This window comes from Pogona vitticeps, chromosome 2 (genome assembly GCF_051106095.1).
Source record: "Pogona vitticeps strain Pit_001003342236 chromosome 2, PviZW2.1, whole genome shotgun sequence".
NCBI lineage: Eukaryota > Metazoa > Chordata > Lepidosauria > Squamata > Agamidae > Pogona > Pogona vitticeps.
In genome coordinates, this window is record NC_135784.1 from 286,062,288 (window position 1) to 286,198,076 (window position 135,789).

At 40.7% G+C, this 135,789-nt stretch overlaps 2 protein-coding genes and 1 long non-coding RNA gene across 11 annotated transcripts; 2 read left to right on the forward strand and 1 right to left on the reverse strand.

Annotated features, from left to right (window-relative positions):
• Positions 1 to 2,164: 2,164 nt before the first annotated feature.
• On the forward strand, positions 2,165 to 56,436 carry IL6ST (interleukin 6 cytokine family signal transducer). Of its 9 annotated transcripts, none has more exons than XM_072992746.2 (17): positions 2,279 to 2,387; positions 11,161 to 11,210; positions 11,892 to 11,972; positions 17,997 to 18,311; positions 22,589 to 22,721; positions 23,250 to 23,410; positions 26,412 to 26,563; positions 28,778 to 28,964; positions 37,876 to 37,955; positions 39,827 to 40,049; positions 43,202 to 43,378; positions 44,856 to 44,957; positions 45,156 to 45,302; positions 48,790 to 48,930; positions 49,622 to 49,718; positions 50,872 to 50,953; positions 52,380 to 56,436. In XM_072992746.2, the coding sequence occupies exons 3-17, from the start codon at positions 11,906 to 11,908 to the stop codon at positions 53,085 to 53,087; spliced, it is 2,772 nt and encodes a 923-aa protein (XP_072848847.2). In that variant the 5' UTR covers positions 2,279 to 2,387; positions 11,161 to 11,210; positions 11,892 to 11,905; the 3' UTR covers positions 53,088 to 56,436. The 9 variants fall into 9 exon arrangements, with proteins under 9 accessions (XP_020661195.3, XP_072848849.2, XP_072848847.2 ...); XM_072992747.2 differs by lacking the exon at positions 2,279 to 2,387 and adding an exon at positions 3,087 to 3,213; XM_020805536.3 differs by lacking the exon at positions 11,161 to 11,210 and having other exon boundaries at positions 2,165 to 2,387.
• A 4,009-nt stretch (positions 56,437 to 60,445) lies between these two features.
• Positions 60,446 to 95,639, reverse strand: IL31RA (interleukin 31 receptor A). Its single transcript, XM_020805541.3, has 15 exons — positions 95,509 to 95,639; positions 88,271 to 88,359; positions 85,609 to 85,744; positions 84,712 to 84,860; positions 82,781 to 82,944; positions 81,227 to 81,380; positions 79,372 to 79,451; positions 76,216 to 76,429; positions 72,382 to 72,564; positions 71,225 to 71,326; positions 70,622 to 70,771; positions 66,033 to 66,173; positions 64,670 to 64,763; positions 63,892 to 63,955; positions 60,446 to 63,461 (listed from the first exon to the last, which is right to left on the reverse strand). The coding sequence occupies exons 2-15, from the start codon at positions 88,338 to 88,340 to the stop codon at positions 62,982 to 62,984; spliced, it is 2,181 nt and encodes a 726-aa protein (XP_020661200.3). The 5' UTR covers positions 88,341 to 88,359; positions 95,509 to 95,639; the 3' UTR covers positions 60,446 to 62,981.
• A 22,146-nt stretch (positions 95,640 to 117,785) lies between these two features.
• On the forward strand, positions 117,786 to 121,986 carry LOC144586342 (uncharacterized). The gene is made up of 4 exons (XR_013541122.1): positions 117,786 to 117,843; positions 118,707 to 118,778; positions 120,666 to 120,737; positions 121,943 to 121,986. It is a non-coding gene; the product is annotated as an uncharacterized LOC144586342 (long non-coding RNA).
• The last annotated feature ends 13,803 nt before the right edge of the window (positions 121,987 to 135,789 follow it).

A 135,789-nucleotide genomic window follows, 5' to 3' on the forward strand; every position in this document is an offset into this window, starting at 1 on the left:
TGTTTTCAGAGGAAGTGTAACCCCATCCAACACAGGCTGGAACCATGTTCTTTGATCTGCCCTTTGACTGACCAGGCGCATATCTCTCTGTCCATCTCTCTGTCTCCTTTTCAAGGAGAAGCCCCACCTTTCTCCTTCAAAAGGACCCAAGGCAGCTTACAACATTGAAAGACAATAGTTAATAGTTAATGTTTAGAACAATGAGTAGACAACTATGGTTAACGTAATTAAAAGATAATATTCAAAGCTAAGAACAATGAGTATAAAGAAGCATCTTACCTCATTAAAAGGCAATATTAAAGCTAGGAACAGTATGTATACAAATACAGTATTAAAGAGAAAAAAATCACTCTGAGAAATGGAAAACAAAATAGCAATCCCTCTAAATATCACACACAGGTAGTTAGTTACTGAGGGAAGGTTTGTAGTTAGTTACTGATGGAAGAGAAAGGCATTTGCCTGCTTGCAGAAGGATAGCAAAGATAGGGCCAATCTGGCCTCCTCTAGGAGTGAGTTCCAAAGTCTGGGAGCAGCAACAGAGAAGGCTCTCTCCTGTGTGCCCATCAGATGCACCTATGAAGGTGGTGGGGCTGAGAGAAAGGCCTTTCATGACGATTTTAATATCCGAGCAGGCTCATAATGGGAGATATGATCTATGAGATAGCTTGGACTCGGGTCATTTAGGGCTTTATAAGTTAAAACCAGCACTTTGAATTTTATTTATTTATTTATTCTATTTATATCCCGCCTATCTGGTCTTGCAACCACTCCAGGCAGTTTACAAACATATAAGACAACCAATAAATATAAAAAAGAATTATTACATGAAATAGCTAGTTCTTCAAGATGGGAAGAGAAAATAAATTTGTGCCCAGAAACTGATTGGCAGCCAGTATAGCTGCTGTAACAGGGTGGAGGACGGGGGGGGGGGGAGTCATCCTTGCAACCAGCCCCAGTCAGCAGTCTGGCTGCTGCATTTTGGACCCTTTGAAGTTTCCTGACGCTTTCCACTGGCAGCCTCACATAGAATGTGTTACTGTAATCCAATCAGGAAGTAACTAGGGTGTGTATGATAGTATGATCTCTCAAGAGATAGATGTAGCTGGTGAATTAGTTTTATTTGTGCAAATGCACTCCTGGCCACTGCAGAGACCTGTGCATCCAGGCTCAGAGATGATGCAGGAGCTACCTCCAAGCTGTGTGTTTTTTAAGTGAGAGTGTAATCCCATCCATTATAGCCTGCATCCCTATGCAGGTCTGTCTTTGGACTAAGCAGAAGCACCTCTGTCTTATCTGGGTTAAGTTCCCCTTGACATTCAGTCCAGTCGTGTCCGACTCTAGGGCACGGTACTCATCCCTGGTTCCAAGCTGTAGAGCCAGCGTTTGTCTGAAGACAGTTTCCGTGGTCACGTGGCCAGCGCAACTAGACACGGAACACTGTTACCTTCCCACCATGGTGGTACCTATTTATCTACTCGCATTTTTACATGCTTTCAAACTGCTAGGTTGGCAGGAGCTGGGACAAGCAATGGGAAGCTCACTTCGCTTTATGAATCCGAACTTATGACTGCTTGGCCTTCCAACCTTGCAGCACAGAGGCTTCTGCGGTTTAACCCGCAGCACCACCATGTCCCTTTATGATGTTAGCAGCCCCCGAATACTCCTTATTTTGCCCATTGCTGTGTTAAAACTAATGTATTTGACACAGTGCTTCTGGTAGAAGTAAAGGAAAAAAACGGCTTCAGATCAAACCAGGGGGCCTCAGCTGTCTTGGCTAATTAGAAATGTGCTCTCAGTCCATACCTTCAAAGGACATACTGTGCCTCAAGACAACATATATCTGAGGACCATAATGTACAGTATACTGTTTTCAGGCTGATCGATGTGAATGCCTGGAAGTAGAAAGTAATTCCCCTAAACCCCGTCCCCCTTTCTTTTCTTTCTCTCTCTCTCTCTCTCTCTTGTCTGCTGTACGCAGGCGCCGTGCCTGCAATGCGGATGGCTGCGGCTCAGCCCCGCTCTCCCCGTAGCGGGCCCCTCTTTCCCTGCCGCCCGTGCCGCCGCCGCGGCTCGCCTGTTGGGACTTCCACATCCCGGCATCCTGGCAGCGGCAGGGACCTTACGGGAAGCCCCGCCCCTTGCCCTCGGCCTCGCCCTCTCCCGTGACGTCACGACCTGGCCTCCCAATGGCGGCCCGGACGGAGCTCTGAATCTAGCGGAGTCTGGGAGGCGGTGAGTCTGTCCGATTAAGCTGTTATCGCAAAGCGGGGGGGGGGAAGCTGTGGCAGCGGCCGAGGAGGAGGAAAGGGATGGGGTGGACGGGACGATAGTTTGAGGCCTGTGGGCGGTGCGGCTCGGAAGGAGAGGACGCGGCTCCGGGAGACGAGGTGAGTCCCTCCACCCCTACCCCCAGCCCCGTGAGAGGCGCCCACCGCTCCGCACCAGCTACTCCTGGTTCGCCGCCTTTCCCCCTCAGGCCCCCCTGGACCGGCCTGGCGTTCGCGGGGCGCCCCTTTTTTCCTTTGGGGGAAGGAAGCGGGGAGGCCGAGCACACCGGGTGGGCAGCCGCTGGACCAGGCCCGAAGGGAGAACTTGGCCGTTCGCCTCAGGCGGAGGAGCCAGCCCTTCCCTCTTCTTCCCTCAGGCGGGCGGCTGTCGCGCCCTTCTGAGGCGGCGGAGAAGGAGAGCGGCTTTCTCTAAACCTTCCTTCAGGAGTTCTTTGCGGGGCGCCTTTTTCAGTTTCGCTTACCGAAGTTATTCGAAGTCTCTGGTTTTGTTTTTGTTTGCTTGTTTTAATCCGCTTGGCCAGGCGCCCGGAACGGGCTTCTTACACCGAAATTAAAAAAACCAGGCAGCCTCTTTTGTCTGCTTGGGGTCGATACAGCTCGTCGACCCCCCTTTCCGAAGGCGTTTCAAAAAAACGCGTCTGGATGGGTCTCCTTGATGCGGGCTCTTTATCGTGTTTTTTTACCCCTTCAACCTGTCCTGCCCTAGATGTAGTATTTACTGGCAATGGGGTGGGATTTCCCCGCCTTCCTTACCTGCGTGTTCTTCCAACGTGTGAAAAGGGAAATTCTGAGCCGCTCGCTGCGCTCATCTCGAGATTGAACAGAGGAATGAGACAGTTCGTCTGAAGTGATGATGATGATAAGAAGAAGGGATAGGGAAGTTAGTGGATGTGGAAGGACTACGTTGTTGCATGTGGTGAGGAAGGTCTGAGCTAATTTTTCTCACTTTTCTCCAACCCTTTTTTTCCATCTCTGTGATTCTGAGTGAGCAAGGTAATCCGCCCTTTGAAGCTCCTATCGATAAATTAATTGTTTTCAGTATTTCTCTACCCTTGCAGCTCTACTGTCTGGCTCTTGTTGGCAGTTCCTCTCTCCTTCTAACTCATTCTGAGATGCTGATTAATTAGTATGACTTATATGTGTTTGTGAACAGTGGCTGTGTTGCAGTCGCAAGGCATCTCTCTATATGAGTTGCATAGTCACATGGAATAGAAGTCTGCAGGATGAAGTGCATTCTTAGAAAGGTGTATCATTTATTCTGTTCATTCATGAACAGAAATGAATCTCAAGAAGGATTTCTGTTTTCTTTTAAAAGTTAAGGCATGGTGGAACACTCATTGGTCTCTGTGGACTATCATCTGCAGTCCAAAGTGGTGTAGCTGGGATGTGCTTTACCACCAATAAGAAATGAACTGTTATTACTTTACCATCTGCATGTAGTTACAGTATACTTGGTCATAGCTGTCTCTTTTTTGTCATCTGCTTCTGCCCTTTGCTGTCTTTCCTGTGTCTTTCTCTGTGCCTAGATTTAAACTATAAGCGCCTCAAAGCAGGGGGTGGTCTATTTTTGTTTTGTTACACTGCTTTGTAAAGAGCAGCATTTACTCTATGATAGATTATTGATCTATAATCAATATAGATCCGTGGAGGCAAAAATGAGGCTTTGGGCACATAATGTGAACGCACGATTATGTGGAAATGACAATAATGCTGGGAAAGGTGGAAGACAGCAAGAAAAGAGGAAGACTGAGATGGATTGACTCCGTAAAGGAAGCCATAGATGTGACATTACAAGAGCTGAGGAGGGCAGTTGAGAATGTGATATTTTGGGGGGCACTTATTCATACGGTTGCCGTAAGTCAGAGGGAACTTGACAGCACATAACAAGATTATTTATAAGAGGACTAATGCATGGACAATGATAATAATAAATGTGATAATATTTGTTCTCAGCACTCTGAATCTCTGAGGTGAACTCATGAGAAGGAAGAACTTCATATTTATTCTAGCTCCTTTCATTGCTGGAAAGCAAGTTGTGAAGTATCTCAAGATTGTCTTTGCTGGATGTGTCTGGACTTAAATTTATGTGTGCTTCTCTGGGGATACTGAATGGATGTGATAAAGAGATTTCAAGTGGATTGGGTTGGTGTAGCCTTACTTAACTAAGGTATTGTGTTACTGTGTTTCATGTGTCCTGTTTGTTTTTCTTAAAAATCTGAATAGCATGCTGAGAAATACTTGTAGGGCAGAGGTGGGAGGTTTTTTAGGAATGTGTGTCCATTAGCTCATTGTGTATTGTTTGCCATCGACAGTGGGAAAAGATGATAATCAGCAAGTACAGTTTTGTCAAGGTTCTTTCTGGATTTCTGGGTGGTGGGGAAACAGATTTATATTTTAATTTCTTCCATACGCTTCTCTCACATTCCAGATATCTTCTGCTGTGTACAAAATATCAGGTATTTTAATTCAAATAGAATTAATACTTCACAAGCAAACTTTATTAGAATGTAATCTTTTAAAAATAAAATAAATGTAATATTGTCCATCCTTTCATGGAGTTAGGTATGCATAATCTGCCATGTGCTTGAGCTTTTAGTAGCAATTGGTCTCAGTATTCTGTTTTGTGATCTTAGATCTGGTATGCAGATCATACAGTATTAGGTGGAAATTTAAATTGTCTGCTAATGTTGTTTGACCAAGTCAATGAAGTAAGTGGTTTCAAAATGAATGTTAAGAAAACCAAGTTCATAGTAATTGATAAAAAGTAAGCAGCTGGAGAAACACACATATCTAAAATTAAAGTGCATTGACAAATACAGTATAAGAATCTTTGAATTTGTTTGAATGAGCAGTGGCATTATAGCCATGCAGCATTTATTTATTTATTTAATTTGTACCCTGCCTATCTAGTCAATATGACCACTCAGTAACAGTCACATGGCCTAGAGTGGCATCTTCAAGATGAGGATAATAATAAGCAATAGAAACTTTAAATTGGCTTTGACAATCACATTATATGGTACTCACTATTCTCAATTCTACATGTTGCATGGAATTGTGGACTTGAAACAAGCTACAATTCTATGTGATATAGTAGCGCTGAGAATAAAAAGTACTGTACCATATAAGATGATTGTTGTAGTGTTTCTGGTTTGGCCAAAGAAGAAATGCTAAAACAAATGAATGAAAACCAAGAAATCATAACATGTGGAAAGCTGGTCACATAATGAGAAGCAAATAGTATGTTTTACAGCTGATCATACAGGGTAAAATATATGTGTGAAGAAGAACTTGCTGAAAAAGCTTACCAAATGGTTTGGGTGCAACACAGCATCATTATTTGGTGTTGTGGAATCAGAATATGTTTATTTATTTATTTATTTAAAATATTTTACCCCACCTTTCCCTTAAAAAAGGACCCAAGGCAATTTACATCCCTGAAAGACAACAAAACAATGAGTATTCAAAGGTGGTGTACATTATTAAAAAGCAATATTTAAAGTTAAAACCACTAAATATAGAAATAATAAAACAGAACAAATACAACTCTGAGAAAAGGAAAACACAAGCAATACTAAAAAGACAGTCAGAGCAGTTATGCATAACAGTCCATCTAAAAAGATCATGCTCATGCAGCCAGTCACTGAGCAAAAGCTTGCCTGAAGAGAAGACAGCAAAGATGGGATCAGTCTGGCTTCCTGTGGGAGCGGGTTGCAAAGTCTGAGAGCAGGGACAGAGAACCCCCTTCCTTGTGTCCAATGTTTAGTAAGTGAGGCATAGGTCACTTTAAATGTTGTACTAGTTTCTCTGTCAGAGGCACTGTGCAGACTTCCTATAATACACATATTTTAAAAATTGAATATATATACCATTTATTAACCTGTGTTAGTAGAGGGAGATTTCCATGCCTTATAAGGGCAGCTGAAAAGATATTTCAAATTATTAGGACTAGACAGCAGTATCAATTTTTAAGAATTACCCAAGAATAGTATTTAATGGTTGAAATCCTGTTGCTTAAGTCCACATCCTCAGTGGGGATTAAATCTCATCAGTAACAAATCATCACTGATTAAAGGCAGATCACTGCTGATTAAAGAAAGTGTTTGAGGTGTATGCAACTTGTACATAATGCAGAAAAGTTCTGTGTGCCGAATGAAGCTTTTAATCAGGGGCAATTTGCTGCTGCTAGTGATATCATCACCATTGCACTCAAGAGGATTTCAGCCAATATTTTGAAGGCATAAGTGTCAGCATAACGTTTCTGGAAACTCTGAAGATCTGCTTGTAGGTATGCAAACCTAAACTACAGGAGCTAGTTAAAAAAAGTACCAGAATAATTTTAAATATATCTCCTAACATCTAAAAGTCTTTCAGTACCAAACTGTACAAGTTTAAGTAGTGAAGTTTTGATATCTGTTTTTTTCTTAAATGTAAGCAAATACACCGAAACAATGAAACCTGATACTGTACATGAAAGAAAATTGATTGGCACTGTCTACTAAAATAGAAAATCTATTTCATTGGGCTTGTTACTGTATCACACCTAACTTCATACTTTTAGGTGTGAGAGTTCTGATACAAGGATGCAAGGAAAGCAACTTGTGGTCTGAAGTGAATGAAAAGTAGATATTTTTCCACTACAGTACTATATTTTCCTGTGAAGAATTTTTGATTTTAAACATTATTTCATGACATTAATTAGTAACAAAATAAACATATAACATTGAGTGATTCTAAGATTGTAGTTAATTTTTTCACGTGACTATGGCTAGCATGCATATATAAACAGATTTTGCATAAATGCACATGAACATGCACTTTAATAAATGCACATGAACATGCACTTTAATAAGATTTATCTGTACACTAAGAGGGATGTCACTGTAAGTTAGGTGCACTACATTAGTTCTCGGTTGATTTACAGCATTGATAAGTCTGGAAAATCTGTTTCATTATCTGGGAAAGTTCCTAGCTAAAACGTAGTATGCCTACTTATACATCATGAATTGTTGTTATGTGCTGTCAAATAACTTCTGACTTAACAGTGACCCTGTAAATTAGTTACCTCCTGCTCAGTTCTTGCAACCTCAAGGTCATGGTTTCCTTTACAGTATTGAGTCAATTCATCATATATTTTGTTCTTTCTCTTTTCCTGCTGCCTTCATTTCCCCCCTGCGTTATTGTCTTTTTTCCAGAAAGTCTTGTCTTTTCATAATGTGCAAAAGGACAACAGGCTCAATTTTGTCATTTTTACTTCTATGGAAAGTTCAGGCTTGATTTGACTGGCTTAACTGTTTTTCTGGAAGTTTTTCAAATGAATGAAAATAAATTTTCTATCAGCTTTATTTGCTGTCCATCTTTCACATCTGTACCTTGAAATTGGGAATACCATAGGGTAGATACTTGTCAGATGTTTGCTGTATTATATAGCAGTATAGTAGGTAATTTGACCAAGGAATTTTATTCACAGAGAGTCTGCAGTTGGTTCACAATAATTAGTCTGGTGGTCTGCATTTCTCTCATGGGCCAGAGCCTTTGACCACTTGATAGCTATATTGGACGTACCTTGTTCCTTCTTACAACATGTAAATAGATAAATACTAGTACTCAGTACAGTGGTGCCCCGCTTGACAATTACCCTGCTCCACGACGAATCTTCTTTAAGATGAGGTTTTTGCAATCGCAAAATGATGTTTAAATGGGGGAAATTCACTTAATGACAATTGGTTCCCTGCTTCTGGAACCGGTTTTTCGCTAAACAATGATTTTAAAACAGCTGATTGGCGGCTCTCAAAATGGCTCCCCGCTGTGTTTAGGATGGATTCCTCGCTTAACAGGCACCGGAAAATGGCCACCCTATGGAGGATCTTCGCTGCATGATGAGGTATTTCACCCATTGGAATGCATTGAAGCAGTTTTCAATGCATTTCAATGGGTTTTTTTACTTTCGCTTGACGATGATTTCATTCTACAGTGATTTTGCTGGAACAGATTATCGTTGTCAAGCGAGGCACCACTATATAGGCATAAGGCTTGCTGCTTGTTTTGCGAAGGCTAGTATGAAACTTAAAAGCTACCTCTGTAAAACCTGCCATTTGGTGAGAAATTTCGGGGGAAGGATTGTGGTTTTTTAAATGATTTAATATACAGTGGTGCCTCGCTTAATGATTACCTCGTTAAACGACGAATCTGCTCTACGATGAGGTTTTAGTAATCGCAATAGCGATGTTTAGATAGGGAAATTTTGCTTGACGATCGGTTTCCTGCTTCGGGAACTGATTTTTCCCTAGACGGTGATTCTAAAACAGCTAATTGGCTGCTCTAAAATGGCCGCCCGCTGTGCAAAATAGCTTTCCGCTGTGCTTTAGGATGGATTCCTTGCTTTAGAGGCACCAAAAATGGCTGCCCTTATGGAGGATCTTCACTGGACGCTGAGGTATTTAGCCCATTGGAACGCATTGAACCGGTTTTCAATGCATTTCAATGGGCTTTTTCATTTTGCTTGACAGCGATTTCAACGGAACGAATTATCTTTGTCAAGTGAGGCACCATTTTACTACCAAACATACAACTAAACCATCAACACAAAAAAGAAACACCCTCCTACTAAGCTAAACCATCTCCCCTTTGGAGTCAGAGACTCCAGCTATGGGACATAGCAGAATGGGACACACTATCGGAAGGGTTGTTTTTTTAATGAGAGAGTTCTTGTAGTAGTTTTATAGTGTTTACTTTATTTACAGATAATCAAACAGAAATAAACTACTGTAGGCCTGTATTGTATCCTTGGAGAACAATGTTCTCTCTTCAAAACTGCAGTCCTGCTTTTATCACCAAACAACAGCTACACACCTAAATTTCTTTTCTCTGTTTGATCTCTGACTCCTCTATCTGGAGGACTTCACCTTTATTATCTATTACAGTATCTGACATTGAAAAGACTTAAAAGTTTTCTTCTTTCATAAGTCAATCATACCCTGTTTTTAGTTCCGGTTGATGAAACATTACCTGACCCTCCTGGACTGTTAATCAGTAATCAGCCAAACAAAGGAAGGAAGGCTCTTCTCTTCAAGTGCCTGACAAAGTGGGATACAACACACAAAAGCTTACACTATAATAAAAAATTTACCTTTAAGAAATGTATCTTTATTGTCATATAGGCACCTTTTTATGTTACCATATGGGACTGTATTTAGTATTGGATTTCCACTTGCACAAGAGCAAAATCATAACACCCCCCCCACCTAGCCCAACCCCAAGCTGCAAAACCCCTGTACAGTAAATATAGTGTACTCACCCAGAACAGGCAGTCTCTCTGTTTTAAAAAAGAAAGTCAAAAATCCCCCAAAAATTTTTAAAGCAAAATAAATACAGTCTGTACCGTGTAGTACCAGGTAGTAGACAGTCTGAAGTCTCTCTCCGTATCCACACCCTCTAACCGCTGGGGCGAGTGAGATAGCAGACAAGCAGCCTCTTCGCTGGCTAACGGTTAACTGAAAGTTCAAATTTCCCGCCTTCCCCGGGTTTTATTTTTCATTCATAAGTCAAAGCTCCGTTCGCAAGTCAGAGCAAAATTTTGCAAATGGAGCTATCCATAACTCAAAATGTTTGTAGGTTGGGATGTTCGTATGTCAAGGCACCACTGTATTAGTATGTTGCGTTCCGGTTTGATATTTCCTTCAAATGGGAGCAGTATTACCTGACCCTAGTATGTTGCTTTCTGAGCAGCCAAAGTTATAAACCAATCCTGATTTCAGATTTATGCTTTCAAGTATATTAGAGAAAAGACAAACTAGGAGAAAAACAATAGCCTTGTTCAGATTTAATATTTAGCTTTTTTAGTTCTTGTAATTGTTATTTCGTCCTCCCCAGAAAAGTATATGTCTTAGTAGAAATGCAGTAGATTTCTGTGTAGAAATGCTACTTAATGCCTCTTCTAACTTAGCATAATCAGGAACAAAGTGCACAGTGGGGATGACTTGCCGTAACATGGATGAAGAAGATGCTTGTGCTGTAGTTGTTCCCTCTGAAGCAGAAGTGAATGTGCCTGGAGTTAGCACCTGGGATTGTGTCTCTGAAACCAGTTGGTTATTGCCGCTAATAGGACATGTAAATAGTTTGGCCCAGAGAAGGCCGAGAGAGCAGTTTTTAGAGAGCTTGCAAAAAAGTATTCCAACAATATTAGTTTTAGTTTCGCATTATAATTACTTTCTACTGTTATGAGTTGCTCTGGGACTATAAAAGAAGCAAGACACCTCTTTTATGAACTTTACTGGCCATAATACTAATTGTAGGATAGATACAGTGTAATCCTAACAGGTACTACAATGTTAGATTTTGTTGTATTCCATATATTATCAAAATTGAGTTTTCCTGGCTGCCACAAAAGGAGTCCTTATATTTTGAAGCTGCTGTAATAGTATAAACAGGGGAAACCAATGTCCCATAAACCTTTCCCCTTTTCTTAAAAGTTGTTATAATTTAAAGAGCTTCCTTGATGAAACAGGACATAAATCAAATAAATGAATATTTCTTTGGAAATATTTGGGCAGTTTAGTGATTCTACAATTTTTAATTGACCTCAGTCAGTAACTAAGTCAAAAAGTATGCCTGCCTTCACCCCTTTTTTCAGTTTGACTACTGTGCAGTTGAGATACTCTAGGTTTCTTTTTCCTAAATACAGTAGTGGCTATACCTATCTGTTTCAGCAAAAAAACAACAAAAGATTCTTATGGGACATTAAATAGTACCAAATGCACTCTCACATTAGATTCTGTGGAGTTGATCTACAAAAGGTTGTACCACATTAAAAATTAGTCTTTAATGTCCAGGAGTCTTTAATTTCTACTTCTGGTTTGTCTTCACTTCATAGTGGAAAGGGTGCTGCAGAGCTTACCAAGAAGTCTGGAAGAAGAAAAGGTGGTATGTAGGTCAATGGTTTGCTCATGTGGTACCACAGCATTTCACTTCTCTCTGGAGCAGAATGATTCAACTACTTCCTGTCTTCCTTTCAATCTTGGTGGTGGGGATCACATAATTGCTGGAATGATCACACTTTTAGCTACCTACAAGATGCTCACCAGACAATTCCTCCATATACATGTTGAATTTTTTTTCTATCACGTGCTTTTGTTTCACTTGGTTACTTTTTTCTATTAAAGGCAAGATCATTTAAAATTAATCACATTTTCCTTGATAGTTTCTGGCTGAGTATAACAGTAAAAGTGTTTTCAGCTTCATTAGCCGAAGCTATGGAGTTAAGCACCAGGTGGCCTTCCTTTTGCTTTGTATTATTGTAGTGTTCACATGCTCCTCAACTTTTTCTTCAGTCAAGTGGTGCTTTTTAGCAATCACTATAGATGCATTTATCATACATGTTTTACAGTATTGTGATTTTTCTTTAAAAATATGAACTGTGAAAATACTCCTTTTCTCTTCTGTAATTTTTTTTTGTTTTTCATTACAACATGTTTTTATCTTTCCTTAATGAACTTAAATGTCAAAGGAAACCACAACAACTGCCTATTAGAAGGCAGCTACATAGAAAAAAAGTGATAGATTCAGCATAGTAAAGAAATTACATAAATATTTTTCTTTTTGCAGTGACTTGCATCAAGATGTTTTCACAATGGAGTTGGTCAGTGCAAGCTATGTGTACTCTCCTGAGCATTTTCTCCTTTGGCGGTAAGTCTATGGAAATAATGCTAAGTTGTAACATAATGTTAAAGAGCTCTGAGTTTGTAAAAATTATGTAACTACTGCATAATATTATGGATTCTTATTAGAATTAGGCTTGTAGTTTTTAGCAGTTAAGTCTCTGTCTTGCATGGATTGGGCTCATTCAGTTTTTTATTCCTGTGGTTTCATAATTTTGGCTGAGTTTTTGGATGTAATAATTGATCCTTTTTTAATTAGAAAAAGTCAGATATAAAATTATTGATGCAGGCCAATGCTACATGAATTAGTAATTTGAAATCAGGGATTTCTAATTGATTTAAACCAGCCGTACAATACAGCAGTTTAACCACTGCCACCAGCCTCATAGCACAGTGGTTAAACTGCTGTACTGCAGCCAAACCTGTGCTCATAACCTGGGGTTCAATCCCAGGTAGCCGGCTGAAGGTTGACTCAGCCTTCTATCTTTCTGATGTTGGTAAAATGAGTACGGGGGGGGGGGCAATGTGTAGCTTGCATAATTAACTTGTAAACCACCCAGAGAGTGCTTTAAGCAGGATGCTTTGCTTTTTGCATTTTATATAATTTAACATCAGGTTTTAAAATTAGCTATGCTTCTCCAATTTAAAAAAAAGTATTGCAAGAGTTTTACTGGGTTTTTATGCAGTACATTGTATATTGGGATGACAGGTGACATGGTGATCTAAGACTTTGCCTCCAGAATTATTGCTTGGTGTAAGAGAGAAGTAGATCTGAAGTAAGGAATATAATTCTGCATTTATTCCTTGAAAGGAGTTTTGTTTCTAATTTGGAAAACAGTTCTTTGCTAGGTAAGATTGTGTCATTATTCCTCATCTGACTCAAGATGAAATCCCAAGTATTTAGTCAGGCTGCTGTGGTTGTTCGCTTGTTAACCTGCAAAAATGTGTCTAATAAAGGGCATTACAAATCATCAAGCCAAATTTAAGTAATTGCATCCTATTTCTTAATCCTAGAAACTGATTGATTTTCTTACCATGGGTTGAATAGTATGTAATATTTAAGGCACAGTTGTAACTTTCATGAAGGAGACCAAAATATATGTGTATTACTTTAAAATGTTGGCTGTTTGTTTTCTTTGGTTGTACTAATCCTTGTATACAATTGGTGTTGGGTAGACCTAAGGAAATATAAATTACTGTATACTAAAAATTTTGGCTTAGCCAAGGTTCTGCTAAACAATTTTTCTGATCATTGTGGAAATATTGAAGTATAAGAGACTACAAGTATTGTTGTTTAGTTGTTAAGTCGTGTCCAACTCCTTGTGACCCCCATGAACCAGTGCACAGCAGGCCCTCCTGTTTTCCACTGCCTCCCGGAGTTTGGTCAAATTCGTGTTGGTAGCTTCGATGACACTGTCCAACCATCATATACTGTACAAAGAAGGCAAATAGCAGCTACTTTGTTATATGTAATACACTGGCATCCAAGCTTTCAGCAAAGTGACTGCATCAGATGCCCTCATATAGTGTTCTGGATCTGGGTCCTAAGAAAAATGAATGGAAGGAAATTTTCTTATTTGTTCTTCCCTGCTGCAGCCATCTGTACTTTCTGGAAAGCCTCATTGAAGGATTGTGCAGCTGTCCTGAGCAGTGTAGTATGTTGTTGCTTTATGTGGGAGAATTTGCCAAGATCTGGGATTGTATTATTGAATGATAGAGAATTAGAGGTATTAAATATAATATGTCAAACAAAATCAAAACAAAACAAAAAGGACAAAAACATTATGAATGAATGAATGAATGAATGAATGAATGAATGAATGAATGAATGAATGAATACTTTATTACGGTCAAAGGCCAGTAAAACCAAATCAATATAAAATACATACATACATGTAATTGTAGTTTCGTAAAATCAGGCAGAATTATAGAATTTCCATGAAAACATGATAAAACAACCCCTACTTTGCAGTTAATAACATTGTAAATCCTTAGTATAAGTAAAACCTTAGCCTGTGTTATATTAAAAGCATTATATTATCCATCTAAAATAATCTATCCAAACATCTGAACACGAATAACCATTGCTGCAGCACAAAATTTGGCCACTTGTCTCGTAATATAAAGTGTATTGTCAGAGCGTAGCAACTGGAAATAATCCTCCTCTGATCTCCCCCCTCGCAGGGAGCAAGGACCTGCCCTCGAAGGCTACTGGATCCTGTTGGATTCCAGGAGGCCATGAGAGGTGTTATGACTGACCTGGCTAGTTTCCCCCTAGTTACTCACCTGACCAGTTTGCATCCTTTTTGAAATCTAAAGTGGAGGCCATCTGCCGGGAACTCTCTCCTTTTTTGAATACAGTGAGTCAAGCAGAGATGTCCAACGCTCCGCCTTGCCCAGTCACCTTTGATTCTTTTCAGCCTGTGACGCCCGACACTGTGGACAAGGTGCTTGATTGCTACCGGGCCACCACCTCCTCCCTTGACCCTTACCCGGCCTGGCTAATCAAAGCAGCCAGGCTGATAACAACAGAATGGACCACTGTAATAATAAATGGGTCTTTCCTTGAGGGCAGGGTTCCATCTGCCCTCAAGGAGACACTCATCAGGCCAATAAGAAAGAAACCTAGTTTGGCAGCGGATGAAATTGGCAATTACAGTCCCGCCGCCAATGTTTCTTTCATGAGCAAAGTGGTCGAGAGGGTGGTGGCCAATCAGCTTCAGGCCCACTTGGATGAAACAGATGCCCTGGATCCGTTTCAGTCGGGCTTCAGGCTGTGCCACAGTATAGCGACGGCATTGGTCGCCCTGTATGATGACCTGTTGAGGGAGGCTGATGGGCAAAATGTCTCTGCTGGTCCTCCTCAACATCTCGGCGGCCTTCAATACCGTCGACCATGGTATCCTCCTGGGGAGGCTCTCTGAGTTGGGAATCGGTGGCTTGGCGCTAGCCTGGCCCCGTTCCTTCTTAGAGGACCGCCCCCAGAGAGTTCAGCTTGGGGAGAGTGTCTCGGCCCCGTGGAATCTCAATTGTGGGGTCCCACAGGGGTCGATTATCTCCCCAATGCTGTTTAACATCTCTATGAGGCCCCTGGGAGGGGTCATCAGGGGATGTGGGGCATCGTGTCACCAATATGCCAATGACACGCAGCTCTACATCTCCTTTTCACCAACTGCAGGTGATGCCGCCTTGTCCCTTCAGCGCTGCCTGGGGGCCGTACTGTAATGGATGTGGGAGAACGGGCTGCGGCTGAACCCGGAAAAGATGGAAGTTCTGAGGATGGGTGGCCCCGTGACTGGCGGCTTGGTGACTCATGTTTGGGGGGGTGACCCTGGCCGCGAAGAGTGGGGTCCGCAGCTTGGGCATATATTTGGACCCGACGCTCACCATGGAAATGCAGGTGGCGTCGGTAGTCCACACCGCATTTTTCCACCTTTGGCGGATTGCCCGGCTGCGACCCTATCTCGACACGGGGGCACTCACTACCTTGGTGCATGCACTCGTAATCTCAAGATTAGACCCTCCACGTGGGGCTGCCTTTGAGGCTGATGCGGAAACTTCAGGTGGTGCAGAATGTGGCGGCCAGACTCCTTACTGGAGTGAGAAAATACCAACACATTTCTCCAACTCTGGCCACACTGCATTGGCTGCCCATTCGTTTCCGCGTCGACTTCAAGTTTTAATGCTTACTTATAAGGCCCTAAACGGTTTAGGACCTCGATATTTGGCGGAACGCCTGCTCCCACTAAGGTCTACCCGGATCACCTGTGCGAATCAGGAGGTGAGGCTGAGGAGCCTGACGCCGAGAGAGCCCCGGAAGGAAAAAAACACGAAACCAGGCCTTCTCGGCGGTGGCTCCTCACCTATGGAACAACCTCCCTCCAGTGAGTCATGCGGCCCCTACGCTGGGAATCTTTAAAACCCAATTAAAAACATGGTTATACATCCAGGCCTTCCCTCCAGTCGATACCTGATTTCTTATTTTCCCTTATTTTATTATCCTTCTATTTTATTACAATTGTTATCGAACGATTATGTACTTTTCTGCATTTTATTGTTTTACACTATATTGTAAGCCGCCTAGAGTGGACGAGTCGCCCAGATAGGCGGGGTGTAAATCAAATAAATAAATAAATAAATAAATAAATGATAGATAGATAGATAGATAGATAGATAGATAGATAGATAGATAGATAGATAGATAGATAGATAGATAGATAGATAGATAGATAGATAGATAGATAGATAGATAGATAGTAAAAGCTCCATACATAGATCCCAATAGCAAGTACAGAAAATGAGAACATGACTAACTGATTCAACTTTATCACTATTACAAGGGCAGAGACAATCTGATGTAGGCAAACCTGGAAATCTTCCCTCCAGAAGCTTAGAAGGTAGTACATTGAGCCTTGTTAGTGTAAAAGCCCTTATGGGTTTAGATGAAATAGTGTTATCTAAATACGAGGAGATGATAAAAACAGCTTTCTTAAGAAAGTTAGACTTCCCTAACTGGCCAACATGCTCATGTAGTTCAATATCCCATACCCTTAACTTCACCGCTTGACAAAAACATTATGGCACCTGTGGCGGATAGCCCACATGTCACTCCATTCAGTCATTTTAGAGCTCTAGTGCAGGAGCCTATGACAGGACAGGAGGGGCGGAGTAAAGGGAACTGGGAGTACCAGAGAGGCAGTTAGAGGGAGACAGGGAGAGAGTTAGGGAAAAGATGGTGAAGTGTTTAGACAGAGAGAAGACTGAGAAGTGGTTAGACAAGATATTAGACAGTTGGTGTGTTAGAGATTATTAAAGAGTTAAAAGGAATTAGAAGCACATAGACATGCAGCATATATTGAGAACGTGATTAAAGTAAATGAATACAAGCAATCTTACAAGTAATCAAATACACATTTAATGAATGAATGATAATAGAACACCCATGATTTTCCTTCTGTGATTCACTTATTTATCCTGAAATAAACCTGGTTTTGTTTGGCAGCAAATTGCTATACAGTGGTGCCCCCCATAGCATCGTTAATCCGTTCCGGATAAATCGTCGCTATCCGGAAACGTCGCTATACGGGGCAAAAAACCCCATAGGAACGCATTAAACCCTGTTTAATGCTTTCCTGTGGGAGGAAAACTCACCGCTATGCGGAAATCCTCCATATGGCCGTCATTTTCGCCGCCTCAGTAAGCGAGGAAACTGCGCGAAAACGCTGCGGGCAGCCATTTTTTCTTCCGGCGGCCATTTTGGAACCACCAATCAGCTGTTTTAAAACATCGCAATGCGAAGATCGGTAAGCGAAACGCTTACCAATCATCGCAATGTGATGTTTTCCCTATTTAAACATCGCAATGCGATCACTTTTGCGATCGCAAAATCCGCATCGCTATGCGGATTCGTCGTTAAATGGGGTGCTCGTTATGCGAGGCACCACTGTAGTGAGGATAATATCCTCTGGTGGCAGCGAATAAAAGGGAAAAGAACCAGTTGTGTCCAAAGGTGAACTTGTGGGAGAGGCAAAACACACAGGTCACTGGGGGTATGCAACAGTACCTTAAAGACTAACTGCTATACATTCATGTGAGTTTTCATGGACAGGTTCACTTCTTCAGACCTCTGCACAAAAGCTCATATGTATAATGTGAATATGTAGGGTGTAAATGAATTGAAAATGCATTTTTAAAATAAAGTTTTTAAAAAAGAATTATCAAAGACATCTGCTCAGTATGAGTGATTCCTTACTCCTGAAACAGCCTCTTCGCCATATCCCATGTAGTAGTTCTCCATCCTCCTGAACAAGGCTTTTCACGGGCACCGGTGGCTGCAGTGGGGAGAAGGAGATAGACAACTTTTTTCTCCTGAACTTGCTTTCCATTCATTTACTTTAGGATTTAAACCTGTTTCTCACACAAAGGGATCAACAGTTTTCTTTTCTAATGTTCTTTTTAGGTGGCAATTGCCTTTTGTTTTTATTTAGCTTTAATTTACTTATGAGAATAGTAATTAAAAGAACAGTAAAACAAATCTAATGCTCTCTCTCAGTTTCAGATGGACTTGTAAAAATGTGTGGCTATATCCTCCCAGAGGCTCCAGTGGTACTTCCCTTTGGCTCCAATTTTACAGCATTCTGCATTCTCAATGACCATTGTTCATCGAATGTCAAGATTCATGCTAATCAAATTATTTGGAAAACCAAAAATGTGCTTGTCCCTAAAGAACAATATCATGTAATAAACCAGACTGTTTCTAGTGTAACATTTAACGACATTTCCATGTTGCCTTCTCCTTTGACTTGCAATGTCTTGGTAGCTGGGACCATTGAGCAGAATATCTATGGAATTGAGATTCAGTTGGGCTGTAAGTAGTTCTGTCTTCCCTTTTCTGTCTGTGGGGGGGATTCTAGAAATTCTACATTGAACATACAGTGTATTGCAGAATAATATGTTTCATTTCTTGTCTCCTTTATAGATTTCATTTTTACAGTATTCTGGATACTGTTTTTATGCTTTGTTAGAATATTTGAATGAAAAAAGAAAATAACTAAGAATTACAGACAAATATTTTGTCAGATATATTAAATATGAAACAAAGAGAAACCATAAGTAGTATATCAGATGTAGAAGTATTTCAGATAGCTCAGAGAGAACAAGTTAAAGAGAAATGGCATTTCACCTGCAGAGTTTAAACCTAATGCATCAAGAAAAGTAAACGTGTACTTGATAAGCCATAGGTGTGACAACAGTGAGAAATCCATTGGCTTGTGGTTGTGGGTCAACGTTGGGGTTTCATGTACAATTTTTCCTCCTCTACATGTTGAAAATTAGCTGGTTTTTGTTTATATAATTGATTAAAAAGGAAATAAACATGGGCTTTAAAAGAAATCCATCACTTGAGAGACAGTATTTTATTAACTTCTATTTACAAAGTCAGCAAGTTATCTGATTTGGCCCATAGTATGATTTCAACCTTTGTATCTTTACAAGCAAGTTTGTTTGTTTGTTTGCCTTTCAATGTTGTAAGCTGCCTTGGGTTTCTTTCAAGGAGAAAGTCAGGGTAAAATATTTTATTTATTTTATTTATTTTATTTTATTTATTTTATTTATATCCCGCCTATCTAGCCAGCTAAGACCACTGTTTAAATAAATAAATAATAAAAGTGGAAGTAGTGAGTTCTGTACCACTCAGATTCTGACACTGGGCTAATTCCAATGTTAACCCTACCCAGAGGGGACCCAATGCCATAAATAGGACATAAAAGTTACAAACAAGTTAAATCCTATTAAGCATTTGAACTGTAACTGTCTAACTAGCAATAATTTAGTACACTGAAATATGACAGTTTAATACTCTAAGATTAAGGAGCTTAAACATGCTTACCTCTGTGATTAGTATACTCGGTAGTCCTGCTATCAAGGATATAGTGAAGGTTATTTTGATGTACACGTGTAATGGAATTTTCTTCCATATATCTGCAAGAATTGCTGAACAGGAAAAAAAGCAAAAGTAGGTTGTGAAAGCTCTATCATTTTGTTTGCAGCTGACATAGTAACAAAGATGTCAGATTCAAAATGTGAACAAAACATTGGGCTAAATCCAGTTTTAGTCCCCCAACTAGAGCTGACGAACGTAACTTATGTTAGTGAATAAGGTCCCATTCTTTTCAGTGAGCACATTCTACTGTGTTACCTTGCTTTGGGTAGATATTGCCACCTTACCTCATCAGAATGTTTCCTCTCATTGCTTGGATCAGGTTTGCACACGGTGCCTCCTTGTGACAAGAAGGAAGTTTCATTGATGAAACTCTCATTAAGGAGTTCCATAGGGCCTATCTGGAGATGAGCTTAACACAAGCCATGTGGCTCTTGAGACCTTTACAGTCCATTTTCAAGATATGATGAATCCTATGAGGTATAAGGTTCCTCCCTGGCACATTTGGGATGCGGGACTGCAAGCACTGGTTCACCCCAGCCTCAAACAGGTCACCCGGAAGTAAATGGTCATCCCCAGATGGCAAGAATGTCTGTTGTTCATGAGTTCTGTCTAGCATTTTTGTGTCATCAGCTGGCGTTAGGGATGTGTCCTCTGTGTCCATGAGCCAGTGAACCAGCTTAGCCATTTGCAGGGTCTCAGAGTCCAGCTTATTTCTGGGCAGAAGATTCTCTGAATTCTCTCTTCTGTTGTATTTCCTGCCACAAGAGCCTCTGAGTTGTTTTAAAAACTTGTTTAAAATTAACTTTTTGACCTCTCATAAATAATTAATTTATCATAAAATGCCACCCAGTGTTCAGTAACCTCATTCCAAGGAATTTAAGCTCTGAGAAAACCTTTCAAACCTGTTGGCTTCTTGGCTCCTCAGAAAATTGGAATATGAACTTGTAGAAATTTACAATATAGGTTCATACAATACTTTTCATATAGCAAGACAGATGTTGTTTATACATAGCAAGACAGATGTTTATACCCAAAGCATAAGAGGTGATGATATATACCACATATTCTTAGGCTGCCATATTTAAGCAGATTGTTTGGCTTGAATGTCTTTAAATTTTTTATCAGCATTCTTGATACACTAAAGGCTGTCTACTTGCCAGAAAGGTAATGGTTTCATTTACACAGTTTGCAAATACTATATTCCATGCTGCGCTTGAAATGCCTCTGAATGATCTGTGGAATAGTGATCTCTGGGAGGGGGAAACAAACAAATGAGAACTAGGTGTATATTTTTCCCTCACAAAGGCTATATTCTGGCACTGATAATCCTGAACCTTCACCTAGCCTTGGTACATCAGAATTTCAGCACAGCATTATGTTAAAGAGCATGGAATTATACAGGACAAGGTATTTTTGAGCATAAACGAAGGGTGTTTCCCCCTAAATGGTGAGTAACAAAGTCTGGCTTCTACAGAGTACAGATCCTCTTGCAGGCATCAATCCTAGTATCCCCAATGTTTTTAGAAATGGGGTGGGGGCATTCTAACCATCTCCAGGGTAGAATCCTGGTTTAGGACTGTGAGACTGAAAGCCATTCCATCCTGGCTAAGCCTACTTATGTCTATGTGTTCTTCTCCATGATTTTGATTTTATTACATGACAAATCCCAGTGAAAAATATCACACAGATTTAAACTTAAAGACAAGAGAAGTAGCTATCTTCACCCATCCCAGCATATGCTTTGCCTCTCTCTCTTTTTAACATTACACTGTCCACCTGGTCATTTACCATTGGTTAATGGTGCAACCTAAGATGGCACCATGTCAATTTGTGGGGCCAGCCCTACCATTAGGTAGGATGTAGCAGAAAGATTCAATTGCCAATCAAGCTCATTTTAAAAAAACATAGTATAGAAAGGGATGCCATCAAGATGGTTATCTTGTTCCTCCCCTCAGAAAACAAAATGTCTTGATTAAGCCCTGTTAGTTCAGTGTGCCTTGACACCAGTAAATGATTGTCATTGTGGCAGCACAAACTTGGTTGAGCCACTGGCAGCCCTGTTTTGTAGGGAGGAAAGCTAATGCCAATAATCACCCCAAAACATTAAGAGAATTAATGAGTGGGATAGAGATCTGGCCGTGTATCTTCCCTTAAATATATTTAAAATTATTTGCCAGGAAATTACTGCCATAGTCAATATGAAACATTTAATATTGTTGCTTTGAACATGTTTTTGGTACCGATTTTGTTTACCATTTTGGTGTGGTATTTGTTTAATTCTTTTAAAATATTTGTATACATACTTCTTTTAGCTTTTAAATATTGTCTTTTAATGATATAAGCTGTCTTGGGTCTTTTTTAAGGAGAAGTACAGGGTAAAAATGTTTTGTTTAGATAGATAGATAGATAGATAGATAGATAGATAGATAGATAGATAGATAGATAGATAGATAGATAGATAGATAGATAGATAGATAGATAGATAGATAGATAGATAGATAGATAGATAGATAGGGTTTTTTGGTGATTCCTGGCTCCAGTGTAAATTCTGATTTTGCATCTCCCCCCAAAACAGATATTAAACAAAAATTTTCATGTTCATGAATATTTCCTCAGCTAACATTCATAACATTAAGTATAATTTATCTAGTCCAAGGAAAGCTCCAATATTTTAATATTGGAGCTTTCCTTGGACTAGATAAATTATACAACCTAGAATTTTAATATTCTAGGTTGTATACAAAATTTGTGTTGGTGTAAAACGTGTTTATACAAGAATCTACTCTAATGTACAACGATTCATGAAAGGATCTTCCCTTTTCTGTGCTTCCATCTTCTCTCTAGAGACTTTGGGTTCTACCAGAATAGCATGAAGTGTGCATGTCAGGCTGTGTTGAAAGGGATAAATGGTTTGCAGCACCCTGCACCACCGGCCAAGCTATGTACGAGATTCCTGAAGCCTATATAGAGACTTTTGAGTTGATAGAAAAAGCAGGGAGGGAAGTAAGCCTTTGTATAAATACCCTTTTACTGGCACAGGCCTTTGGATGTATCTCACTATTCTTGGATCTTCTGGAATGGTTGGATTACAAAAATAAAGTGTGGGCTTACCTTTTAAACATTTAGGAGCAGTATTTGTTCATGTTCTTGGCTCAAAATGCAAACATGCTGCTGGATTAACATTTGTTCTGTGTTTCATGCAGTTCCTCCAGAGAAGCCAAAGAATCTAAGTTGCATTGTGATTCAGACACAACCAAACAGATTTATTCAGACATGTACCTGGGAACTTGGAAGAGATACATTCCTGAACACCAATTATTCTTTAAAGTCTAAATGGTAAATACATTTTACACTTTATTTATTAATTTACATCATACTTTCTTTTAGCTCATATGATCAACAAACATTCTCTGCAAATGCAGAATGTAGTACTGTGGGACTAAAGAATTCTTAACTCTCACCCTCATATGGCTGCAGTGGCTGCCACCGCTTGCTCAACATCTTCCTTTCCTGAAAGACATCTTAGCTGGGTAGGGATTGGTATGTCCCAGGAGCTAAGCCTGGATATGTCTACTCTTTACCTTGAAGATGCCCCACCTACCCTAAAATATTCTATTTAAGTTTCCTTATAGAAAAGGACTGTTTCAAAGAAAGCAATTACTTAATGCAATGCTGTAGGAGTAAATCTGCAGTCCTGAGTACAATTATTAGAGAATAAGTCACACTGAGTTTTGTGGGACTCACAACTGATTAAATATACCTAGGAAAACTGTGCACAGGCAATTGTATGTTTGTGAAATACTAGGATCTATACATTACATTCTTTTTGTTACATTTAATTTTGCGTTCTTTCTTCAACTACAGGCCTGACGGAACTTTACATCACTGTATACCTCAGAAAACTAAAAATGTTTGCAACAGTTCTACTGTTGTCTTTTTTGTCTATCTGGAGGTATGGGTGGAAGCCAAGAATGAACTTGGGGAAGTCGAATCTGACCACATTGGTTTTGATCCGCTATATCGTGGTAACTATCTTTTTAGTTAATCAGTTCTGGAACAAGATGAGGAAATTATTCCAATAAATATTTTTGCATTTAACACCTGTAAACTTTTTTGGGAAACTATTGATGCTGCAGAATAAGAAAAAAAATAGCAAGTGGAATCTTGTGGGGTAGTATGGCGAAGGTACAAAAGAGAAAATGAATTCATCTTTACTCAGAATGAAGAGAACCACTTCAGACTGACTGTGCACATGCCAACAAAAGTCCTAATGTGTCACCATTACCTCATGTTAAGTTTCTGTGGTGCGGAAAGATGCAAAGATGGATTGATGGGTCACCATCATACTGTTGGTAGATTACTTGGTGTTGCACACAGGTGTTAGTCATGGCCCCATCTTAATGCAATCTATAAAACCAAACTAGTGTAATCTATAAAAATTAAAGTTAAATTAACAGTTATCCAGATTAACAAGGGGAACTAAGCAGGGACTGAACAATCCTGTTCATTTTCTCAAACATCCAGCATCTTGCTGTTAAGCATTGCTGAAGCAAGCATCTTGAGTTGTATCTCTAGAGCCAAAATGGATATGTGTCTGACCTACTTCAGATGACCACTTTTAATAACTTCAGTTGCCCCCTCTGAGGCACTGTGCTGCTATGTAACACCAATTGATATGGAATTTGGAATTTAATTTTATTTACATAAGCAGTGGCTGTATTGAGACAATTGTGAACTACTGTTGCCTACAAAGTGGGTGGCTTACTTCTTATGGCAGGTAATTGGCTGATATGAGTAGATTTCATTCACCTGTCCTTTCTAGTGTTTCTCTAGGGCAGTGATAGCGAACCTTTTCTGAACCTGAGTGCTCAAAAAGGAAAAAAGAAAAAGAAAAAAACACAACCCAGTGGGTGGCAGTGGTGGCGGAAGTGGAAGTGGCGGTGGAAGGGGGAATCCCGGGCACGGAGGTGCCTCCAGACCCCACTCCGGATCCGCCTCCAGTCATGCCCAACCCCGCCACTGCCTATAGCTTGGCCAGGCCACTGCCGCCAGCACCAGCTGCTCCAGAACCTGGCCCATGGCCTGTCAGGTCATTAGCACTGCGGCTGAAGCCTCCTCCTCAGGTTGGGCTGCCAGGGACATCAATCCATTGACTTATGGCCCGCGTGCCCACAGAGAGGGCTCTACGGCACGCGTGCCAGATGTTCGCCATCACTGCTCTAGGGTATCTCTTTGCAATTCTACTGCAGATTTTGAACAGCAGTGCAATTGTTTATTGTTACTACCTTTGCACCATATTCCTGTCAAACAACTTTCTGCCGCAGCTGGTTGGCATTAACACACAGTGAATGCCATTTCTGCTCAGGTCATCACATTCATTGCCTGTCTTTATCTTTCCTTTTATCCATCTTTGTTTCTGCAGAGTTGGAGTAAGATTAATGACAGTGTGTAAGGTTATTTGGCAAGTATTGTCAGAACAGCCAGGATTAGCTTGCAGATTTGTGATACAGACCACTGAAAGAGTAGTCATCATGACCAGTGGAGTACTGGAATGTATGTGGTTCAATGAATCCCTGTTCATCCTTTTCTTGAAAGGGATGTGGTTCTCCTTGCCCTAAAAGTTGTGTGTAGAGTTAATACATGCTATTTGATCTAACCCTTATATTAGATGTCAGAGTAGCAAGCTACGCCTTCTACAGTATTAACTTATGTTACTGTCTGATTGGTAACCCTTGACAGACCCAATATGGCCCACTGTTAATGCCCTGTTAATATTCAGGTTGGATTGCTATAATGTGGTGGCTGAAATCTTACTGGCATAATTTTACGCCATGCAACTGGGATCATGTCATTACCCCATGATGGTAGTATTTAATATAATTAAATTAAAAGTTTCCTAACCCACACCTTCAGGTGCTGAGGCTCCTTAGGCTCCCTTTTGCCCTGGGGGAAGCCTTTGGGAGCCATGGGAGGTGGAGGAAGCCTTTAATAGTCAGAAGTGACCACTGAGTCACCAGTAGATCAGCCCTGGGGAGCCTCAGAACCTGAAAATAAGAAGAAGGGGGGAATAGGACGTTTTCAGTTGCATTTAATTAAATATTGCTGTCACTGTCTGATGACATTTTCTTAGATACATAGCATAAAATTGCCTTAATAGGATTTCAGTCATTATTGTATATGAACAAAATAATGTTGCTTAGAGTAGGCCTGTTTGAATTAGTGGAGCAGTTGAATCGCCAAATCTGCACTGATTCAGTGGATATAGTCCAGTGTAGCAACAGAATTTGGGCCATTATGTGTGAGGATATTTTTCAAAGGCATTCTGTAAACTCACACTGGCTGAAAGTGCTATAGCTAGGTTATTGAAATGAACTATATGTATTGGTTACATCTTCTCAGTGTTGAAATAACTGGCTTCCACGTCATTCTGGACATTTGGGTGATTAATAGATTAGCACCTGCTTGGAAATAAACATATTGAGAGACCCTTTTCCAGCTTTCAGTGCCATTACTCTTAGATATTGCCTGCAGTCCACAAAAGCTTTTTATCAGTAAAGCATGTTAGCTTTTACATTACAAAAAGACTCTTGGTTCTATGTTTCTCCTCTGTTGAAAGGTAACCTATAAATATAACTGCATTTATTTGCCTATTATCTTGAAAGGTGGATAGTCAATGTATGTTGTGTTTTTCACATTTGGAAAGTTTCTTACCACATAGTTTTCTCAGAACAGTTAAATGTAAACTTAGAATAATTTAATGGTATCTTTCTTAAAACCAAGGAGAGAGAAAAATTATCCCTGCAGATGATATCTGATTTACCAGAACGTCTGTTTATAATCCCCACATTTAGGCTTGCTGTGATTCAGTTATTGTACAACCATTCCAGAAAAAAGCCTCTTTATGCCAATTAAACCCATTTTGGAAGGTGAACATCAGTTTTGTATGCCTAGAACATTGCTTGAAGCCAGTGTTGTTGAACAATAGAAGGACATCAGGTTTATTGCATACTTTTCTTCTTTTCTTAGTAAAACCTCTACCTCCAAGTAATCTATCTGTGAACTCAGGAGAATTACCTACAGTCCTGAAATTAACATGGATCAACAGACTTGATAAGCAACCACTGGTTCTGAAATACAAAATTCGATATAAGACTGTTGACAGCACAAGTTGGACTGAGGTAGATATTTGTACACAATATTCTATTCTATGGGGGGCGGGCCCGGTTATATTGCTGCTGTGTCTTAAAAGTAGGAATGTTTACACCTTATATACTGGAATGATGTTGATTTAAATAAGGGAAAGACGTGTGTTCCATTAAAAATTTGAAGAAAATATCAGTAAAATACAAATGGAAAAATCCTTGTTATGAAATATGATGCAGAAACTGGAAATATTACTATGATATTTGAAAATCACTCACAAAGACAATAAACTGCTTAGGAGCTTGTAGGCAAGGATGGACAAGGTATGACCTTTAGATATTGCTGGACTGTGTCCCTAAATTTGAAGATGTTTGCTAGGAGAATAGGAGTCACATTTCAGGGCCCTCTGTTGTAGAGCCTTCTTGAATAATTTCAAAGTGGTCAGTATCTGTAAGTTAATACTAGTTAGTTAACATGGTGCTGAATCCGGGGGGAGGTCAATGTAAAATCTAAGTAGTGAGACATTGGACTTTGAATTCACTCCTGTGATCTACAGTTCTTTTCTCTAAACTTTTAAAAAGTTGCTGTTTCTATCAGTTTTTACAAATTTGGGAACAGGATGGTATGGTAGTAGTACAGAAAAAGGAAAGAAAGAAATGAACATGGTGGTCAGTAGCTCAGTATTAAAGGATATCCTTAGCATGCAGTGAGTCTCACGTGGGGCTGGGAAAGAAACATGCATGAAATATACTACTTAAATGGATAGATGAGCTGATTCAGCATAAGGAAAATTTGTATGTTTCTGTCTCTGAGGTCAGACAGGACAGTGTTATACCATCTCCCCTTTGATGAGATACTGGTAGATAAGTTTCAAAGAGTTCCTTACATGGCAGCCAAAACTTTTATTTCAATTTTTAAAAACAGAAGTGGCCTTCCAGTGCTTTTAGCAGTCCATCAGGGGCATATGTGATCCTCTCTGCTTACTTGTTTATGAAATGTCCAAGGAGTAAATACTGTATCAGCACACAGCTTCATTTACAGACATACTCTGTCCAGGATTGTGGTCTAAATAGCCACTCAAAATGGGGGGGGGGGATTTTTCTTACATCTCAGAAGGTATACCAGTGACACTTTTCGATATCTTCTTTGTGTGTTTAATGGAATACAGTGGTGCCTCGCAAGACGAATGCCTCGCGGGACAAAAAACCTGCAAGACTATTGTTTTTGCGATCACTATGGTGCCTCGCAAGACGGTTTCTTCTATGGCCATGCTTCGCAAGACTTTTTTTCCCCCGAGACTGATGCCTCGCAAGACGAATACATTTCATCCATCAAGATGATTTTTTCACGAGACAGCAATTCTCATGGAACGAATTGCATTCGTCTTGTGAGGCACCACTGTATTTGGGAAACATTTTGTGACTAAAATCTGTATCAGATGTAATATGTAAAAGAATCCGCTGTGTGACATATATATTATGAAACATATTTTGAACCTGAAGTGAGAGGAAGAGTATTAATATTAAGAATAGTAACAGCAACAACCATTTTTAAAACTGTGTGCCATCCACTTAATTCTAGCTTAATGCAACACTTCTCAAGGCTTTTGAGATACAAAATAGAGGTGGCTTACCAGCCTCTTATCAGGGGGACATCTGGCATCCTCCAGCTTGTCCAACGCCATACAGACTGGCTAATCTCCCTGGAAAACACACTGAGGAATCAAACTCCCAACGTCCATGCTCCAACTCTCTGAGCTATTCAGCTAGCCAGTGAGAGGCATCTTCAAAGTTAATACCTGTATTTACTATATTAGTCCTTCAATAATACTGCAAAATGAAATATTTCAACAGTTCTGCATATTTTACTAATAGTGTGCCTCAGTGCAAACAATGAGATGTTTGAGTAAATATCCTTAGGATTGAATTGTATCTTCTGTCCTTAGAAAGTAAAGCTAAAAGGGGTTATACCTTTTTATGTTTTCAAGTGCTTTGTTTAAAAAAACACGAAGAGGGAATTCTCAAATAAGGTTGTAAGTATATGTTTGCACATGTCTTGATGTTGTAGCTAAGTGTTAGGAAACTCATATAGCTAAAGAAAGTGAAAAATTAGGAATGTTAGTAAAACAAATGTTCTACAAGGGGGAATTTGTACTAATAAGCTGATCCAAAATTTTAGACATTTCTGTCTGTTCTGTGTCTTGTTCCTTTATTAATAGCACTCTTCAAAGTCCTGTTTCATTTTCACAGGTTCCCCCTGAAGACACAGATTCACAGAGAACTTCCTTCACTATCCAGGAACTCAAGCCATATACAAAATATGTGTTTCAGTTACGTTGTGCAATTAATTTTGCTCAAATAGAATACAGGGGTAACGAATATGAAGGATATTGGAGTGACTGGAGTGAAGAAGTTGTTGGGTTTACAGCTGAAGCAAGTATGTAATCTCTGAGCCTGCCATTGTCCTCAGGTTGTCAAAATGTTACTATATTTTGCCATATATAACATGCCTCATGTATAAGACCCCCCCACACACTTTTCTAACCCCAAATTAAGAAATAAATGTTTTAAACTTAAAACATAATGCATTTTTATTTAGTAATTAGGTAATATTTACATACCAGTACCATATTATGCATACCATATTATGCCTCACACTTAGCTTTGAGTACAGTGGTGCCTCGCATAGTGACGATAATCCGTGCAGCAAAAATCGCTGCAAAGCGATTTCGTCGTTATGCGATATAAAAAAGCCCATAGGAATGCATTGAAACCCCTTCAATGCATTCCTATGGGCTTAAAACTCATCTTAAAGCGAAAATCCTCCATACGGCGGCCATTTTCGCTGCCTGGTAAGCGAGGAATCCGTCCCAGAAAATAGCAGGCAGCCATTTTTTTACCCGGCGGCCATTTTGGAACCGTCGATCAGCTGTTAAAAAATCATCGCTATGCGATGATCGGTAAGCAAAACAGTACCGATTATCGCAAAGTGATTTTTCCCTATTTAAAACATCACAATGCAATCGCAAAAGCAATTGCAAAATCTTCGTCGCCGTGCGATTTTGACGTTAAACGGGGTGCCTGTTAAGTGAGGCACCACTGTATATCACTTTATTCAGCCTCTGGACTCAGAATGCTCCGACATTACCCTGTTGCATCTGAGTACTGCCTACATGCTCCACCTCCAACAAGATGTGTTTCAATTTGTTTATTGAACATCAGCTGATGTCAGTTACATAAGGCTCATGACAGGAGGAAGCTAAGGCTCGTGATTGTAGGAAACTAAGCCTCGTGATTGAAGCAAGCCTGTTTGCAGCAGCAAGGTATGGGCAGTTTTGCAATTGCGTGGTTCTCTCCTCAGCTCACTTCCGTGTATAAGACGACCCTAAATTTTAAGTCTAAAGATTTTAGACAAAAGTATTGCCGTATACACAGAAAAATATAGTGAGTTGGTATGTGTCAGCCTAAGAAGAGCCTTTATATCATCTGTCTCTCTAAGTGAAAAGAATATGAAATGGGGTCTACTAAATATTCCAGTTTGACTATTTATTTATTTAAAATATTTTTATCCCACCTTCTCCTTAAAAAAGACCCAAGGTAGTTTAGATCATTACAAGTCAATATAGGAAGTTAAAACAATAAATACACAAATACTAAAAAGGATCAAATACCACTTTATAAAACTTTAAGCAAAAGCAACACCAAAAGCACATTCAAAGCAGTAAGGTACAACAATCCATTAAAAAACCCACTCAAGCAGCCAGTCAGTCAGGCTGTGTGAATGGAGTTTTTAAATCAGACTTGGTTAATGCCTACTTCCGTCTTAAAGGAAATTATCTAAAGATGTCATTTTCTACTTCTAGATATTAAGAAGGGGTTCTGTTCACCTCAGTCCATCTTAACTTTCTTTTTGGATGTTAGGCAAAGTCTACCCCATTTGTGGGAAAACAGTTATTTGTACCTGTAGTTTTTCAGTTATGTTTCACTGCTGCTTTTATGATTAATGCTATTTTGGTTTTTGCCAAAATTATTCTTCTGCTGTGTACAAACTGAGTATATCCTCAAAGAGCTCAATAGTGAAAAGGGAGGCTCTCATGATTTTCCCAAATGCCATTAACTCAATTTCCTATTATTACTAAATTGCACTTTATTTCCTACATAAGTAATTTGGCTGCATGAGGTGTTTTCTGAATTTCTAAATCATTGTTCTTCATCGTGGTCTTCCGTGAATGCACACAAAAGGGTTAACCAAGCGCCAGTGTTGGTCCTCTCGGAATATTCTCGAGCTGTAAGAGAAATGTAACAATTGTAGGGCTGCCTACACTGCGCATGCTCCGCCCACCCGAGCCTTAGTTCCATTTTTCCGCGTTGCGGTTGGGACCTCTCGTTTCGAGCTCCATTCTTTTTCTATTTCGTGCAAAACTACCACGGTTTGACCCAGACTGTTCTTTGATTCTGTCTACTGCTGTGCCCCTTGACTCGGACTGCTTTTTTTTTGGACCATCCGATCCGGTTTTCCCTTCAATAGAGTGGCTTCTATATTTTCCCGCTCTTTTCTCCCTTAGCGCAACGGCCATTAATCTAGCCTATGCCTTCTGGGCCCTTTAGCCGTTGTGTGGACTGCGATAGGAAGATTCCCTATCAAGATCCACACGACTGCTGCCTTTTTTGTCTGGGTGAAGCCCACCAGACTAAGTCTTGCTGCCATTGCAAAACTTTTACCAAAGCAGCACTTAAAGCAAGGCAGCAGCAGCTTAAATTCCATCTGTGGGAATCAACCCTCACAGCCACTAAACCGACAGATTCCGAAATGGCCTCACCATCGACAGCTCTCCTGTCTGAGGCGAGCGTCTTTTCACAGCCTGCACCATCCAAGGCTGTACAGCAGAAAAAGACGATCCCTTCAAAAAAATCATCGGCGAAAGCCAAAACGAGTTCCTCCTCGATGCCTGTAAAACAAAAAGCAAAGGCGTCTGAAAAATCTAAAGATACGACTGCTCAGCTCCCTCCAATATCGCAGTCTCTACCATCGCCTATCTTAGAGGACTCATCTCGGGATCGAGATTTCTTGTCGGAGACAGCACCCTCTCTGCCTCCTCGACAAGCAGAGCCGACTTTGCGGCGCGGAGAACCCTCTCCGACGCCAAGTCAACTCGCTAGTGTTACAACGGGCTTGACGTCTGCCCCCAACAGCCCATCCTCTCATGGGCGGGGATCTCCGGCTCCTTCAACCTCGTCTGCACCTTCGAGGTCGAAATCACTGAGAAAGAAGCGTTCCTCGAAGAGGAAGCGCAGCCCATCCAACCGACGCCGAGACAAGCGCCGGCGTCGACGGAGCCCCTCCTCGTCGAACAACTCCGACTCGGTTCGTAAACATCGTTGACGTCGACGCCGATCCAGTTTTTTGACGTCTTCATCGACAGAGCCGCGTCGGAAGAAGCACAGGAAGATTAAATATATCTACATCTCATCTTTCTCGAGCTCTCCCGAGGTGCATTGTCGACGCCGACATCGACGTCGGGAGGTCGGTGCCAAGACGCCTGCACCACCGCAGCCGCAGTTACCGGAGCCCGTCCAGCCTACAGCTCCCCCTGTTACTGCTCCTCCTGTACAGCCATCGACGTCGGCCCACATTGTCGGGGTCAAAAAATCGCCCCGAAAAAATAAGAGAGACGTTTTTTCATCGGACCCCGATGAGGCTTCCTCGGTCCTTCTGATTCTGACCAAGATTTACCAGTGCCACCTGTCCCTGCCCCCTTGCCTGAGGGAGAAGTGGTTGGGTCTGATATCGGTGATGCTAACGGCTCTTCTCCATCAGAGGACTTTTCATCCTACTCTCAGATGTTGGGAAGACTGGCTAGAGCCCTAAAGTTAGAACTCGATCAACCTGCACTCCCTGCAGAGGATCTCATTTTTGGAGACATAAAGGAGAAGTCTCCGCCACCTAGCTTAAATTTTGTCCCGGTGATCATGGACATAATTAAGGAATGCTGGGAACAACCGGCTAATACGCCTCCATTGCCTCGCCGTACCGAGAACTTCTACAGGGTACATGGGCCTGATACTAAATTTCTCCTCAAACATCCAATTCCAAACTCTTTGGTTGTAGAAACTAGTTGCACTAGACCTACTGGTAAATCGCATGTTACACCAACAAATAAGGAGGGCAAGAAATTAGAAGTCATTGGAAGGAAGATTTACTCTCTTGTCGCCTTCTTGTTGAACGTTATTAACTACCAAACTGCTCTCGGTGCTTACCAAAAGCAACTTTGGATGAAAATCTTGCCTGGCCTCAAACTAATTCATGAGGAATTTAGACAACCCTTCTTGAATTTCTATGAGGAGGCTCAGACAGTGTCGAGGTATCAAAGGCTAGCAACTAGGCATGCGGCGGAGGCTTCCGCCAGAGTTCTTATGTCTGCTGTAACTTTGCGCAGGCATGCCTGGCTTCGGGCAGCTAACATTCTGGAGGATGTTAAAAATAAAGTAGAAAGTCTCTCCTTTGATGCTATTGGCCTCTTCAATGAGAAAACTGACTCTCACCTTGAAGAGCTTCATAAAGCTAAGAAAACGGCCAAATCCTATTCAATACAACCACAACCTCGCTTCCAAAAGTTTCAGTGGCGTAGGTCTTATGTGCAATACCAACAGTCATCACAACAATTTAGACCGTACTCTAACTTACCTCATCAGAGATCCTCTCAGGCTTCTTCTTCTGCGCCCAGCTACAAATCCCAGCGTTCTCAGCGCAGACAATCGTTTAAACCTCCTGCAAAGAAAAATAGGCGTTATCTTTGACTCGCCTCCAGGTTACTGTCCATACACAAACAATACAAGACTTTTTCCATTTCTTTCAAACTGGTGCGCTATTACAAACGACACGTGGGTTCTATACATCATCAAACATGGTTACCGTTTAGAGTTCACCGAGTTACCACCTTTAGGGTACGTAAACCGTACTTCTTACAACGTGGCCCTCGAAGAGGAAGTATTCTCACTCCTGCGAAAGGTGGCCATTCACACCGTTCCAGCAGCAGACTTAAAAAACGGTTTTTACTCGAGATACTTCGCCGTGTCGAAAAAAGACGGCGGAATAAGACCTATCTTAGACCTAAGACTTCTCAATACTTACCTTCGTCCTCGGCGGTTCCGCATGGTCACGTTAGACTCCATTCTCCACCTGCTAAAGAAAAACAACTGGTTCACAGTCATAGACTTAAAAGATGCTTACTTTCATGTGACGATCCACCCATCACATCGCAAGTACCTCCAGTTCTTCTTCCAGGACACCATTTATCAATTCCTAGCCTTACCCTTCGGACTTTCGACAGCCCCCAGAACCTTCACGAAAGTCATGGCTCCTGTAGCAGCGTACCTAAGGCTCAAGGGTATTCACATCTACCCTTATATAGACGATTGGTTACTAGTGTCAACGTCCAGGAAACAAGCTATCAAGGACACAGAATTTGTCCTGCGACTGCTCCCACAATTCGGCCTCACCATCAATCACAAAAAGTCGCACCTCTCACCGTCCAGAGTGGTACACTACATAGGCGCCCGCCTAGATGCGACCAAAGCAAGAATTTTCCTCCCCAAAGAAAGGATAAGAAAGATTCAGAGGGCCATAGGAAAGTTCTACCCAGGAGCGCGTGTTACAGCAAAGCATGCTCAACGTCTGCTGGGCCTCATGGCGTCAACTACCTCGACGCTGGCTCATGCTCGGCTCAAGCTACGCTCCCTGCAGTCATGGTTGCTAACACTATTCGACCCCATGACAGACAGCCAACATAAATGGCTCCGGGTGACTCCCGAACTGGCCAGCCATTTACAGTGGTGGACTTTTCCTCCTCACCTACAAATTGGCAGACCCTTCAAACCACTGCAATTAACTATACAAGTGACTACAGATGCCAGCCCCACAGGCTGGGGTGCACATTGTGTTCACCACAAAATACATGGCCTCTGGTCTCCTCGGGAACTGAGTCTTCATATCAACCACCTAGAGATGCTGGCGGTCATCAAGGCATTACGGGCGTTCCTTCCTATGGTACAAGGTCGTGGTGTTCAAGTAATAACAGACAACACCACGACCATGCACTATATCAACAAACAGGGAGGGACCCGCTCCCAGTCTCTACTGTATCTCACCATACACCTTTGGGAATGGTGTTACCTCTATCAGATTTTCCCAGTAGCCATACACGTGTCTACGACGAACAACACACTGGCAGATCGCCTCAGCCGCCTCCCATATCAGATGCACGAATGGGAACTCAACCAGCGAGTGTTCCGTCACCTCTGTTACCTTTGGGGGACTCCTTCTGTAGATCTTTTCGCCTCGGAGTACAATGCCAAGTGCACAACTTATGCGTCCAGAGCCGGGATCGGCAAGAACTCTCTAGGCGACGCCTTTATGATTCACTGGAATCGGGGTCTCCTTTACGCCTTCCCACCCATGCCATTAATACAGAGAACTCTGGTGAGGCTTCGACATTTGAATGCGACGGCGATCCTTATAGCCCCTTATTGGCCGCGTCAAGCATGGTTTCCAACATTGACAAGCATGTCCATCGAGTTCAAGAGGTTACCTCCGATTCCAGACCTCTTGACGCAGGATGCAGGGACGGTACTTCATCCAGACATAGAAACATTGCAGTTGAAAGCGTGGAGGATCTACCCCCGATCAAAGAGGTGCTAGACCATGCAAAAAAGCCATCCACGAATAAGCTCTACTCTCATAAATGGAAAGGGTTTGTTAAGTTTATGGAAGACAAGGGGCTTGTGTCGTCCCCTGTGTCTCTTTCCACGTTGTTATTGTACTTACGTTATCTCTTCGACTTCCACTTATCCCTTTCTACAATCAAGGTTTATCTGGCCGCCATAGTATCATTCCAACCCAGGAATTCTGCTTCGGCGAAACTTTTTTCTCATCCTATGGTTAAATCCTTCCTAAAGGGACTTTCTAACCTACGGCCTCCTGTGAAACCGCCGTTGCCGCAGTGGCCTCTACAGTTAGTTCTCCGGGCCCTTACCCGTCCTCCTTTTGAACCTATGGCCACATGTGACCTTAAGTTGTTATCTTTTAAGACATTGTTTTTAATAGCTGTTACGTCAGCAAGACGAGTTAGTGAACTCGCTGCATTACGTTCTGACAATCCCTTTTTACAATTTTTCAAGGACAAGGTTCAGTTGTACCCTGACGTTTCATTCCTACCCAAAGTTGTGTCAGATTTCCATCTCAGTCAACCTCTGTCTTTGCCTACCCTGTTTCCTGAACCTACTACTGACATCGAATGCATGCTTCATACACTGGATGTCAGGAGGGCTCTAGCCTTTTATGTGTCTAGAACGAAGGATTTCAGGGCTTCTACCAGGCTCTTCATTTGCTACGCTGGTCACAAAAAGGGTCTACCTACAGCGAATCCTACACTCTCCAGATGGCTTGTCTCTACTATCACGTTGGCATATGAACTTCAACATAAGTCTCCACCTGACGGACTGCGCGCTCATTCAACCAGAGCTGTTGCATCCTCTACAGCCTTGGCGCGCGGTGTCGATCTTCCAGAGATCTGTAGGGCTGCCACGTGGTCTAATGTGTCAACGTTCATTACTCACTACAGGCTTGATGTCAGAGCCAGACGAGAGACGAGTTTTGGGAGAGCTGTACTGACGTCGGTACTTCAGTGACATCCCACCGTCCGGTGAGTAAGCTTGCTAATCACCCTTTTGTGTGCATTCACAGAAGACCACGATGAAGAAAGAGAGGTTACTTACCTGTAACCATGGTTCTTCAAGTGGTCATTCTGTAAATTCACACAGTCCCGCCTGGCCTCCCCTCTATCTGTCACTGTTTGTGTTTACCTCAGGTCCAGGTACCAGTGGCGGATAAATGGAACTAAGGCTCGGGTGGGCGGAGCTTGCGCAGTGTAGGCAGCCCTACAATTGTTACATTTCTCTTACAGCTTGAGAATATTCCGAGAGGACCAATGCTGGCGCTTGGTTAACCCTTTTGTGTGAATTCACAGAATGACCACTTGAAGAACCATGGTTACAGTAAGTAACCTCTCTTTTATTATTGACCTTTGTTTGTTTCTGGTGTTTTAAACATTTTATTTAAAGAATGTGAAGTAATTTGTTGGTTGCCCTAAAAATATTTTATGCATTTTAATAGTCTTAATACATCTTTTTTAAAAAAACTTCTATTTAAAAAAAACTTTTAAAAAACTATCTCAACACACCCCTTGACACACTGCCGCCAGTTGATTTCTTTATCAATCTATATTTCCTATGAAAGACTGAGGTCCATTCAGTACTGAACTTTTAAACAGAAACAGGTTTATTGATTACAAGTTGTTTTAGGAATAGTTCTTAAGCACATTCTTGAAGTTACACAAAGCTTCAGTATTTTACTTAACCTATCTTAATACAGGTCATACTCTGACTAATGACTCCTTAAACACTCTCCCTGCCTCAAACCCAAACTATCTTCTCTCTTCTCTGTCTCTGAGTGAACTGACTAGACTCTGACTTACCCCTCCCTTCTAGTTTCTCTGGCTCCGCCTCCCAACAGCTCTCATTGGTACATGCAAATACACTGATGAATATTCATGCCATGGGTGATCACTACAGTTATTAATTTGAAAGAAGAGGTTGTTTTATCATGTTTTTAATGGGACATTTATAATTCTGCTTAATTTTACAAAACTACATTTGTATGTATTTATTTTATATTCTGGTCTTACGGGTCCTTGACCGTAATAACGTTACTACTACTACTGCTACTACAGCTGGACTTAATGGGGCCAGATCATCCACTCACATGTCTGGCAGTGGTGGCGGCGCCTCTCTTACTTCTAATCGCTCCTGGAGTCCTGCTCAGCTAGCCACTTCTGACAATGGGAGAGAAGAGTAGTCTCTCTGCAAGGCTGCTGAGTCGCTAGCTGAGTGGCACTCTGGGAGCGATTAGAAGGAATAGAGGGGCTGCTGCCAGATCCATGAGTGGACGAGTCTGGCAAAAAAAAAATCAAACTGGTGGTGGTTCTTTGTAGTCTCTGTTAATCACACTAAAATAGGTCTGCCCTTGCGCAGAGCCGTGCCTGGAATCTTCTCTATAGCTAAATACCTTTTGGCAGTGTAGCTTTCTCATTGACATTCCCGGCCACAGGCAGGGTGTGGATTTCAGAGAAACACTGTGAAAGTCTTGAATAAAAGTGCAAAATAAGTGTGAAAAAGGGCACGTCTGAACAAAGGTACAAGTCTTTAAAATGCCACAACACTATGGCCCAGCAATCAAAATGAATAGTGTCCTAAATAGAACTTCTAAACCTTATGTGTATTTTCCCCAACAGAACCGTCTAAAGGACCAGCTGTTTGGCGGAAGATTAGTACTCACTCTCCTGGAAACTGGACTCTGGAGCTGACCTGGAAAGTAATAATATCAATATTTTACTAGCCTTAGTGCTTATACTTTCACTAATATACCTGCCTCTAGCATCCTCATTTCATTTCTTTCAAAACACATAGCATTGACATAGCAGTTGTGAAATCATATTGGAAACATTTTTTCTAGGACATTTCCCTGAATAACATATTGTTCTTGACATAGATGGAAGAATTTGTAAAATTAATTTAGTATGTGATCTTCAGAATGTACATTTAGTATCTTTTATTTATGAGAGGGGATCGTCACTATTGCTTCTGTATTTTCTGTCTAAAGGAATGTTTCTGCCTATATCAGTCTGCCCATGCTAGTATACTGTCCCATCACAATACAATATAGGGTGAATGTCAAATATGCTCATTAAATTAGCTTGAGGTTACCGTAAGTGAGAATTGATTGGATAGCATATGTTGTTATTATTATTTGGGTCTTAGTTTATGTATATTTCACGTTTTATGCACTGGTTAAAATGGCACATGTTATATTTTTGATGATGCTATCAGTCCTCTTAAATTTGGTGTAATTTAGGGCTTCAGTGTGTTTTAATCGAGCTCTGGACACATGCTTCTCTGTTTTATTGTTGCCTGCCGTGGGATTTTTATGAAAACTGAAGATAAAAAGATCTGAATAAATAGGAAAATAACTTAAATGTTTCATATATTTCAGTGCAGACATAGCACAAATATATGTTGTAGTGGAATTCTGTAAATTGTTGTCTGAGAGATTTCCATCAAGCTTACATCATTAGAAGAAATCATCAGTTTTGACTCACAAAGCACTAGTATATGTGTCCATTCTCTTTTACTAGAACAAGAACATGTAGATTTGATGACACTGAGTGTGTCGCTATTAATGTACTTCATGAGAGGCATCAAGAAAATATCTTGAGTTTGGCTGCAGACTATTGTGCTTTGGTTAATTAACCATTATATAAAAGCAGCATCAAGCTGTCATGGGCAGGAGCTGCACTGTGCCTTGTCTTGGGTAGCCATGATACATACATATTCTGCCTTTCTATTTGGACTAGGATTCAAGTTTTATTTATCTATGATACATCTACAACAAGAGCATACACATAGGTGTTCCTGTGGCAGATAGTCAGTGACTATTCATAACACAACTGACTTCACAACTTTACATTTTCCTCCAGCAATTCCTATATAAGAGGAAGTTCAGAATCCCATCTCTTCAGATGGATTGACAACACAATTTGATATCTTTTGATACCAAACCATGTAGAGCATCATAAAAATATGCTTAATGTTTAACCTGGGAAGAGCAGTTAGTCCTTTCTCTCATAATTCAGCTACAATGCACAACTCTGTTTGCTATAAACCTTTAAATTCTGTTGAATCTTCTACTCCATGCCTCATTTCAGTATGCTATAACATAGAGATTATGAATATCAGTGTGAAGCAGCTGAACGAATCTGTTTAACCATGTTGATTAGGAATTCTTATTCTAATCCTGTATTTTGCTTCATGAGAATAATGACGTTTCTTATATGTGTTGATTTCCAGTCCAGTGATCACAACACTTGTAATTTCAGTGGATCCTCCTTTTTTACTGTTTTGTGTCCTGTCTTGTCCAGGGTATACCTTGCTCTAGTAAACCTTATCACTAAGTGGACATTTTGATCAGCTTTCTCACCTAGCTTAATAAGTGTTTCGCTTACAGAAGGTCACAGGGTCACTCTTAAATAATTGGATTTGTAAAAAAAGAATTCTTGCATAGCAAAGTTGGGAAACATCTCTGCTGTAGACATTGGTGAGCTTGCTGATATTAAAAAGTCTTGTTATGCAACACAATTTATATGTTCACAGAGAAGGGACAAATTAATCAAATGTGCTTTTAAACAGGAATTGGAACCTTCTGAAGCCAATGGAGTAATCCTAGGATATGAAGTGTCTGTTTCAGGAAGGCCACCACTTTCTTTTCCAGTGAAAGTGTACTCCCACATGAATGCCACAAAGCTCATTCTGAATGTACACAATGGGACATATGAAGTGAGGGTTACAGCATATAACAGCGCTGGTAAATCTCCTACGTCAGTTTTGCTTGTCTCAGCCACAAACTCAAAAGGTAAGTTTTCTGTAGAGTTTTATCAGTGTCTAATATATGTCTAGTTTTCTAAAATCTTCCCAATAAATATTAAGCTTTTAAAATATTTCTCTTACATATCTCTTTGTTTCAAATGTTGAATTCACTATCCTCATTTCTTTTAAAAATGAACTGAGAATTATAATAAAGCTGCATTTTCCTGATTATTTCCACTTTCCACAACAGAACTCTAGTTTTAGTATCACGCTGCTAATAACATCATGGGATCAAAACTACTGTATTCTCCACCTGGTTGTCTGGTTTTTTTGGATACAGAGCTGCCCTGTATAATTGCTGGAGATTTTAATATCCATCAAGAATCTAAATTATGGGAGGATTTTTCTTCCATATTGAATATGCACAACTTCAATTTATTGCCATTTCCTCCTACTCACATTGGAGGTAAAACCTTAGATTTGTTTATCTATAAGGGGCTAGAATTCTCTTCAGCTACTATTTTAGATAATGGCTTATCTGACCCGTTTTGTGCATAGTTATTGTATATTTCCTCTCCCCAGTATCTTGCCTGTTCAGATGGTAATTAGAAGGAAACTGTCTAAGGTTTCATCTAGTAACTTTACAGCAGCTCTGATTCAGAGGATCTTACAGCCATTCTTAGATTGGTGAAGACCACAGTGTATGCATTTAGACGATAATTGACAGTCTAGCTCAGTAAATTTCCAAGTTCTCTTAAGCATTCCTTTGTTCGTCCCCCTGTTGAAGAATCCTTCCCTTGATCCTTCTGTTTATGCCAACTATCGACCTCTTTCTGTCCTTCCTTTTCTATCTAAACTTATAAAGAGGGGTGTTCTTTCTCAATTGACTCCTTATTTAGTCTATCATAATGCCATTGATCCATTTCAATCTGGCTTTCGGGTTGGACATTCAGTAGAGACTGTACTCTCTCGAGTCTTGAATGATAACTTGTTGGCCAAGACTCAGCATCATTCATTGGTGTTGGTGCTGCTTGATTGTTGAGAGCATTCGACACACTTGACCATCAAATACTTTTGACAAGGTTGGCTTCTTTGGGAATCCCTGATAGTGCTAGCTCTTGGTTCTCTTCTTACTTGTCAAATTGTTTGTTCTCAGTATCATTGGATACTAAAACCTCTCAACCTTTTCCTCTCACAGTTGGTGTCCCACAAGGTTCAGTCTTGGGGGCCAGTTCTTTTTTATATATATACGCTTCCCCTGGGCACCATAATTTCTGAACAGGGCTTTCACTATCATATCTATGTGGATGATACCCAAGTATATCAGTCTTACTCAGAGCTTAATAATGATGTCTGGACTTCTTTGACAAGTTGTTTGTCAAATGTTTCATTGTGGATGTCCTCTCACCACTTGAAATTGAATATGGACAAGACTGAAATCCTGATCTTTTACCCAGATCGTCCCATTTGTCCTTTGACTGTTTCCTCTATTTCTCACACCGGCTACTTGGTGACCCCTGTCTCAGAGACTAGGGATCTTGATGTTCTAGTGCATGATTGGCTGTCGCTTTATTCATTTGTGAATGCGACAGCCAAGACATGTAATCTACATTTGGCTAATATTCACTGAATTCATCGCTTCCTGACTCCTGAAACTACAAAACGTCTTGTTCATGCCCTGATGGTTTCACATTTAGATTATTGTAATAACTTGTTAGCTGGTCTTCCTTCTGCATTTTGTCCTCTCACCTTGGTGCAGAATAGTGCGGTACAAGTAGTTTTAAACTTGCCACGCTACTCTCACATTTCCCAGCACCTCAGGGCATTGCACTGGTTACCTATCAGATCAAGAACATATTATAAGGTTCTTGTTTTGACCTTTAACGCATTACATTTCTCTTGCCCTAGCTATTTAGCGGAACTTGTGGGGTGGCATATTCCTCGCAGGAGGACTCGATCTGCAGATTCTGGTCTTTTACTAGTTCCTTGGGCCAAGGTGGCTAACTCCAGACTTAGAGCATTTTCTCATCTGGCCCCAAAATTATGGAATTCCCTTCTGCAATACCTTCGCGTGGAACCAGAATTGGAAAAATTCAAACAAGACTTAAAAACCTACTTGTTCAACATGGAACCATAGGGGTTGACCATGGAAATAGGCAATTATTGGGATGGAATTACTGTACTTTAATTATTATACAGTGGTGCCTCGCTTGACGTTAATTCGTTCCAGCGAAATTGCTGCAGAGCGAAATCGTCAAACGAAAATTAAAAAACCAATTGAAATGCATTGAAAACCATTCAGTGCATTCCAGTGGGCTGAATGCCTGCTCGTCCAGCGAAGATCCTCCATAAGGCGGCCATTTTTTGGTGCCTGTAATGCGAGGAATCCATCCCTAACTCAGCTGGCAGCCATTTTGAAACCCTACGATCAGCTGTTTGCTGATTGTCGTAAAGCGAAAAATTGGTTCCCAAAGCAGGGAACCGATCATCACTAAGCGAAAAAACCTCATCTAAACATTGTGAAGTGATTGCAAAAGCGTTCGCAAAAGCTTCAATGTTACGCAGATTCGTCGTAGAGCGGGGTAATCGTCCAGTGGGGCACAACTGTATTGTTATTATAGCTATTTTGATTGTTTATTGACTTATTGAATGATAATTGTTTATTGTATGTTTTTATCATTGTAATTATATTATAGTTTTATTTTGTTTTTAACTATTGGAATGCACTCTGGTATAGAGCACAATATTATTATTATTATTATTATTATTATTATTATTATTATTATTATTATTATTATTATTATTATTATTATTATTATTATTATTATTATTATTATTATTATTATTATTATTATTATTATTATTATTATTATTATTATTATTATATCTGCTGGGTATTGGATTTTATGCATTTAAGTATTTTGCTGTTTGTAAACTCTTAGTTTATACAGCTCCCAGAATGTTCTAGGAACCTACACATTTACTTATCCTTGGTCTATGACTTTAGGGACTAGATTTGGTTTTTAGATGTGATGCAGTGAAATTTATTCACAGCTCTAAAAGTTCCAAAAAGAGAGCTCAAATAAGAGCCTTTGGCTTTAAATTTCAATTTTATTTTTGGAAGAAAGTTGTAGAACATTGAAATCTTTGCATGAAGGCTGTTCCAAAAATAAAGACTGGATGGTTTGATCATTTCAGCTCCTGTGAAAGATGTTGTGGCATTTCCTAAAGATGGCAAACTCTGGGTAAACTGGACAGCACCCAGAGAATTTGTTAGTAAATACATAATTGAATGGTATGAAGAGTGTGACAGTTCAGACTGCAGTACTGAATGGCAACAGGAACCTGGGATGAAACATAGTGCATTTTTAAAAGGTAATCTTGGAATGTAATAGGTATTTCTACAATAGAGAGTCAGCAGTTGTTTGAGTTGTTGGCTTTAAGAAAGGTTTTATAGAAATAAAATGCTTTAAATGTATTGACCTTTTTCATTAAAAGAGCTTTTAGAACAGTTAACATGGAATGTTGTATGTTTATAAAGAGAAATATAAATAATAAAGGGGTAGTGTTTGTAATAGTTTAGAATTCCGATTGCTTGTCACACCTTGTTCCACAGCTCTAGGAATCAGTAGGAGTATAAAATCACATGGCATATAGGTTTATTCCTTCAGTCAAATCTGTCATCCTGTGCATTCTTCCTCAACATTGATAGAAGTCTTGTGGTATTACAGAAGCTTGATGTTCCATGCACCCAGAATTCTGCAGATTTAAAAGCCTGTTGTATCAAAAGTAGAGATAATCCATACAAAGCAAAGCAAAACTAAAGAGTGATGCTTATATACTGTCCCATAATGCTCAAAGTACTCTCTGAGTGGTTTACAATTTAATTATGCAGGTTACACATACAAGTTAAGATACATGAAGGAAAACTAACAGGGTAGCAAGGTATGGATAAACAGAATTTGTGGCGAAGTTCAGTATCATTTGCTCCATCCGCATGTGTACAAGTGGTTGGCAGAAGGGTTACAAATAGTGTCTGATAGGTGGAAATGTTGAGCAGAGAGGACTGAAGAGAAAGACGTATTGTAGACAGACACATTAAGACAGTATGACTCATTAGTGATCACCAGTATATCAGCTAGCTAAAATACCATCACGTTTCCCAGGCCTTCCAAAAATTATAGAATGAGCAGAATCTTTAAGAGAGGCATAGAGATTTCTGCTAATCAGTGGGGCAACACTGCAGTAGCATCATTTGATAAATAAGTAAAGAGTTAGAAATCAAAGCTAGGTTGCTTTATCCATACATACCTACTTTAAAATTGGTTCAAAACTATATTTAAAAAGCAATCCTGTTAGTTGACAGGTTTGCAGTATTGCAGGTATTTTCTTTTAGAAACTAATATACTGGCTGTTGTTCAGCTACACTTCCACTGTTTGTCCTGGCCACAAAATCCAAACAAAATCTGCAGTAACTGCTCATAGCTTATGTCATTGTTCATGATAACAGCTGGCTTGACAATTTCACCTGTAGGTGCCAATAGAACAAGCTGTAGTTCAGACAGAGTAAAATACTCTTTTGTATTTCTGGAACCGTTTGCTGATGCAGGCAGCAACAGTGGACTGTAAATATTTAAACTATTCTCCTCATTTGATTTTCAGTTCTTGCTTCAGTTTTTTGAAGATTTTTGCGTACTGTGGGAAACAGAACAGGATTTTCTTAGGGAGTCGTGATATTTGGAGCTTGTAACAATTATTATTATTCAGAATAAGCATTTATATTTCTGCATATGGTATTTGTACAAGATTGACTTAAAATCTGTGAATCTGACTCCTGAACTTATTTCCTTAGGAGACATAAAACCACGAAAATGTTACACTATAACTGTGATTCCATTATATGCAAATGGACAAGGAGAAGGAAAATCAACACAAGCATACCTTCAACAAGATGGTAAGATCATAGAAAACATAACCAAATACATATTCTTTTTATGACAATACACACCTTGACATATAATATTATTTAAGTTGTTGAAGTTTAGACTTTTTATTCCTCTGAATGGGTATTTGATTGAGCAGCCATATGAAATGATTACTTACCAAGCATTGTTCTTCATAAATAAAGTTTAAAAATATTTTTTGTTAATAGTGCCTTTGAATGGACCCACTGTTCAAACAAAGAAAGTTGGAAAATTTGAAGCTGTGTTAGAGTGGAAACCTCTTTCAGTGGAAGAGCAAAATGGATTTATCAAATACTACACTATAACTTATAACACAGTAACTGGAAATAAAACAGGTAATCTTGTTTTGCGTACCTTTGCATCGTTATTGCACAGAATAGTAGTACATTTTTAAATGTTGTTAAGCTTTATTTTCAGGTTGTAGGCACAGATCTCCCTCAATTTGTGTTCGGATTTGTCACTGTAATAAAAATCACCTGATTTTTCCACAGTGTGAGATCTCAGCCCAACTTATCCCAAATGAGATGGCTGATCATTTGCCTTCATGGTCCTGCATCCACAGGACCCTAGTGCTCTTGGTTTAAGTTCAGCAGTGGAATGCACAGCCTTGGGCTGGGTGGTATCTCCTTCATTTGAGTTTTTTAAAAGGGAGTTCAACAGCCACCTGTCAGGGATGCTCTAGCTGTGGATTTCCTGTTTCGGTACTGGCATGTTGAACTCAGTGATCCATGGGCTCCACAGTTCTATGGTTTTATCATAGGCATTATTACCAGTAAAAAGGATTTTAATAGGGATTTAGTAGGCAACAAGCTAAGTGAGTTGCATCAACAGAAGTATAGTGTCTACATTAAGGGAAGCAATAGTATCACTGCATTCTGCTTGAATACTGTGTCTTGTTCTGGGCACCACATTTTAAGAAAGATATCGAAAAGCTGGAATGTGTCCAGAAGAGAATGATCAGGATGGTGAAAGATCTGAAAACCAAGTCCAGTGAGAAACAGTTGAGGGAGCTGGGTATTTTTAGAGGAGAAGACTGAGATGTGATACAATAGCTGTCTTCAAATATTTGAAACGTGTCATGGACAAGATAGAACAAGCTTGTTTTCAAGGCTCCAAAGTAGTGGATTCAAATTACAGTACAAGAAAAGAGGTTTCACCTAAACATTAGAAAGAATTTATTGATAGCAAGTGCTTTTAACAGTGGAATTGACTGCTTCAGGATGTGCTAGGAATTCCCTTTGTTGAAGGCTTTTAAACAGAGTTTTGATGTCTACCTGTTAGGCATGCTTTAATTGTAGATCACCTGCTTCAGGAAGGGAGTTGGATTTAGTGGTCCAAGGATTCCTTCAATTCTAAGTCCTATGGTTCTGTGAGCCTTCAGTCCCTTTACCCAAAGAAAAATGGCATAAAAATGTAAGAAATACATAAATTCTATGAACTTGCAGCCCAATTCAGCACAGAAAGTGAGCTCCACTCTTTGATTCTTTGAGAAGAAGAAAAATGTTCACCTAGAAATAAGACCATTAAACAGCACTAGGTTACTAAAGACTATGTCATTATGTATAGGATTACAGTGGTGCCTCGCTTAACGATTGCCTCGTTTAGCGATGAATTCGCATAACGATGTGTTTTTTTAGAAAATAATATGCACCGTATAACGATGTTTCCTATGGGTGATTTTCGCTTAGCGAAGTTTGGGACCATGCTTCGCATAACGAATGCGATTTTAGGTCCCCTGCTTCACTTAACGATTTTTTTTCAATTAAAAAAGTGTCTTAGAAGGGTCAAAAACGGTTCTAAATGCTTGGATTCGTTAGAGGACCCCCTAAGTCATGTGCAAACCTGATTTGGCTTTGCTCTGACTTTTCGTTAATTTATGGTTAATTTTTTTTCCGGCCCATAGGAACCAATGGACCTGTCAAAATCTGACAGCTCCATGCTTTCCTATGGGGGAGAAAACAATTCGCCATAAATTAACGAAAGTTCAGATCAAAGCCAAATCAGGTTTGCACATGACTTAGGGGGCCCTCTAACGAACCCAAGAATTTAGAACAGTTGCTGAGTCTTCATTAATTTTTTGTGAATTTTTTCTTCCCCCATAGGAAATAATGGAGCTGTCAGATTTTGACAGCTGTCAAAAGTTGGGGGAAAAAAATTCACCATTAATTAACGAAAAGTCAGATCAAAGCCAAATTAACTTTTGCATCCGTTTTAGAGGGAGCAGAATCTAATCCAAGCATTTAAAACCATTTTTGACCCTTTTATGACACACTTAATTTTGCAAAAATTGACTTCGCAAAGCCATTGAAATGTATTGAGTCAGCTACAATACATTCCAATGGAGGAAACATTGTATCGTTTAACGATGTTTCCTATGGTTTTTTTCGCTTAAGGACGGCAATCCGTGCCTATTGGAACGGATTAACCGGTTTCCAATGCATTCCTATGGAAAATGGTGTTTCGCATAACGATGTTTCACATAACTTTTTTTTTTTGAACCAATTAAAATCGTTATGCGAGGCACCACTGTATATACAAATCCATTGTGGATGCTGACACTATGAAAGCCATGTTTCATTTCAGCTTTTCTGTGTTGCTCATTAACTACTGCATATGGAATGGATGCACACCGTAACTTGGTTAGCGGGTTTGACTGTATCAGAGAAGCTGAGAGCAGTGCTGTTGGGAAGCTGGGCACCATTATTTATTTATTTATTCATTCATTCATTCATTCATTCATTCATTCATTCATTCATTCATTCATTCATTCATTCATTTATACCCCGCCCATCTAGACCAAAGTCTGCTCTGGGCTCCTAACAGGGTAACTTAAGGCAGAATGTTCACAGTGGAAGCACCAGACTATGATGCACCCATCCTCTTCAGAATTAGTGGCTGCAACAGCAGAAGAAAACAAATAACTCCAGTGATGATGGGGGTAGAGAAACCTCTGGAGGGTGGCTGCTGGGCAGCAGTGCTAGCTGAAGGTGAGTGACGCTGTCAGAGGATCTTTTACAGATAATGGCAGTGTCACTGAAGCTAATTTTTGTTAGTACTGTGGAGAACATTACTTACCTTGAAACCCCTATGATGAGACATTCCAAAATGAGACAAAAGATAATGCTGGAAGGTTAGACTCCCAGGTCAGACAGCATTCAGTTAGCTACTAGGGAATAGCAAAGGACAAGTACAAATCTAATGATGTCGCTAGATTAAAGCCACAAGGAAAAATAGTGGCTGATGCAGTCAGAGGTGAAAGGAAAGTCGGTGCCACAGTGTAATTATTAATGTCACTGTTTATTCATACACTTGGAATATGCTAAAGTTTTTGTGCAATATGTTTTTCTAAACTGCCTTGAGTGTTATCTTTCAACAGAAAGGTAGGTTATAATTGTAATAAATAAACTATATATTTATATATAGTCTGATTATTTTGCATTTTATTTTTGCTTGTAAAATGAAGGTTACATTGTATTGATATTTAAGTGTTTCTTTGTTTTTGAGCTAGATGTGTTCTCACTTTCATTTGATCTTCCTAACACAATATAATAAAATGTATTAATATAAACATATAGCAATCTGTTTAGTATATTTTAGTCTATAAAAATATAAACATATTATTTATATTGGTATTCAAGAAGATTTTGATTAAATTAGAAATGAAGGATGATATATATTCAGATCTTACAACATCCACAGATTTACTTTTTGATAGGATTATGGAAGTTGAAGTTATTAGTTAAAACTTGTTTGTTGTATAGATTTCATACAAGAGCTTATATAGAGTAAATTGAATAAAGAGGACATTTTTTTCTCTTCTAGTTGTGATTGTGAATGCTTCCCAGACGGAGTACCCACTGTCTTCTTTGTCAAGTGATACTTTATACACGGTGCAGATGGCAGCATACACAGAAAAAGGAGGAAGAAATGGTCCTCAGTTTACATTTACTACAAAGAAATTTGGTAATACATTTGTTCCAATTTTTAGGATGTAATTTAAACAAACAGCACTTGATAACTTCTTTAACTATCTTAATTTTCTGCTTTAGGACCATGATGTAAACATGATGATTCTAACTTGATCACTAAAATGTAAATGAATCTATAATTTGTGTTGTTACTTTCCTCATTCAGTATTGGATATTGTCTGCATATATTCAAGAGGCTCCTTTCAGTGGGTGCTCATGCAGTTAGGAGATCTCTACCCAGGAAGGCCCATCTGTCCACAAACATTAATGGTTCTCCACTGGAAACAAACCCCTTTTTATTTAAACAGCCTTTGGCCTACTAACGTTTTGTGTTTTATGTTACTACTTGTTTTGTATCTGCTCTTGTCATTTTAGACCATAGGGTTATCTGCTTATGTTACAAGGACTGATAAATTTTTATTGAGATATTTTTGACACCCGCCTTGGCATTTTTAATGGAAAAATAAGGGAGTATAGTCAATAAATAAAAATACAGAGAATTTGCTCGTGTATTACAGCTTCATCTTGGTCAGTTCAGTGTTTTTTCTTAGGTGAAGAACAGGGTCAACAACCTGTCCTATGCCATTGCAATAGCCATTTAATAGATTTGCAGTGTTTTAAATCATGTTTGTGTCAGGTATGTGACTTAAGAAAAGTGTTGATTTCCTTCTGTGTTTATCTTTTAGGAGAAGGGGAAATTGAAGCAATAGTTGTTCCTGTCTGTCTAGCATTCTTAGCGTTTACTCTATTAGGTGTATTATTTTGCTTCAGCAAACGAGACATGTAAGTATCCTTATTAAGTTAACTGCAATGTTATCTGAAGTTAACAATGTGAACATTATAGTCTGTGAAAATTATCGAGGTAGCATTTAATCATACTTTGGAGGCTTCCCCAAAGCGGGAAATCGTGCAATTATTCTGTGGGAATTCAGAAGGATTTAGTGAGTAATTTCATTTTATTTTTTTTAACATAAAGAGAGTTTGTACATTTATAAATCATATACTGTCTTTTAGTCCTCAGGAGGGCTGTGTATATTTTTAGTAAGAAACCAAGTACAATAATAAAGCAGAAAAGAGACCATTAAAACAAGTCAGTTCAAGTGATTCACAGTTTTAATACATAAAAAGCCTGGATGGGTAAATGTCCCTTAACCACGTGCCTAAACATCTCCAGTGAGCTGGCCAATTGCTCTCTCTTGGGGAGGAATTCCCCAGTTGAAGTTCCTCAAGAAGGCATGGTCCTGCATTCCCAGCACATATCTCTTGGTGGCACATGGAAAAATATATCTGCAAGCAGTTTGAGACATGATCCAGGCATGAGTTGTGGCACAGTTTCTAGATCATGTATTTCTTTATAATTTTAGATAAAAGTATCCTTTCTAAAGCAGAGAGTCCCAATTGCTTTTTTAAAACAGAATTGCTTTCAAGTGCACTTTGGCTGTAAGTTTCCTGTGTGCAGACTAGAATAGTGTTGATTTTTTTAAATACCTGATATAAAGTAGTTATATGTATATGGAAGCATATATTAGGGGGTGCCTTGCTAGTGCAGTGCTAATTCTACTGTGTAGAGAAAATAAAACCAGATGCAAGCCTCTGCTTGCTTCCTCTACTCATCAGTGGTAACAGCCTTCAAATGCAGCTGTTCTTGGTGCTAAGCAAGGAAGAGTTTGTGAGTAATTTTATTTGGAAACCAAGATTTCATGCTGATTTCTCTTGTCTAGGTAATCCTTTCTTGTATTTTCAAAATATAGGTGGAATCAGATATTGTCCTTACAGTGGATATCTCAATAGTGAAAACAATATGTATGATAAGAATTGTTAAAATGTATGACAATGTAATGTTGGCATGATTTTATCAATGAATGATGCGCAGAGAATTCTTGCTAGGTCCATATGGTTGTAGTTCAGTGACTTTCCTTTTTCTCCCCTTTGCCAGCATCAAGAAGCACATCTGGCCTAATGTGCCTGATCCTTCAAAGAGTGTGATTGCTCAATGGTCACCGCAAACACCATCTAAGGTATTTTTTTTTTAACAAATGGCTTGCCCATCAATATAATAGTAGTACAGTGGGGTCTCGACTTACGAACTTAATCCGTATTGGAAGGCAGTTCTCAGGTCGAAAAGTTCGTAAGTCGAATCTTCATTTCCCATAGGAATGCATTGAAAACCATTTAATCTGTACCTGCTCTTTTCGTCCATAGAAACTAATGGGAAGCTGCTATTCCGCCTTCTGCCACTAGAGGGGGATATTTTTTTCTTTTTTCCTTTTAACCTAAGATGACTTAGCTTTTAAAAAAAGGGGGAAAAAGAGTTCATAACTCGAATCGTGCATGTTCCTTTGGCCCTCGAAGATGTGGAAAATATACAATGTGGTCCTCACACTCAGAAGTTTGGAGACCCTTGCCTTAGAGAATATTCAAACTGCCTTACACTACTTAGTCTTAAAGGCATACATTGAATAATGCCAGAATGAGATGAATTATAATGCATCTGTGAGACAGACTTTAAATCTGGAATGCTTAATGTTCAAGCAGTTTTAATAAATTGGAGCGAGGCTGGCTAGCTCAGTGCATGAAGTACCTGGCTGCAGAGCCAGAGGTTGGACGTCCAATGCACGCTAGAAAAGCCAGCCTGTGTAGCCTTGGGCAAGCTGCACAGTCCCAGGGTGCCTCCAGAAGAAGGGAATGGTAAACTACTTCTGAGTAGTCTCTACCTGGAAAATCCTGAAAAGGGCTGCCATAAGTCAGAATTGACTTGATGGCACACAGTTATTATAATGATCAATAATATTAAATATTCATTCCTAAAGAATGCATTATGACAATCCAGATTTCACACCATGTTAATCCTGAAAGTTAAATAGGAACTGCATTAACTCCCCATTAAACAAGCTTTAAACTCCTATAAGATGGGGAAACTGTGTGTACAGTAGTGCCTCGCTTTACGATTGCCCCGCATTACGACAAAACCGCTTAATGACAATCTTTTTGCAATTGCAATTGTGATCGCAAAATGATGGTCTGGGGGAATTTCGCTTTGCGATGATTGGTTCTCTGCTTCGGGAACCGATTCTTTGCAAAATGACGTTTTTTGAGCAGCTGATCGGTGGTTTCAAAATGGCCACCGGGTGATTAAAATGGCTCCCCGCTGTGTTATGGGATGGATTCCTCACTATACAGGCAGTGAAAATGGCCACCGTATGGAGGATCTTTGCTGGATGGTGAGTTTTTACCCCATTGGAGCGCATTGAATGGGTTTCAGTGCGTTTCAATTGGGTTTTTATTTTCGCTTTACAATGTTTTCGCTTAACGGCGATTTTCCTGGAACGGATTATCGTCATTAAGCGAGGCACCACTGTATAAGAGTGATGACAAAACATAGGAGTTTAAAATCTACTAGTATTTATAGTAATGATAATTATATATTGGGTTTTTTTTTCCCAGCAATTTAATTCCAAAGAGCAGATCTATCCAGAAGGGAGCTTCACTGATGTCAGTGTTGTAGAAATTGAAGCTGATGACAAGAAGTCTCTTTCTGAACCAGACCTGAAGTTATTTGATTTGCTTAAAAAGGAGAAAAATGCTTCAGAAGGTCACAGCAGTGGTATCGGGGGATCGTCCTGTATGTCTTCTCCTCGACAGAGTGTTTCAGATAGTGATGAAGGGGAACCTGCTCAAAACACTTCCAGCACTGTGCAGTACTCAACAGTGGTACCAAATGGCTACCGGGACCAGACACCTCCAGTGCAAGTCTTTTCTAGGTCTGAGTCTACCCAACCTCTGTTAGATTCTGAAGAGAGACCGGAAGACCAGCAAGTGCTAGGAAGTGACAACTCTACACCAAAGCGAAACTATTTCAAGCAGAATGGTAACTGGGATGAAGCGGTCACAGATGGTTCTCATTTGGAAAAAGTCAAGCAAATTTCTCCGATAAATGAGGAAGATACTGCTGGACTTTATGACCCACAGATGTGTGGCTCCAGCTCAGAGGGGAATGAACAAGGAGTTGTCCTGCCAGGTGCTTTCCATTCAAGCCCAGAGGGACCACCCATGCAGTTTGAACCCATCAGAATGAATACAGTGACAGATGGCGAGATGCCAAAGTGTTATCTACCACAGACAGTAAGGCAAGGTGGTTATATGCCCCAGTAAAAAAGGACAGACTGCCTCCTCCTAGGCTTCTGGCAGACACAGTTGTTCCATTCATTTTAAGTTACACTGTTTTTTCTAAATCTTGCTTCAGATGAAAAAAAATTTAGGTTCATTTATGGAAGAGAATGTGGACAATATGATTTTGGAAACCTAGGACAGATTTCAGTTGAAGGTTTCTAGACATCCTTCCTTGAAGCACTACATTTGGTGCTTCAGACAGACCTGAGGCTTTTCACGTTTGTTCTGGGGCATCCTAGTTTATTTTAGTATAGAATGGAAGACAACCCATGCACATTACAGAGCAGAATACAAGGAGATGATGATTTACTGTGAATACCTCATTACAAAGCAAGTATGAGGAGATATGATTATTTGCATTTTGAATATTCTCTTTTTTTAAAGCTATGCCATCTTTCAAAAGGAAAAATGCAGTATTTTATCTTAACTGTTACCTTTAAATGTACTTCAGATATCAAAATAGACTCTGCATGACCAGGTCTCTAGTGAGTGATGACAGGATTCAAATACTAGAGCAGCCATAACAAGTTGCTAGAGAAACAGTCTGTCTACAGAGATTGCTTCATTAGGGGGGAGGGAGGCTACCCACACTGCGGTTTTGTCCTTGTCCATAAAGAACTGTCATCAGTTGAGTGGATATTTATCATCTATTTCAATTAAGGCTAAGTCAGAAGGCTATTACTAAACTCTGAATGGTGGTGTTTTGTGCCTTTCTTATCTTGCATTTGAAACCAGATCAATTCATAGTTGAAATGTCATTACAGTTGAGCACAGAATAATTCACAAGTGCAGTTTTTTTGTTTTGTTTTACAAGATTAGAGGAAGGAAAAGTAAACGTATTCTAATCAATATAATAAAGTTTTATGTTAATGGGGAATTATTGAATGCCAGATACTGCTTCTAGTATCCTCTGCTGTCATTGCTTGACATAATGAATGCCTTAGCCAGCATGAGAAATCTGCATGGCTGTTGCGTAAAGGTCGCCAGGAAGAGTTGCAGTCTTGGTACTTCACATGGAGAGTTTTGTCTCTCACGAGTGAAGAAATGACTTTATTAAAACACTTCTTGCAGCCTTTTACAAAAAACAGCCATCTGTGTCAGGTCATGTCTTTCCTGCAAATTAGATCAATGTTTCTTTTCTTGCAGTGCATTTATGTTGAGACTATTTTTAAAAAATCCAGAAACACTACAGTTATTTTGCCAGAAATCATCTATTTGCTTCTTAATAATTTCACAGGCTGTAGTGATGAAATTTTGATATGCTAGTGTCCAGGTTATGATTCCTTGGCTGTAGTCAACCATTAATAATGACTGGTTCTTTAGAATATTGGCTAGTCATTAAGATTATTAGTTCAAAAGGAATATGTCAAGAACTCTTAAACATTTTCAGACATTTCGATCTAAAACTCAGTTAGGTTGCAACAATATTTTTGAGTAAATAAATGCATCAGTGGTTTAGGTGTCTGGCTGTGGAGCCACATGTTGGGAGTTCAGTTCCACACCGTGCCTCCTTGATAGGGTAAAGGATCCATAAGGTCCCTTCCAGCTCTGCAGTTCTAAGATTATTGTTATTATAAATGTAATAATTCATGCTGTAACCCAGTTTGGCATCTTCTGATATTTAGAAAGAATTAATCTTTACCTGCTTATACTACAAGTCTTCTTACACTTGCATGTATTGTAGTGGTATTTTTGTCTGGTGCTTAGAAATGTAATGAATGCCAACAAATTTAGTGAACAACAGTATGTTATGGCTTGGGTGTTCTTCAGAAACAAATTTCTTGTTTGCCTTCTCTTTCCAAGGGCCTCAAAACATTATTTAAAGTTGCCCAGAGAGAACACTATCCATGAAGAACCTGACTTGTATAGGTCCTAGCAAAATGAATGGTGGTTTCTCTGTGTCACAGACTATTTGCATTGCATTTGTCACTTAGTAGTAATTCTCCTGATGAATAACCAAGATATCTGAATGAAAAGGCATTCTGATAAAATATAAAACCTTTTCTTCGGTTGTTCTGATACCATGTTCTACTCTGGAGCCTTGACTGTGAGAAATCATATGTGTTTCAGCCCATGCTAATGTACTCACTGTTGAATCCTCAGGAAATGTTCATAATATTGTTCAACCTATGTATATGTAGAACATTCCTAAAATGGTTCTTCGGTTGCCTTAATACAGGAAATTTCAGATGTGATTTCCTTTGAACATCTGGCTCAAATTTGTAATTGTTACAAGATTAAAATAAGCAATCCTTCACCCCAAAAAATGAAGATCTGAAGAATTGTTTTCAGAAGATATTTTGCAGGGTAGCAGTACTCATGGGGGTTTGTTGAGTATTTTGGTGAATTCAACTTGTGTGTGTATAGAATGTATCTATTTTCCCAGTACAAATCAAGTCTTGGTATTGTGTTCTGTTTTCTCCATCAGTCCAGATGACATTTTTAAATGAACAGTGTTTGACATTTGTTCATGCCACATGCCTAATTTATTGGGGTGGGGCGAGGAGAAGATAAGAACTTGTTTGATTAGTGCATGACCTGAATAACACATAGCGCAAGCCTGTATCATTTGGGAGGCAGTCTTGCTGAGTTCAGTGGGGCTTATTTGCAGGCAAGTGAACATAAGAATGAAGTTTGAATTACATCCCTTTGGGTATCTCTTAGCAGCATGGACATCAACAGGCAACATCTGATGAAACACTTTGCTTTAGTGTTAAGTAACCGTATGTTGGTATGTTAAAATCTGTAATGAGAGAATCCCAAGCTAAGTTTTGTTATGTGTAAAAGCAAGTAAGCACCAGGTGTTGTTTGGTTCTGGCTTTTTGAAATTCCTACCAAGCACCGCAAATTCAGAACAGGGAGGTGGAGAGCTTTTTTAAGATCAGGAGAGGACAAGAATTACAAAAACAAAGTTACACCAACATTTTACAATCTTGCTATCCTGCTTTAGTCTTTTTCAGATGAGAAATAACATGGAAGGTTGAAAAATACTAGTTTGTGGCAAACGTTCTCATTTAATTAGAAAGCCATCAGTTAAGAAGTGATCTGTAAGAATAAATCTCATACGCCAAACAAAGGACAAGGACCTACAAATGGATTGTAGGAACCTAGTGAAGATGACAAATGATTATAAATTCTGGCTGTATTGCTAATAAAATTTCACTGACAGTATCAACATTGAAATGCCCAAATATATTTAATGCTTCACTAAAATGGAGGGTTCTCTGAAAACGAAGCATTTGCATTTTAGCCTTATCTTCAAATAGTAGTTTAGTAACTTCTGTCAATATATGAGGAAAAAGAACTACCAAGAAAGATTTCAGTTCAGCAACAGGATGATCCCCTTATTTTGGAAAACACCTTTTGCCAAAATCATGCTAATATTTTTGTCACTAGGAATTGTGTATATACTGAAGAGTAATAGCAGTGCCCAGGTAGTTTGCTGTTATATCACCTAAATATATACATTTGTGACATCTTTAAGCTGTACATGCCTATCCTCGAATCTTCCTTAGGTTAAGATGGATGTGAAATGCCAAAGCAATAGATTAAAGACTATAGCATAAGATTATTTGCCTTAGTTGTACCTGTGTCCAGAGGTTAAAGGTCTGGAAATGAAGCTGTATGAAGAACTGTTGAAGGTTGTACTTAGCTTGGAGAAGATAGGATTGTTGTTGTTCAGTCAAGTTGTGTCCGACTCTTCATGATCCCATGGACCAGAGCATGCCAGGCACCCCTGTGTTCCACTGCCTACCGGAGTTTGGTCAAATTCATGTTGGTAGCTTCGATGACACTGTCCAACCAACTCGTCCTCTGTCGTCCCCTTCTCCTCTTGCCTTCCCTCTTTCCCAACATCAGGGCCTTTTCCAGGAAGATTTCTCTTCTCATGAGATGACCAAAGAAGATAGGATAGTCTCCTTCAAATACTTGAAGGATTATCACATGGAAGATGGAGCAAGCTTGCTAGCTGCAGCTCTGAAGGGTAGGACCCAGACTGATGGATTTGTTTTACAAGAAAGAAGATTCCTACTGAACTTTAGGGGAAAGTATTTGCAAGTCATTACTGTTCAAAAGCGGTAGACTTTTGTTCATTTCAGTTTTTGAAACATGATGGATGGGCACTTGTCAGGGTTGGTTTGTGGGTTTCCTAAATCAGCAGAGAATGAGACGTGATCTTTGGCTCCCTTGTAGTTTTATAAATCTATGATTCTACTTAATCCAGGAGTAAGGAGCTTCTGCTCCACAATTCCTGTCATTACCAACCTGCATACCAGAAGGTTATAGGATCTGTAGTCAAAAACAGCTGAAGGCCCAAATGTTTCATAGTCCTATACACCCTGATGTTATGCATATTTTAGCCATGTTCAAACATTAAACTCTGAAACTAGATATTTAGGTATGTTTCACCCCAGCCGTGTTCTCGCCCCACATGGCAGGGAGACCCGTGTTTGGGTTCACAATGGTGGCCTTCAGCAGGGCTTTTAACTGCAGTAAACTTCAGCATTTTATGGTCTGAAGCCTTATCAGAGCTCCTGATCATTTAGCAAAGTAAGTTCACAAGCACCACTGCAAACATTTTCTGTGAGCAGAATATTTTGTCTCATTTCTGGGGTGTGAATGGAATTTACTTGGATCCCCGCATCATTATTGTGCTTCCAACAATACCTAGTTTTGGTCATAATGCTTAAATAGGGCTACACTCATCAGTGAAACTTAAGTTCATAGAGGACTTACACATAACATTATGGCTTCTCATTGCATTTAGCATTGGTGAGATCATGCAACATAAATCCAAGGTACCTCTCATACATACTGCATAGCCTTGGATGGCTAGGTTGAGATTCATTCCATAGGTAAAGGTTCCCCTTGACATTTAGTCCAGTCGTGTCTGACTAGGGCGCAATGCTCATCCCCATTTCCAAGCTGTAGAGCCAGCGTTTGTCCAAAGACAGTTTCAGTGGTTACGTGGCCAGCGCGACTAGACATGGAACACCGTTACCTCTCCACCAAGGTGGTATCTATTTATCTACTCGCATTTTTACATGCTTTTGAACTGCTAGGTTGGCAGGAGCTGGGACAAGCGACGGGAGCTTACTCCGTCTCATGGATTCGATCTTACGACTACTGGTCTTCTGACCTTGCAGCACAGAGGCTTCTGTGGCTTAACCCGCAGCACCACCACATCCCTTTCATTCCATACCCTATGGCATTTGATGTAAGCCAAAATTGCCATAGTTGCTCATGTCAGAGTAGGGATTCTGTGGCATGGTGACAACATACTGCACTTGACAACATTTTCCTGTAAGTGTATTTCATCAACCCCTCCACTCTAAAATACATCTTCCTGTACTTTCACCGTGAGCTAAAATGACAGGCCAGCTAGCTGTTTGAAGACCTATGTTCTTTTTTGCTTTGGTAAATAGAACAGTAGCAAAAGAACAAGGTATATAATAAGCCTCCAAAAAGTTGAAACTTCAGGGTGCAGTTACTCTATGAAAATGAACTGGGGGATGGATTGGGGTTTCTGAAATTGGTTTAATGTCATATTTTTAGGGTTGGTGTGTCTGTGTGTCCTCTTAGGAAAACTTTAAATCCATTTTTAAACTGTTGTATATAAGTCAAGGACGCTATACAGGCTTTTAGAATTGTGCATTCGAGGCTTTGTCCTGCACCCGCCCGTCCTCACACTATCACAGCTGCTCCCTGCTGCTGCTGTAGTGTTATTTTACATTTTAAAATATATTTTTCTTGCAATCTGGCATAGCACTAGCTGAGTATGATAGAAAAGTAAAACAGATTGGACTGCAAGATTTCCCTGAAGACCGACACACATGCAGAGACAGACAGTGAAGGTGAAGGAAGGCACACCAGTGTGTGACAAAGAGAAACTGACCAAAGAAATTGCTAAGATCGCAAGGCTTTCTTGCAACCCAGAACCCATGATCCTGGCATCCATTACTTGACAAATGTCACAGGCACAATTTACACCAAGAGGCAAATATGCCAAAAGAATTCAAAATAAATGGATTTCACAAGAGATTTAAAATAAACAAGTAAAACACCTCACTTTCCAGCAACAAAACAAAACTAGGCCAAAAAAAAAACACCCCACATTTCCCTGTGTGTTGTTTAGTCAGATTTTAAAAATTAATCTAGAACATGCTAAACCGAATTCAAAAATCAAGTTTTTTCCCCACATGTAACTGAGCTCTGAGAAAAGTTATTCCGCTACAAAATATCAGTATAATTCCATGCTGGACATAACTAGTTTGGGGGTGTTCCTTACAGACATTCAGAATTACTAGACTGTAACATGATAGTCAAGATGGTGAAAGCAAAGCAAAGCTCCAGAGTAACAATGAAAACTATATCACTATATATTACATAGTGAAGCTGTAGAAATAAAGCTTTTAAGTGTGCTTTTACTACTCCCCAGGCAGTCGTCTTGATTAGTTGTTGTAAGTCAGTTAAAAGTCAGTTCAGCTCCAGTTAAATGCTAGCATGCAGTTAACTTTGAGGTCTTGGCTTTCTGTAATGAAAATATATCCATTCTTATTTCAATTTATTATCATTTAAACGTTGTGGAAAGTACTACAAACGGCCTGTGAGCTAAGTGGTCTGTTAAAGGCATTACCCACCCTTGTTTCTGGATTTTCCACAAGAGTAACACTGCTTTTCTTCTTTTTGATAGAAATAGCATCATTTGTAGTTGTTGGATCACCAAAGATTATACTTGTCTGTTACTTTTCTGGCCAACTAAAGGCAATTATAAAATCATAATTAAAAGAAACAGCTAGTTCTCTGTATTTGCTGTTTCAAGCCCGAAGGGCAGAAAATGTTTGCCGTTGCCAAAGTTCTCTTTTCCACTCACTAGGACATCTAGTTCTAACTATTTTTGAAGGATTCTTTTACATCAAAAACAAATCATGAGGCACTTTAGATATTAATAAGTTTGTTATGTCACAAGCATAATAAATGTGTTTATATTGTCACAATACTTGTCTGCCTCAATAAAGGAATTGAGTAAGGAAGGCTATAACAACAGGTTAACTCATCAGAACTGGGTGGCACAGATTGGTTCTTCAAGACATGCAGAGGAGTTATGTGTAATCCTTGTATCCTTAGAAAGTTTGCTGAAGTTAGGCACTGCAAAGATCTGAGCCAACTGATCAAGTCTTCCTATCAAAAATACTTAGACTGGAAAGCAATCTGAAGTTGTGTAATACTGATACATGGTCCATAGATTGTAGCCTCAGTGAACAGATGCTTGTATAATAATTGAGAACAAGGAAGTAGGATTTTCACAATTGCCAAAATCCAGTGTCACACCAGAGTCACTATTCAAGAACAACACATTTATTGCAAACTATTTCACAGAATCATGGAATTGGAAGAGGCCTATAAGACCACTGAGTCCAACCCAAGTCAAATCAAAGCAGATCTGATAGATGGTTGTCCAATTTTCTCTTGAATGCCTCCAGCACTGGAGTGCTCCCTGCCTCCTGAGGTCATTGATTCCATTGTATTGCTCTAATAGTTTTTCCTGATATTCAACTGAAATTTGGCTTCCTGTAACCAGTCCTGCACTGTGGAATGAGTGAGAACAGATCCTGTTTCTCCTCCATATGATTACCTTTCAAGTATTTGAAAAGTGCCATCATATGAACAGTTACATTGTTTCTCCACAATAAAGTTCTCCTCACAAGGCCATTCATAGAAGAATTAGCTCCAATCCAAAGTATTCTTTTTCAGGCAGTGGAAGCGGGTTACCCTCACCACACCTCTCACCCCTACTATTAAAACTGCCATCATGGCTTTAGCTATGTCGTCTCTGGGCAACTGGTGCAAACATTTGGATTGCTGCTCATGGTACAAACAATATTGTTGAGTTGGGGTTAATTCCTGCATTTGATAGGCCTCTTGATCTCCTGGCTAACTTGCAACTCAGTATCAGTTTTCTGGGTTTCGGATCCTCCAAGGCAAGCCCTTTCAAATAGTCGTGGATGTAGCCAGCTAAGAAAAGTTCATACAGTCGTGTCCCGCTGGACGATTACACCGCTCTACGACGAATCCGCATTACGTTGACATTTTTGCGATTGCAAAACGATGGTTTAAATGGGAGAATTTCACTTAGCAATGATTGGTTCCCTGCTTCAGAAACTGATTTTTCGCTTTACGACGATCAGCAAACAGCTGATCATCGGGTTTCAAAATGGCCACCGGCTTTCAAAACGGCCCCCCGCTGTTTTCTAGGATGGATTCCTTGCTTTACAGGCACCGAAAATGGCCGCCGTATGGAGGATCTTCACTGGACAATGAGTTTTTCAACCCATTGGAACGCATTGAACGGGTTTTCAATGCGTTTCAATGGGATTTTTTCATTTCGTTTGACGATGTTTTCACTCTACAGCAATTTCGCTAGAATGAATTAACATCGTCAAGCGAAGCACCACTGTACCTTGCAGCTCCACTGAAGTATTTAATGCCGGGTAATGCCTTGGGAGAAGGAATGCATCCTATGCCCACCAGATAGTTCTGGAAGGGAGTCATGGAGGGCCACTGGGTCAAGGATGTAGACCCTTCCTGAGCACCCAAGCTCATCTGCTCACATGTCTAAACATGAGGAAAAGCTTCCTGACAAGTAAGAGCTGTTTGACAATGGAAAGGAATACCTCAGAAGGTCATGGACTCTCCTGTGTTTGATGTTTTTAAATGCATGGAGTGGCCCCTTTTCAAAGAAACTTTAGGTGTGGACTCCTGTGCTGGCAAGGAATTGTAGAGGGGCCTTTGGTGCCCTCCCAAATGTCTTAAGTTCCATCTTTAATACCTGGGCTGATCTCTGGAAGCATCCTCACCCCACTCCCTTCAAAAAACACCAGCTGATAATTGCAATTAGACAGAGCCTGGTAGCCCTATTCCTTTACTGACAAACCATTGTCACTTTGCCCATTATCTATATCCCCATCTGGTCACGGGGCCATCTATAAATAATACATTCATACAGTCTCACTCTAATGTCTGAGGAAGTGGACACGATTCACAAAAGCTTGCATTAAAATATTGCAGTTAGTCTTTTAGGTACAATGTTTATGTCTTAAGGGTTTGAGGGTACTCCCTCTCAACATAATATTATAAGTGTACACAGCTTTTACCCAAAGCATTTTTACCTCATGTGTATGATGCACTGTCTGCAATCTTGTGATGAACAGCAGTATAGAATGCTTTAAATAAAACAAGTCATTTTCCACTATGATGCTTCATGCTAATTTCAAAGTATTTTCTTCATTTTACTTTGAAATATAATTTCAGTTGCCATATTCTTTAAAAGAATTTCTGTTCAATTTCTTAGTTACTCATCATATGATCTGATTTTCCCTCTGGCTTCATATTAACTAGATTGGCCACTGATACAAAACTGGACTGCTGTTTTTTCTTATCTTGATAAGATGCTGTAATATTTGCATGGTAGTGTGTACTTGAATTGTTTTGACAGCTTTGGGGTGATTTGGGGTCACAGGGCAGGAATGGAAAAACTCAGCATGGCCCCCGCTTCTGAAAACGCCGCTTTGTTGTGCATTTAAGTTTTTTCAATTGTTTTTTTTTTCATATTCTGTTTGTCACTCCTTCACATTAGGAAAGACTGTATTTACAAAGGGAACATGGCCCGATGTTGTTATGTCATTTCATTTTTGCTAAAAACAGAAAACAGCAACAGAAAAGACCTTGGATGCTTGACAACAGTTGAAGGGACAAGCAGTTCTTAGATGATGATAGTTAACACTTGGAGAAAAAAAGCAATACCACGATTTTCTTCAGCTCAGAGTAGTGGCCAGCTGAAATAGCATGCTTCTTGGAAAGACATCTCCCTCAATCATTTTAGGTATCCTGTAGTTCAGTATGTTCTCTGAATTGTGCAAATTTGTCTAGGGGCACATAAGGACATGCAGTGCTGTTTGGCAAGCAAAAGGTTAAAGGAACAGATTGTAGTTTAGGCCCGTGTGTATTTTCAGCTGAGTTCTCACACATTAGGAACTCCCTTTTTGAAACTGAGTTTTTAAAGTATGGGTTAAACGCCTTATTCAAATGTGACTGGTCTTCAATGTTTTCGTAATCATTGGAACTCTCATTCAGTGCTCGGAGATCTGGACTCTTAGAATCACGTTCTACAGAGGATATTGTTGGAAGACCAATTATGACTTCATATTCTCTACCACACACGTTATCAGGGATAATTTTCTGTGTGATGAAGTTTTCATGATTCGGCAACTGTAATTTATCACACTTCTCACTACAAGGATATGCTTCTAAACTAATGTTGTGTGTTTCTTCCATGGGTGAATTTTTCCAAACTGGCAGCTGTTGGGAAAGGAAGTTTTCATTGATTAAAATAAATCTTTCATTTGTTGACTAAACTTTAAATTTTGTAGCATTATGAAAGTGTAAAATTCCCTGATGACATCTCATCTGTTGAAATAATGGATACAAAACTCACTTGCAATTTGTATATGCTAGTCCCTTGTAGAGAAGGGCATGGATCACTTCATGCCAGGCCATGTAAAGTCATCAGCCAAGGATGTGGGGCAAGGATTGATGAAGACTGCCTTCACACCATCCATTGACAATTGTTTATTGTTTGGTGTGGTAAGTTGTAGTTAGAGTAGCTCCGTTTGAATCAATAGTACTTACACAGGAGTTAACTCACCAAATTCCCACTGATTCAAAGGGCCTGCTCTTGTGCAACAGAATGTCAGTCATTTTCATACAGGTTTATTTTATCAGTTCTCACCTTCTGAGTTGTCGTTGTTGTAATGGAAGGATGTGGTATTGGAGGCCATAAAATACGTTTTAACCTGCCAAAACAAAAGAATTTACCCATGTCTTTAAAAAAGACATTTGAAGACATCCAAGGAAAAAAAACATATTTATAATGTTAAAATGAGCCCCTCTCCAGTCTTCAAAGCACTTTTTATTTGCACATCTTGTGATAAACTGAACATAAGAATTCTTAATAACAGACTCTGCCTTTTCATTCAACTACAGTATTTTTCACCAAACAATAGTTTTTTAAAAAGGTTAAACAATAGTTTTTTTAAAAGTACAACACAATTCTGTGCTGTACTTGCATATTCAGAATTAAGTCCCACCAAGTTCAATGGGATTTCTCTCAAGTAAGTGTGAATATAGGTTCAATGTATTAACAGAGAAGGTATGTTTAAAAGTATGTTTCCAGATACAGTGGACCCTCAATTTACAGACGGCTTGACTTACAGACTTTTCGAGTTACAGACTTCTCTGGTTGCAAAATTTAGGTTCGACTTGCAGCCGGAGAATCGACCTACGGACCAAAAAAAACCCAAAGTGGAACAAAACGGAACAAAAACGGCCGGTTACGGATTAATCAGTTTTCAATGCATTGTAGATCAATGGAGACTCGACCTACAGACTTTTTGACCTGCAGCCACTGTTCCAATATAGATTAATTCCGTAAGTAGAGGGTCCACTGTAAACACAGTGCCTTGTTTCATTTCTAAAAACAAATATTCATTTTAGAAATGTTTACTTACTTGTGCCTTTTCACCGCCCCCAATATCCCAACTATTAAGAGGCATAACATGAACAATCCAAGAAGGATGGATATAAGAATAATATCTACCGCACCTAACAAAGAGGGGAGAGGAATGAAAGCACCACTTCAAAAGGACATTCAAACATTTAAAATCATAAATTACACATATTTCATGGATAAATCTCAACAAAATCAACTAGACCTGCTCATACAGAGTTATATTTAAGTTGGCAGTCAAAAATGTCTCTTCCCCCAACAACTGTACAGCAGGCTGGACAGGAGTAGAGAAAACTCGCTTCAGTGGCTCAGCTGAGCAGCCAGCTCCCATCAGGTTTGAGGCCAAATTACACATTACCAAAAGTTGAAATATTTTTTTCCTGAGAAATCAAAGCACAGTTTAGCTCTTCATGAAACAAAACAAGCTAATTGCAAGTTATATAAAGCGAAGAAAACTCTTGCATAAAAAGTGTGTATCTTTTTGCACATTAGGAAGTCTTTTTACTAATAACAGGTTAACCATAATGTGTATTTCAGCCTTCAGTTCCCCACTCCACCCCCCCCCCAGCCAGCAGTCATTCCATCCAAGTGCAGCAGAAAAATAAGGAGTAGGGCTACTCAGCTCAAATGAGTGACTTGCCATTTTAGCCGTTCCTCACTTTGAACTGCTTCAGTGATGAACTGGCCATCAGCTTACAGCTGAGCTGCAGACATTATAGCATTACAGTTACAAAAAATGGGGAGTACAGTAATATCTCACATAGCGTTGCCAGTAAAGTGCACATGTTTCATGTGGCCATTTTGTTGTGCTCAACAGGAATCTGGTCTACTTAAATAGAAGTAAACTGGGCATCTGGGAGACTTGGAAACTAGTCTACCTGCTCTGTGCTGCTTTATTAAAATGACCTTGTTTAGCACCAATTCAGTTAACATTCCATTTTCTTGGAATGTAGCTTCTGCACTAAATGGGGTATTACTATAGAGCAGTGTTGTCCAACCTTGGCCCTCCAGATGTTCTTAGACTACAACTCCCAGAAGCCTTCACCACCACCTCGGCTGGCCAGGATTTCTGGGAGTTGAAGTCCAAGAACATCTGGAGGGCCAAGGTTGGACAACACTGCTATAGAGTATTAAGAATCAGAGCCCGTATTTTTCTGTTTTTCTTTTCCCTCCTTATTTCTTCTTGCTTTTCTGTTTAGTCTTTTTAGACTGGCCATGACAAGTCTTGCTATTAACCTCTAACCTATTATTGCAGACCTTCTACCCAAATACCAAGATATACCATTCATAAATAAAATAAAATAAAATAAATACATGAAAATGGAATCTGTTCAAGGAAAAGTTATTTGCATCGAGTAACACACCCAGTTTAGTGGTGACAAAAACGACTACACTTCCATTTTTTCCACCAGCAACAGTGCTCGCCATCACATGAACTTCATACTTGGTGTTTGCTTGTAAGGACTTCAACTGGTAATGCAGAACATTGGCATTAACAGTTTCTCCTAAGAAGACACAAGTTTCCTGTTAAGTAGTAATCTAGTCCACCGAAATTTAGCAATTACTTCCTTAATGTCCATACAAAAGGAAGGAAAAAAATCATATAGGCTCTAAGGGTATCTGAGATGCTTTTTCTCCACAACAAGAGGACAGAAGTAATACACATGACAAAGTAAAAAAATATTAAATTGGGGCCTACAATATACTTTTGCAGTGTGCCCCTACACCTAGAAGGCAAGTTCTCAACTTCTGGTTCTCCAAGAATATCAGATTTTAATTCCCAGAAATTTCAGTCACTCTGGACAGCAATCAAGGCCTCTGTGAGCTTGAAGTCCAAAATATTTAGAGAGCCAAACACTGAAAACCAAAAACCTAGAACAGTGATTTCCAACTTTTTTTTCACTTGCATACCCCTTGGCAGTCCATTTTCATAAACTACCCTTCATACTGGCAAAATGTTGTGGTTGCTAGACTCACAAGACTGACTGAGGTACCTGCTTCTATATACATTGGTCCTGGAGCAACAGCACTCAAATGTTCATGAAGGGGAGAAGGATAAAAGCTCAGCCTGTGTGGGGCACACCACCGATCATGTGCACTGTAGTCAAATACAGGTCAAATGGAGGGAGGGAGAGCCACTCTGCCACTTGCTATAACATTAAATTAATTTCACAACTTTTGACTTGTATCTTCTCTTGCATTGTTGGCATATGTGCCTTATCCTGTCATTATTCAATTTTTTTCATGTACCCCTAAATGTCCTGGTTCATAGCCCTTGGGGTTACATGTATTCCAGGCTGGGAACCACTGCCCTAGAACATACTTTTCCAGAGCTCCAGAACAGCTTTAAGAAGAACTATCAGTAATTTCTGGGACTGGGGGCAGCAGTAGGTCAGATGGCAGCTTCACAGCTAATGATAAAACAGGATTCTGTATATACAGTACTCATTCTTCACAGCTCTTGAGTTTGCACAGTCAGCATGAACACTCCCCAGCCAATCCCCCCACTCAAAATCTAATTTGCAGGTGAAGAAGTAAAATACTACTCTGGCTAGTTAACAATTAAAAGAAAAAAAATTAGCTCATCAAACCCAACACCACAAACCCAACATCCCTTGACAAGACAAATAAAAACTGAAACCAGAAACCAAAATCGGACTAAAACCTTGACTGACTAAAACCCAAAGCCTCCTTTGTTCAGTCTTGCTCCTAGCAGCAAGGCTGAACAAATAAAAAAATGGATTGTCTGTAGCAATATCATTTCACATCTTTCTTTAGTCCTATAATTAGGGGATTTTAAAAAATAAACACTGTGTAATTATTACTATTGGTAAAAGCATAAAACCATAGTGCAGATTGTGTCTACTATGAACAATGGCCATTTAATTTAAAATACTCCTGATTAACATGCTGCTATTCCACTCTTAGCCACTTCATGGCAACATTACAAAGCATCAGGAACCAGTATTTTGCAGGCAGCCTGTCCTTTTGTCCAGCAGTCGGTCCTACTGCTAGCTTCCATAGCTATTTGTGCAGGGTCACAGGTTAGAAAATAAGGCAGTGCTGGCTCTTCTTCCAATTACTGAGAATGGGAATGGAATCTGTTTACAGCAATGCTAAGTCACTATAAGTGAGATCAATTCATAAGTAACTTTTGTATGTCTTATTATTTGCACATATGTATAGACATAGACAAGGCCAGTCCTTGCATTCTATCACAACAGCTGCAAAGAAAAAGAAAAATATTTATATGGGACAATATGGGAATGAGCACTTAACAAGCTACAGTGGGCAATACTACTATGGGTGGGCATCAAACCCAGGAATACAAATCCACTAAGAACGGGTTAAGGCTAATGTCCAGGAGTGTTCTTTTGGGCCACGATCCCAAACACACCCTTTCTCCCACATAAATTCTTCAGTTTGCTTCTTTAAGGAAACCATAAAGGCCTAATATGTAAAACCTATTAAATTCATAGTCAAGCATAATTTCATGTTTACAGCAGCCTACTAACGCAAAGCAATAATGGCTGAAATCCTGTTGCTTAGCTTAAGAAAGTTAGTAACTTTCATTCCTTTCGTAACCCAGCAAATAGAAAGTCCCTGCTGTGATTCTTGGGGTCACACGTGTGCGCAGCAAGCCACTGTGTCCGTGCAGCCCTGAGAATCATGGTGGTAGCTCTTTATTTGCCAGCTAGGAATGGACTCAAAATTATGAATGTTCATACTCTGAGCAACAGGATTTCAGCCAATATCTGACTGGTGGGCCACATTAACTCAAAAGCTAAAGACAGATTAAAGGTAAAGGTAAAGGTTCCCCTTGACAATTTTTGTCCAGTCGTGTTCGACTCTAAGGGGCGGTGCTCATCCCCGTTTCTAAGCCATAGAGCCAGCGTTTGTCCGAAGACAATCTTCCATGGTCACATGGCCAGTGCGACTTAGACACGGAACGCTGTTACCTTCCCACTGAAGTGCTCCCTATTAATCTACTCGCATTTACATGCTTTCGAACCGCTAGGTTGGCGGGAGCTGGGACAAGCGACGGGCGCTCACTCCGTCACATGGATTCGATCTTACGACTGCTTGGTCTTCTGACCCTGCAGCACAGGCTTCTGTGGTTTAGCCCGCAGCGCCACCACGTCCCGCTAAAGACAGATTGACAGTATCTTAATGCCAACATGTTTGGAACTAAACACTCTTCTGGACAGGTTTTCATGCTGTGTCACAACAAGCCAGAAAAAAAACATATGCCTGAACATTCTCAAAAGTAAAGCTAAAAAGCAGTAACTTTGGCATGGGGCTTGGAAAAATATGAATTGAAGGAAACAGGAAAGGCCCTCACAGAAGAGTTAACTCTTAAAAGCAAGAAAAGAGCTGTGTGGTTAGCCAAGGCCCTTCCTGGCAGCCTTGGGAAATGGATTCTCCTACATTATAACAGGCAAAAACAAATTAAAAATGAAGACAAAACAAAGAAGGCAAAAACACTGTGGCACCTTAAAGACTAACAGCGATGTTTTCATGTAAGCTGAGGAAGTGAACTTTTCCACAGAAGCTCATGTTAAAATACAGCAGTTCGTCTTTAAAGTGTCGCAATGTATTTCTCTTTGTTTTTCATTGTTCTTTTCTTTTTGCTAGACACGTTAGCACAGACGAACATGGCTATCTCTTCTAGAACTCCTGCATTGTAAGAATGGAAGAATCAGAGATAGAGAAGGAAGAGTAGAATCTGTCTCCACACACCACACCACACCCACAACAATATAAGTACCTCTTCCTTGGCATCTGTATTAAAATAATTTGTTTTGATTAAAACAATGAGTTTCCAAGTTTTAACATTGACTTTTTTCCTGTAAGGGAGCAATCTACGCCTGCAAAGGTTCCAGTGAAAAACATCACCAACCTCTGGTGTCACTCTAAATGATCTCCCTTGAAGTCAAAATTTTATATCATCTCACCCTAATGAAGAGTTCTTAAGAACAGAAATGCTTCTCTTATTTGCCACGTTTTAGTGAACCAGCAAAATTCTATCTAAACCAGAACTTTACTTTGAGAGACAGAGCACACAGATATTCTCTTCTATTTGCTGTTCGAAATACTACAATCAGACAATGGGAAGAGCCTTTTCCACAAGACTGCTGCTCATGAAATCACTAGGTATGACTACCAATTCGACTGTCATTGATTTTTCCAATCTAATGTGATACCTAAAATTGATCTCCTGTTTTGAAGGCCATTATTTTCATCTCCCTTCTTTTCTGCTCTAAGACTACAAAGAGGCCTTGCCTTAGGGCAATGAACAGAACTTCAGGGATTCAAGCAGGCTTTGTCTGCAAAGAGCACATAGACTGTAAAATGATATGTCTGATATCTCAGTTCCAGGTAGAATCTAAAAACCTCCATCTGATCTTGGTCTGGTTTCAAGAGCCACAGATATTTGTATTCAAATATACAAATATCCCTCCACAGGTGCAGATAACAAGGGTCCGCCCCCCTGGGGCCAGACCGACCACTCACAATTCTGCTGCTGCCATGGGCTCCACACTCCCTTCTTATTGCTCCAGAGCTTGCGATGGATTAGCCACTCTTCAACCTGGCAGAAAGGCTCATCATCCCACCTTCTGTCAGGAGTGGCTAATCCATCGTGAGCTGGGAATTATGTGTGATTATCTGCATCTGTGGGGGGATATTCGTATATGACTACAAATACTCCCACCTCTAGATATCACATCTGGCCATATTTTTAACTATTTAGCCTAACCCCAAAGTTTACACCCTCTCCATATGATGAAGAGTTCTGGAGAACTCAGAGGCTCACTTTATTTGTAACATTTTAGTGTTCCAAGAAATATTACCCAAACCAGAACGTGGTTTCTACAGTTTGCTCACATGGCTATTTTTAATAAGTGATATCAAGACAATTTTCCAGTTTTCACTTGTTCATATACATACATACCCAGTTCTTTTCCATCTTCCGATTTATAAAATACGGTGTAGCTAATAATAATACCATTTCGTTTTGCTTCTGGAATTTCCTTCCATTTTATAGTAGCTCTGTTTTTATCAATATTTTCTGCTGGTTCAACTGAAGGACCCTCTAATGGAACTAAATCACATAAAAAAATTAAAGCCAATTTTTTTTTTTTTTTTTTTTTTAAAAACCTCTTAGGTATTTCTCATTATCATTCTCTTATCAATCAATCAATCAATCAACCGGCCGACCGACCAATTTCTGGGCAATACTTTCCACATTGTAAAGGTTCTGGTTACCTAATAATGCATTAGCATTTTTAAAAGCAGGGAAACTGAGAGGTTATTTTGTAATTTTCACTTATAAGGCTGCATGAATTATTAAATTACGGTGTTGCTGGAAGGGAGCTTTATAGAACTGAAACCATTGTGATTTATTGGAGAAAGTGAACATTTGTGTAATGTTTCTACAGGATAAATTGAAAACAGACTCGGGAATTTTCAATTTCTCTTAAGTTGTCTTAGAAATTATTCAGGTATGATTGAAGCTCTTAGACTTCAGTATAGAAACAGCTGTTTATATACATACTTCCTTCACGAAAGTAGGTTCTTGTGGAACTTGGAACTTTTATTTCACCATTAAGCAAGGGATACACAGAAATCTTATAACGTTTGAAAGGTATGAAGGCACCTGAAAGAAAACAGAGACATGGAATATCACCATTCTTTCAAAATTAGCAACAAAATCTCTACTGCATGCTCTATATTTTGCACTCACATGACATCATCATCAAGTCTCTTTCTTGGTGACATTTTTCCTCACCCATCTTGAACACTAGTATAAATAAAAATCACTGTAGAGGCCAAACTGAATGTGGGAAGAATTTAAAAGCCATGCAGTATTCATGCACCTATCAATGCTATAGACATTTTTCACTTGTAGAAATCCAAAACATCGCCTCTCCTCTGGCCTCCAAAGCAGAGCCCAGAGGAAGTTTCCGATTAAGCATCTTCTCCAAAGAGACAGCCCTCCAGATTGAGCTCTGATTCAATCCCAGCAACAGCACATGCTGGAAACAAATCAGAGTGGAGTGATGCTACCTGCACCTAAAAAAGAGTAGCCCCTGACAGTGACTGGGGTGTACAGTACTCAACTGCACAGTTCTGCCTAAGTAATTTGAGGAAGAGTCCAGTCCATCTCCTGAACACTGAAATACACACATGTAATTGTGTATGAGACAGACTGGCCTGGAAAGGGCTCCCATTTGGATAGAAATGTTGGTGGCACAGGGAATGAAGAGTGTAGAATGTGGAGAATCCCTGTGACGTGCACAAGCAGGCTGATATTTGCTAAAATAGTGGCCTTATTCAGTCAGTTGCTTTGAAGTCAGACAAACAGGAGTCCCTAAAAGAGTCAGAATTTACAACAGAATAAAGTCATGATAAACAATTTAAAAAGCCAATAATCTCAGAGAAGACCCGGATGCATCATCCCAGTGCAAATTACTTCAGAAGATTACAACAATGAAGAATGGAATTACATGCTAAAGCACTGAATTCAGGTACTTCCTAAAGCACTGAGTGCAGATATACAGGAATGCACTCCCGACAATGAAGGAAAAAATCGTGATGAAACATCAAAGTATTATAGGGAAGAGAATACAAAAGAGATAGATACATTAAGTTTAAAATACAAAAACTATAAACTCCACCGATCTTACCAGATACAATTTTTTAAACACTTGCCTTTGGGAAATGTCCATTTTGTAACATTTGTTATCTTTTGCCATGAGCGTTTGTAGGAGTTTGGCTCCAGGTCATTATACCATTCTATAACGTAACCATTTATATCTAAATCGGATGGCTCCCATTCCAAAATTATTTGTTCATTTAAAGCAGATGCATTCAAAGTTACAATCCTTTGATGATCTAAGGAAAAAAAATGTCTGTATTAACATGAATCTTTAATTAAACGAACACCAGCAATTTAATTGCAAATTAATGTACGTAACTGAGACAGTCTATAAATTCTGATTTATCACAAAATGGCAGAAGAAAGCAGAAAGTTGTGCATTAATAGTTAAAACAAACTAAGAAACATTTTAGACTTGTCTACTTATGGAAAACATGGGGAAATGATGGTGTAACCACACAGGCAAAAGTTCTGCACCATTTGGCCAAAGTTGGTGATGCTTTGACCCAAGTGACAGGAGGGCTTACTAGAGCCTGAGTCTAGCCTTTAACTTAAAAAATTCTAAAAACACTTCTCTTGGGGAGATATTTCACACCCACTTGAAACCAACATTCCTGCTATAGCTTTTTTCCTGGAGCATTTTCTTTTCATGTAATGGAGTGCTAATGAGAAGGTTACAACCAAAGCACTAGTTTCTGCCCATCACAAGAAAATGCAGAATAATGCCCTCCCCCTGAAAAGCCTTTAGGAGAGATAAAAATGCATTTAGTAGAGACAGAAAGTCTTGGGAAGGCATGAACTTACCTCTTCTGTTACCAAGACAACTATTGCATTGTATAGACCATGTTTTCCAACCTAGGGTTCATAAAGTGTTTTTGGAGGGCTCAGGGGTTGCCTTTTACGTGTTGTAGCCATTGTTAAATAATTTCTTCCTTGAGCTTTCAGAGTGAGATATTAAACTTAATAAACAAGCCCTTTGGTGGGAGAAAGAAATGTTTTCTTTCTAAGAAGGGATGATTTTACCCCCTTAAAATGCATTTTTATGCAAAAGTGGTGGGGTGGGGTGGTGACAAGGTACATGACTATTATAAAGGGGGGTCTGGAACTTCAAAAAGGATGAGAAGCACTGGTATAGACAGTGGAAAATATACTGAAACAATCAGTGATGAAACAAGTACTTTCAGAGACAAGAACACCCAGCTGGACAAACCATATTACAGTACAGTGGGGTCTTGACTTGAGAACTTAATCCGCATTGGAAGGCGGTTCTCAAGTCAAAAAGTTCTCAGGTCAAATCTGCATTTCCCATAGGAATGCATTGAAAACCATTTGATCTGTATCTGCTCTTTTCCGTCCATAGAAACTAATGGGAAGCTGCTATTCCGCCTTCGACCACCAGAGGGGGATATTTTGTTTCTTTTTTTCTTAGGTCAAGAAAGGTTCAGGGAAGGCAGGGAAAATACAGTCCAGGCAGTCTGAAGACTCCCAATCCACTCTCTAAACGCTGGGAGGAGTGAGGAAGCAGACAGGCACCCTTTTCACTGGCCAACAGTTAACTGAAAGTTCAAATTTTGCACTTTCCCTGCCTCCCACGTGCTTTTTTTTCAGTTCTTAACTCAAATCTAAGTATGTAAGTCAAGTCAATATTTTCCTATGAGAGTGGTTCCTAAGTCAAATTGTTCTTAACTCAAGCCATTCTTAAGTCAAGACCCCACTGTATCTTGATCAGTCTTTAGCAGCCTGGCGTCTTACAGATGCACTGGCCATGATATCTATGAATGACTGGGATTCATTGTAGGTATCCTTCAGTCTCAAGAGACTATGGTGACATGCTCTGACAGAGGTCTTGTGTGGAATAGCGTCTAGTGTGGCTGAGAAGGTCAATTCGAGAGTCACAATCCCTTCCACACTGAAGACGAATACAGTCTGTCCCCTGTCCAGATCCCTAATTTTGCTGGTTTCAGGACTGCCTCTTTGCCTTGGCCTGCTGGACAAGGGTCTCTTCAAAACTGTAGTATGTAGACTGGGATTGTAATATAACATATCAAGAGGGCATCAAGCTGGTTGGTCTGTATTTTATCATAGAGACTTCAGAAATAAATAACAAACTATCGAAACTGCACAACATTGCCCTTGCAAACAGGGGCTCAGATTGGTGACAGATGCTGGGGCCAACATTTCCTGATCTTGTATGCATGCAGCCATCTGTGCTTATTTAGTAGTAGAGGAAACATCTGTGTGCATATAGATACCTGGTTCCAAATCTTGTTGCTAAAACCTGTTATGAGCCAAGTCCTGCCACCACACAATGTGGCTCAAATGGACCTGGGAATGGACAAAACACCCTACGATATTTCTCTTGTGCCTAAGTTTGTAAGCTATAACTCTTTCTTGCAATATTTTGATGTTACTATCAATCAGATAAACAATTTGCTGTGCACAGACTAAAGTAACTTACTGATAAGGAGTAATAAATGGAAAGTTTTTCTAGTGATCCTGTGTGCAGTCACGCTGATAAAATTCTGCATCTACACAAAGTAACTTCAAAAACTACTAAAACTTTTTTGAAAGATAGGCAAGAGTTCATTTTCCTGCTGCAGGGAAAAACATTTTTTTTTAAGTCTGCAAAATCACTTTTTCAAAAAAGTAACTGGTTATGTATCTTGTTGCAAAGCCCAGGAAAAATGAATTCATTGTCATTAGCACTGCAGGAACTTTTTACTTAACTTGTTTCATTATTTGTTACATTGCTCATAACCCTGTTTTGGTAGAGGTGATCTTAGGACTGATCAAAACAATGGCATAACATCTGAATTTTTCTGCTAATAATGCCTTTAAAAAATACCCACCCACTACCAAAACCTTGCTACAGGTTATTGCAAGTGCAATAATCCAAATAAGGAGGTGTGTTTGGACCGTATAAAGAGAAATCAGAGGCTTTCAACCAGAATGTGAGGAGCAAATGAGGAGTAAAAGAAGGAGGCTCTATTCCAGCTCTCAGCAACCGACAATGTAGATGACACTGCAAAGTAATGGCAGCATTTCTCCTTTCCTTTTTCTGGAGGGGAACTGAACTGATTGGCCAAAACCCTATGATGCTTAAAATGCTTTGGAACTTTGATTAAAGAACCACAGAAGCCGAACAAACCTATGGGTCAGAACACCATACCCCAATCAAAGAAACAAATCCCAAGTCTTTGGCAGCCCAAGCAATAACAGTGCTTTGGTTGTGAAGCAAGCCCTTGCATCAGACACCGTTTCCTGTAATACATCTTGAAGCAATAGGGACGGATTGCACCAGGACCACTCAGTGAATTTCAGGCAGTGTTGACATGAGTCTCTACCATGTTCCTCTTGCTAGGGTCTCATGCCAGACAGAGACGGGTGACAGCAGTAGTTTGTCACTGTTCAGGAAACCGTTTTTAAAACATGGTAATAAAGAGACATCCTCCCATACTTAGAATTCAGAGACAGAAGACCCAAGGACAAAGAAAACACAAGTAATTCCAAGAAGAAGGAAGAACAAAAGCATACTAAAAAGAAAAGAAACTTGACTAAATCACTACCGAGAAAGAAGAGATACCAAGTGTGACAATGTTCTCTGAAACTACAAAAGCTGTAGTCTTTAGACAAGAACTGAGCAAGAAGACAGCCATTCCACCTCAGAGGTCACAGACTCTCTAGGACCTACACTGCAGAACAACCTTCTTCCTGCCCTAGACCAGGGAGGCATTGCCCCCAATGGTTGTGTGAAACTGTAATGAGCATTATTGTCCTTCCCATACTTTTGCAGATTCTTAACGTAAATTACATTTTTGTCAACTTCTTTGTAACATGAAAAACAAAGAAAGGAATGAAAACCACACAGAGCGACTGCACAGACTCACCCGTGTGTTCTTCAGATACTGAGGGGATTTTCACAGTAGCCACAGGAGACTCTCCAGTTACATTGAAAGCAGCAACACTGATCACATAGGCTTCCTCTGTCAGGTGGAGAGTGAAAGTGTTGCCCTTTGTATGTTCAAAATAGGTGTTGTTTTCTGTGGAGTACCTTATTTCATAATTATTCATTTTTCCTGAACATTGGAATTCTTCATTTTCCTGGTGAGGGAGGAATAATCAATCGATTTTAGCATTCAAAGAAGAAAATTATGGCTTTAACCCTTCATGCACTTGCTAAACGCACTGTGATTTACTTTTCGGTAATATTGTTATGTTCTGTCAAGTACGAGCTGACTTATAGTGATGCTAATAAGGCTTTCAGAGTATATGATACATTTAAAGAGTGGTTTTACCCAGTGGTTCTTAACCTTTGTTACTCAGATGCTTTTGAACTGCAACTCCCAGAAACCCCAGTCAGGACAGCTGGTGGTGAAGGCTTCTGGGAGTTGCAGTCCAAAACTCCTGAGTAACCCAAGGTTAAGAACCAGTGGTTTTACCAATTCCACATCCCCAGGGAGCTTCTTTAGCTGAGCGGGGATTTGAACCCAGACCTCCTGAGTCCCAGTCCGTCACTCTATTCATACACCACACTGGTTATCCATCAATTACATACATAATAATCCTGATGAAAGCTAACATGTCATTTTCACAAACAAATAGAACTGTGACACAGGAATGTCTTCTCTCGTAAAGTTCGACATATCCCATAACGATTAAAATATTACACCATGACATTTTGTTGTTGAATATAGGATGCTTCTAGTGCTGGAGTGGGGAAAGATCGGCCTTTGGGCTATGTGCAGACCTCCAAGGTTCTTTTTGTGGCCCACCAAAAATAAAAACACAAATCCAAGGGAAGCATGTATGTGAAACAGATGTCTTTTTTTTAATTTTATTTTTAACATAAAGGAAAGTAACAAATAACAATATTAAATTAAAATACAAACTCAATGGTGACTGCACACAATACACATTAAACATTTCCCACCTGTGGCACTTTCACTCTTGGGACTAGGTGACCAATAATATCAATTTGTAACACTCTTCAACCCATTCCTCTCCGAAAATACATTGTTTTGCTGCCATATAGCCCTTCCCCCTTTGAAAAGACATATTCCAAGTATAAATTCCATACCTCTTTGAAATCATTAGACTTTACCATTCCTCTTTTTGTTTTCGTTTCCAATGTTAGCTTATCCTTGATTGCTAAACTCCACATTTCTTTATACCAATCTTCAAGATTAACTTGTTTATTGCTTTTCCTATTCTTTGCAAATATTAATCTTGCTAATGTAACCAACATAACAACTAACTCTTTCTGATATTTTTTCAAATGATCATTCTTAATTATGTTCAAGAGGGCAATAATTGGCGATACCTGAATATCGCATCCAATAATTAATTTAATTTCTTTAAAAACCAGTGGCCCTTCTTTCTTTCTTTTTTCACACATCCACCACATTTTCATTGCAAAAAAACAGCTTCCCCCCTCCAGGTTTTGCAAGGAAAATGCAGGGAGGAAGTAGGAATCGCTTCCCCCCTGCATTTTCTTTGCAAAACCTGGAAGCAGAAAGCTGCTTTTTGCAACAAAAATGTAGGGGGAAAGCAGAAACCACTCTCCCCTTGCATTTTCTTTGCAAAACATGGAGGGGGGAGCTGCTTTTTGCAATAAAAATGTAGGGAGAAGGCAGAAATCACTTTCCCCCTGCATTTCTTTGCAAAACCTGGAGGCAGAAAGCTGCTTTTTGAAACAAAAATGTAGGGAGAAAGTGGAAATCGCTTTCCCCCTCCATTTTTTTTTTCTTGCAAAAGAGGGGGAAACAGGGATCAAAGCACTTTGATCCCTCCACCCCTCCTTACTTCTATAAAATGAACCTCAATTTTTCCTTCAGTTATTTTAGGGGAAAGTGTCATTTTATACACAGAAAAATACGGTCTATTTCTCCGATCTTTATTGGGAGCATCCAAAATACAAAGTTCAGTTTAGAGATAATCTTCATTTTACATAAATGCTATTCTATCAAACCAAGACAATTTTAATTTTTGATACTGATTTACCTGTTCATTAATTTCTTTCTTCAATTTGTCCATATCTAGTTTAATTATATATTTTAAATTACATGTAATACAAATTCCTAAATATTTATTACACTTTCTATACTTTCTTAAATTCCTTTTTCAGTTCCTTCTTGTCTGCTTCTGAATGATTTAATAAAATACATTTGGATTTCTCCCAATTCACTTTTAAACCAGTTATTTCTTCAAATAAATTTATACGTTTTCTAATTTTCTGAAATGTTTCTTTTGGGTGTTTATTTATTAAAAATGTGTCATCTGGAAACAAGTTTATATTCTCTTCTTCTCTAGTATCTATGCCATTAGTTAAACAACCATTTCTGATTACTTGTGCCTGCACTTCTATTACCAATGTGAATAGGACTGGAGATACAGGGCAACCTTGTTTTGTTCCTTAGCCTAGGAATATTGATTCAGTCATACCATCGTTTATTATTATTTTTGCAAAGTTCTGTGAGTATAGTTGTTGTATTATTTGTCTAAGCTGAGTGCCAAGTCCAATCTGTTTAATCAAGAGTTTTAATGCATCCCATTCAACTGAATCTAAAGCTTTGAAAATGTCTAGGGATATCACTCCTACTTTACATTTTGTACTTTCATGTTTTGCAGTCAATGTTGTATGTATTTCAACCAACTTGTAATCCTTTTTATGTACTTTCTCATTTTCAGGAAAATCAAAGAAACTTTTGGACAGAATTCTGTGAAAGAAACAAACCAATGGCAGTGTTTGGTCTACTTGTATTTACCAAGCAAATATTAACCTAATTTTAACTGATGGGAAAAAATTATTTGCTAGGGAAATCTCTTCAGAAATCAGAGTAATCACAGATTATGGCTTCTAATTATAAAGCTGCAAAGTATCCCAGCAACTCTCCAAAATGAAAATTCTATTTTTTTTTCAAGGAGTAAGCCCTGGAAGCAAGTATACCCAAAAATATACAAGCATCAAACTGCACAGTACCTTCTCTACTTGAATATTAAACCAGAAAAAATTACAATGTCAGAATGTCCAGTGTTTTACTCACCTTCCACAAAAGATGTACTGTTCGGTTCCCACTAGAGGGATGCAGTTCAATTACTCTCCACAAGTCTACTTTCAAAGGATCTTAATAAATTAAGAAAAACTGAATTAAGAGCATTAAAGCAAAATATTTGAGCAGCTCCAACAGCCCTACCAAATGGCTACCACTGCACCGCTGCTGCTTGTATCGATGTAGAGGGGTTAGACCTCTGTCTTCTTTCAGCAACAAGCAGAAATACATCACAACAAGAAAAGGACACACACAGTTAAGCAGGTCCTTTACCAATCAGTACCCATTAGTAACTCCTTCAGCAACTATAAGCATTATGGAACTTCATGACTGATTATTCAACAAAACATTTTCTTCAGATCATACTGAATAAAATAACAGGGACCAAAAACAATCAATGCCAGCCCCATCTCTCATTAATATATTTAGATTGAAGGCTGTAGCCAATAATACTTGTATAATGTGCAGAAATGATTTCTCACACAAACCAAAGGCAAAAATTCCACCTATGCAGAACTGTGCCAGTTCTGTACCAGTTCTGCAACTACCACTGCTTTAAGAAACAAAAATGTTTAACTACTGTATAAGAAAAAAATATATAAACACTGGCAAATTCAGTACATGTCTATTACATACTAAAAAAGAGACTTCAGATACAGCCAACATAGATGTATGTTACTATAACATTATTACAGGCCAACCCCAACCCCCAAAACACTCTTCATATCAGATTCTCTGTATCACTGAGTCCTGCATACCTGTGCATAGAATGTGAGTACTCTACATAATCTTCAAAGCCGAGCAGGGACAAATAGCCTACATTTTTTTAAAAAAAATCACTGCTACAAAGTGCAAATAAGGGAGATGTATTCTTTCTAGCTACAAGTGTTCTGGGCAAGTTTAACAGTATAGCTGTGTGATCACCAGATTAATCAACTACAGTAAATAACTCCCAAATATCCATCCCCACAGAAAGGTACATATAAAATTCTGATATATATCCAATATGTAATTTAGATCACGTATGTTGCATTTTGCATTAAGGCAAAGCAAAGCAAAGCAAAGCGTGCTGCTTATATACCGCCCCATAGCGCTTCAAGCACTCTCTGGGCAGTTTACAATTTAATTATGCAGGCTACACATTCCGCCCCCCCCCCCCAGCGAGCTGGGTACTCATTTTACCGACCTCGGAAGGATAGAAGGCTGAGTCAACCTTGAGCCGGCTACCTGGGATTTGAACCCCAGGTCGTGAGCACAGTTTTAGCTGCAGTACAGCGGTTTAACCACTGCGCCACGAGGCTCCAGTGGCACTGTATCTCTTATTTAATTAAACCAATAACAAACATTAAAATCTTCAGAAAAAACAGCACCAACATTATTTCACTTTGTTGTCTTTTTATTTCTAGAGTTTTTAGATATTTGCCCTTCTATTCCATCTCCGCTGCTTCCTAAGATTTACAGTATCTTCCTTTGAATGTGCTTGCCTTGTGAATCAGTAAAGTATATACAGACACACTTTTTGATTAAAAATGCCTTCTTTATATCACAATAAAGGAGTCCTGAAAACTCCTTTATTGTGATATATTCCTACTGTTGCCTCACCCATCATGGTTATGTTAACTATAAATACAAACATGCACACATATACCTCTAAAAATGATTAAGACTAAAATAAAAAAAAATTGCTGCTAAAAGACACGTCCCTCCCAAAAGAAGAAAATATCCACAGAAGAGACAGCAATATATAATTTTGGTCTTAAAATACAACAAATGGCTCTAATACAGTAAAAATTCATTCCTGACCATAAAAGACTCATTGAAAGCTTATATGTACGTATCATTTCCTTGCCTGGTTCTTCTGTTGTTCCTGTTTTCACATTACTCCATTCACTCCAGAACTTTGATCCGTTAAGATGGCACCGAACAGCAACAGTATAATTTGTACAATGTAATAGATTTGTGAGATTAATGGATGTCTGGTTTCCAGGGACAAACATCGTACTCTGAAAATGCAAAGTTACGGATTAAAGAGTGTAACTATAATCCTGTCTCCACCATCTATCATCAAAAGCATTCAATTTCTTTTCTTGACAATTTACAGGAAGGAAACATAACTTGAATTATTGCCTCCTGCACTGAAAAACTTACCAATGTCTACAACTTGCCAGAAATATCTGATTTGATTAATTACAAGCATTCTGGTATGGTTTGGGAGTAGCTCTGTAACAGACAAAAAAGCTCTACAGAGAACCATTAAAATTGCCCAGAATATCATCGGGCTCCAGCTATCAACCCTGGACGTCATTTTCACAGCCCACTGTATGAGGAAGTCACACAGCATCCTGAGAGACTCTTCCCATCCTGCTTACAACTTTTTTGAACTGTTGCCGCCTGGCAGAAGATATAGAACAATTAAGACTCAGATCACACTTTTTCTGAATAGTTTTTATCCCCAGAGCTATAATTGCACTTAATAATGAGCTTAAAGACCACCAGTAGTGAATAGTTGGACAGTGCTACTTAGCCTGTGGTGTAGATGTTTGTATTCTTAGTGGGGGATTTTTAGTGGGTGGGGAGTGTTTCAACAAATGGGTTGAATTGCTTTTCCTTCTCATCCTGTAATGAGTGAATGATACTCAAGCAGTTATAGTCATGCAACTCACACAACTGCATCTAAGAAAGAGGATTCCACAGCAATTCTTGCAATTGTGATCAACCCAAATATATCTGCCAATACAATAAGAATAACTAATTAACAAAAAAAACATTTAGTAATGACAGTCATGTTCTGGACTGATTGTGAAGCTGTACAACATCAGTTATAGAATAGAATAGAATAGAATAGAATAGAATAGAATAGAATAGAATAGAATAGAATAGAATAGAATAGAATAGAATAGAATAACACTTTATTGTCATTGCATGTGCAACAAAATCACCAGAGTGCTACCCAGACATCACTCATTCAGCTAAAACTCCATGTAAACTCCTTACAAAATTCCAACATAATACAATCGCAACAAAAAACATTGCCACACAACTCTACAATAAAGTCAGATTAAATCTTAACTGAATTTAGCAAAGTCCTCGCTCTTGGATAAAAACTGTTTCTAAATCTATTTGTCCTTGTTAATTGGGGGAATCATCCATTCTGGCACCAAGACGATAGCCAGTGAGATCTTCTTCCATGTAGCTGTCTTATTAGGAGACTTCAAACTTTTTCAAAAGTGAGCAAAAAAAAATATTTTTTCTACTTTACTGAAACATGCCAAATGCTATAACAGACAATTTCTGTTATAGCATATCATTTATGTGTTATAGCATATCATTTATTATAGATTATGTATTTTTCCAGTAGTTATTTGATGTATAAAAATTGCAGTGCTATAAAGATTTAGGTTACCGAGTGATTTTTTGTAGTCGCTGTGTATCGAATTTCGTACTGTCTATCAGCAACATACTTCGTACTTCGTGGTAACTTCTGAGGGCCTGTCCAGGAAACTCTTAGCATTTGCTTCATCCCTGGAACTGGTTCTAATTCATTTAGCTGAGGAGGATCAGGTTTCACTGAAATTTTTTGAAAAAAAGTATTACACTTACAAATGATGAATGCACAATTTTACTTTCAATTTACTAGGGACAACAAAAGGAACTCTGCTATATACAGGACGTGCCATTTCCTCAATATATAAGGAACCAAACATCTCTCCACAGTGGAAGTCTTTCTTTCATATTATATTGTTACGCCTCTTCAGACCTACAAGCGGCTTATAACAATTTGAAATAGTTGTAAGTCAGCAACAAAATCATTAACGATCCCACTTCCCCAAATAAGGACACACAAACTGCAAGAACAGTAAAGGTAAAATAAAAATAATCGGTGGGATGAGGCAAACATCCCCAGGGCATGACTTTCAGAACTGGGATGCTTTCCAGAAAAGGACCAACAATGCTCATTGCTGGCCTCTCCACTATAGGGCACAAGGGTGAAGAGGACGATGTCATTAATAAAACTTAATTGACATGCAAACAACCACAACCAAGATTCTTATTGCTGGTTTACTTTCTATTTTATCTGTAAGTTAACGTAATGAAATATAACCTCACAAATCTATAGTTAAATTTCCTGAAACATCTTAGAAACCAAATGAATCTAGAAATCTGCTGGTATAAATTATTGCCTTCTATCTCACTGCAGAATTAAGAGAAAAGAACCTATCTTATACAAGGTCAGGCTATTTCTCCAGAAACTATTCTCTCAGATTAGCAACAGCTCTTAGGTCTTTCATACCACTTACAGTATTTTCTAATCCCTCTAACTGGAGATGACAGAGATGTAATCTGCAGGCTCATTAAACATAAGGCTTTACATCTGGATCTGCCTGCAGACTTGTTCGTTCGTTTAGTCGTTTAGTCGTGTCCGACTCTTCGTGACCCCATGGACCATAGCACGCCAGGCCCTCCTATCTTCCACTGCCTCCCGGAGTTGGGTCAGATTCATGTTGGTTACTTCGGTGACACTGTCCAACCATCTCATCCTCTGTCGTCCCCTTCTTTTCTTGCCTTCACACTTTCCCAACATTAAGGTCTTTTCCAGGGAGTCTTCTCTTCTCATGAGATGACCAAAGTATTGGAGCCTCAGCTTCAGGATCTGTCCTTCCAGTGATCACTCAGGGTTGATTTCCTTTAGAATTCATGGATTGCTGCCTTGTCCTGGTGAAGGGGCTTGAGTAACTCAGAGAAGCTATGGGCTATGCCGTGCAGGGCCACCCAAGACGGACAGGTCATAGTGGAGAGTTCCGACTAAACGCAATCCACCTGGAGTAGGAACCGGCAATTCCACTCCAAATTCCACTCCAGTATCTTTGCCAAGAAAACCCCATGATCAGAAACAAAAGGCCTGCAGACTACTGCATACCAAAAGAAATCTTTCATATCAGCTGTGATGGGGAGATAACAAAGGTGATATATAGAAAAAAGGCCAATTTGTGAATTGTCATAGTCAATGTTCCCTCTAATTCTCCAGAGCAATGTGTGGAGGCTCCACCTCTTTTGCATGGAGTTCCAGATGTAAATGGAAGCAAACGGGGGGATACACACGCTTGGCTACACATACCTGATGCAGCGGCACCTGCGGCTTCAAGGGAACATTGGTTATAGTGCATATTAAAACACTGAGTAGGAATAATTAAGATCAAATCTCTTCAAAATCCATACTTAATCTTCTGTGCAACAAACATTTATGTTTTGCACTTAACAAAACTTGAGTAAGAACTAACAGACCAAGCACATCATAATGGACTATATTTCCTCAAATTGTTGCTAGAAACTTACAAATTTCTGCAGAGTGAAAGTGTGTACACTTTGATGTTCCAAAGGGATCTGGTGCCTTCAGGTAGATGCAGTAAGACGACAATAAGGGAACATCATGAAATGTACATGAATAATTTGTCAATATTCTTTCATCCTGGACTCCAGCATCACTATCAAAAAATACAAAAGAAAAGATGTAAATCAGTAAGCATTTACATTCGAAAAAGAGAAACAGTTAGCATTTAAATCTAGAAAGAAATTTAGGAGAACTCCTTCCATCGAATGTACTTTTAATTAGCTATAATGATTAAAGATTAAGCATTTTCAGATCTCACAGGCTATAATGGGAGAGATTTAAAGCAATTGTTCTCTATGCTAGAAAAATTAATTAAGGTAAATGAAAACATGCAGAAGCAGAGCTATATACAATTGCCAAAACAATTGTGAGATTAATGCATCTTTCCTTTAAATATGGACATCAGTTGTGTCCATTCCACTGCTATGCTCGAGTCAAACAGGTTTCACAGGTTTTTGAAGTATAAATGACACATCCCAGTCAACAGGTACTGAACAATACCTGCCAACCAGTAAGTGCACCTAAACAGGTATCTCCTACGGAAAAAGACACAAATGCAATGGAAAGAGATACAGTGCAATGAAGATAGATTCAGGTATTTATTTAGGTATTTATTTGTATCAAAGTGTTGCACAATTTAAAATTATGAGCATACATTAAATATAGATAAAATTTAAAGCAATTAAAAAAATTATTAGACTATGTTATATAGAAATAAATATTTTGGAAAGGCCTTGAGAGGGTTGTGTATGGGCTACTCCAGTCTAGAAAATGCAGACTTGCAATGAAGTCATATATTAACCAGCACTTTATTTAATATTAACCAGCCACTTAAGACTTACGGTTTCCTGATACAAGTATAGTCTGCATCCAAGTTTGTTTCTTTTGAAGGAGTCCAGTTGCAAATAAGAGTATTTGGCGACTGCGGTAATTGATAGTGAAAAATGCAAGACACATTTCCAGGATTCTGTAATACACCTACAATCAGGAGTAATAAGACAGCAGATATTTCATGCATTTGTTTGGACAGTTTTACATTTTATAAAGACAAATGTATCTTCCTACTCATCCATCACTCCTACTGCCCCCCATAACTCCACCCGGGACAAATGTGGCCTGCTTTTCTTCTAAGAAGTAAGGGCTTTTGACTGAGACTGTTTTGAAAAATTCAAAATTGACCAATTTTCTATCACAGGAAATGAAGAACATATGGAGATGTGCAGCACCACCTCTGCTTTACTTTAAAAATAAAAAAATAGTGACATCAGAGAAACTGAAAGCAAGACTGCAAATACCATACCTGTAAAAGACAAAACAAACCAAGGAGACTTTATTATAAATAAGTATACATACATATTAAAATGAGGTCTAACCAGTGCTGAATAGTGGGGAACTAGTACCTGGCAGTATTTGGAGACTATATTTCTGTTAATGCAGCCTAAAATCGTATTTGCCTTTTTTGCAGCCACATCACACTGTTGGCTCATATTCAGATTGTGATCTACAACTTGTACTCCAAGATCCTTTTTGCTTGCAATACTGCTGAGTGAGGTATCATCCATCTTGTAACTGTGTTCTGTTTCTTTTCCTAGATGCAGTACTTTGCATTTGTCCCTGTTAAATTTCATTCTGTTGTTTTCAGCCCAGTGCTCAAACCTATGTAGATCATTTTGAATGTTGTTTCTGTCTTCCAGGGTATTTGTGTCATCCACAAATTTGACAAGCATTCCCTGCACCCCCTCATCCAGGTCATTAATAAAAATGTTGAACAGCACTGAACCCAGGACTGAGCCCTAGGGTATCCCATTTGTCACCTCTCCCAGTTAGAGAAGGAGCCATAAATCATTACCCTCTGAGTACGATTCTGTAGTCAACTTTGAATCCACCTGACACTTGATGTAACCAGCCCATATCTAGTTAGCTTGACAATAAGAATATCATGAGGCATCTTGTCAAAAGCTTTGCTAAAGTCAAGATATACTATGTCTACAGCATTCCCTCTACCAGAGAGGTTACCCAATCAAAAAATGAGATAAACTTAGTCTGGCAGGATTTGTTCTTGGAAAATCTGTGTTGGATTCTAGCTATTATTGCATTGCTTTCTAAATGCTTGCACAATTACCGCTTAATAATCTGTTCCAGAATTTTCCCTGGAATTGATGTCAGGCTGACTGGTCTGTAGTTCCCAGGTTCCTCCTTTTTGCCCTTTTTGAAGACAGGGAAAACATTAGCTAGCCCTTTTCCAATCATCTGACACTTCACCCATTTCTCATGATCTCAAGAAAATAATGTACAAAGGTTCTGAGAACAATTTAGCCAGCTCCTCCAATACTCTTGGACGCAGTTCATTTAGCCCTGGAGATTTGAACTCATTCAAGGTAGACAAGGTCTAGAGGGGCGGGGTAAAAATCAAATAAACAAATAAACAAATAAACAAACAAATAAACAAATAAATAAATAAATAAATAAAGGTAGTGATGTATTCCTTGACTGTTTGTCAATCTCCAGCTGCAATCTTGTCTCCTCCACCTGCACTTTCTAGGTAAAGACAACTCAGAAGCCATTCTCTTCTCCTGGGGCCATCCTCGGACTGTGCAGCTTGCCCAAGACTAGCTCGTCTCTCTAGAGGCAAAGCGGGGAGTTGACCTCCCAACTGCTGGTTCTGCAGCCACATACTTAACTCTCTGAGCTATCCACAAGTTACTAAATGAATCACATTTGGATTCATATGCACATTGTTGTTTTATAGAGATTTTGTCAATTTCACTGCAACTATGGCACGCTAGCTAAGCAGCTCAGTGAGACGGTTAGCTAGCTGCAGAAATAGAGCCTGGAAGTCTGTTTTCTCACTGTGCCTTCCAGGAGAAAAGTCAGCCTGTGTAGCCTTGGACAAGCTGCACGGTCCCAGAGTGCTCCTAAAATAAGAGAATAGGAAACAGTTTCTGAATAGTGTTGCTGTTGTTATTATTACAGCACGCAGGGAAGGTAGGTTCAAATCTTTACTGCCCTTCCATGGTTCTCATAAAAATCAAACTCCTAATTCCCACACATTATTAGCTCCTGGACACAAATATCCCTTGCCAAAAATCTTCTGAATGCATTTCTAGGATTCATCCAAGTAAAGTAAGAAAACTATAAATTTTATTTATTTTATTTATTTATTTTATTTATATCCCGCCTATCTGGTCGGTTAAGACCACTCTAGGCGGCTTCCAGCATAAAATACACAATAAATATATATATATAAACGGTTTTTGCATCATAGAACACATTTCAACAAGACAGGGGCAAGCAATGGGGGGAGGAGGAAAGAAAAAGCTGATTATATATCGTGTAGCCTCTATCAACACCAGGGAGATAAAAAGCAAATTTGTTTCCTGCTAATCCTAGCAATATATACGTCAAGATAAATATAATTTGATTTCCTACACAATTTTCTTCCAAGATGTTTGCTTTAGACTAAAATTCAAGAACAGAAAGAGGAATACAAAAAGTTCAACTTACCTGCCAAACAGAATCTATTAACCAATGCCATGAAACACAGCAAAGTATAAATTGTTTTATTGTGAATCATTTTACCAATTCAGGAACAGCTGTAAAAAAAAAAAAGCCAGAACAATATTTAAAATGCATTATTAAATGATTTAGTGTACATGTATATTTGTTGAGTATAATGAAGTATTACAATTTATCATATAAATCTAATAATTTCATGTATCAATGTTTTTAGCTAAACTTTCAAAGGGGGATTCAATAGACAATATTGTAAATCAGTCTCACTAGACATAATAATTTTCCTACTGCTTTTATATATGTTCATGGGTGGGGTCGAAAAATATCTTCTAGTACTACCTATTAGCTCATTCATCTTTTGAAAATACAGCTGGACCAACATTAAAATGTCCCCCTCTTGGGTTTGAACACTTCAGGAAAACTTTGAAATTTCAAGGACAATAAAGTTACAGGGAACATTATTTATTTAGGTTGTTCATAGCCCATTTCTCAGCAGTACTACATTGAAAACGTGCAGACACTGTTCTTTTTCCCTGAGATCCCGGGTCAGTTCTTCCATGCAGTCTGGAAAACAGAGACCTAACTAATCCAGAACATCTAAGACCTACCAGTGGAACTAAGTTCCGTTGCTGTGGAATCACAATTTCTGACAATTATGGTGGCCTTCCCTGTCCTATTGCTAGATGCCTCCTCCTACCTGTGCAGAGAAAATGCGCAAAAGATCGAGGGATCTCCAGGATTTGGGCTTCCTGAAAGAGCATGCCACAAATTCTGTTATGCAGCTCCATCAACTGAACATAAGTGACATCATTAACGCTGGCAGACTGCCACTGATAAAAGATTTTCTTTTTCAATGTCAAGGTACGCTTGGCCCTCACACCACACAATGAGATGAAGTTATATCTATCACAAAATCGAAAACTGAAGGCTTTAATCAGTGGATTAAATCCACTTAGATGGATCCAATTAGATGTTACAAGAAACAGGCATTCCTGAAAGGCAACCCATTCCCCTTCCATGATATGATTTCCTGGTGTATGTGGGTTTTTTTCCCCAATTAAGAAGTGGATTGTAGTGCAGACTGGGCTCTCCTCACCTTCCAGAATCATATAAAGTATGCTGTGCAGGTATTTCACTATGGGACTGAAGAGACAACATTGTATTTGTTGAACTTTCTTGTGGGTATGTCTTCCATAAGAGGTAATTTCGAAAATCTTAATCTCTAGCCTTCTCAGAGGCAGCAAAGTTCTTCCACGCAGGAGGGCTAAGCAGCAGAATATCCTTAAAATCTTGTACCCTTCAAAGAAGCTACACCTTTCATCTCATTAAGTATGCAAAGGTTATTCAAGCTGTCCTGAAACCACAAGATTCAAAGGCAGGATCTGCTGACACTGAAACCAACCACAATAACAAAGGCTACCAGGTAGTTATTATACTAATTTCATGTATTATAAATTGCCTTGGAGTTAGACTGAAATGTACACAAAGTATATTAAAGAAATAGATCATTCCCTGTCTCGTAACTGACATATCTTCCTCTGGTGGGACCCTCCACAGCTGGCACATAGGCCCCCCTGGGAGAACTGCATCCCTTCTTGGTTTTGACTAGTGACATTTGTCATTATTCTCATCCATAGAGGAGGACTCCTCAATGCGCTCTTAGTGGACAACTTTGATCTTGCACGAAGAAGGGGGGGCTGCGTCTGGCGGACCTCCTTTGTCGACTGCTCTGCAGCTTCTGTAACAATGGCCTCCTCACAGGCTGCCTTGAAGTCCAGATTCCTCCTCACAAAGAGTCATCTCTGGAACTTCTCATCCCAAAGGCCACACAACAATCAATCACAGAGGGCTTCCTCGAGGTTGGAAAACTCACATAACCACGCTGCCTTTCTCAGTGCCATGACAAATACAGCAATTATTTCCCTCAGAGCCTGGTCCCGTTTATATTTATTTAATTTATTTAACTTATATGCTGCCCACTCTACCCAAAGGTCTCTGGGCGGCTTACAACAGTTAAAATTCAATTAAAATTCAATTTAAAAATAAAATGATTAAAATACAATAAAAATTGCCATTGGGACCCACAGTTGATGTTATTTCAATTAAAAGTCTTCTGGAACAGGAAGGTTTTGACCTGGCGCCGAAATGTCATCAAAGTTAGCGCCAGACGAATTTCAGTTGGAAGGGCATTCCATAGTTTGGGGGCAGCTGCCAAAAAGGCCCTTTGTCTACAAGCCATCCCGCTTATCTCCTTGAGGGATGGCTCTTTCAAAATGGCCCCCTGGTTAGATCTTAACTGCTGGGTAGGCTCATATGGAAGGAGGCGGTCCTTCAGGTATCCAGGGCCCAAGCCGTTTAGGGCTTTATATGTCAAAATAAGCACTTTGAATTGGGCCTGGGTAGCAACTGGTAGCCAAAGTAATTTAATCAGAATCGGCTTGATGTGTTCTCTAGCGGCCCTACCACTCACCAGCCGCGCAGCTCGATTCTGGACCAGTTGCAATCGCCGGACCATCTTCAAAGGCAGTCCTACATAGAGCGCACTGCAATAATCTATACAAGATGTTACCAGTGCATGTATAACTGTCATGAGACTCCGCTCGTCTAGGTAGGGCTGTAGCTGGTACAATTTCCGCAGCTGAAGGAAGGCACCCCTGGCCACTGAGTCCACCTGGGCTTCCAGAGTTAGACTGGGGTCCAGGAGCACCCCCAGGCTGCTGACCTTGTCCCTTAGGGGGAGTGTAACCCCATTCAGGGCAGGGAAATGGCCCTCCAACCTGTCCAGCGAAGCACCCATTAATAGCACTTCCATCTTGTCTGGATTGAGTTTCAATTTATTAACCCTCATCCAGTCCATTATCAGGTCCAGACACGAGTTCAGCACAGAAACCGCCTCACCTGGATTGGTGGAAAACGAGAGGTAGAGCTGAGTGTCATCAGCATATTGCTGACTCCTCAGCCCAAACCTCCTGATGACCTCTCCCAGCGGTTTCATGTAGATGTTAAACAGCATGGGGACAGTATCGAGCCCTGAGGAAGCCCATGACATAAATGCCATGGGGCAGAGCAACTGTCCCCCAGCACCACCCTCTGGACATGGTCAGCCAGGAAGGAGTGGAACCACCATAAGGCAGTGCCCCCAGCTCCCAACCCAGCCAGCCTATCCAGAAGGACACCCTGGTCGATGATGTTGAAAGCCGCTGAAAGGTCCAGGAGTATCAACAGGGTCACACTCCTCCTGTCTCTCTCCAGGCAAAGGTCATCATACAGGGTGACCAAGGCAATCTCCGTACCAAAACCCGGCCTGAAACCCGATTGAAATGGATCCAGAAAATTCGTTTCATCCAGCAGCGCCTGGAGTTGCCGACCACAACCCGCTCCAATACTTTGCCCAAATAAGGGAGGTTCGCCACTGATCGGTAGTTAACCACCAGCCTCGGGTCCAGGTTAGGCTTTTTTAGGAGTGGTCGAATTACCACCTCTTTCAAGGTGGTAGGGACCACTCCCTCTCTCAAAGATGCATTCACGGCCTCCTGAACCCAAGTGTGAACCCCCCTGGCAGATCTTCCAATTAGCCAAGATCGGCAAGGGTCAAGTGGAGTGGTGGTAGAACGGACAGATCCAAGCACCCTGTCCACATCCTCAGGTCTCAACAACTGAAACTCATCCATTAATATTTGACCTAAGCATAGCACACTGGACACATCTTCTGATTCTGCAGTAACAGTGGAGTCCAGCCCACTGCGAATCTGAGCAATTTCCCCCTCAAAATGAATAGCAAACTCATCACAGCGAGCTGATGAGCAGTCCTGGACCTCCACCGGATTTCCCGGTTGAAGAAGATCCCGGACCACCCGAAACAGCTCTGCTGGACAACATTCTGAGAAAGCAATACGGCTGGAGAAATATTGCTGTTTCACCAGCCGTATTGCCATGAAGTAGGCCCAATAATGGGCTCTAAGTCGTGTTTGATCGGACTTCCTCCACCAGCGCTCCAGCTGTCTCCCCTCTCGCTTCATCGCCCGCAGTTCAGAAGTATACCAAGGAGCTGTCTGGGCTTGGCAAGCAGGGAGAGGGCACTTAGGCGCAATCGTGTCAACCACCCGAGTCATCTCCCTATTCCATAGGGTGACCTGAGCTTCGACAGGAGCACCGACCATATCAGACGGATAATCCCCCAGAGCATTCAGGAAACCATCCGGATCCATTAATCTCGGGGGGGGGGGTCATCTTAATAGATCCCCCACCCTTGCAGAGGGAAGCAGCAGCTAATAGACTAAACTTGACCAGGAAGTGGTCTGACCATGACAATGGGGTCACAACCAGCCCCTCCACATCCAGACCACCACCTTCCAGTCCTGTTGAGAAAACCATGTCCAAGGTGTGGCCCCTCTCATGACACATTGAGACAGCCCTATGGTTGTCATGGCAGCCATGAAGTCCTGAGCCGCCCCAGTCAAGGCAGCCTCGGCATGGATGGTGAGGTCCCCCAGCACCAACAGCCTGGGAGTCCTCAACACCAGGTCCGAGCCTATCTCCTTCAGCTCAGGTAGGGAGACTGTTGGTACGCAGCAGGGTGGGCGGTACACCAACAGAATCCCTAATCTGTCTCGCTAGCCCAACACACAATACAGGCCCTCTAGACCTCCTCTCAAAGAGATAGGAAGTCTGGTCAAGGAGATAGAACTCCTATAGACTATAGCAACTCCCCCTCCCCAACCCTCCGAGCGACATTGGTGCTGGACCGAGTACCCAGGCGGACACAGCTGGGAGAGGGGGACACCACCCTCCTCTCCCACCCAGGTCTCAGTAATGCATGCCAGGTCAGAACCCTCATCCAGAATTACATCATGGATGAGGGCAGTCTTATTTTGTACTGACCTGGCATTCATCAACAGCACCGTGTGGCTCGAGGGTTTGCTGATATGGTCACCTGATACCATCTGGTTGGGGGTAGGACTAGAAGAGGGGATAGATGTAAGGTATCTAACCTCTCTTCTCCTATGTGGGCATGTTCTACCCCCACCACCATTCCTTCCCCTATCCAGCACCAGCTCAATGGCTGCCCCCTCCAATGCTCTCCCCCTTCCTGTTCCATCAGGTCCACTGTGGATCTCTATGCAATCCGATGGCAATTAATAATAATAACAGTTAAAAACAAACAAACAGAAACAAACACACACACTTCTAATGCCCTTCTCCCCTCCAAGCCAGGTGGCCGGTGTCAAGGATGGAGTGGGGCAGCCAGAGGCAGCAGCAGGGGCCTAGTCCTGCAGGCCAAGGGAGTACAGGCCAAAAATTTCCCCAGGACACTGTCTCTCACCTAGTGCCTGCGGGACGGCAGATATCATAGGCAACTCCCCCGAAGGCAGGAATGCTGGTCCAGCAGGGCCCTGGCACAGCTTCTGGCTTTTACAGCCTCCCTCCCCTCCAAGCCAGGCAGCTGGTGTTGAAGAAGGGGTAGGGCAGGCCGAAGCAGCAGCAGGGGCCCAATCTGCTTTTTAAAAACTGTTCTGGGTGTTTTTGCAGCATTATTTTGGGCTCGGGGGGTTATATTTCTGTGCCATGATGGGTCTTGATGGGTTTGTTTGTTTGTTGGGTTTTTTCTTCCCCATTTCTGATGGCTCTTGGGGGTTTGGTTTCTTTTGGGTTTTTCCCCCATTTCCAATGGGTCTTGGGGGGTTTGCTTGCTTTTTGGAGTTTTTTCCCCACCATTTCTGATGGGTCTTGGGGGTTTGTTTGTTTGTTGGTGCTTTGCTCTTTCCCCATTTCTGATCTGTCTTGCATGCTTCACTTGCTTTTTGGTTGCTTGTTTCCCCATTTCCATCTGTCTTGCATGCTCTGCTTGCTTTTCTCCCCCCCCCTTTTCAGCTGGAAGGTATTAATCACATTTCCAATGGGTCTTGCAGTGATTTTATTTTATTTTATTTTGGTGATTTTTTTTCCTTCAGCCGGAACGGATTAATTCTATTTCAATGTATTTCAATAAGAAATGGTGCTTCAACTTACAACCATCTTCCAGAATGGATTAAGGTCATAAGTCGAGGCACCACTTACCCCAAACACACATACCCCATATTCAATCACTCAGTAACCACAGTCAACAGTTGAAAAACTCCCTTGGTCCATTGCTCCTAGTCTGCAGGAGTAATTGACCAGTTAGTTCAGCAAGCACAGTCAATTTCAGTACAGCTGCAAGCAACCTATTCAACAAAGGATCTTCACCTGAAGCTCCCATTACATTACAACTATAGTCTTTCCAGTTACTACATATGATTGTAAAAAAACAAACAAACCCAAAACAGTTAATTCACAATATAGTGTTGGAGGTGAGCTCAGTGAAAGAGAAATTAGTCTTTCCAAAAAGACAAATAAGTGCATTCAAACCAAGCCTGAACTCTCTCCGCAAATAAGAATGACTAAATGGAGGCTATCACACTTCGGGTACATCATGAGAAGACAAAAGCCATTGGAAAAGACAATAACGCTGAGAAACACTGAAGATATTGGTGAAAGCGGAAAACTGAACCTGAGAGGGATTGACATAATAAAGTCTTCAGTCTGCGAGACCTATCCTTAGTGATCCTAGGGCATTTTGGAGATCACTAACTAATAGGACCATCATAACCTGGAAGCAAATGGATGGCACATAGCAACATCAGCTTATTTTCTAAAAAAAACACTGTAATAACTGCCTCTAAAATCAGAAGGGATGGGGTATTTGAGGGGGAGAGACAGATGAAGCCATCTTCCCTGACCATTAAAAAAAAAACTCCCCAGGAAGCCTGGCTCCAATCTACTGCTGGATAAGCATGAATGCATGTATGAGAACCCAAATACTATCCGCCACAGCATGGTTTCATATCCTTATTTTGCGAGTCCACAGACCAGAAGGGGCCACAAGTGACTGTTCTGGCAACTTTGAAATAGTTAATAAAAAGGAAACGCCGAAAATTGCCCGAACAACCCGCCCTGAAGCATCCCCAAGAAACCAATAGCAGCGGCGGGGGGGGGGGTTAGGGGGAGAAGGAAGAGAAAGAGAAGCCCAACCAATTAGCAGGAAATGAGCAACAACTTCTGAAGAAAACTCTCTCGTGAAACAAGGAGGTTCTCTCCAGGCGGCCGGGAATGGCAGAAACTCGGGAGGTGGGCAGAAAACGAGGCGAGGGCATCGCCTTCGGAGCTGCTAAGAAGGCAGGCCGAGCTCTCTCGCGGGTGGAAGCGCTTACCTCCGGCGGAGAAGCCGCCCGCTCAGGATCCCGGGCGAAGAAGCGAGGAGCCCGCCGCGCCGCCCGGTCGGTCGGTTTGACGAAGCCGCTGCCTCCAAGCCTCCTTCCCTCCCTCCTTCCCCCTCCCCCGGGGCCGCCCACAGACTTCCTCTCCGTGGCACTCGCTGCCTTCCGAGGAAATGGCGTGTGCGGGCAGAGCCCCGTGGAATTCCCATCTTTCGGGGGACATGTGTCGAAATCTCAGTGGCTAAGAAGGAAAGGGACGTGCGACCCAAAGAGAGTCCTGAGCGCCCTGGTGTAGGGATAGATTTGGGACTGCAGGTGTTCATCCTGACAGTCTCCACGGCAGCCCCCCCCCACACACACAGACAGAGTAGAGCCCAACACTAGAGGCAGCTGGCAGCATCTAGATCAACAGATGAGGAGCAGGGTTTTGGTAAAGCTGGTAACTCTTAAATTACTATTAAAAGTAATTTAAGAGTCATCAGCTTTATAAAAGACCTGCTCTTCATCTGTTGACATAGATGGAGCCAGCTGCCTCCATCTCTGGGCTCTGCCCAATTTAATTTAATGTCAATTAATAATAATGTTAATAATAAATAATAGTAATTAAATTAATAATTGTAATTAAATTACTATTTAAAGCTGAATTACCCTCAAAATCTTTTGCGTTATAACAAGGATAGCTTACAACACTATACTAGACTTTGGTTTTAGAAGAAATAACAGCTATGTGAGGATTCAACTAAGAAGTGGACATGGGAAGGGATGAATGAATGATCATCTCTTACACCACAGTCCCGATTCATATTCTTCTAGAAGAACAGAGGCGTTCCAGTTAGGAAAATCCCAACCTCTATCATATGACATCTTCTTGGATTCTAAAGCTTCAGTCTTAGACTAGCCTATCTAAGAGTAATCCTCATTAAACTCTCAGTGGGACTTATTTCCAAGTAAACATAATGAAAGGACTGTTTCGTCAATTCAAGGTATGTGGGCAGGATAGCTCAGTGGTTTAGGTAGGCTGGGAGTTCGGTTCCCCACAGTGTTCCTCCTGTGAGTAAAGCCAGCCTGTGTGGCCTTGGGCAAGTTGCAGAGTCCCAGGGTGACCCCAGAAGAAGGGAAGGACAAACTACATATCTAGAAAATCCTGAAAAGCTTTTGACTTGACAGGACATGATTATGTATTAGTAGTAGTAGCTGTTTTTCTTCTCAGGTTTTCACCAGGAAAACACTTTCTAATCAAGTGACTCACTTCATTCCTGTGGCAAAAAGAAAGAGAAAAGAGAGGGCTCACTCGAACAAGAATAATCACGTTGCTTTAGTCTATGACCAAGGATTCGCTCAGCGATCTGGGCTCTGGCTATGGAGCCAGAGTTTGGGAGTTTGATTTCCCTCTGCGTCTCTCTGGCAGGAGTCGGACTTGATGATCCATAGGGTCCCTTCCAGCTCTGCAGTTTCAAATCATCATCATCATGATGTGTTTCCTCCTCCTTTGCTATCAGAATAGCTCCAGTGAGTAGCATTTGTCGAAGACAGATTTGGAGGAACCCATGTTTTGCTCTTCATCCCACGGAGTGGTCTCACATTTGACTGCCACCATCTCCAGATTGCAGAGCTGGGAAAGCAAGACAGAGGGGCTACTAGATCTTAATTTTTAGGTCTAGAGGGGTGGGGTATAAATTTAATAAATAAATAAATAAATAAATTTTTCAAAGAGCTTGTGGAGGCTGTGTATTTTTGGCTGGTATTTTTTGTGGGGGGGGGAGGAGGACATACCTCTAATTTACACAGTGAACCACTGCGAACTGCTGTTTTTCCATGCCACTTTTTAACCAGCAAGAAGAGTCATGATGAACTATTTTGGTGGGTTTTGGACGGGGCTGATTTCCTATCATGCTTCATCTCAGAATTCTGTTTCACGCTGTGATAACTTTCATTGCCTGGGTCCTTAGCAGGCACTATCATCCATGCACGTGTAGGCCAAGATCCTCATTCATACAGGTCTGCTAGTTTTTCCAACTTCAACTCCCCCCCCTTAGATCCTGCTATTTCCTGCTCAGTTTAAGTACAATTCTACTCTTTTTGTCTCCCCTCAGTATCATGCCATCCTGATAATATGTTGGCAAAGCAACATGAAAACCACAAACATCTCTGGATACATGCTCGAGACCTGAGTAAGGTTCTGGAAGCATGGCATTATCATAAATTATCACAATCCCACCCACCCCGGCCAGTACTGGCATAAAGGAAGTATGTTAGGTGGCATATAACAGGTACGTAATAAGTTGTGGTAAGAACTGTAAGGGAGACAAATTAACATATGATCTGAAACTGTGTGGTAACAGCCAGCATCTGTTTCCCCTCACTGGGGGTATAGCCTGATTTAACAGAAGCCATATTATTCTGCCACCACCCAAGCATGTGACAGCTGCTTTATGTTACTGTATATGCCAGTAATCCCAGCTTCAAGCAATCCAAAACTCAACAAAATTTAAAGTATATTTTTGCAAAGCACAGAAACTATGTGTGTGACTACAGAGCAGTGGTTCCCAACTTTGGGTCCCCAGAAGTTCTTGAACTAAAACTCCTAGAAATGCTGGCCAATGCAGCTAGTGCTGAAAGTTTCTGGGAGTTGTTGTTGTTGTTAATTATTAATTATGCCGCATTTCTCCCAACAAGGGACCCAAGGTGGCTCACAACATTAAAATTCACACAATTAAAAACACAATAGACAAATTAAACAATATATGATTTAAAATTAAATTAGAAGATTGAAACATGAAAACATGGAAAAGATTAAAATTATCTGCTAAAATGAGGTTCAGGGATTCAGTTGTAATTGTTAAAAGCCTGCCTGAAGAGTCGGGTCTTTAGCTTTTCTCAGAAGGATAAAAGGGACAGGGCCATCCTGATTTCCAGAGGGAGAGTGTTCCATAGCCTGGGGGGCTGCCACCGAGAAGGCCCTCTCCCGTGTCCCCATCAGCAGTGCTTGTGCTGGCAATGCGACCGAGAGGAGGGCCTCCTTTGGTGATCTTAATTGCCAAGAAGGCGCATATAGGTTTTAGTCTAAGAACACCTGGGGATTCAAAGTTGGGAACTACTGCTATAGAGACAGAACAATTATTTGCTTGCCACCGCATGTGCTATAGGTCAGAGAATTAGCATAACTTAAATCAGCAGCCATTTGCTGAAAACTTGTATAAAGCAAGCCTAGATGAGTACAGACCCCATATAGCACTTTGGTCTTCATAGCTTTATTGTGTTAACTTATTTAAGCAGTTCTCTAGACACAATTTATACAAATCAAACAGTGGCCCTTGTTCTAGCAGAGCATCCAACAGGGACAGTACAACTGGGGCTGTGTATTTTAATGCTAAATATGGACTGTAATCTACCAAAACAAAAAAACCAAACCAGAAAACATCCAGAATGCAGGCACAGTTTCCCAGCTTTCATTATTCTTTCCAGGATTTGTTGCTCAGGAAACACTGGACAGTACTGATTATATGGCTGTTTTGCTACAAGAGTTGCAAGATAACATAAACCTTTGGCCGCAAAACATTAACCAGAAAATGCCTGCTTCACTTAATTGAAGTTGCTTATTTTTGTTTTTCCTTTGTCCAGAGAAGTTGCTGAGTAGTTTGTTCCCTTTTTTCCAAAGAAGGGTGCACATCCAAATCTTTAAGCATTTCCCGTAGCAACAAGTAAAAGCATCCAATGAGTATTGCTATCTGGGTATGGGTACACCTTCTTCATAATCAGGTCCTTATCAGCCATCCTGGCATGCTTGCCTGCTTCCCTAACACTGGAGCTTTGCTTTCATCACATTGCAGCTAAATAAATGCTGCTATTTCCTGCTTAATCTGAGTACACTTTTAAATCTGTACTCTTATTCTTTGTCCTTGTTGGATGGACATGCTGTCATGGTTACACGTAAGTAAAATGGTGTGAAAATTACAAGCAACCCTGAACATATGACTAGAGGCCTCGTGGTTTATTGGATACATTTGATTGACTTGTCCCTTCCCTGATGCTACAATTACATGACTAGGGAAAATGGTATCATTATGAATGATCCCAACACCGAAGGCCCCCAACCCCCGGGCAGCGTTAGCATAAAGGAAGTGAGTATGCCACATAGCACACAACATGCAGAAGTGTGAGGAGGCTTTGATGGCCACACGCATGGCGTCCAATGCTGATCCCCTTATCATGGCTCCCTGGGAGTGGCCCACATGATAACAATGTGCAGACCAAAGCAAGGGGGAAGGGAGAAGAGTAGGAAGAGTTAGAGCAGTGTGGAAGAGGCATGTAATAGATTGTTGTAGGAACTACAAGGTAAATACATTATCATACAGTAGGAAGCTGCATGATGACAAATTTGTTTTCCACCCATTGCAAGTAATTTAAAAGTGTTTTTCAGAGAAGGAAGCACAAGAACTGCTTATTTCATGGGAAGCCTCTGAAGATAACTGCATCTCATGGGAATGCTGCAAACCACTTAAAAACAATTTTATTCTTATATAAAAGTATTTGCTGAAGTGCTGTTACGGGATGTGAGATCATAACATCTTAAAGGTAAAGGTTCTCCTTGACATTTAGTCCAGTGGTGTTTGCCTCTAAGGGGCGGTGCTCATCCCCGTTTCCAAGCCATAGAGCCAGCATTTGTCCAAAGACAGTTTCCGTAGTCACGTGGCCAGCGCGACTAGACACGGAATGCCGTTACCTTCCCACCGAAGTGGTACCTATTTATCCACTTGCATTTTTACATGCTTTCGAACTGCTAGGTTGGCAGGAGCTGGGACAAGCGACGGGACCTTACTCTGTTGCGTGGATTCGATCTTACGACTGCTGGTCTTCTGACCTTGCAGCACAGAGGCTTCCGCAGTTTAACCCACAACGCCACCACATCCCTGACCCATAACATTAGCCTAATTTTTAAAATGCACCAGCATTGTATTGTGTTTCTTTACAAAATACAGATGTGAAATAAACAACCAAGCCAGCTTCTTTGTGCTGTTAAATACTGTTGCTTCAATAATTATTTCATTAGTTTTATGATGCTATATACAGGGCAAATTAACCTGAAGAAAATATTTCATAACATTGACTGAGAATGAATAAGGGTTACACTGTAGTACAGTTTTTTGGATGATTAAACATTATTTAATTATACACAAAATATATGGAATTTGAATATTTGCAGGAGCATTGGAAAAAGGGGTTTAAAGACTACCTTTTAATACCAAATATTAATATTGTACCTCAATCTATTCATATCTTCATTTATGATATTTAAATTCTAACTTTTCTTCAAGAAGCTTTTCTTAGTACAGTGTTTATTCTAGTGGAACCATCACCCTATGTGGAAGTACTGTTGTCTGAATTCCCTTTGCAAACACTTTTGTAGCTGAATAGAGATGAGAATCAAAATCCTAAAACCCAATTACATTGAGGGAGTGACTACACTGGCCACTTCCACGCAATTTACATCCAATTGCATACAGATGAATATAAATGAAGGCCTGGTGACTACATGATATAAAATGAATGTGGGAAATCCTGTTGTAGAATTGTTTTTGAGCAGGGAGTCAGGTTTTTGTAGTTGTTCAGCTGCCAGGTGGTTTAAATTTGTTGCAATTGGTTTGACATTATTTTTGTCTGCTTTCTGCCAGTGTGATCAAGTCATCCAAAGCAAAGATTCATCCACAGGGATGTCAGTTCCCCTCAACTGAGTGCACCCTGTCTCCAAGCCATTTCTTTAAAAAAAGGCACCTTATAACAGGGATAGGCTATTGCTACAGCATTTAGCAGACCAATGATTTTAGAAAGCACAGAGAAAGAGAAGGGAAGAGGTAGAAAATGCCAGTCAGGACTTGTTAGCTTCTTGCAGATTCTGCTCTTGGATCTGTGTGTAAACTGAGCTCTCTTCTTTTGCCCCTACTGACTCTTGAAAATCTGGACATATAGTCACACCTTGACTCAGAAAGGGAACAGTCCTCCTCTTTCCTCTTAGTATATCTTGCCTTAATTAGTTCCTGCATTTTTCTCAAACAGGAGATTACTTGAAGACCAAAAAAGTTGATAATGATCCCCTTTTATTTACTTTAATTTTGTATCAACTAGAGCACTGGTTCTTAACCTTGGGTTACTCAGGAGTTTTGGACTGCAACTCCCAGAAGCCTTCACCACCAACTGTGCTGGCTGGGGTTTCTGGGAGTTGCAGTTCAAAAACATCCGAGTAACAAAGGTTAAGAACCACTGAACTAGAGGTTCATGCAAAGCAAAACATATACAGTATATCTTGATTAAGAGAGTAATCGTGAAGTACAGATATTAATACAGGAGGCACAAAACTGCTTCAAGCTCAGAAAGTTAGGATAGGCATTTCCTATTGCACACAGAGGCACACAATTGGTGTATGATAGAAAGTGCCTACCCTGACTTATTATCTTGTGGCAATTTGCCTCTGAGATTTATATCATTGGCATGGTTGTGGGCGTAACTAGTAGGATTTTGGCCGGTACTCCCTTGGTGGAAGAAAAACACCTCACCTTAAATATTTATATACCACACTTTTGTGCAAAAGTAGAAATCCAAAAAATATGGCAAGGAGGAGTAGACAAAACAGTTGCTCAATGTGTTTTGAGTAATAATTGAGGGCCTCCCGGTAGAGTTACCTGAAAGTTCTGGACCAGGCTATCATGTCCTCCATGCCTTTAAATATTTGCATAGAATCACTGGAAGTTATTTTGGAGCAAAGGTACTTGTTGTCATTCTCTTGGTTTATCTATCTTTCACTTGCATGCACAGAGACCAGACTCCTCAGGTGAAGGAAAAGGGCTGAACAGATGCCTGAAATCATTAAGAAGCTACATGAGATCACTACACTGAAGCACCATCTCCCAAAGACGGACCTTCAGGGTATAGGTTTTTGCCTATTCTGAAGGTGTTCTTTCCTGTTCCAGTCAATAGTTGCACTCTCCAAAGGACCAAGAGCATAAGAAGTGGGTACTCTCGGATTCAGCTTTATCGCCATGCAGACTGAGCCAGCCTCTGTGGCAAGGAGTGTTTTCATCAGCTACAGCTTGAACAGAGATCATCTTGGCCAGGCATTCATATTCTGACTAATGTCCAGGGTTGTCAGGTGTAGTATACGGGGGATTGTCCTGAAGACTCCTTAGAAACTTTTGCTAGTTCAAAATATAGTCAGCAAGCTGCTGGCTGAAACTCTTCAGCAGGAACATACAATGCCAGTAGGGAAATGTCAATAGCTTCTAGCCCAGAGATGGTGAGCCTGTGTCATGCGTGCCACAGCTGGCACGCAGAGCCCTCTCTGTGGGCACTTGAGCCATAAGTTGCTGGGTCGCTACTCCCGGCAGCCAAACCTGAGGAGCTGGCTGCAGCCACAGTGCTAGTATCCCGACAGGCAGCGGGCCAAGATCTGGCGCAGTTGGCCCTGGTGATGGCAGCCGGCCAAGCTATAGGTAGTGGCAGGGTTGGTCATGACTGGAGGCGGATCCAGAGTGGGGTCTGGAGGCACCTCCATGGCTGGGATTCCCCCTTCTGCCACCGCTGCCACCCGCCACCTGCTAGGTCGGTTGTGTTTTGTTTTGTTTTTGCAGTTTTGGCACTTGGGCTCAAAAAGGTTTGCCTTCACTGTTCTAACCTGTTTTCAAGCTCAAGCTGTGCTATATTGCTTATCTTTGGAGTTTACATGATTTAAGAACCAGGTCTCCAAATGTATGGGAGGTACCTGAAGGAATGCCTGCTCTTATAGAGAGAATTTAGCTCACATCTTTCATCCACTTACAGGAAACATTCCATGGTGCTCCTGCTATTAGATAAAGTGCACAGGTACAACCTGCTCAAGTTATTGATTTGTGAAATTCCCTCTCCATGAAGACATTGTTACCCTTCACGTTGCTTGCCTTTTGGAGATATGTGGAGTCATTATATGGGGCTTTAAAATATTGTTTATATGCATATTCTTGTTAATGTACTATATTTCTGTGAATTTTATTTTGTTCTGCAGGAAGATTTGTAAATCCTTTTAATAAGCCAAGATTACATCTACAGCATATTATGCACATGCAGCCTACAAATCAATTGATATTTAAGCAGTATTTTCCACTTAGGAAATCTATAATTTGTGAAGTGACTGAGCAGGTGTTGTTTACAACACAATATGGAAAATCCTTGATAGTGTTGCTAAAAATGACTTTTTAAAAAGCTAGTCATTTCCAGTTTAATGGATGAGGAATTGGAGTGATGGTAACCTGCCCAAAGGCTATCTTCTCAAGAGGCAAATTATATACCTATGATATTAGATCCTGAAGCTGAGGCTCCAATACTTTGGCCACCTCATGAGAAGAGAAGACTCCCCGGAAAAGACGCTGATGTTGCGAAAGTGTGAAGGCAAGAGGAAAAGGGGACGACAGAGGATGAGATGGTTGGACAGGGTCATCGAAGCGACCAACATGAATCTGACCAAACTCTGGGAGGCAGTGGAAGACAGGAGGGCTTGCCGTGCTCTGGTCCATGGGATCATGAAGAGTCAGACATGACTTAACGACTAAACAACAACATGACATTAGAGATTTTCGATAACTTGAAGGAACGATATGAATGTTACATTTTTAAGGGTGAGGAGTACAGTGACTTCTTCTAATTTTGTCTGTTTTCACCAGAATCAAGTGGCCCAGATCTAGCATACTGTATTTTCTAGAAAGCTCACATTTTAAAAGATCTCAGGGCTGGACCAAGATTAGTATTGTCATCATGAGTCAATAACAAAAGAAAGGACAAGAAGGAAGTTGCAAAATGTTTCGTCAGCAAGTTACAAGAGATTGGTATATAGCACATTCTGCATAAACAAAGAACCCTACTGCAACATCTTCTGTCTTGAGTCAGGAAAATAGTATCTTATGTGCTCTAGCTGAAGATGTTGCTATTGAAAATCCAGTGTAGAATTAGGTGTAGGTGTTGCACCATCCCTCAGAATGAAGGCTTCTGCAGAAACAGATAGCCACTGCTTGTCCAGAAAACAGTCCTGGGAATAGTCAAACCTCTATCTAGTAGCTGGGCAGCCTGACAAATACCCCAGAACCACCAATAAATATTCATGTTTGAAGATCTGGTGTGTCTCCTTCCCATAATGTAAGACATGGAATTAAAGCCAAAATATTCCAGACAACATTGTGGGGCACCATTTCCTCTCCTTTGCCGAAAGCTGCCTACATAATTCTTCTTGTGACCAGACATGAGGGCAAGGAGAAGGAATGACAACAGGAGGGGTAATTATTCAACTGAAGGCATGAGATCTTGCACCTTAGCCAAAACCTCTCAAAACTGGCAGCATTCTTGGGCGTAGAACAGCAATTCCATGTAAGTAATGAGAACAAAAATTAAGATCAAAGCAGGAAGGGTCACAACTCTGATATAGATCATTAACGATTCAGTGAAAAGATATAATAGAGATATTACCAAAACAGAATCGTTCCCTTCAAGTGAAATCTAAAAGCTACTGGACTGATTCATAGTGGCTGATCCTAACATGGGTTCGTGAACTTTCCAAGAGCTTTTAAACTCTTAACTTCTGTTAAGTTTTAGCAGGCAGGAATGCTGAAAGTTACAGTGTAACGTTAAGAGAGCTTAATTGCTAAATGAAACCTCATTATTCATGAGACAATATTAAGACATTTTAATACCACATTCCATTTTAAATTTAGTAGTTCACAGTATTACAATGCTGGGGCCACATGATAAAGAAAGGCCTGAAGAATGACAACTGAAAAAATAATTAATGCCTTCTTTTGATTATCCTTCATTACAGATAAAATGGAGTAGAGGTGGATGACTTGGAACCCTCCAGAAACTGGATTGCAAATTTTATAATCCCTCCCAGTTGGCTATGTCAGTTAGGGCTGATGGGTGTTGCAGTCCAATAAGTGGGTGCAATTCCAGAAAGCTTGTATGAGTAAAGGAAGCATGTGCCCCCATTACTATTTGCACATTAAAATCTACAGGGCTATGTAGAAGGATTCAGTGCTGAACATGTGACAGAAAGATCTGTCTATAATTGTTTCGAAAAAATATTTAGAATGAAGGTTGCTGCAATTTGGTCACAAGCCTATGCAAACTAATTATATCTCAGTGATAATCAATTACTTCTAAGTAAATTTTGCGAGAAATAAGTTTTACACAACCCGAAGAACAGGACACAATCCTACATTTTTATTTACTATTTTATAATCATTTGACCAATTCTTTATAACAAGTGGTGTCACTTCACACAACCATTACATTTAGCAACGAAATTAAGCAATTCAAATTATTATATGCGCAATCTGTTCTACACTGTATTCAAGAACTGCATTTGATCAAGGGACAAGTAACATCAACAGTTTCTTAAACATTAAGGTCAAAATCCTAAGCATGTTTATTGGAAGTACATTTCACCAAAATCAAATAAACATATTCGTAATCCAGCCAGTCTCTCTTTGTAATTGTCCTGTTTGGAAGATTCAGCATAGTACGTACATTATTTTATTTATTTATTTATTTGATTTTTACCCCGCCCCTCTAGACCATGTCTACTTGGGGCGGCTTACAAAATAAAACAGAACAGTATAAAAATATATAAAATCATAAAATTACAATTACAATTTCAATTTAAAACAATTAATTTGAAGAGAGGATTATCAAGATGGAATAGCAAAGAAAAGAAAAAATTAAGACTTTGTGAGAGAGTATTGCCTTAATCCCACGATTCATTAGTTGCACTTATGTTTGATGCTGCAAATCCTCCACTGCACAGATTATCTTTGCCATGGAAAATCTAAAAAAAACAAAAGTTGATAGATTTTCATTTTGAACAGGGAAAAGTATGCCCTACAATTTAAAAAAAAATGCATACTATGTGCTTACTTGTCATGGAGATTGCTCAACTGCAACTTCTAGCAACCCTAGACAGCACAGCAAATAGTGAAGGAATTACAGGCTTACAACACCTAGACATTCACACCTGCCCATTCTGTATGCTAGACAATCTCATAGTTTTCAGAATATGCCTCAAATCAGGATGTAATCAATTATTTTTCACAATGCATCTACATAAGAATGCACAGATGTAGCAGAAAGTGTGCCTTTGCTCCATGCCAAATTTGGGGATATTTGGGCAACAGGTGTTCAAGCTGTGATTTTTTTTAAAAAAAGTAACACTTACACACACACCCAGTAGGACCAAGTGACTTTCATCTCCGGTGCATAGAAAAGAAATAAAATACACTGATAAAACAAAATTTGTATACCTAAAGAAACCTCTGCCTTAGCCTCTCTTTTTTTTATCCATAGCAATTCAGCTCATCATGGTTCTAATTCAGAGTTTTAATTAGTCTTTATGAACCCAGAAAACTTTTGAAATAGCTCCTTTTTGTATACCATCTGAGAATTCCGAAGGAACTACTTGCAGAGCAGAGTATTCTGGCCAATCAGAATGTGTCTGGAGCCAGGCAGCTAAGATAGGGAAGGTGTTAGAAAGTGAAAGAAAACATTTAACTCCTTCCTAGCCAAACATTTTAAGCTCCAGTGTGGTCAATTTGATGGGGTGCTATTGGGTATCTCTTCTGCCCCCCCTTTGGTATCCAGGATGAATGGAGTAGGTCTGCTTTCTGCTTTTGGTTCCCCTCCTCTCACTGGGATCCTGATCAAGGGGCAATGATTTCTGTTTGCTTTCATGGTCTCCTTGGAGGGTCCCTGAGCCCCCTTTAGGTACTCTGTCCCTCCCCCATAAGACATGGTAGCAATATTGTTGGGGGGGGGGGAGAAACGGGAAACATGGGGCAGCAAAAAAAAGGCAAAAGTGCATGTAGAGAAACCAGCTTCTTCCTAGATTGTGGTGAGCAGACAAGGCTGATGGGAGGTGGAGAGAGCTAAAGACATCAGAATCAGAACCCGTGGGGCTTCTTTTAATGCAGAATGTCATGAGTTCAGCCAAAGATCTGGAACCTGAGGGATTAACTGTAGCTGAGGAGAATGTTGAGCGATTAGAAGCACAGACAGCTGAATTGCCACCAGATTCTCCTCCCCCAGTAGCCAGGGTAAGGGCTAGGCTTCAGCAAAGACTTATAACACAAAGGTCAGAGGATCGCCTGAATGCTGCATCTGGTCAGCTAGTGCTGAGTTTTGACAGGACGAAAAGGCTTCCAGCAGTTCAATGACTATTTTGCTATATAATCAGCTGGGAAGCTCATGCAAGCAACAAGTCAATTCCTCTGGCTCGCATCCATGCTCCTGCTCATCTTGGACCTTATCATCTGGACCATTGGCTTTGGACTCTGACTTTTGACTACGGTTTGTGTTTTGGCTCTGGCATTTTGGTATCTGTTTTGCATCTAGTGAACTTCTGACATTGGACTGGCTGCGGGCTAAACCGCAGAAGCCTGTGCTGCAGGGTCAGAAGACCAAGCAGTCGTAAGATCGAATCCACGCGATGGAGTGAGCGCCTGTCGCTTGTCCCAGCTTCCGCCAACCTAGCGGTTCGAAAGCATGCAAATGCAAGTAGATAAATAGGGACCACCTTGGTGGGAAGGTAACAGCGTTCCGTGTCTAAGTCGCACTGGCCATGTGACCACGGAAGATTGTCTTCGGACAAAACGCTGGCTCTATGGCTTGGAAACGGGGATGAGCACCGCCCCCTAGAGTCGAACACAACTGGACAAAAATTGTCAAGGGGAACCTTTACCTTTACCTATTGGACTTTTGCCTGTTATAAACCCTGGGAACATGACACAGAACTACGATATGGCCTGTGGGTGGATGGGGGACAGAAGGAAGCTCCCCACCAGGATGAAACAGACAGGGGGGCCCTTTCACTCACTCAACTGCATTATTTTCAGGGACCCTTGGTCTTTTTGGAAAAACTGTAGGGAATCTAGAGAGTGAGGGAAGGATTCAGACACCCATTTTTCTGAAGGTGGACAAAAAGGAACTGAGCTCAGAGTCCCAGAGAGTCAGGAAAGGAAGAAAAAGAAACTCCACACACACTAAAGACATTCCCATGTCAGGAAAAAAATAAAACAAGACTAAAGCATGTGGCACCTTAAATACTATTATATTGTGCATCATTGATGTTTTCCCTCGTGGTGACCCTGGGCAGAGGGCTGGTACTGTGTGTGTTGCCCCAGATCTGTAATATCCTTCTGGATTTTCTTTTGTTTGCTCCAGAGGATTTTGACATAATATAATAATATATCAAAGTTAGTCTTTAAGGTACCACATGTTTTTGTCTTTTATTTTGTTTCTCTGGATTTTGCCTGAAATGCTTGCACAGATTAACACAGCTTCCAAAAAGTCCCCTCCCCATTATTTCTGGAAGGGGGGAGAAAGTTTCCATGGCACATACATGGGAGAGGAATGGGGCCACTTCTAAGGGGGGTTTCTAAGATTCATTTGTTGGAATAGGAAAAAAGAACAAGACACTGATGGATGAGGAAGGCAGGGAAGGGGGAAACCATGCCTGAGTGAGGGGTGTTTGCTCAGATCTCTTCAACAGTAGCAAAGTAGGTGAGATCTTCAAGAAGTGGATTAAGGAGCCTTGCCATTCATTCCTCCATGCCAAGATTCCCTGACTCAACAAAACTTTGAACCCAGGTCTGCTCAGTTCCACCCCAGCACTCTTTCCACAGCACCACTGTTGTATGCAGCATGTTCTTCCTTTTGCCTCCTGCCTGCTCCAACCCCCAAGTCCCAAAAGGCAGGTCCTCTTGAGGAGATGCAAACACCCGGGGCTGCCCTGAATCTCTTATTTTCCCTTGAGGGGCCCAGAAGGACTAACTGAACAAGTCCTTCCTGCCCTGCCATGAGGTATTTTGGAAAACAAAGGACAGAAGACATCCCTCCTCTCTCACTTGCTGAAAATGGTGGTGTTGGATACAGAGCAGTTACTCTCAAGTAATGTAAACCCCCTTTTGTCTGTGAACTTACTCTCGGGTTGTCTCGACAACGTCCCACTGATTCCCGCACAACTAAACTGCAAGCAGGAGTTAAGGCGCAACTCGCGTCCCAAATGTTGTGTGCAATAAGTCAAAACCCTGATTGTGCCTCTGAGCACATGCAGACTGCTTGCAGCCTACTCAACAGGCATAATCATCTTTCACATTTTTATGTCCAGAGCCAGGGCTTCAGGCTCCCCTGGCTCAGTTTGCAAACAAACTGGAACTCCAGCCCCATCCCCACCTCTGCCTGCACAGCTTTCAAAAAGTCACCCTATTATGAGATGTTTGCCCCTGGAAATGGTATTTCACAGTGGCCAGTAAGATTATTCCAGAAAACAGCATGGCAAGCGAGACTTGAATGCAATAGCCATCTGTTGCTCCCTATTCCCAAGAGCACATTCTCTTTGAAAGCAGAGGTTCCACTTATCCACCATGAATACCTTCTGTTGACAGAGCTTCATGAACACAAGTTTGGTGCTGCAGGGAGGGCCTGAGGAGGTCTGGAACTCAAATGGTTCTGTATCCTTGGTCATTTGTATTCTACAAGCATGAAGCTGGTCATTTGTGGAAACAAAATAAGTGGTTCTCACACTTTGACCTTCCAGACATTATGGAATTCAGATCCCAGCATTCCTGGCCTTGAGAGTGTTGGGCTGGACTTTGAATTGAATGCAAAACATTTGGAAGGCCAAAAGCTGAGACCCACCAATCTAGACTGCTGGGGCATTTATGTTTGTACCTAATACTCTGCTAACTATAAAAGGAATTAACCAAACTCTCCAATAAGAACTTGGAAACTGTCAAGTATTTATTGGGGTACACTGAGCAAAGCAGGGGTGCAGCCAGCCTCCAAGGTCCTCACAAAGAAAAAAAAACACGAGACAACAGCTTCCTCTTTCTAGCTTATATTACATATGTGCAGTCTTCACGAAATACTCCAACAGCATGTCCTCTAGCAAATCTCCAAACTCTCCACACCACATGTGTGTACCTCTGTGTAGTGAAAAAACTTTTGATGCGTCTATCCAAAACAGTGCACTTTGCAGAAGCATAGATGTTGCCCTCTGGAAAGAATGAGAGAGAGGCCTGACAGAAATTCAGTGCTGTTTCCTCAACTCTGGATGCAAAACTTATGACAAGCCAAACTTGGTTTAGAAAAATACTTTGCATTTACACATGTAACTTAAATAGCTTAGCTTCAGAATAACATGATAGCATAACAGCATAGAATACATAGCTGTTTACTCACAACCCAGTACAACATACCAGCATGACTGCTCCTAAATAAGAACAGCAGAATAATGCTCTCCCAGAGTTTCCTTTATACTGAGAAAAATCCTCTGTAGTCAGCAACACCTGCACGAGAAAACTCAAGCCTCAATCTCTGTCTCTTAACCAACAACAGGTGTTTGCTTGAATTTTTTTATACAGTCTTTCTTACAAACTTTACTTACATGAGTACAGCTCATATGTTCAGGACTCTAATTTACAATACAGTGACCTGATACATTACAAATATCTTGACACTCTGTACAATATATAGGACATATATCCCAAGTCCCAAGACCCAAGTCTGAGTCCCTATGAAAAACAAGCTTCCGCCCCTCCCCCAGAGAAAGGGGAGGGAGTGGATGGGTCTTGAGACATGAGTTGAATCCAAGTCATTGAGGAAAAAATGAGTCTGAGTTGAGTCACTGGTGGGACTTGAGTCTGACTTGACAGCGAGTCCCACAACTTGAGTCCTTATCCCTGCCCAATTCGCTCCCTGGTTATTGCCAAAATCTGAGTATCCAGGCCCTGGGGTGAATCTGTATCATCCAGGCTGCAAACTTCTTTTTTTAAGAAGAGCTTAAACCTATCCAGTACACGCTGGTTCCCTCAGTGGAGAAGTAGTGAGATGGAAATGTGAAGAGTATTAAAACATCATATATTGTACCATTTGTCATATACGATCTGGTGAGGCTTGTTTTGAACTGTTTATAAGAGGCTGTTAAGACAGCCGTGTGACTTCAACAATACCTTAAATGTAAAGAACAGATTATTTCCAGTCCTTTTCTAGCAGGTTTTTTTAAAAATCTCAGCAGGTCTTTTGTAAAATTCTCAGTGGATGATAACTTCCCATAAATAGTGCTTGGAAAAGTTACTTTTTGGAGTACAAGAATCCCCCAGAGAGTTTTGTCATTTCCAATCTTTGGAAGTCCAGTCCAAACAAAAATAACATTTCTAGCCTTTGTCTGTTGAGAAAAGAACTATGCTGAATATTTTTTTATTATAACTGGAATACCTCACAACAATATATTATTGCTAGGAAAATCCACCATCCTCTCCATTAGAGATGGGCATGAACTGTCGGTTTGACAGTTTGTGCCAGTTCGTCAGCTGAACAGGTGTTCGGTGCTTCAAAGCCCCACTTCTTCCAGTGGCCCACCCACTCAGAGGCAGTGCCCAGAGGAGGCGGAGCAGGGAAGCCAGGTGGGCATGTGCCAGAACAGGCATAGCTTTGAAGTGCTGAACATCTATTCAGCCAATAAACGAACCAGTGATTCATTCTCATCTCTGTTCCCCACCCCTCAGGCCCAGTTGCTGTGAAAATCAACACTATCTACAGCAGAAACAGAAAAGCCAAAGGTGGGTGACAGGTAGTATCATTGCTAACAAAAACTTCCTAGCACTTTGAGTTTCCAAGCACAAGTCTTGTGCTAGAACATGGTGTGGGAGAAAGAGAGGGAGAGACGGATGAGACTGTTGCACCATGTCTTCTGATCTGTGATGGTAAGAACTGTCCTACATCATGCCCTCATCCCAACTCCCTCATTTTTATTCTTAGAAAAGGGTGTCTGTGTATCTATGGATGTGTGATTTAAAGTACAGGTTAAAACAAGGAGTCGGTCCTCCACATGTACACATGGAAGCATGAATGAGGAAAAAAGTTCAAAGACACAAGCACCATAAAGGAGAAGCAAAGGGAGGTAGGGAAGGGCTGCATACAACTGATGTTGGAAAAAGGGGAGTTCTGTACTGCTCGAAGCTGCAGTGCATCCATAAGTAGACATGGTCTAGAGGGGCGGGGTAAAAATCAAATAAATAAATAAATAAATAAATAAAAACTGGAGCAGAAAAGAATCAGATTGGGTGCCATCTTGAAGAGATGTTTCAATTAGTGCTCTCACACATTTTGATTTAATAAACAAGCTTTGATTTCCACCCCATCATCCCAATCAACGTTACCAAGTGGCAGCTGAGCAAGCATCTTTGGGGAAAATACAGTAGCTAGACATTCATCCTGTTTGTATCCAAAGTCAGCAACAGCAGATGCGTTGGTGGTAATTATAGGGAGCCCATTCTGAAGCAGCTGCCTTTAACAGGAAGGTATTTAACCAGCATGAACTGCTCTTGTTTTCCATTTTCTGTGGTTTATTTAGGCTACAATCCTGTCCACGCTTACCTGGGAATTGGTCCCTTGGCTCGCATTTGGCCTTACTTTGAAGTGGCCATGGCAAGGAAAGGTAAAGGTTAAGGTAAGGGTTCCCCTTGACAATTTTTGTCCAGTCGTGTTCGACTCTAGGGGGCGGTGCTCATCCCCGTTTCCAAGCCATAGAGCCAGCGTTTTGTCCGAAGACAATCTTCCGTGGTCACATGGCCAGTGCAACTGAGACATGGAATGCTGTTACCTTCCCACCGAGGTGGTCCCTATTGATCTACTCACATTTGCATGCTTTCGAACCGCTAGGAACATGCAAGGAACATGCTGTCAATTACACTGAACCTGGTTTCTAAAGCTCTGTGCTGAATTCCAAGCTCTTTCCAAGGGATTTAAACTTCTGGCTCCCAGGGGATGTGGTTGTAACATGCAAGCCCAACAATGTGTGGCCATGCTGGGTGGAGGGTGGAAGTCCTTCTCCAAAACATAGCTTTGTACGTAATGTCCATGCAGTGTTGGTGTCCGGGGTTGGCATCCTTTGGCACTTGCAAAGGTCCATGCCTCAGCTGGAGAGACAAGGATAAATCAGGACCGGATCCTCTTATCCCTACATCTCATTTACCTGCCAACTGAGCAAGTGAGGAACCGGAGATGCCATGTTTATTAGCATTCCTTTGCCCTCTCCTTCTAGGTACAATAGTGGTGTGACCTCAGCACAGAGGAGGAAATCAGCAAGCAGGGGCCTTGCTCTGAGCCAGCAAAACAGCTTGACTGTAAAACACCCTACACAGAGAGGAACAGATGTCACGGTTTTGTCACCTTTTGCAAAGTAACCAACCAGCCCTCCTTTTTCTTCCCAAGTGACTGATCTCTCACTCTCAGCCCAAAGCCCCAGAGGGAGAGAGGAGATTCTGTCAGATTTTAGCATGGATGGAGAAGGGGATGTTTGGACGCTTATTTGACAGCTGGCCTGGTTTTCACTCTCTGTGATCCAGAAGGATACCTTTCCTCTCCCAAAGCACATTATAACAGTTAGAAAATGTTTTGATTGGGATGAAATTTTTATGAAGCAACATCTATCAGATGAGTGAACTATAATTGCCTAACTACATTTAAGAAGGAATTTTTTTTGCCCAGAGGTTTTAGTTTTTTATATTGTTTAATAATAAATTTGTAAAGTATCACCTGTGTTTCTTTCATTCAAGGCAGCAATTTATTCCTGTCAGGAAAAAAATGTGAGCCTTCTTTATATAGAGACCCAATTATACATGGCTTTGTGCAAACATTTTTAAAAAGGAAATGGCTATCTTCTTCTTTTCCACATTCTTTAATTAAGGCTAAGTAATAAGCTATTACTTAATAATCTACCATCACTCTAGTCATTATGATTCAGATCATTATAGATCACAACCAACCTCAAAAGTATGGGTATCGTTTTAAGCCTGACGTGTTAAGCACATCTCCCCGCTGGCTATGAAATTGGGTCTACAGATATAGATTTACATAGTTACACTGCTTACAGAAATTCTGTGGTGCAAGGCCCAGGAGTGAGTCTAAGATGATGTCACAACTGAGCGGAATGAAATGGTGATGCGACAGTGCAGCCTCTGGTTGTCTGGTAACTTCATGTGGCCCTGGTTGCTTAGTACCTGCATGGAGTCTGCACTAGTGTTGGCTGCCATTTGCCATTTGCCAAGACGTCCTCTACGGGCGTCAAGAGGGCAAGAGGGGCAGTGGGGCCTTGAATCTGCTCTACAGCATGTGCCCTGTTGCTCCCTCTAATATAGATCTGTTCCTTGTGATTACACTGGTGTCCTTTGGAAGGTTGGAGGCAGCCACAGAGCCTTGCCCAATCCCATGCCATTGTACCTTGGAAATCCTCAACTGCAGCAGGACCACCAACCCCCCTGGACTCCACCGTGTGCCATTTCCCAAACCTTATGGACATCCCCGTGTTTTTTTCTTCTTGTAAGTATCTGGGAGGAGGATAGCTCTGTAGGTTGAAGTGCCTAGTTGTGGGATCACGGGGCCAGAGCTTGAATCTTCACTGTGCCTCCTGGAAGAGAAATTAGCCAAGATCATCCAGAGCTTGTTACATGCACTGCCATCTGCACATGCATTAGGCATCTTGCACAGTCTCAGAGCACCACCAGCTGGTAAACCATGTCTGAATTCTTTAAGGAAGGGTTATCATGAGTCAAAACCAACTTGATGGCACATAATTATTATTAAGTATCTGGGCTCCAGTCACCCCATTCCCAGCACTCCAAAGATAAAATATCACTGGGAATATGGCTTTTTGTTATGAAATATACAAGTGAGATAAACAGAGGAAGAGATTTCATTCCTGGGTACCGGGAAGGATTCTAGAAGAAAATCTGTTTCGTATATGTCAAAACCTATAGTGCATGTATATCTATCTTTAGAGAATATTTACTCAACTTAATACAAACAAAAGGAACAGGACCAGGGAGGACGCTATTGAAATACTAGAAACATGGGGTTTCTAATATAACAGTTCCTGCAATAGTAGGGAAGCAGTGTTTGAGCTGGAACAAGGATGTCCTCTGCTACTGTCACCCCTAGCTTCTATGTTCCGTCTCACCATAGCTGTAATCCTCACAAGAGCAGGGGGGAAATGATTTGGGTTTTGTTTGTTTGTTTGTTTTGCAACCAAATGTCATGACTCTTTGAACTTTTGAGGGTGACTTGATGCTGAATAGATAACTAAGACCCATTTGTTTTACAAAATACTCCTGCTGGCAGTGAAACTGCTGGAACGGATTTGTTGATATGGTTGAACAGAACCGCCTAAATTTTGAAGTCTTCTGCTGTGGAACATACCTATTGGGGGCTATGAAAATGAACTCCTCCACTCTATTTACCTTTAAGAAACTGTCCTCCTCTGCCAGAGACCATACACTCATATATGCTTCATAAGGCCATGGCATTCAAAGCATTGCACCAGTTGAGATTCTCAGCTTGTTTCTGGCATGGCCAGGTTTCCAAGAGAGAGAGAGAGAGAGAACATGGTCCCAAATCCTCCATCATATCAAAATATTCTTCCCTATTCAGGTGAGGAAAAGCCCAATGAGTTCTGCTCTGTGTTCATCCGGAACTATCCTGTGCCTCCTAGCACAGAGGAATAAGGCAACCTTCGTCCTGGGGTTACACTTCTAGGACTCTTGTGTGACATAGATGTGTCCACAACCACTCTGTGGGCTAAGCCAGTGGTGCATGGTTCTTTCTTGTGAGTAGGTTTCTTCCACCTACCAATTGTTTTGATGAATACTGTATTTTTAAATGAACCTACTCTGGGATGGCATGCTTTCCTTACACTCTGTTAGTAGGTTTGCTTTGTCCCCATCCTGCCTCCCCATAGGACTTCTCTGCTTTTAACAAATGTAACAGTTTGGATCTTTCAAACCCAAGCCGGAAAGCTCTGCCTGCTGGGTTTTTGACTGTTGTGCAGTTGTTAATGGTACAGGAACCCTGCCAGGAAAAGCATTTTATCTTTTATCTTTTAAATGAAGAAGAGATGGGATCAGAGGGAGACGAAGGAATTTAGCAGAAGTGGTCTGGATTAACAGCATCAGCTCTTTCTTATGATCTGATTTTGAAGGCAATATGGAAAATGAAAGGCTTCAGCATGCACGGAATCCCTTTCTTCTAAAACAACTTCATCTTGTCCTCACAAACCTAAGAATATGTGAGCAGGATTTCCGAGTTCAGAAGACAACGGTTTGTGGAGGGTTCAACCACGGCACCTCTAGAAATGAACTGCTTCCCGTGGGTCAAAGAAATGTAAAACAGGAGCACATTGGGATGAGTGACACAGATTGTATCAATCATGATACAATCTGCTATTCCCTCAAAATCTCCTCTGAACTTTCCCCCAATGCTGACAGTAGTGGGGATGTGGAATAACTTTTTCCAGCAATAATCTTTGTTGCTATGCCAGGTAATTTGGTTTAGTTTGGTCTTGTACTAGCGATTAGGAACCATTAGCTTTATAAATGACCAGCTGGTGGAAAGGAAAACTGTTAGAACTCTTCTATTGATATTTGATATGGGTCCACTCAAATATCTTCTTTTCGAAAAACTCTTCTTGGAGAGGTGACCACAGCAAAGCATGGAAAAGTTGCTTTTTCAGTAGACATGGGAGCTTTGTATTCGTATCCTGCAGGATACGAATACAAAGCTCAGCACACAGCTGCTACGGCGGTCCATTCCCGCCCCCCCAGAGCCAGCCCAGCCCACTCACTGAGCTGCTTGAAGTGCACACATCCGACAGTGGTGACATCACACCAGTCGTGGACGTAATCCTGCCAGCCCTGCCCCACCTCCTCCCTCAGCTGACCGCTCAGCAGCTAAAGGGGGGCTCGTCTTCCCACCTCCATGCCAGAGTGGTTGGCTGTGGGGAGAGGTGGGGCAGTGCCGGCAGGAGTACATCTGCAATTGGCACAATATCTCTGCCATCGGACTGTGAGGAGCCTGGTGAGTGGACTGAGCTGGTTCTGGGGAGCAGGAATGGACCACCATGGTACCTGTGGTGTCAAGCTTTATTTCATATCCCGTGGGATATGAATATGAAGCTCCCATGTCTGTTTTTCAGCCTACAATTGTCAAAATCTTCCATCTACCAATTTTGGTAGATTTTGGAAGTTTAATTCCAAAAAAGGTACTTATTCCAAACTATAAGGCACAGAGATTTCCATGCTGAGCTCTTATCCATCATGATTTACAACTACAACTCTGGTTTCATTGGGTGCTTACTTGAAGATTTTCTTACATAGGATAATCTATTTTAACTCTATCACTCCTCTCTATTTGTCTCCCCAGGGACTTCACTGATAATGCCATTTCTTCCATTGGAAAAGATGTGTGGAGAGCCTACCCTTGGGCTGAGTACCTGTGAGTATTCACTCATGTTTGGATTCTATAGCATGTACTGTCTTGGTCTGGGCAGTTTCCCTAAATCTCAGGGAATTTGTTTTTATTTTCTAAATGTTATTGATGATGAGAATAATCTGTTCAAGATATGAGCTGTCTAGATTAAGGTATACACTGTCTGGGACAGTTTAGCTGTTTTGCACATTAATTGAATATATAGCTGAGGGCATTCTTGAGTGCCTTTAGAGTTTTGCAAATTAATGAGGATACATTTGACTAAATCTGAAGTTCTACATAGTTTGGAAGTGATTAGGCTAGTTTCTCTTCCAAATTGCACAGGACATTCCTATATCTAGCTTTAATAAGAAGAGTAGTGCAACTTTTCAAAGCATAGAGACTAAACATAAAACATCTCAATGGGCATGTTTGTGTTTATGTATAAAGGTAATGTCAGCTAAGCCCACCACTAGAGATCCCAACACATAAGCACTTCCTTCTTGTGTTCATGATGTGGAAGAAATTATTCCTTCCCTGATCCCATCATCAGACAGATTTGGGCCAATATCATGCTGAGACAAGTATCTTCTCATGTGGAATGGAAAGACGTATCTCTATTTGGGGCTACTGTTTGCACATGCAGCTGGTCTGAAACAAAGCTTGATGGTGGTGGGAATTACTTTTTTGGACTACAATTCTAGGAGTCCCCTAGTTGACATGGGCATCTGGAAGTTATAGAACAAAAAGTAACTTTTCCACAATCTGATCTGGAGTTTATGATTGCAAAAGGATAGTATGGTGGTTATGTCCCATCTGTTAAGGCAGAAAGAAATCTTGCCTTTAAGTTTGTCTGTGAGACCTTCTCAGTCTTTCCTCTACCACTCTAGGATTCTCAAGGGTAACAGATTGAGCAAACTGAAGAATACTTCTCTGGATGGACTACTTTCACTTACACACCTGTAAGTGTCTCTTTTATGCAGCACCATATTTGTAAGCCTCAGTCTTCCATAGAAATGACATCTATTAGTTTTTCTGATTAGAACAGAGGTATCTAAGTGGCTGTTCAGAATTATAGTTATATGACTCTACCAAATAATAATACTATATGTTTGGCTGATGTTCATAAGGAGAAAGAAACTATTATTGTTGTACAAGCAGTGGTGATACTCTACACTTTGTTGCTGAATCTCTCGCCTTGATTTCAAATATAACTATAATTTAATGTATTTTATGTATTGCAGTGTAATAATGTAATAGTAATATAGAATGTTATTTGAGGAATTCTTTCTGAGATGGCCTCTTAAATGGTCTATTGGATAGCCTCTTAGAAACACAGAAACACACACAGAGAAAGAGAGAGAGATGCATGCACACATACACAAACACATACATAGATTTTTGAAGCTCTAATATGCTTTAGGATTGAGCAGATCGAAAATAATTGTTCTTTCTCCTTCCCTTTTCTATTTCATTAATTAGTCTCAAACTTGTAAGGGTCCTGCCTGATAAAATCTCAAAAGACTAAAAGGCTGTGAATAACTCACTGGCAAAAACTGGATTGTTTGTTTGTTTGTTTTTACCCTGCCTTTCTCCTTAAAAAGGACCCAAGGCAGCTACATAATTAAAAAGCAACATTTAAAAGCTAAAAACAGTAAATATACAAAGAGTTTTAAAGAGTTAAACAAATAGTACACCAAAAATGGTAAACAAAATCAATACCAAAAATACATTCAAAGCAGCAAAGCACAAGACTGCATTTAAAAACCTCTCCCAGACAGCCAGTCTTATATAAAATTTTACAGTGGTGCCTCGCTTAACGGGCGCCCCATTTAACGACGAATCCGCATAGCGATGATTTTTTTGCGATCGTTTTTGCGATCGCATTGCGATGTTTTTAATGGGAAAATATCGCTTTGCAATGATCTGTAAGCTGTTTTGCTTACCGATTTTCGCATAGCGATGATTTGCCAATAGCTGATCGGTGGTTCCAAAATGGCCGCTGGGTAAAAAAATGGCCGTCCACTGTGTTTTCGCCCAGATTCCTTGCTTACCGGGCAGCGAAAATGGCTGCCGTATGGAGGATTTTCACTTAAATGTGAGTTTTTTGCCCATAGGAACGCATTAAACTGGTTTTAATGCATTCCTATGGGCTTTTTTTCCCTGCATAGCGACAAATCTGTATAGTGAAGATTTTTGCTGCACGGATTATCGTCGCTATGCGGGGCACTACTGTATTATATAAAATTCTTTGCCAGGAAACTATTGCCATAGTCAGTATGAAAAATTTAATCTCCCCAGATCTCTCAGCCATGGGAACTGTAAGCCAGAATTCTCAAGAACTCAGAATTCTGTCTTGTCATGATATCTGAATAATCTACATAAGGGGTTCTGTTCTGCTGTCACGGGAATATCATTGAATATTGTTGCAATTGTGTCATAAAAATGGCTCAAGGTGCAAGTTAGGTACAGGGATTAACAACAAAACAAGCCTGTCTGTTGTCTTCAGTAGCGAACTGACAGGACTAGATTAAGACATTTTGCTTTCTGGGGGAGGAAAAAGATGGCCATCATGAAGGCACGCCTTCCTATTCCATGTTTTTTTAAAAAGTCAGAGGGCTTGGCAATTGAATCTTTCTGCTACACTCTACCTAATGATAGGGCTGGCCCCAAAAACTGACCAATGGTGCCACTTTAGGTTGTTCCAATGGCTGTCCTGTATCAATGGTGAAGAATCAGGTGGACAGTGTAATGTTTTTTTTAAAAAAGAGGAAAAGCATATGCTGGAATAGGTAAGAATAACCACTTCTCTTGCCTTTAAGTTTAAATCTGTGTGCTATTTTCCACAGGGACTTATCGCGTAATAAAATCAACATCATTGAGAAGAATGCATTTGAACCTGTCCCATTTTTGCAGTTTATGTAAGTTGCTAGATGTACAGTACAGTAAAATACTTAGCTAGAATGGAATGGTTCTCAGCCAAGATTCCACCCTGGAGATGGCTTCCAGGCTCATACCACCCCATTTCTAAAACCACTGGGGATATTAGAGTTGATGCCTGAAAGGGGATCTGTACTCTGTGGAAGCTGTGTTTCATAACCGCAGAAGGGATTTTGTTACACCCTTCGTTTTTGCTCAAAAATACCTTGTTCTGTATAATTCCATTCTCTGTAACATAATTCTGGGCTGAATTCTGATCTACCAAGGTTAGATGAAGACTCAGGATTATCAGTACCAGAATACAGCCTTTGTGAATGAAAAAATATATACCCAACTGCTTCTGATATCTAAATTATATGAAAGTAGAATTACAGAGGTTTAACATAAGCTTCCGCTTCACTAGAGTTAAGAGCAAGTTGTCTCCCAGAAGTATGAGCGCTGGTATCTGGAAGTTGAGTCATGGCAACTGGACTTCTTTCTTGTTAGGTTGAAATGTTTCACTATTCATCCAAGTGGCTTCTTCAATCTGAGGAGAGTTGGAGAGAGAAGAAGCTACTTGGATGAGTAGTGAAACATTTCATCCTAACAAGAAAGAAGTGCAGTTGTCATGACTCAACTTCCAGATAACCCCACCTGGATGGCTGAGAATCTTTAGAGATATGAGCATTGGCATGTCTCAAAATATGCAGGAGAGCTTAAATGAAGAGAAGAATTGGCAAATGAGTGTGCCATAGTCAAAACAGAATCATATACTTAGCATGAGTTTAGAAGAGGTGTTTCCTCAAGTGGTGGGAAATGTCTATATGTCATAACATGGGACTGGTAATTGGAAGGTGAACCAGTGTTTCATTTGCCCTGATAGCTAAAGCAAGTTTCTTTAAGGAAATCCCAATGTGGGAGAGAAACATCAGTTAATTGGAGGAAGCATGCATTCTCTTTACTAGCTAGCTTGGACCTTAGAAACAGCCCACTGCTCCATCAAAATAAAAAATAAGTCTGCTGCAGTGATACTTTATGGCAATTTCATATCCACTATCTAACATGGATATAAAAAATACATGTACTTTCCTTTCCCCCTGTATTTTCTCTCTGTGAGTGTCTGTGTCTCTATGTGTTTTGTTTTACATAATGTAGAATGTTGTATAAATACAGTAGTTCTTATTTCTGATCCTGTTTTTCCTCCCAGAAATCTCAGCGGTAATGCTATAGGCCGGATCACAGAGGGGGCGTTTCAGGCATGGCATGGAATGCAGTTTTTGCTAAATATGTAAGTGCAAGTAGACAGCCTCTAGCATCAAGCCAAACAATAATATCAAGAATGCCGAAAGAAAAATTAAAGAGATTCCAGCCAAACAATGTGTTTTAAAATGGCAGCCTAAGAATATGTGGTGTATATCATTGCTTCTGATGCTTTGGGTATGTGTAGAAAACAACTATATTGATATTAAACGCTACATGAATAGTATTGTATGAATGTATATAAGTTCTCTACAAGTTCATATTCCAGTTTTCTGAGTAGCCAAGATGTCAAAGAGTCCGAATGGCTTTCTCAGAGCTTAATTTCATTGGAATGAGGTTACTGAATATTGACTGGCATTTTATGATATATGGGTTATTTACCAGAGGTTGGAATTTGTTTAGCCAATGTGTAATACACGTACATCAATAATTTGTTGCCATTAATGTTGCTCCCCCTAAAGAGTTAATTGCTATGTACTTGGTATGTGTCTCATTTCCTTTGGAGAAATAGGCTTAGAATTAATAAGGCAATAGCATAAAGGGAAAAAGTTCTGCTCATAATATTTTTTTACAATGCCCTTTAAAATAATGTTAATAGCAGATGGAAAATGTGATTTGCTACACCAAAGATGTATGATGCGATTTCTACACATTATTTTTGAAATGTGAGTAGTTACTTCCTCATTACACTTTCAGTAATGAGTTACCCAAACTCTCCTATTCACACATACATAGAGGCAGGACAGAGAAGGAGACTCACAGGATTAAATCACCATCAGATACCTCAAAAGTCACTGCTTCTACATCAGGGTGGGGAGCCTTTAGCGGCATGTTTATGTAAGAGGAACACTGGCCCCAGACAGGCCTTTTGCCAGTCCACCCCCAGTGGTTCAAGCCATCTACTGCCTGTGGACACTGACCCACCTCCCGTGTAACACTTGAGGGCAAAAAAGATTGCCAGCTCTAAAGGAAACAGGAAATGTCCTTGAGGCAGTCAATGGGGATAGAAATGGCTGGTTTGCCACTTGTACCATGTTACACTGTTGTCTTACCTACCCAGAAATCCGGTAACTAGTTGCTTCCTTCTCTCCCTCCCTTATTTCCACCTTTGCCTTGCAGGATTCTCAACCACAATCCCCTGACTGCTCTTGAGGATCCCTATTTTTATAAACTGCCCTCACTGAAGTTTCTGTAAGTAGACGACGCCCTGACTTGCTTTTACTTTCATTGAAGATGTTTCGGTTGGCATGTCAAATCTGGTCAGTGTAGTACAATCATCGGGAAAAATTGCATTTTTGGATGGCAGTTCCCAGCATCCTAACTTTTTTGCAGTTGTAGTCCAAGAAAGCAAAGTTCAAGGTCAACTTCACCCCCATCCCCACCCATGGGAAGGTTATAAATGCAGGCAGCTTATTGATCTATTTCAACAAATGAAGAACAGTCCTTAATTGTCCATTCGAGACCAAACACCATCCAACAGCATGCATTACAACAGTATGCATGACATATTGTTCCGGGGGAAATAAAATAACAAATTCCCAGTTACTTATGAGGATTGCAGCTAAGCACAAAGGGAAAGGGAAGCTGGGAGGGTGGAAGGTGGCAGATCTGATAGTTCCTGCTACTCAGAAAGGCTCGGGGCTTCAACCCTGCAAGCCTTGTTTCCATTGGCATGAAATAATTTAAAAAGGGAAGGCGGGATTTTCTCTGAGTTTGTGCAGGCTGTAAAGTCAGGTTTCATTACTAGAAGTGTGATTATTTGTCCCACAGCAATAAGACCTTTGCGAACTGTAATCCATAGAATTTGTATGATTGTATTTTCACACTTGCCTAACCTCCCTTCAAAGCAGCCTTTCCACCCACGGAGCCCTGGCGCCACTACCACTGCCCCGGAGAGGCTGGTGTTAGACCAATCAACCAGGGGACGACTGTATGCTAAGGCTGCTTTTGTGTGACTGCTGACTTACCTGGTTCAGCCCAACACCTTTGGTCCCAAAAGACACACACACACACCTGTCAGAAGCATGATGTCTACCTGGGTTTAAACTTGCAATTAGAAGGCTCAGGGCTTAAATCTATTTTTACACTGCAGTCTCGACTTGAAGGTATTCTCTACCACCGTTCCCCCCCATTCTAGACATCTAGGCATCTGCTGTGACTACTCAGTAGCTTGCAAAATGCACTCTGCATATCCTTTGTGACTCTTCTATTTAGCCTTGCTAATAGTGCTTGGCATACCACAGGATGGAGTCCCATCGTGTTTCAAAGCCAGGTGCAGAACAAAGCCTTTCCATTCTGCAACACATTACATGTCATCCAGAAGCGAGAAATCCTTTCAGTTGTAGTCAAATACTGGCATGCTTGTGTCCTATTCTTTCTTTAGGAAGTGACACGTTAGGAAAGGTAAACAAAGGAGGGTTATCCATTTCATCCCACCTGGTAAAATAAGACTGAATAATATTGCATTCGGCCAGCTTAGTTAGACCCGTGAAATCAGGTCTAATGCTTATTATTTATTTATTTATTTATTTATTTATTTATTTATTTATTTATTTATTTATTTATTTATTTATTTATTTATTTATTTATTTATTTATTTTATACCCCGCCTATCTGGCCCACCGGACCACTCTAGGTGGCTTCCAAATATAAAATCAAATAATAAAACATAGACAAATACATAATAATCAAACAAGAACAGCAGTAAAGATAAAAAGGAAAAGTAAGAAAAAAATCAAGAGTTGGCTGGAGGGAAGGCCTGAATAAACAGCCATGTTTTTAATTGGGTTTTAAAGGTGCCCAGCGTGGGGGCCGCGCGAATCGCCGGAGGGAGATTGTTCCAGAGGCGAGGAGCCACCGCCGAGAAGGCCCGGTTTCGTGTCTTCTCCTTCTGGGCCTCTCTCGGCGTCTCTCCTCTATAGGCTTTCTGCACTATGTCGACTATCCTTTTGTGTCTCTTCTGACTGCTGATTAATACAACAAAGACTGTATGTCATTTTTCAGTGATTTAGGTGCTACACAGATTGTCCCCAAGGTCGTGGTGGACATACTGAATAACTCCATTCGGCTGAAAACGCTGTAAGTGCTCTGTGATCTTTTCCTTTGGGTGGGTTTCAAGAAAGACAGAAAAATTGTGGGGAACGAGGGGGAAAGGGTGTTAGCTGTACCTTATCTCCCTCCCTTGCCCCCTTTTCCACCTGCTTTCGTACAATCTTAACATAGGAAACGAGATGTGGACGTTTTCTCTTAATGCTGTCAGTTTCCCCATGGAGCAGCTTACCGGCATTCATACAGGAGGATTCTTTTCTCATTTCTCTTACTATCTCATGAGAGAAAAGGGAGTTTCTCCATGAAGACGTAGGCATGGAAGAAAATTATAATGGCAGTTGAGTGGGACTGAACTATACCAGGACAAACGAGAGGGCTGGCCCTCAGACTCAAGAGCGCCACCCACCCACCACTGTGGTGAGGCGTGGATTGTTCTTGACCTAGAAGGGTTCAGAGGCCAGCAGGCATTGAAAGGACTGAGCAAAAGTGGTGAGATGTTTGTCTTCCTGATTCTTCTACAGCATCTTGCCCAGGAAGATGTCCTGCTGCCTTTGCCGTATTCAGGATGACATTGAAGTTTTGTGTGAGACGGTCAAATTGGATTGCACAGAGACATGCGACATAAACACCACTCTGTGTGGTAGGTTGAGAGTAGAGATGGGGATGAATCAAAAAAATGGCGATTCATTTTGATCCGTTATTTGTCAAGGTTAACGAATCAATGAATACAAATATACAAATATTCTTCGATGAATTGACGAATCGATCTGTCAATTTGTATTTTAACAGCTATAACATTGGCCCCCGATGGCCTAGAGACACCAAATGTGCAGGGAAGCTTCCTCAGATGCTTTCCTACAACTCCTGAAAGTTTGGTGAACATTGGATCATGGAACCCTGAGTTATATAGTCACAAAGAGGACCCCCAGGAAAGCTCCTCCAGGTACTTAGAGACTCCAGAATCAAACGGAGCTTCCTATGTCTTTCCCCAACATGCCTACCAACTTTGGTGAAGACTGAATATCAGAACTCCAAGTTATTCACCCACAAATTAGGTCCCCCCCAAGAGAGTTTACCACACAGCACAGAAGCCCATGGCACTGAGGGAGTTATATATTTAGCCCCAGCAGAATGAGAGGTCCCTTTGGCAGAGGCATGCATGAGGCATTGAGTTTGTCTTCATCTCAGCACACTACGTTTGCCAGTGAAGTACAGTTTGCCCTCAGTAGGTCTGGAGGCAAGGAGGTATTTGGCAGCACAGCAGGCTTTTTGACTCCGTCAGGTACTGAGGACAATGGCAGCAGGAAAACAGGCCCCGTTGGGCATTGAGGTAGTTGGCAGCTGGAAAGCAGGCTTTTTTGGCTGCATTGGGCACTGAGGTAGTTGGCAGCAGCAAAGTACCATGTCTTGCCCCATCAGGGCACTGAGGCAAAAGGCTGCAGAGCAGAATCTGGTCTTCTTCAGCAACATCAGATTTGCCTGCAAAGGAAAGGTTTTTGCCCCCAGGAGGCAACTGAGGTTGTTTGCAACTTCCAACAGCACCAGCAGCACCATTAGATGAACAGGGTCAGTGCTATTAACAGCGGTTAATCCACAGGGCCATGGGGCTGTTGGAAACAGATCAGCTCTGCAATCTGAAGCCAGGCAGTGGGGCAATGGAGAGACAAAGATGCTTGTTTAGAACTGGACAGCTGGGGATTGCTTGCAACTTGGCTGCAGAGACTGCCCGGATATGATAAAGATGGCCATCGGAGGTTGGGGGGGGGGCTTAGACAGACCGGCCCCCTTGGCATGGGTTGAAAACCAGATGAGCTCTGCCATCTGAAGCCAGGCTATGGGGTGATGGGATGACACCTGGACAGGGTTTGTGTGGGGCTGAGACAGGCCCTCTTTGCATGGGGGACACCCGGACACGGACAGGCTTTGGGTGGGGCAGAGCCATTGGGGTAGTTGACAGCCGGAAAGCAGGCTTTTTTGGCTGCATAGGGCACTGAGGTAGTTGGCAGCAGCGAAGTACCATGTTGGCAGCCACAGGAGATTCTGGTCTTCTTCTGCAACATGCCCTCCTCCTTGCTCTTTTCTTAAATTGCTAGCTAGATAGCTTGCAGAGTTGAAGCACTTGGCTACAGAGTCACAAGTTGGGAGGACAATTTGCCACTGTGCCTCATGGAGGAAAAGCCAGTCTCTGTAGCCTTGGGCAAGTTATATATGGTTCCAGAGCATTACCAGAAGACAGGAATGGTAAATCACATTTGAGTACTCCATGCCTAGAAAATCCTGGGAAGGGTCCCCATAAGTTGCAATCAATTTGAGGGCAATATATTTATTTGTTGAATGCGCAGTCATGACATCTGTCCATCTATTACTTTAAGGAAGAAAGATGATGCAAAATGTATTCAGCAAAACACAGTAAGATAATACACTACATAGCACAATGCAACAACAATTAAAACCCATCAGTAAATGTATATTTTTCTCACCAGGATCCTTCTGTTGGCTGAAAACTTTTGTCCCTCCTTCACATTTTTAGTGAGCACAGGCTTGTCTTCAAATGGAAAATTCCACTGATAGGAGCTTCCTGTGGAATAAATGAGCAATTCATTTACCAGTTGACATGTTCAGACTAAGGCCAGGGGAGCAGAAGCAAGCACAGGCCTACAGGCAGTCCTAGTAAAACTGGACTCTGCCCCTCTTAACCTGGAGATGTAATTGTAATAGATCTGGGTCATTTTGGAAATAGTCATTATGATACCATGAGAAAGGAGAGAGCTGACTCTTTCCTTTTTCATTTTTAAAAAAATTTAACCTTCTGTACTATCAAAATATAGTGAGCAGAATCCTGTTGGTGATCTTTACTTATGAAAGGGAAATGCCAGGAAATCTTAGTAGCAAATTGTCCCTCGTTAGCAAGGTGCCAGTTGCATTCCAGCAATGGACACATGCCCAGGAATGCAACCAGCAACTTTTTAATGAAGGACAACTTGCTGCAAAATGCTATTATCCTTATGCAAGTGTAAATCACCAGTGGGATTCTGGCCACCATTCAAGCCTTGCTGAGGAAACCAAGCAGAAACAACATTAGCTGGCTGGCCCAAAGACCTTCTGCAGGACAGTGTGTGTGCTCTTTGGTTCTGACATTCAAAGGGATAACATACTTCCTTGGTGACTTACTGCCAAACATTGCAAAGCTGATGTCTATAGCTATGCATTTAATGTTAAAGACAAACCTTCAATTTAATGCACTTGGCAAAAGAATCAAAATGTAAAGTAGGAGTGGTATCTCTAGACATTTTCAAGGCCTTTGATTCAGTTGAATGGGATGTATTAAAACTCTTGATTAAACAGATTAGACTTGGCACTAAGTTTAGACAAATAATTGAACAACTATACTCACAGAACTCTGCAAAAATTATAATAAACAATGGTACAACTGAATCAATATTCCTAGGCCGAGGAATGATACAAGGTTGCTCCTTGTCTCCAATCCTATTCACATTTGTAATAGGAGTGCTGGCACAAGTAATCAGAAATGATCGTTCAATTAAAGGCGTAGATACTAGAGACAATGATAAAATAAACTTTTTTTGCAAATGATACATTAATAATTAAATATCCAAAGGAAGCATTGCAGAAAATTAGAACACAATTAATGAAATAACTGGTTTAAAAGTGAATGGGAAGAAATCCAAGTTTATTTTATTAAATCGTTCAGAGGTAGACAAGAAGGAACTGAAAAAAGAATTTAAAGAAAGAATAGAGAGTGTAATTAAATATTTAGGAATTTATATTATATGGAATTTACAAGGTATAATTAAATTAAATATGGACAAAATGAAGAAATAAATTAATGAACAGATAAATGAGTATCAAAACTTTAAATTGTCTTGGTTTGGTAAAATAGCATTACGTAAAATGAAGATTATCCCTAAACTGTACTTTGCATTTTGGATGCTCCCAATAAAGATCAGAGAAATATACTTGAAAGAATGGCAGAGGTTAATAAATAATTATTGTAATGGAAATAAGGATTAATAAGCGAATAAGGATTAATAAGAAGCTATGGTATGTTCCACAAAAAGAAGGAGGATTGCCTAATATTAAATTATACTATATTGCAAATAAATTTAGGCATATACCAGATATTATAGAACACAATAGAAAATTAATATGGAAGGAACTGGAGATGCCAGAATACCCTGATAGACTGGAGGGCTTCTTCTTTAAAGAAAGAATGGTAAAAGAAATTAAGAGAATAATTAACCCCTTTATGACGAATTCTGTAGAGTGCTGGAATAATTACAGATATATACTGAGTCCACCTATTCCACCACTATTACAAGTAATGAGATCCAGAGTTTCTCCAAAACTCTTAAAAAATAATATTAATATAGAAAGGGCTAAATACAATAAAGAGTTGAAAGAAAAGGATAAAAGATATAAATACAATAAACTTTGGGGGAAGAAGAGGGAATATCTTGGTTAAACATACTCCAAATGGAAAGTTGGACTAGAGAGTGGACCAGAAAAGAAGGAGAGACCAGAAAATTGACAAAGTTTGAGGAGATTGTCGAAAAAAGACAAGATCAAGAAGAAGGAAGTAAAAGAAAGGGACTAGTTAGTGTAATTTATAAAATTTTAGTACATTCAGGATTCGATCAAGCAATGATGAAACATCTATGACACAGAGGACTTTCAGGTGGAGATTAAAGGAGAGGACCGGAATAAGATAGGGTCTCAAAGAATAATGAAGAATATGTCTATAAGGGTAAAAGAAAAATGTTATAAGGTAGCATGGAGATGGCATTTAACTCCAGTAAGAATGACTATAATAAATATAAATATCCCATCTCAATGTTGGAGATGTAAAAAGGAAAAGGGGACCTATATGTATATGTGGTGGGTGTGTGAAATAAGAAAGAAGGGGCACTGGTTTTTAAAGAAATGAGAAAAATTATTGGATGCGATATTCAGATATCACCAATTATTGCCCTCCTGAACATAATTTAAGAATGATCATTTGAAAAAATATCAGAAAGAGTTAGCTGTTGTAATGGTCACGGTAGCAAGATTAATATTTGCAAGGAATCGGAAAAGTGACAAACAAATTAATCTTGAAAATTGGTATAAAGAAATGTGGAGTTTAGTAATTAAGGATAAGCTAACGTTTGAAATGAAAACAAGAAGAGGAATGGTAACGTCTACTAACGATTTCAAAGATGTTTGGAATTTATACTTGGAATATGTATTTTTGAAGGGGAAAGGCTATATGCCAGCAGAAGAATCAACATATTTTTGGAGAGGAATGGGCTGAAAAGTGATACGAATTGATATTATGGGTTACCTAGTCCCAAGGGTGAAAGTGGCACAGGGTGGGAATTGTTTAATGTGTATTGTGTGCAGTCACCACTAAGTTTATATTGTAGTTTGATTTTTGTTATTATTTTTAACTTTCCTTTCTATCAATTAAAAAAACTAATATATATATATATATATATAATTTATACTGCTTTCTGGAGACAACAAAGGGTGGTACCATGGCAGTTCTTTGGAGCTGAGGAGCAGTTGCCTTTCGACAGTTTTGCAATTGTGAGGCAGCTGAGGCTTAGCAAGAACAAGCTCTGCCAGAAGGTTCAGTGCTTAGAAGTCCCATCCTTCCAGGGATGGGGACTTGAGTCCCAGGACTTGCTGTCAAGTTGGACTTGCTGTAAGTCACACCAGTGACTCAACTCAGACTTGACACCGTTGTTTTTTCCCCAATGGCTCAGACTTGACTTGGAACTCGGAACCGACCCACCCCTCCCTTTTTTCCCCAGAGAAAAGAAGCTTGGTTTTAATAGGGACTTGGGGCTTGGGACTCGGACCCAAAGACTTGCCAACATCCCTGCATCCTTCCATGTGCAGAGACGTGTTGCTGCTGCAAGTGGTCCATTTGCATTGGTGGCAACAGGTGGTAAAACTAGATGGACTGGGTGCTCCGTGGAAAAGCTCTCCGTATTTGTTCAGTTATTTGTTTAAATAACTGGGCTGTTCCTGTTTTCTGAAAAATAGTAAAACAAAACTAATCATAAAACAGAAGAAATGATACACACAGTACATCAGTCCTGAATACAGGTGGCTGGTCACACATGATGTAGATCTCTTTCCTTACCAAGGTGCATCCATTTTGCAGTTTGAGTTCATGATACTAGTAAAAGGGGCGAAGGAGTTATACAGCATCTTCCATGTACAACTTCATGCGAACATGTACTTCTGTCATGCACCTCTCTTTTCTATCCTTCTCCAAACGTTCTGCCCATCTCTGCTATAGACACCAGACGCTTCTCTTCTTCTCCTTCTCCAAAATATATTTGCTCTTTTTTCCTCCCGTGCAGACCAAGAGGAGGCTTTAAATAAGATGCAGAATGAAATCATGAAGCTCTTAGAAACCAGGAAGCGGAATACAAGCAGCACCTTGACCATTCTTCCCGAGAAGCCTCTACAGGACAACTCGACCCTGGCACTCACAGTGAGCCAGGGCCTCTCGCATTTCGGCATCCATTTCCAAAACCTCACCCCACACCTTCTCATAACAGTCAACCAATTAAGCAACCTGAAGGCTGATGACTTTATGGATGTGAAGTGGGCAGACAAAAGTGAGCTGAAAAAACTGTACATCCTGGCCAAATTGCTGCAGGCGGCCCTGAAAGAAAAAATCGCAGAATATGAAAATGAGAGTCAAGGGACAGGAGAGCAAAAAGAAGCCTCTGCACAAGTTTCGGACCAGTCTGAGGCTCCTTTGATGAGAGTGAAAAGATACCAGGAAGAAGTCAAGAGAGGCAATTGGTTTGGGAAAATTCCCAGTATGGGAGAATCGTCTCTGGGATGGGGCACAGAATTTCCAAAGGCTGTCATGCAACAAGATGCAGAGCAGCAAATCAGCCTAGATTTACACAGAGGCGCTCAGCCCAGAGAGAGGAAGCTATCCTGGGACCTAGAACACAAAAGCATGGCTTCCCTTCTCAGGCATCAACGAGCTGCTGCATTTCCGCCTGCTGGGAAGCGTTCCATGAGGGAGGCTGCGACAGGGGCTCCCTCCTTAACGGCTTCCATTGTGGTGGATGACGATGCTGCAGATGACTTAACAGGCAAAGTTGTTATTATCCTGAAGCACTCCAACAAATCAAGGAAGCCCACCAATGAAGCGTTTCAGATTCCAATCAGGAAACAGGAGGAAGAAGCATCTGGTAGCCAGCATGATCTGTCAGAGAGTCAACCAGGCCGCTCTTCAAATAGTCCTAACAGAGAGAGCTCGGAGGATTTCATGCCAGGAAATAAACTGGATTCTCAGACACTGCAAAAGGATCAGGAGCTCCACCGTCTCATGCACAAAGGGGACAAATCCCAGATGCCAGCTGAGGACACTGAAATGCTGAATGAGCTCTCACCAGACATCAGTCTATCCCAAGAGACACGTTGGGAGCATCATGAACAATCAACCTCTGCTTCTCCACAGGCCACCTTCTTGCCATCTGAGGATGACTATTTACTTCAGGGTGACCTGTTTGAGGCTGAAGTGAACAAGCGCTTGGAGCCTCTCATCCCAAATATGCCAGTGAGGAACCTCATATCTCATGTGATCCGGATCCTGAAAATGGACTGTTCGAAGCCCACCATCAAGATGGCTTGTGTTAAGCTCATATCTAGGACAGGCCTCCTTATGAAGCTCTTTAGTGAGAGAGAAAACCTCAAAGAGACCTCCTCCTTCCTGAAGTCATATCTTGGGCCTCTCAAAGGCAACTTGAGCACAGCTAACCAAAGGAATGAGGGGAAACCTTCTGATGAGGTAAGGGGCTAAACCTGGCCTATTTGCACCGGTCACTGAAAGTTCATCTGATGCATGTTTCCCAAAAGCGGTTACAGTGTAAAGTGCCACGTTAGACTTTCCCATACAAACTCTCTAGAGGGTGAGTGGTGTTACGCAAGAGATTGGGGTTTAGGCTGCAACCAATGATCAGAAAGAGACAAAGAAATACAAGACTCAAAGGCAAAGAGAGGCCAAGTGGGCTGAATCAGTGAAGGAGGAATAAAGGGGCTACATTCAATTTTATTCACAACTAGAGTAGGCTCACTGAAAAGAATGGGACTCCTTATTCACTAACACAAGCCAAGTTTGTCAGCTCTAGTTGGAGCTAAAACTGGAATTAGCCCAATGTTTTGTTCAGATTTTGAACCTGAGATCATCTAAGTCAGGCTTGTCCAACCCGCGGCCCAAGGGCCGCATGCGGCCCAGGTCAGCTCGTAATGCGGCCCAGTGCAATTTTTTATTTTTAAAGAAATTCCAAAGTTTCAAGTTACACTGCCGGCACTTGCGGCCGGAATGCGGGTGGGGCACGTCACAATGGTGGGGGGGGAGAGGGAAGGAAGGAAGGAGCGGGAGGGGAGGGGAGAGGGGGCTATGTGACGGCATTGCGCCGTCCCCGTCAATAGGTGGACCCCCTCCGGGCCCCATAATGCCACCGGAGTTGAAGCTGGCAGCCTCTGCTGTCTGAGATCGCAGCTGCCAGTAAGCGCGCTTGGAGCGGGGCTGTGGAGGATGGCTACGGCTGCCCCCCCATGCCCAAACCAAATTTATGTGCGGCCCAAACCAAATTTTCATCTTCTAATGTGGCCCAGGGAAGGTGAAAGGTTGGACACCCCTGATCTAAGTCATCTGCAAAGAAAATCATAGAGTTTTCACAACCTTTGATGTATGCATGCTTTCCTTCTCTTTCCCACACATATTGTTGTTGGGGATCAGGAAGGAGGACATTTTTTCAGGTTTTTGACTCACTATAGAGCTTGCAATACCTGGTTAATCAAAGCTAGCAGTGGGCCACAAAAATTGAGAGTCCAACACACCATGGGCATCAATATCTCTCAGGCATATCATGTTCCACAGCCTGAGGGTGGAAATACCATAAACCTCTTGCCCAAATAGTTCAATTACATTTTTAAAAGCAGGAGTGTGTGACTCATAAATAAAAGTATTGCAACAGAGGCGTTCTGGTGCGGACTGCAAGGATTATTCTGGGAAAGTGTTAGCTATAGGCTGTAGTACTTTCTAAGGGAGACAGGAGAGGCAAAATATGAATTATCAGAGGGCTTGCAGAAATCCTTTCACTGAGTTTAAGGAGGGCCAGAAATCTGAGACACAGTGCTAGGAAAATGTATGGAATCATAAGCTGTAAACATCTCAGGCTATGGATCTGAAAAGAAACCAGGACAAGAGCTTCCAGACAGAGCAGGACCAGAATTTTGCAACCTGGGAAGGCTTTGAGTGTCTGAAACCTACTGCACTGTAGCAAATAGTTAAAATTTGTGTTTGGCCCCTCCCATTTTGCCTTGGCTCCACCCTGTGCCTTAGCCCCACCCAAAGACCCTGCGCTCTACTGGAATGTGGCAGCAGAGCTGAAAGTTGTTCCCACCATACTCCCAGATGGGACAGCCGTAAAGAACCTTAATCTGCTCATATGCAAGCCAGCCCCCCTGGTCCCTCAGGTGATGTTTCGGTTCGGAAGGTTGCTGAAAATGCAAAATCCAAGAACAACTACTTCCATTTTCTTTCTGTTTTCTTGATTCTTGCAGCTATCAAGGCAGGGGATGCCGGAATATGGGTACAACAACAAGCTCTTGTTGGCTATTTCAGTGACAGTGGTCATAATGGTTATCATAGCAGTAATTTGTCTAATTGAGGTAAGCCAAAAAGGCATATTTAAGCTTCTTAATCTTAGAGTGTTAAATTGTGAGTTGAAGCGGAAAGTGAATGTCCTCAAAAGCCCTGATATTCTGTCACTGTTAGATGGGCCACCATTCCACTGGGTATGCATACTCATATCTCTTATATTTTACCTCAGGGCATGAAATCATATTTTTGGACTGCAACTCCCAGTGGCATGGCTACTGGCTGGTGATTGTGGGAGGTGTGGTACCAAAAGTAACTTGCCCAGTCTCTAGTTTCCCACATTGTTAGCCAGTTAGATAGAGTTGTTACACCTCAAATCCTCAATAGTCCTCTCTCCTTACCACCCCCCCCCCCGATCCCAGTGCTCAGACATGCCACATGCACAGGTCTCTGTTCTGGTCAGAATCTCCCCCCCCCCCCGCAAGTTGTGAGAAATTGCAGGGCTGTCATTACAGAGCAGTTGTCACTCACAGGCTTTCCAAACTTTTCTTGTTCAACAGATCTGTTCTCAGCGTTCTGCCGCTAAAGCAAGGGAAGGCACTGCCGAAGAGAAGAGGTAATTGTTGTCTGAAGACATTGTGTTTTATTAGTCTCAAAATGTTGCATGCAAGATTTGTGCATTAAAATGGATCCTAGTCCTAATTAGAGTAGGTCCAATGATATCAATAGGATTTAACTTCTTTATAACTTTTGTGACCTGTTTATGTCATTGGGTCCCCTCTGGGTAAGGTTAACATTGGAATTAGTCTGGTGTCAGAATCTGGGCAACAGATAATTCATTACTTCTGCTTTCATTGAAAGGCAAAAATGTAGCTTACAAGGAGTGGATAGCAGGGTTGAAAACATACTATGGGTCAAATGAGATGACTTGCTGACTTTGTGATTAGAAGTTGATAAAATATTGTCTCTCCAGTGATGCATTTCTTTCAAAGCTGACTAGTCAGACTTGCAAATGAAGCCCATGTTTATCTCCTTGATAACCAATTATATAAACAAATGGCTGCTAATTTTCAAAATGTAAAGGAAGGCTCATATTAGGATAAACA

Coding starts and splice junctions, on each gene's coding strand:
- IL6ST (XM_020805533.3), top strand. CDS start 3,177: ATGTGGAAGGACTACGTTGTTGCATGTGGTGAGGAAG. Junction 18,312..22,588: donor AATTGAGATTCAGTTGGGCT/GTAAGTAGTTCT, acceptor TGTTTCATGCAG/TTCCTCCAGAGAAGCCAAAG. Junction 28,965..37,875: donor TGGGTTTACAGCTGAAGCAA/GTATGTAATCTC, acceptor TTTCCCCAACAG/AACCGTCTAAAGGACCAGCT.
- IL31RA (XM_020805541.3), bottom strand. CDS start 88,340: ATGATTCACAATAAAACAATTTATACTTTGCTGTGTTTCATGGCATTG. Junction 85,745..88,270: donor TAATAGATTCTGTTTGGCAG/GTAAGTTGAACT, acceptor TCCTGATTGTAG/GTGTATTACAGAATCCTGGA. Junction 63,462..63,891: donor CAACAACGACAACTCAGAAG/GTGAGAACTGAT, acceptor CTTTCCCAACAG/CTGCCAGTTTGGAAAAATTC.